This window comes from Scyliorhinus canicula, chromosome 8 (assembly GCF_902713615.1).
Source record: "Scyliorhinus canicula chromosome 8, sScyCan1.1, whole genome shotgun sequence".
NCBI classification, from domain to species: domain Eukaryota; kingdom Metazoa; phylum Chordata; class Chondrichthyes; order Carcharhiniformes; family Scyliorhinidae; genus Scyliorhinus; species Scyliorhinus canicula.
In genome coordinates, this window is record NC_052153.1 from 148,946,352 (window position 1) to 149,090,530 (window position 144,179).

At 45.8% G+C, this 144,179-nt stretch overlaps 2 protein-coding genes across 3 annotated transcripts; both read left to right on the plus strand.

The window, feature by feature from the left end:
- Positions 1 to 13,550: 13,550 nt before the first annotated feature.
- Positions 13,551 to 62,003, plus strand: marveld2b (MARVEL domain containing 2b). The gene is made up of 7 exons (XM_038805408.1): positions 13,551 to 13,743; positions 27,227 to 28,453; positions 29,977 to 30,012; positions 37,482 to 37,645; positions 51,630 to 51,801; positions 58,362 to 58,412; positions 59,516 to 62,003. Exons 2-7 carry the CDS (start codon positions 27,242 to 27,244, stop codon positions 59,630 to 59,632), a joined length of 1,752 nt encoding a protein of 583 aa, XP_038661336.1. The 5' UTR covers positions 13,551 to 13,743; positions 27,227 to 27,241; the 3' UTR covers positions 59,633 to 62,003.
- A 25,200-nt stretch (positions 62,004 to 87,203) lies between these two features.
- oclnb (occludin b) lies at positions 87,204 to 137,630 on the plus strand. 2 transcript variants are annotated; one of them, XM_038805409.1, is made up of 9 exons: positions 87,204 to 87,299; positions 87,585 to 87,717; positions 89,051 to 89,738; positions 92,102 to 92,263; positions 117,368 to 117,495; positions 127,975 to 128,187; positions 128,275 to 128,443; positions 132,184 to 132,225; positions 136,176 to 137,630. In XM_038805409.1, exons 2-9 carry the CDS (start codon positions 87,662 to 87,664, stop codon positions 136,275 to 136,277), a joined length of 1,560 nt encoding a protein of 519 aa, XP_038661337.1. In that variant the 5' UTR covers positions 87,204 to 87,299; positions 87,585 to 87,661; the 3' UTR covers positions 136,278 to 137,630. The 2 variants fall into 2 exon arrangements, with proteins under 2 accessions (XP_038661337.1, XP_038661338.1); XM_038805410.1 differs by lacking the exon at positions 87,204 to 87,299 and adding an exon at positions 87,463 to 87,482.
- Positions 137,631 to 144,179: the final 6,549 nt, after the last annotated feature.

Consider the following 144,179-nt stretch of genomic DNA (forward strand, 5'->3'; position numbering starts at 1 on the left):
TTGCACCACGTGCCGTCCTTACTTATTATTATATGACCCGTTGGGGATAATTGGAGGATTATGGAGATCTTTGGCTGGTTTTCAGGATATAAATTGAACATATTCCCGATTAATGCCAGAGGGCAGGAAAGGGAGTCAGGGGAATTACTATTCATGGTGGTGGAGATGAGATTTAGGTACCTTGGTACTCAGGTAGCGAGAAGCTGGGCCCAGCTCAATAGACTGAACTTGGCTCGATTGATGGAGGGGGTGAAGGTGGATATTTTTTTATTTTTATAAATTTAGTGTACCCAATTCATTTTTTCCAATTAAGGGGCAATTTAGCGTGGCCAATCCACCTAGCCTGCACATCTTTGGGTTGTGGGGGCGAAACCCACGCAAACACGGGGAGAATGTGCAAACTCCACACAGTGACCCAGAGCCGGTATCGAACCTGGGACCTCGTTGTGAGGCAGCAGGGCTAACCCACTGTGCCACCGTGCTGCCCTGAAGGTGGATTGTAAGAGGTGGGACACGTTGCTGCTGTGGCTGGCTGGGCGGGTGCCAATGGTGAAAATGACGGTGCTGCCTAAGTTTCTGTCTGTGATTCAGAACCTCCCTATTTTCCCTAAGTCATTTTTCAGGAAAGTCAATGGGTTGATCTCGGGGTTTGTGTAGCGAGTAGAACGGGGACGAGGGATGAGGCCCTGGCATTGCTGGATTTGATAAATTATTATTGAGTGGCAAATATTGCGACGGTGCGAAAGTGGGCTGTGGAAGAGAGGTTGGTCTGGGGCCGGGTGGAGGCAGCATTGTTTAGGGGAACGAGTTTGAAGGCTTTGTTGTTGACGCCTTTGCCGTTCTCACCGGCCAGATATTCCAGCCCCTGTGTGTTGGGATGTTGGCTGCTGCGTCCGTGGTGTTACCTCCTGCAGTGTTCAGGCAGTGCCCAGGCATCAGAGTCTGATTGGGATGCAAGGCAATGACTCCCACAATGGCTCCCACATGCTACATGGCCCGCCCACCCACGGAATCCACTTGGGTTGTGTGAAGTGCTCACTTAACCACGACTGCCAATTCCCTATTAGCAATAGCCTTCAGCCGCACAGCCAGAGGCCTCGGCAGTCGGTGGGGGTTATGGGTAGTCGGTGGGGCAGTTGGGCAGGGACAAGTGTTGCCCCCAGAATGGGTAAACACGATCCAGGGGTTGGCACGGTGGTGCCGCAAATTGCTGCCCTCCGGTTGCCCCCTTCCAGCGCTCCCCCACCCACCTATGACGGCCCACCATTGTGGAGGTTCCTCACCCCCTAGTCAAAGGTCCCCATCCCATTTAACTGGGGTGGCAAGCCCAGAACCGCTTTGTCTCTTTGCCTGGGAGCAAACATGGCTAATCTCCTCCTCGGCTCCCCACAGAAGCCCTTCTGCCAGGTTCACGTTTTTCAAAAGTAATACTAATCGGCGCCAGCGAGAGCACTTGTTGGGGAGACAGCTGAATCATGGGAGGCCTTTGGATTTGGAGTGGCTCCCGTTAATTGTATGGAAATCATAGAATTTACAGTGCAGAAGGAGGCCATTCGGCCCATCGAGTCTGCACCAGCTCTTGGAAAGAGCACCCTACCCAAGGCCACACCTCCACCCTATCCCCATAACCCAGTAAACCCACCCAACACTTTAGACACAAAGGGCAATTTAGCCAATCCACCTAACCTGCACATCTTTGGACTGTGGGAGGAATCCGGAGCACCCGGAGGAAACCCGCGCACACACGGGGAGAACGGCAGACTCCACACAGACAGTGACCCAAGCCGGGAATCGAACCTGGGAACCTGGAGCTGTGAATCAATTGTGCTAACCACTATGCTACTGTGCTGCCTTAATGGGACTTAAGTGGTGATAATTGATTTCTCGCTAAGGCGAGATCCCGATTTCGCCTAAGGGCCGTTGCATCACAAACTGTTTGGCACTTGGCACGGTTCTTGTTTTCTTAAATATAAATTTAGAATACCCAATTCATTTTTTCCAATTAAGGGGCAATTTAGCATGATCAATTCACCTACCCTCCACATCTTTGGGTTGTGGGGGCAAAACCCATGCAAACACGGGGAGAATGTGCAAACAACACATGGACAGTGACCCAGAGTCGGGATCGAACCTGGGACCTCGGCGCCGTGAGACTGCAGTGCTATCACTGCGCCAACGGTTCTCATTTTTGGCCTCTCCAGCTATTCACTGGCCTTATTTTACTTGAGCGAGAGGATAATGAGGGCGGAGAATCGCGCCCTCAGTGTCCAAGGGCGCGATTCTCCCGAGTTACGAAAAATCGGGAAGCTGGCGTCAAAAACAGGTGCGTTTGACGCCAGCCTCCGCCCCCCCGACCGGGAACCGATTCTGTGGTACCGTGGTACGGCCATGCCAAACAGTGCCATGGTTCCCCAGATCGGGACTTTACGGCCGTTTTTACGAACGGTCAGACCAGGTGTGTTTTACGTTCATAAAAACGGCCGTAAAGGCCTTGGAAATCGGCCCATCGGCCAGGGGTGAATCGCTGCTCGCCGTAAAAAAACGGCGAGCAGCGATTCGTGTCGGGGGGCGGCCGTGGGGGGGGGAGAATAGCGGGAGAGCGTCGGACCAGCGTGTCCGTAAAAATTTACGCCACCCGCTATTCTCCGATTTTTCGTAAGTCCGGAGAATTGCGCCCCAAAGATCTGAAAGAAGCATCTTATTTTGGATCAATACTTCAAATTATTTCAAAGTTAGTCATGTTGGAAGTGCAAATTACCACTTGAGGTGTTGGTTTAGTACAAGGCTAAATTGCTGGCTTTGAAAGCAGACCAAGACAGGCCAGCAACATGGTTCAATTCCCGTACCAGCCTCCCAGAACAGGTGCGGGAATGTGGTGATTAGGGGCTTTTCACAGCAACTTCATTTGAAGCCTACTTGTGACAATAAGTGATTTTCATTTCATAGTGAGGAGAGAAGAGGGTCTGATTCTTATTATCCTCCCTGTGGTTAACTCGTCTCTCAATACTCATTCGTCTGGGAATTTGGATGACGAAGTGGAGCAGTGTCAGTGACTCATTCTCCAGAAAAGCACTTATGTTTGCAGAAGAGGCAATGAGCAAACTATTACATAACTTATGTTTCCTAATTTGGAAAAAGAATCTATGTCCTACATTGTCAGTTTTATTTTTTTATTTAAAAAAAATTAGAATACCCAATTATTTTTTTCCAATTAAAGAGCAATTTAGCGTGGCCAATCCACCTTACCTGCACATCTTTGGGTTGTGAGGGTAAAACCCACGCAGACACGGGGACATTGTCAGTTTTATTTAATAAATGCTTTCCTTCACTTCTCTACACTTATTGATTAAACACATGAATGCTGCATTTTCCCTTTGTCTCAATCCCCTAAACCTGTTTAAAGGTGATACACCATCAATAATACACAACGAGTTGATAAAGTTAACTGAGGCTTTAATACACTAAACAGCAAGCCTCCAGCCTCTGGACCCGAACTAGGGCCAGAGGCGGAGACTTGCCACTTTTATACATAAGTCCCGAGGGGAGGAGCCACAGGCAGAGCCAACCTGGACAAGCCCAGGCATTTATGATACAGTACAGTCCAGACAATGCAATCACATGGTTTACCACATTCACCCCCTGTTTAATAAAAGTCCGGCGGGGTTGAAGTGGTCTTAAACGTCCAGTTTGTCGGGGGGCCTTGACCTTCCGCCATGTTTGCCTCAGTCCCGGCTGTGGTGTTGGCGCAGGCGTCAAGGCCTGCGCGTCGGGGAGTGTGTTGTCATCAGCTTCTTCACCCAGATGTTGAGTCGGCGAAGGAGGGGGTGGTGTAGGGGCGGAGGTGGTGTTATTTGTCACCAGTGGGCCTGCAGGTGTCAGTTCACGAGGGAGGTGGGCAGGGGTGGTGGAAGACGGTGTAGAGTGGGGGGTGGTGGTGATGGTCCCCGGGGAGCCTGCAGGAGCCAAATCCCGAAGGGAGACTGTGTCCTGCCGCCCGTCCTGGTGTGCCACGTACGTGTATTGAGGGTTTGCATGGAGCAGCTGGACCTTCTCGACGAGGGGGTCGGTTTTATGGCTCCTCGCATGCTGCCAGAGAAGGATGGGCCCTGGGACTGTCAGCCAGGACGGGAGTGAGACCCCTGAGGTGGAAGTCCTGGGGAAGGCAAACAGGCGCTCATGAGGGGTCACATTAGTAGCTGTACATAGGAGCGACAGATGGAGTGGAGCGCATCGAGGAGGACCTTCTGCCAGCGGGAGACTGGGAGATTCTTCGACCATAGGGCCAGAAGGACGGCCTTCCAGACCATCGCGTTCTCCCTCTCCACCTGTCTGTTTCCCCAGGGGTTGTAGCTGGTCGTTCTGCTGGAGGCGATGCCTTTGCTGAGCAGGAACTGATGCAACTCGTCACTCATAAAGGAGGAACCCCGATCGTTGTGGATATAGGCGGGGGACCTGAACAGGGTGAAAAGGCTGTGCAGGGCCTTTATGACGGTGGCAGAGGTCATGTCAGAGCAGGGGATGGCGAAGGGGAATCGTGAGTACTCATCAACGATGTTGAGGAAGTACGCGTTACGGTCAGTAGAGGGGAGGGGCCCTTTGAAGTCCATGCTGAGGCGCTCAAAGGGCGGGAGGCCATTACCAGGTGTGCTCTGTCTGGCTGATAGAAGTGCGGTTTGCACTCCGCGCAGATCTGGCAGTCACTGGTCACGGACCTGACCTCCTCGATGGAGTATGGCAGCTTGCGAACCTTGATGAAATGGAAAAAGCGGCTGACCCCCGGGTGACAGAGGTCGTTGTGGAGGGCCCGGTGTCGGTCTACTTGTGCGCTGGCACATGTACTGCGGGAGAGGGCATCTGGGGGCTCATTGAGCTTCCCAGGACGATACAAGATATCGTAATTGTAGGTGGAGAGCTTGATCCTCCACCTCAGAATCTTGTCATTCTTTTTTTATACATTTAGAGTACCCAATTATTTTTTTTCCAATTAAGGGGCAATTTAGCATGGCCAATCCACCTAACCTGCACATCTTTGGGTTGTGGGGGCGAAACTCACGCAGATACGGGGAGAATGTGCAAACTCCACACGGACAGTGACCCAGGGCCAGGATTTGAACCCGAGTCCTCAGCACTGTAGGCAACAATGCTAACCATTGTGCCACGTGTCGCCAAATCTTGTCGTTCTTAATCTTGCCCCGCTGTGCGTTATTGAACATGAAGGCAACCAACCATTGGTCAGTGAGGAGAGTGAATCGCCTGCTGGCCAGGTAATGCCTCCAGTGTCTCTCAGCTTCTACGATGGCCTGGGCCTCCTTTTCGACAGACGAGTGTTGAATTTCGAAGGAATGGAGGGTACGGGAGAAGAAAGCCATGGGTCTGCCCGCCTGGTTGAGTGTGGTGGCCAGAGCAAAGTCCGACGTATCGCTTTCCACTAGAAATGGGATGGACTCATCACGGCTTTGGCAAGTCTGCTTTAATGCGGTTGAAGGCCAGTCGGGCGTCAGCTGTCAGGGGAAAACTGGTAAATTTGATCAGTGGGCGGGCCTTGTCCACATAGTTGGGGACCCACTGCGCATAGTAGGAGAAGAACCCCAGGCATCTCTTAAGGGCCTTGGGGCAGTGGGGGAGGGGGAGTTCCAGGAGGGGGCTCATGCAGTCAGGGTCAGGCCCTAGGAGTCCGTGTTCCATGTAGGCGTGTCATGCGAAAGATGCATTTATCTCTATTATAAGTGAGGTTCAGGAGTTTCGCGGTGTGGAGGAAGCGCCGGAGGTTCTCGTCCTGGTCCTGCTGGTCACGGCCGCAGATGGTGATGTTGTCCAGGTACGGGAACTTGGCCCGCAGCCCATACTGGTCAACCATTTGGTCCATTTCCCTTTGGAAGACCGAGACCCCGTTAGTGACGCCGAAGGGAACCCTGAGGAAGTGATAGAGGCGGCCATCTGCCTCGAAGGCAGTGTATTGACGGTCCTCCGGGCGGATGGGGAGCTGGTGGTACGCAGACTTCAAGTCGACTGTAGAGAAGACTCGATACTGCGCAATCTGATTGCCCATGTCAGATATGCGGGGGAGGGGGTACGCATCCAGCTGTGTGTACTGGTTGATGGTCTGGCTGTAATCGATGACGATCCGGTACTTCTCCCCAGTCTTGACGACCACCACTTGGGCTCTCTAGGGGCTGTTACTAGCCTCAATAATCCCCTCTCGCAGGAGTCGCTGGACTTCCGACCGGATGAAGGCCCTGTCCTGGGCACTGTAGTGTCTGCTTCTGGTAGCGACGGGCTTACAGTCCAGGGTGAGGTTTGCGAAGAGGAAGGTTGGGGCGACCTTAAGGGTCACGAGGCTACAGATGGTGAGGGGGGTCAGGGGTCCGTTGAACTTCAAGGTAAGACTCTGGAGGTGGCATTGGAAGTTGAGCACCAGTAATAGGGCAGCGCAGAGGTGGGGGAGGATGTAGAGCCTAAAGTTGGTGTACTCTAAGCCTTGCACAGTGAGGGTCACGACACAGTACCCTCGGATTTCCACAGCGTGGGATCTGGAAGCCAGGAAGATTTTCTGGGTCGTGGGTAGAATGCGGAGGGAGCAGCGCCTTAGCGTATTTGGGTGTATGAAGCTGTCTGTGCTCCCGGAGTCGAAAAGGCAGGTTGTCTCGTTCCTGTTGATCTGGATGGTCATCGTGGACTTTGCAAAGTGGTGCGGCTGGGACTGGTCCAGTGTGACGGAAGCGAATGTCGGAAGACGGTTGGCGGGCCACTCGGCCGTAGCAGCGGCCAGCGTATGGTCGGGCGAGCTGGGTTCCTGGGAGACAGCGGAGGGGTCCTAAAATGGCGGCCCCCATGAGTTTCACGTGGCGGATGAGGTGCAAGATGGCGTCCAAGATGGCAGTCCCCGTGGGTCGCACGTGGCGGGCGAGGGGCAAGATGGCGTCCCCGTGGGTTGCACATGTTGGCTGAGATTAAAGATGGCGGTGCCCACAGTCGCACATGGGTGGCGCGGCAGCTGGGGGTGGCCCTGACAGGCAGCAGGCAGCGCTACTGGGCCTAGAAGATTTAGGGGGGGGCAGGCCTGGCAGGCTTTTGTGAGGTGGTCCTTCTTCCCACAGGTGTTACAAGTTGCTTTCCGTGCCGGGCAGCGTTGTCGGGGGTGATTATTCTGGCCGCAGAAGTAGTAACTCGGGCCTTCGGCATTGGTGGGCTGGTGCGCGGCTGATGGCTGCGTCCACGAGGCCCACGAGGGTGCCGCGCGGTCAGAGGTGTAGGCCCCCATGTTCTGGGAGCCCACCTCCAGTCAGTTGGAGAGCTGGGCTGTCTCTGGGAGGCCGTGTCTCCCCTTCTAATAAAAGCTGGCGGATATAGTTTGATTGCATGCCCACAACATAGGCGTCCCTGATCAGCAGCTCTGCGTGCTGGGTAGCCGATATCGTCCGGCAGTCACAGTTTCCACAGAGGATGCGCAAGGTGCATCCCCCAGGGGTGCTTCCCCAGGGCGTTGGCGTCTCGTGGCGAGGAGGTACCTAGAATACACCTGGTTGACGGATTTCACATAATGTCCTTTGAGCAGTGTTATCGTCTCCGCGTATGATGGGGCATCCCTGATGAGGTTAAAGACTCTTGGGCTCATCCATGCGTGGAGGACCTGCTTCTTCTGGAGGTCCGTGAAATCCTCGTTGAAGGGCGTGAGGTAGGCCTCGAAGCAGCTTAGCCAGTATTCAAAAGTCTCTGAAGCGTCAGCTGCTTGTGGGTCCAGTTCCAGGCGATTGGGCTTCAGTGAGGAGTTCATCTTGAGTGAGGCGTCCATCTTAGAAGTTTAGTATATTAAATTGATACACCATCAATAATACACGACAAGTTGATAAAGTTAACTGAGGCTTTAATACACTAAACAGCAAGGCTCCAGCCTCTGGCCCCTGTGTGTGTCCAGGAAAGGAATGCAAAAAGTAGGTGAAACGCTTGACTGCTTCATAAAGGATCTGAGACTAAAAATGCAGACATGTAATTTTTCGATTCTCCGAGACTCACTTTTGCGAGATCTGATAGTCTACGGAGTAAAAAGTGACAAACTGCGAGAAATATTATTGTGAGAGTCTGATTTGACTTCAGAAGGCACAATCAGAATTTGTAGAGCCAGCGAACTTGCAAGAAAACAATTTTTGTTTGTCGGAGCGAGTGGCATCAAAACTGACAACGTGGCTGACGCCATTAATGCAGTGACACACCTAAAAAAGAAATGTGCTCCAGATGGCAGCCATTTTAAGAATTATGGCAGCCATTTTATGAATGAATTTGCAAATGCCATTACGTGTAAAAGGTGTGGCAACATACATCAGATTAAAAAATTCCCTGCATATGGAAAAACCTATGCTAAGTGTCACAAGCTAAACCATTACGCGTCCCAATGTAGGGCGGGAACAAATTCACAGCAGTTTAAATAGTTTAGTACAGTAAACAAAGAAAGAGCTATACAAGAAGTAAACATTGAACAAAATATCAAACAAGTAATCAAACCTGACTCAGAAGAAAATGAATTTGACTAGGAAGATTCCTCCTTTGTTGAAATAGTGGAAATAATGTGGAGATGCCGGTGTTGAACTGGGGTGAGCACAGTAAGAAGTCTTACAATACCAGGTTAAAGTCCAACAGGTTTCTTTCAAACACGAGCTTTCGGAGCGCAGCTCCTTCCTCAGGTGAATGGAGAGATAGTGGAAAGCATAGAAAAAGAGGGTGGCATGAGGAGCAGTGGTTAGCACTGGGTCTGCGGCGCTGAGGACCCGGGTTCAAATACCAGCCCTGGGTCACTGTTCGTGTGGAGTTTGCACATTCTCCCCATGTCTGTGTGGGTTTCACCCCCACAACCCAAAGAGCTGCTAGTTAGGTGGATCGGCCATGCTAAATTACCCCTTAATTGGAAAAAAAGAAAAATAATTGGCTACTCTAAATTTATTTTAAAAAAGCATAGAAAAAGCATATCAAAAAATTACCAACTTGAAAACTTTAAGGCAAATTTCCATTGTTCGGAATACAGATGAATGGAAGATGCATTTGATGATAAATGGAACCAATACCTGAGCAAGAGCCAACCTTATCAATCAAGCAGATATAGCCAGGTTAAGGATAAAACCAGTGATTGACGAGAATGATTGTCAACTGTGAGGTTATAATGGCAACTTGAGGGCGGCACGGTGGCACAGTGGTTAGCATTGCTGCCTACGGCGCTGAGGACCCGGGTTCGAATCCCGGCCCTGGGTCACTGTCTGTGAGGAGTTTGCACATTCTCCCCGTGTCTGCGTGGGTTTCACCCCCATAACCCAAAGATGTGCAGAGTAGGTGGATTGGCCACATTAAATTGCCCCCTAATTGGAAAAAATGAATTGGATATTCTAAATTTATAAAAAAAAAAAAAAAAAATAATGGCAACTTGATAACCACAAAGGGTACTTGCTGTTTAACTGTCGAAGCTAAAGAAGAAAACATTTCAATTAAATTCGAGATTGTTGAACCAAATAGATCATCGTTACTTGGTATTCAGGCATGTGAGATTCTGCAACTCGTGAAACGTATTTACAGCTCGACATGAGTTCATCCAATTGCAATGACCAGATTGAGGCGATTATTCAGAAATATCCTCACATCTTTTGCGTTATGAGGACACTACCATTTGAATACAAAATCCACTTAAAAACAAATGCCAAGGCTGCACAGTGATGCAGTGGTTAGCACTGCTGCCTCATGACGCCGAGGTCCCAGGTTCGATCCCGGCCTCAGGTCGCTGTCCGTGTGAAGTTTGCACATTCCCCCCCGTGTTTGCACGGATTTCGCCCCCACAATTCAAGCCCTCAGGGGCTGATTTAGCTCACTCGGCTAAATCGCTGGCTTTGAAAGCAGGCCAGCAGCACGGTTCGATTCCCGTACCAGCCTCCCCGGACAGGCGCCGGAATGTGGCGACTAGGGGCTTTTCACAGTAACTTCATTGAAGCCTACTCGTGACAATAAGCGATTTTCATTTTCATTTCATTTCATTTCATTTCCACCCTATCCCCGTAACCCAATAACCCCTCCTATCCTTTTTGGTCACTAAGGGCAATTTATCATGGCCAATCAACCTAACCTGCACGTCTTTGGAAGGAAACCGGAGAACCCGGAGGAAACCCACGCAGACACAGGGAGAAAGTGCAGACTCTGCAAAGACAGTGACCCAGTGGGGAATCGAACCTGGAACCCTGGCTCTGTGAAGCCACAGTGCTAGCCATATGTGCTACCGTGCTGCCCAACTTCTGCAAGTTATGAAGCTCATTGACACATTTGGTCTCAAACTGAACAGAGCCAAATGCCAATTTGGCATCTCCAGACTAATTTTCTTAGATGACCAACGATCAGCTCAAGGAGTCCAGCCAGACAGTGAGAAGATAGCAGCCATTATGCCATGTCCAAAAGACAAGAAGGCAGTCCTAAGGATGCTAGGTGTTGTCAATTTTTTGGGAAAATTCATACCAAACTTGGCATCGTGCACCATGGCAATAAGACAGCTTATCCGAAAAAATGTCACGTTCAATTGGTCTGATGAACACAACAGAGAGTGGTCTGATCTGAAACGTGCACTCACCACAGCACCTGTTCTGCCGTTCTTTGATCCGAAAAGCAGTACGAAGATCTCGACAGATGCCAGCAAAGACGGCATAGGCGCTGTGCTGTTACAAAAGGCAAGTGAAGGGCTATGGCAAATAGTTGCATATGCCTTGAGAGCAATGACACCAACCAAGCACCACTCTGCGCAGATTGAAAAGGAATGTTTGGGTCTACTCACGGGTATGAACAAATTCCATAACTACGTGTATGGGTTACCCACATTCACAGTCGAAACTGATCATCATCTTCTCGTCTCAATTATAAAAAATAATTTAAACAACATGCGGGCGATTCCCCAAAATGGAGACTAAGTGTTCGCGCTGTCGTGAACACCATCGTGTTTCACGACAGCGCGTAACGGGTGCGGGGATGACCCATTCTGTCCCCCACAGGGGGACAGCATGGCGCTGGAGCGGTTCATGCCACTCCAGCCTCCCTTCCCGGTGCCAAATGGGCACCGCGCCAACCCACGCATGCGCAGTTGGGCCACAAAACCCGCGCATGCGCGAGGGGCTTCTTCAGCGAGCCGCCCCCTACGCAATGTGGTGTGGGGGTTCAGGGGCCAGCCATGCAACAACGTAGGCCCGGGGGGGGTGGCAGACCCCATCGGAGCCCCCCCCCCGGTGAAGGAGCGCTTTTACCCACCCCACAGGCCGCCCCCCCGACTCTATGCGCAGAGTTCCCGCTGGCAGCGACCAGGGGTGAACGGCGCCGGTGGGACTCTGCTTTTTCTGCGCGGCCACTCGGCCCATCCAGGCCGGAGAATTGACAGCCCCGCCACGTACAGCGGCACGCGACCGGCGCCGCATCAAACGCGACCGCGCAAATGGCGGCGATTCTCCGTACCAGCGTGTGGCTCGAAGAATCGCGCCCCATGTCTCCACAACTACAGAAAATCATCATAAAACTTCAAAGGTCCGATTTTGAGTTAGTCGACATGCCAGGAAAAGAGATAGTTGTAGCTGATGCACAATCACGTGCAACTGATGACGCAGGGACAACAGACATTGTAAAGATTATTGAAGCTCAAGCAATCCTCATTGAAGAGAACCTGCCTGCTTCTGATGCCAAATCGAAGAGGAAACATGTAAGAACAAAACTATCCAATGGGTGTTAAAATACATGCGGGATGTGGCCCAAAGGAACTTGTTCCAATTACCAAAACATATGAACAGAATTAAGCAGTGTCAGAAGATGAGATACCTGTCCTTTTGCAACATCTCTTCTAACTGTCCAACCCAAATATGACTTCCAGGAGAAATAACGATTTACTTGTACTTCAAATTTAGTATATGGTATTGCCTGCTCACAATGTAATCTGCTGTATGTCGGGACGGCCAAACACTGATTGGGTAGTCACTTTGCAGAAAACTTCAATCAGCTCCAAAAGCTGACCCCAAGCTTCCCATTGTCATTTTAATTACACTTCGATCCCACTCAGATATCTCTGTCCTTTGCTCACTATATTCCAATGAAATTCAATGCAAGCTCAAGGAATAGCACTTCATCTTTTCACTTATAGTCTTCTGGACTCAACATTCAGTTCAACAGGGCAGCACAGTGGCGGAGTGGGTTAGCACTGCTGCTTCATGACACCGAGGTACCAGGTTCGATCCCAGCTCTGGGTCACTATCCATGTGGAGTTTGCACATTCTCCCCGTGTTTGCATGGGTTTTGCCCCACAACCCAAAAGATGTGCAGGCTAGGTGAATTGGCCACGCTAAATTGCCCCTTAATTGGAAAGAATTTGGTATTCTAAATTTATAAACAAAAAGCATTCAGTTCAACGATTTTAGGAGGATTGAAGTTAGATCAGCCATGGGGCCGAGTGGCCTACTCCTGCTCCCAATTCGTATGTTCATACCATAACCTCTGTACCATTTTGTTTTGTGTTTCTTTGCTGATTTGTTTTCTTTTCTCTTGATTCTCTCTTACTTCCTTATTTTGCATTTCAATGGTAGCTATTCAAGATTCTGTCATTCACATTTCTAACTTTTCTCAGGTTTGATGAGGCGCCATTGCTGTTTAGAAAAATGGCAGGTGATTTCATTGAAACATACAAAATTCTTAAAGGGCTTGATGGAGTAGATGCAGGATGTTTCTCCCAGCTGGGGGACCTAGAACCATGGGATATAGAATTAGAATAAAAGATAGGCCATTTAAGACTGAGATGAGGAGGCATTTCTTCACTGAGTGAATCTTTTGAATTTTCTACCCCAGAGGGTTATGGAGGTTCAGTCATTGAATATGTTCAGGACAGAGATCAATAGATTTCTAGATACCATGGGATATTGGGATGGTACGCAAAATAGTTTTGAGGTAGTCATAGAGTCAGAGTTTTGCAGCACAGAAAGAGGTCCTTTGGTTCATTGTGTCTGTGCTGGCCATCAGACATCTGTCTATTCTAATCTTATTTTCCAGCACTTGGTCTGTAGCCCTGTATGCTATGGTATTTCAAGATCCTCAAGAACTCTTCTAAATACTTCTTAAATGTTCTGAGGGTTCAGCCATGATTCCATTGAATGGCGGAACAGGCTCAAGTGACCAAATGGCCTACTCCCACTCCTTTCCTCTGATCCCTCTCCACATCTGCCACCTCCAGAATTTTGTTTCTTCAGTTTGTACTTTTGTGTTCTGTGAAAACATCGATACAGTATTTAAGTTTGCAGGAAAGCATTCCAATTTGAGGTCTTCATCTATTTGCAGACTTAAGAAGCCAAGTCACGTAGCAGTGAGAGGACCCTGATCAATTAATTGTGCATTGTAAATTCTATGATTCAATTATGCTGAGTTTCGGCAGTCTGCAAATGCTGAGGTGAGTGGTCGCGGCTCGGCAGTGCGCAGGCTCCCAGGTGGAGGGGCTGCGGCTCGGCAGTGCGCAGGCTCCCAGGTGGCGAAGCGACCGCTCGGCAGTGCGCATGCACCCACCTGCCGGTCGCGCGGCTCGGCCATTGCGCATGCTCGCAGGTGATGGTGCCGCTGATACCTGGAGTGGTTTCGGTGTGACGTGCTCCCGGGTGTGTTGGGGAAGGTGAACGGGTCACGTGATCAGGAGTCGCCGCCATTTTTGGGGGGGTGGTGGGAGAGCCGGCGAGGCGCTAAGTTTTTCTTTTGTGGATCTGACAGGTGAGGAGCCGTAGTTTTCGTCAACGGCAAATTATGTTTGTTTCGATAAACTTGTAAGGGTGAGGGCAGTGCGTTCTTTAATTGTGACCAGGTTTGCTATAAAGAGTGCAACCTTTTGATCGTGCTTGTGGCAGAGGGGTCGCCCGCCCGCTTACCCATCCAGGTCAGGGGTGCTCCTTCTCCCTGAGAGCTGAGCCGCACCTTAATGGAGTTGAGTTTCCCAGGATGACAATAAATTAATTCAATTAGGTTGTAATTTTATTAATTAGTTTGTAACTTTAAAACTCTAATTGTAAGTTACTTGTGTCGATGATTCATGTACACTTCTCATTGGGGTCCATGTAGTAGAAATGCCAGTATTAGTTTTATTTAAACATTGCTTATCTTTTAACGTTTTGTGTTCTTGATTTTTAAATTATGTTGCAACTCATCTCATTAATTTTTAATTCTGCAAAACGAACATTGAACTACATCACTAGTTCTTTTAACTGCAATCAAAAACCGCCATAAAATGATCCATGGCAGTAACTGAAATGTAGTAAATCGATCACATTTGCTACAAGGGGTGGTTGAATAGCTTTGTCGCTCTGGCTTCTAAAGTTCCCCTTGTTTCTTTTTGAGAATTGTAGAGGTGGGAGGAAGCTCCACCAGAAAGAAAAAATATGCTCATATTGTTCTGATAAAAGCAAAATACTATGGAAGCTAGAAATCTGAAATAATAACAGAAAATGCTCAGATCAAGTGTCATTTGTGGAGTGAGTAATGACTGATGTTTAAGGTTCATAACTTTTGCCAGTTCTGACAAAAGGTTAAGTGATGTAATAGGTTTTAAGCAAATACAGAGATTGGGGAAGGGAAGAAAGAACAAAATGTAAACAAGTTCCAAGACTGCAGAGATTAAATGGCAAAAGGGATAAGGGTGTCAGGCAAAGGTGGATGGGAATGGGACAAGGTTCAGAGGAGTTGCATCTGAAAAAAATGGGAGCGAAAATTATGATCTGAGCTTGTTGAACATAATGTTGAATACAAGACATATTTGGAAGATGATGTGCTGTTCTTTGGTAGAGCATCATTGAAACAATATAGGAGATAGAGATCGAAGTGGGAATGGGATACTGGTTAATATACTCTTATTCACATGTTGCATAGTCGAACTTGAGAAGATCTTCCTGGAACTTTTGGAAAGAAATGGTAAAATAAGCAGAAAGGGTATAATTCAATGATTGCCGTTAAGTAGATTTTCTGAATATAAGTAGCATTTTTATAGTGCCAAGGTTTAAAAAAAAATTTAGAGTACCCAAATTTTTTTTCCAGTTGAGGGGCAATTTAGCGTGGCCAATTCACCTAACCTGCACATCTTTGGGTTGTGGTGAAGGAGGGTAGAACTTGATATCTTTTACATTGTTTCAATGTTAATGTGGGTAATAATTCTATGAATTTGGATGATGGTTTCCAGAAGCTGTCAAGTATAGACTTTTCAAGAGAAATTGTACTTGGGCAGAAAGGAAGGTATAATTGGAGATGTCCTGGCTACAATTGAATAGGTAAAGTGGAGCTGAGGAGAGCCCTCTTATTGAACTCGTAATAGATGTAGTACAGTGTGGTCGGCCATCTCAAGCATTGCATGATGAAAATAGGCTTGACTAACTTTATCGAATTCTTTAAAGAAGAGACCAGTACATAAGAACTAGGAGCAGGATTAAGCAATTCAGCCCCTCGAGCCTGCTCTGCCATTTAATACGATTAAGGCTGATCTAACCTCGGCCTCAACTCGACTTTCCTTTTTTTTTATAAATTCAGAATACTCAATTCATTTTTTCCAATGAAGAGATAATTTAGTGTGGCCAATCTACCTACCCTGCACATCTTTGGGGTTTGTGGGGGCGAAACCCACGCAATCAACTCCACTTTCCTGCCCGTTCTCCATAACCGTTCAACCCATTACCACAAATTTACTGAATATCCCGGCATCCACCGCAATCTGGGGTTATGACCTCCACAGATTCACGACCCTTTGAGAAAAGTAATTTCTCCTCATCTCTGTTTTAAATCTGCTATTCCTTATCTGAAAACTATGATCTCTTATTCTAGATTTCCCAATAAAAGGCAGCAACCACTCTACGTCTACTTTGTCAATATCTTTATCTTCTAATATACCTCCATTAGATTTCCCGTCATTTTTCTCAACCTGAGAGACTATCGGCCTAAACTGCTCGATCTTTCTTCATAAGACAAACCCCTTATCTCTGGAATTAATCTAATGCACTTCCTCTGAACTTCCTCCAATGCAACTACATCTCTCCTCAAGTAAGGGGCCAAATCTATACACAGTACTCCAGTGTCACCAATGGCACGTACAGTTGCAGCAACATTTCCCTATTTTTGATCTCTATTCCTTTAGCCATAAATGCCAACATTCCACTTAGAACATAGAACATTACAGCACAGAACAGGCCCTTCGGCCCTCAATGTTGTGCCGAGCCATGATCACCCTACTCAAACCCACGTATCCACCCTATACCTGTAACCCAACAACCCCTCGCCCCGCTAACCTTACTTTTATTAGGACACTACGGGCAATTTAGCATGGCCAATCCACCTAACACGCACATCTTTGGACTGTGGGAGGAAACCGGAGCACCCGGAGGAAACCCACGCACACAGGGGGAGGACGTGCAGACTCCACACTTGCCTTCCTTATTACCTGCTGTACCTGCATAATAGTTTTCTGAGATTCATGCACAGGGCACCCACCTCCCTCTGCACCGAAGCACTCTGAAGTTGTTCTCCATTTAGATAATAAGTTGCCTTTCCATTTTTCAGGCCAAAATGGATAATCCCACATTTATCCACATTAAACTCTATCTGCCAAATTTTGGACCATTCACCTACCTATCCATATCCATTTGTAAATTTCTTCATAATTGCAACTTACTATTCCACCTATTTTAGTGTCGACTGCAAATTTGTCTGTATTACATTCTATCCCTGCATCCGAGTCATTAATATAGATTGTGAAAAGTTGGGGTCTCAGGACTGAACCCTGTGACACCCTGCTAGTTACATCTTGCCAACCAGAAAAGACCCATTTATCGTGTCCCTCTGCCTTCTGTTGGTTAGCCAGGCCTCTATCCAAGCTAATAAATTGCACCAGTCCCATCTGATCTTACGCTGTGTATTAATCTTTTGTGTGGCTCCTGATGAAATAACTTCTGGAAGCCCACATATGCCGCATCTACAGGATCTCCATTATCCACTTGACTTACACATTCGACAAAGTCTAGAAAATTAGTCAAACAGAAAAACTGTAGAAAATTAGTCAAAACGATTGGTCGTTCTTAAAACCATGCTGACTCTGATAGATTGCGGCTTGACTTTCTGAATGCCGTTATTACTTCCTTTAATAATGGATTCTGACAATTTCCCAATGACAAATGTTAAACTAACTGGTCAGAGGCAGCACGGTGGTGCAGTGGTTAGCACTGCTGCCTCACGGCACCGAGGACCTGGGTTCGATCCAGGCTCCGGATCACTATCCGTGTGGAGTTTGCACATTCTCCCTGTGTCTGCATGGGTCTCACCCCCACAACCCTAAATTGCCCCTTAATTGGAAAAAAAACAACTGGGTACTCTAAATTTAAAAAAAAAACTAACTAGTCTATAGTTTCCTACTTTCTGCCTCCTTCCCTTTTTGAATATGGCCATTACATTAGCATTTTTGCAATCCACTGGAACCTTTCCTATGTTCAGAGAATTTTGGAATATTATAACCAATTGATCCACTATCTCTGCTGCCGCATCCGTTAAGATCCTAAGATGTAGGCCATCGGGCCCTAGGGACTTGTTTGCCTTCAGTCGCAATAGTTTGCTTAACACTTTTCTCCTATTGATTGTTCTGAGTTCCTCCCTTTCGATTACTCTGCATTACCTGGTGCTATTGGGATGATACTCGTGTCATCCACCATGAAAACTGAGGCAAAGTATTGATTTAAAGCCTCCACCATTTCTGTGTTTCCCACTAATAAATTCCTGGTCCCATCCTCCAAGGGATCAATATTCACTTTAGCTACTCTTTTATGTACTTCTAGAATCTTTTGCTATCCTTTTTTATATTTTGAGCTCATTTTCTTAATTTTCCTTTGCTCTTTTTCTAACTTTTTTAGCAACATTTTAATCTTTAAACGTTTCCCAATCTTCGATCCTGCCAGTGGCCATTGCAATATGTAATGCCTTAGCTTTGTCTTTATTACCTTTAACTTCCTTGCTTAGCCATGGATGATTTTTCTCCTCTTTCAATCTTTCTTCCTCTCTGGACTATATTTTAGTTGGGACGAATTGAATATCTCCTTAAACAACTGCCACTGCTCATCAACTGTCTTCCTGCCCCTGCTCATCAACTGTCTTCCTGCCCCGACCACTAGGACCAAATCTGTCACATGCCTATGTTTAACTCCAAATCCTCTTGTGTGTGTCTTCAGTTTCTTGTCTTCAAACTGAATTTAAAATTATATCCTGCTGTGATCACTCTTCCTTCGAGGATCCTTAACTATGAGGTCATGAATGAATCCTCCTTCATTACGCAGTACCAAATCCAGATAATCCAGCTACCTGGTTGGTTCCACAACAAATTGATCCAAGAAACAATCTCTCCATTCAATAAACCCTCCCGCAAGGCTCTCCTGGCCAACGTGATTAATCGAGTCTGTATGCATATTAAAATCACCCATGATTATTTCTGTATCTTTCTTACAAGCCCTCAATATTTCCTGGTTTATTCCTGGTTCCACTGCGGAACAACTGTTTGGGGACCTATAGATTACTCCCACCATGGATAGATAGCAAGTTGGCTACAAAACAGATGATAAGGTAGTTACTCTGATTGTCAAATGGTGGACATCCGGTGGCGGCCATGGAGTGAACGGTCGCACAGTTAGCAGCTCTCGCCTCTAGTGTCTTTTAACGGCTTTTAAGCTGGATTTGCACGGGAATTTCTCAACATAAATTGATAAAAGTGAGAGGAGAAGGAGGCAACCCCCCAATTTATGGAACCGCGCCCAAAAAATAGTCAAAAAAGAACAAATCAAAAGATGGATAGAAACAAAACTCAGAAAACAGCGGGTTCAGAGACAACGAGGCAAAGTTCGTCCGCTTCTGCCCAATGGACCAGATGGTTGAATACTTAGATGGGAAATTCGGCCAGCATCGCAAGGATGGTGCTGAGGACCTCATCCAGGCGGTGGCCTTGATTAAGGGGGTGGTCGACCGGGTGGAGGAGAAAGTGAAGACTCGGACAGGAGATTCAAAAGCTGCAGGAGCAGGTGACGATATGAGAGGAGGAGTCCACAGCGATGGCAATGGAAATTGGCATTCTACGGGAACGGCAGAAGTGGCTGTTGGAGAAGGTGGAAGACCTGGAGAATTGTTTTCGCAGGCAGAATATCCGGATTGTCAGTCTGCCAGAGGGAAAGGAGAGATCAGATGTCGGTGCATATGTGGGGAAGATGCTGGAGAAGCTGAAGGGGGAAGGTTCGTTCCCCAAGCCGTTGGAGGTGGACCGAACCCATAGGGCTCTTAGGCGTGAGTCCCCAAGGGTGATTGTGGTATGGCTTATAGGTTCCTGGATAAGGAACGTATTATGAAGTGGGCTAGGCAGACAAAACGGTGGACCTGGGAAGAGTCAGAGATCTGGGTGTATCAGGATTGGGGAGCAGAGCTTGCAAAGAGGAGGGCGAGTTTTAATAAGTCAAGGCGGCCCTATATGCGAAAGACATAAAATTTGGACTGCTGTGACCCGTCTCTGGGTGACCTACAAGAACCGGGAGCTATACTTTGTCTCGCCGGAAGAGTTGGAGGTCTTTATGAAAGACAAGAATGGTGGATGCATAAGGACTTTAAAACCTAAACTGTGGTGGACTGAGTTTTTTAAATAAGAAATGGGGGGGGGGGGGGGGCAGTTTTGTGTGGTTCTTTCTTTCTCTGTCTGGAAAAGTCTCAACCTTACAATTCTGTAATTTAAATTGCAACTTTCGGGAGGGGAAGGTCTTTTTCTGCTTTATTTGATTTTGATTTGGTGCCGAATTGCCGTAAAAAGGGTTTTGAGGTGCAATGTTATTTCTCTTCTGTTGGAAAAAAGATGGTTGAGTTTCTGCATGCATAATTTTTTCCTACCCCGTTTGATGTATCTTCTATTGTTTTGGTTCTGTTTGAAGGTGATGGGATAGATAAGATTCTGTTAAGGGAGGGGGTGGGCCTCTATGTCTGCCCTTGGGGGATTGTTTGTTTGCTTGCTGTGTTTGATGTCATTGTGTTGAGAACTTTATGTTCGAGGGGTGGGGGGAGGGGAGGTGGGGGGATAGCCGGCAGGTTGTAGAATGTTAGGCGCCGGGGGCGAGAGCTGCTCGGCTAGCTGGATGGCTTGTTCACAGGAGCAAAGTGGGGGAGAGCTGAGGAGAGATGGGGTGGGGGGGGGGGGGGGGGGGGACTGCTGACGAGTAAAGGACTTTCAGGGGAATGGAGATGGAGAGCAGGGGGCGGTAGCTGCCAAGGGGCGGACCAAGGGAGGTGCGGGGCGTGGGCTAACGGCTGGCCTAGGAAAGGTCATGGCTGACCGAAAGGGGGGGGGGGGGGGGATGGATGGATGGATTGAGAGCCCCTCCGACCAGACTGGTTACGTGAAATGTTCGTGGGGCTGAAATGGCTGGTCAAAAGGGCCCATGTGTTCGCACACCTGAGACTGTTAAAAGTGGATGTGGCCATGCTGCAGGATACACACTTGAAGCTGGGAGACCAATTCAGATTGAAGAAGGGATGGGTTGGACAGCTCGTTCATTCGGGACTGGGCTTTAAAACAAGGGGGGGTGGCCATCCTGATTAACAAGTGGGTGGCATTTGAGGTGGGGAGGACAGAGGCAGAACCGGGGGTAGATTTATTATGGTCAGTGGGAAGCTGGAGGGAATGGCAGTGGTGCTGGTAAATATATACGCCCCAAACTGGGATGATGTCGCATTTGTTAGGAAGGTGCTGGGAAGGATCCCTGACCTGGACTTGCACCGGCGGGTTATGGGGGGTGAGTTCAATACGGTCCTGGATCCGAGACTGGACCGGTCGAGTTCTAGGTCAGGGAAAGTATCAACAATGGCGAAGGAATTGCTGAAGCGCATGGGAGGGGTGGATCCGTGGAGATTTGGGAGGCCTTATGAGCAAGGAATATTAATTTTACTCCCATGTGCACAAGGTATAGTCCAGGATAGATTTCATTGTACTGGATAAAACACTGTTAGCGGGAGTGGAGAACACTGAGTACTCAGCAATTGTGGTGTCAGGTGCAGCGGCCACAGTGGAGATTAGATGCCGGGCTGCTAGCGGACGATAGGATCTGTAAGTGAGTGAGGGAGGCCACCCTGGGGTACATAAAAAATAATGATACGAGAGAGGCTGCAGCAGAAGTGGGTTGGGAGGCATTGAAGGCAGTTATCAGAGGGTAATTTATTTCGATTCGAGCCCATAGGGAGAAAACTGAGCGGATGGAGCTGGACAGATTGGTAGGAGAAATCTTACAGGTGGACATGAGGTATGCAGAGTCCGGTCAGAGTGTTTTAGTCTCTGCAGGGGGGCAAGACAGGGATGTCCACTTTCCCCATTACTGTTTGCCCTGGTCCTGGAGCCCTTGGCAATGGCCCTTAGATCATCAAATGCCTGGTGGGGGATAGTGAGGGGTGGGGGAGCCCCCAAAGTCGGGAGTCTGGGTCAGCGATTATATGCAGATTTTTAGGCTACAAGTTAAATATGTGAAAGAGCGAGATGTTCGTGATCCAGGCACGGGGGCAGGAAAGGAGATTGAGGGAGTTGCTGTTCAGAGTGGTTGACAGGAGTTTTAGATATCTGGCGATTCAAGTGGCTAAGAATTGGGGGCAGCTTCATAAGTTAAATCTGGGCAAAGCGGTGGGTCAAATGAAAAGGGGCTTCCGCAGACGGGACGTGCTCCCGCTGACGCTGGCGAGGAGGGTCCCGACGGCAAAGATGACAGTCCTTCCGAGACTGCTCTTTAATGTCATCCGATTTTTATCCCAAAGGCATTTTTCAGGAAAATGAACTTCGCGAAATCGGGTTTTGTGTGGGCGGATAAAACACCGTGAGTATGGAAGGCACTCCTGGAAAGGGGTCGTGGAGAGGGGGGTTTGGCCCTCCTGAGCTTTATTAACTATTATTGGGCGGCCAACATATCGATGGTCAGGAAGTGGGTAGTGGGGGAGGGGTCGGTTTGGGAGCAAGTGGAAGCGGCATCCTGTAAGGGTACGAGTTTGGAGGCCTTACTGATGGCCCCCTGCCATTTTCGCCGGTTCGGTACTCGACGAGCCCTGTGGTGGTGACAGCCGTTAGGGTGTGGGGGCAATGGAGGCAGCACATATGACTTCATAGCGTGGTCACCGATTTGTAACAATCGCCAGTTTGCCCCGGGGGGGCTGGATGGGGGCGATAGGGGATGGCGGCGGGCAGGGATTGCGAGATTTGGGGACCTATTCATTCAGGAGGGTTTCCCTAACTTGGAGGCATTAGAGGAGGAGTTGAGTTGCCGGGCGGGAATGGATTTCAGTACCTCCAGGTATGGGATTTTGTCCGGAGGCAGGTTCCTGGCTTCCCTCGCCTCCTGAGGGGGTTACAAGATAAGGTGATGTCAAAAACAGAGGTTGGAGAGGGGAGGGTCTCGGAGATATGCAAGGAGTTGATGGAGTGGGAAGGAGCCCCTATTGGGGAGGTGAAGAGGAGCTGGGTGGGGAGATAGAATTCGAGCTGTGGGAAAAGGCCTTGAAGAGAGTCAAATCATCCTCGTCGTGTGCCAGACTTGGCTTGATTCAGTCCAAGGTGGTCCACAGGGCCACATGACGGTAGCCTGGATGAGCAAGTTCTTTGAGGAGGTGGAGGACAGATGTGGGCGGTGTGGGGGTAGCCCGGCAAACCATGTACATATGTTTTGGCATGTCTGAAATTGAGGGGATTCTGGCAGGGATTTAAATAGAAATAGAACAGTACAGCACAGAACAGGCCCTTCGGCCCTCAATGTTGTGCCGAGCCATGATCACCCTACTCAAACCCACGTATCCACCCTATACCCGTAACCCAACAACCCCCCCCCCCCCCCCCCCCCCCCCCCTAAACCTTACTTTTATTAGGACACTACGGGCAATTTAGCATGGCCAATCCACCTAACCCGCACATCTTTGGACTGTGGGAGGAAACCAGAGCACCCGGAGGAAACCCACGCACACGGGGAGGACGTGCAGACGTTCCATCAGAGGTCCTGGAAGGAAGAGTAACTCTGAGTCCAGAATTGGCAATATTTGGGGTATCGGAGGATCCAGGGAGCAAGGGGGGAGGGAGGCCGATGTTCTGGCCTTCTCCTCCCTGGTGGCCTGGAGACGGAATTTTCAGAGATGGAGGGACTCGGAGCCCCCGAAGTCGGGAGTGTGGGTCAGCGATATGGCAGGGTTTCTCAGTCTGAAGAAAATTAAATTCGCTTTGAGAGGATCAATTTAAGGGTTCGCCCTGAGATGGCAGCCGTTCATAGACTATTTCAAGGAGAATTGAACGTCAGCAGTGGAGGGGGGGGGGGGGGGAGGAAAACTGGAGGCATGGCAATGTACAACGGGACAGAGAATACAGTTTACAGGTAGCTCGGGAATAGAGAAGGGGGAGTAGGGGGTGTACTGTGGGTTGTTTTTTTTTCTTTCTTTACGTGAGTTGTTTAAGAGATGTTAATGTGTTAAACTGTGAAAATTACAAATGCTTCAATAAAATATTTTCTTAAAAAAAGATTGTCAAATGGTGGACAGTGCTTTTCACAAGGATTGGAGCTGGAACAACCTTTCACCATTAACGTAAACAACTTTGATGCTGATATCAGAGCCGCATTTCAAAATTTGAGGTACTGCCAACTTGGGTTGGCAGATGGGGGGATGGTACAGTTAATACTGTGGAGGACTGCATTAGGTAGGCATTAATGAATGGGCATTAAATTGGTGAATGATCTCCAGTATAAAAGCATCAAAGGCCAAGATCTCTTTGGAAAATAAGTCTCTCAATAGGATGATAGAACACAGTGGGATTTGGGGGCATTGCTCTGAAGATCACTAGTGATGCTGACAAATAAAGTCGTTTTGAAACAAAAACATGAACTGGGATTCATTTTTCTTCTGAAAAACAGAAAAAAATATGCTAAACTTGTATAGGACCTTGGTTAGCCGCACCTTGGGAGTACTGTGGACGGTTTTGGTCTCCATATTCTTTTTTAAAAGAATAGAGGCACTGGAGAAGATGCAATAAGATTTACCAGAATGCTACCAGATAGTCTATATCTATCAGGGAAGATTGGAGGCTAAGACTGTTTTCTTCAGAAAAGAGAAGACAGAGGAGTAACCTGTGAGGTTTTCAAGATTATGAAAGAGCTTGATTTGAGGAATGAGGCTGTGGCATTGGAAGCAGTTCAGAGGATGTTCACCAGATTGATTCCGGGGATGAAGGGGTTGACGTATGAGGAGAGATTAAACAGTTTGAGCTTATACCCGCTGGTGTTTAGAAGGAGGAGAGGGAACCTGATCGAGGTACATAAAATACGAAAAGGGATTGATAAGTAAATATAGACCAAATGTTCCCCCTTGTGGGGAAAACTAGAACAAGCGGTCACAGATATAGGTCGCGAGGCGGTAGATTTAAAACTGAGATGAGGAGGCACTACTCGCAAAGGGTGGTGAATTTATGGAAGTCAATGCCCCATAGTGTGGTGGAGTCTGAGTCATTAAATGGTTTCAAGAGAGAGATTGATATATTTCTGGTTTTAAAAATAGGTTAAAGGGATATGGGAACAGGTAGGGAGGTGGATTTGAGACCTGGAAGAGATTAGCCATGATCTGATTGAATGGAGGAGCAGGTTCGAAGGGCTGAATTGCCTACTTCTGTTCCTAATTCCCAATGTTGATAAAGTAGACATGGAGTGGATATTTCCATTTGCAGCAGGACCAGTACCAGCGGTCATTAATGAAATGAAAATCGCTTATTGTCACTAGTAGGCTTCAATGAAGTTACTGTGAAAAGCCCCTAGTCGCCACATTCCCGCGCCTGTCCGGGGAAGCTGGTACGGTACATTAATAAAATAAGGAATTCAGGAGAAATTTCTTTACCCAACAAGTGGTTAGAAAGTGGAATTCACTATCAGATGGCAATACTTGAGATGAATAGTGTAGATGCATTCACTAGAAAGCTAGGTAAGCATAGGAGGAATAAAGAAATAGAAGAATATGTTGGAATTGGACAAAGATGGGGTGGGTGAGATTCATGTACACATGCATGTACACCTGTTGGGCTGAATGAGCTGTCTCTATGCTGTAAAAACTTTGTAATACTTTGTAAGATGGAAGTGGGTGCTTGTTTTTTTTTAAGACGAAGATGACCATGTTCATCATCTGGGGTATTTGGTAGGGACCTACCAGCACTCACCTACATATCAGTGATTATGTAGGTGACTGCTAAGGCTAAACTGCACCTGGAAAATTCTGCTGCAAATAGGACAGGATACCATTGATGATTGAATCTGGATGACTTGCTGGCTTGCGGTTTCCTCCCATTGCATTTTCCCTCTGCCTCTGATATGTGCATGCTATCGAAGGAGGTTGTACCAGATGAAATGGTCCCAGCTGAGCTTCTCCCAGGGCTTGAAGATATCTAAACTCTTACAGAAAGTTCCAGAGTGTCCTCGTAGTGCCTCATTTGACTACTATGAGCGCACCCTAGACCCAAGCTCTCCATAGAAGATTTGCTTTTGCAAGTGATCGTCAGACATTCTGGCTACCTGACCAGCCCAACTCGGTTGTGACTTTCAGTATGGTGTGGATGATTGGCATGCCAAGTCAGGTGGGCAGCTCAGTGTTTGGTTTTTTGTCCTGCCATTTGATGTTCAGAAGCTTCTGAAGGCAGCTCAAATGAATGGGGTACAGCTTCTTGATACATGCATGCAGAGAGCTCAGTGAGCCAGACTAGTGCTCTATAGACCTTATTTGGTAGGCAGATTAATCCTCTTTGATCCCAGACTGAAGTTCAAAGTTTACCGCAGGCTGCACTTGAAGCGTGTTGGTGCTTTTGAAAGGGAAGCATTTACAGTACCCAAGCAGAGGAAACCATTTATGTCAATATTCTGGCCTCTTCCAGTATCGTTTTCCCTCTCATGAGCAAATTTGGGGTTCCTTCAGTGCATTTCCCACTTTTCATTCTCAATAGTATGTTAAAAGTTTGTTACATAAGGTACAGATTTGTTGCATGATAGGGGCTGTTTAGCACACTGGGCTAAATCGCTGGCTTAGAAAGCAGACCAAGGCAGGCCAGCAGCACGGTTCGATTCCCGTAACAGCCTCCCCGAACAGGTGCCGGAATGTGGCGACTAGGGGCTTTTCACAGTAACTTCATTGAAGCCTACTCGTGACAATAAGCGATTTTCACATATGAAATAGAAGCAGGAATAGGCCATTCAGCCCTTTGAACGGCAGAGCAGGCCCGATGTGACCATGGCTGATCATCCAAATCAAAAGCCTGATCCCGCCTCTCTTTCCCCCCCCCAATATGCTTTGAAAAACTTCACCTCGAGTGCTAAATCTAACTCCTTCTTGAAAACATAGAATGTTTTGGCCTCAACAGCTTTAATAATAATAATCTTTATTAGTGTCATTAATACTAAAATGAAGTTACTGTGAAAATCCCCTAGTCACCACACTCCAGCGGCTGTTTGGGTACACTGAGGGAGAATTCAGAATGTCAAATTCACCTAACAAGCACGTCTTTCATGACTTGTGGGAGGAAACCGGAGCATCTGGAGGAAACCCACGCAGACACGGGGAGAACGTGCAGACTCCGGGCCGACAGTGACCCAACCCAGGAATCGAACCAGGTCTCTGACCCTGTGAAGCAACAGTGCTGATCACTGTGCTCTCTGTGGTAGCGAATTCCACAGGCTTCTCACAGGGTGAAAAAATGTCTCCTTGTCTCAGGCTTAAAAGGTTTACCCTGTATTCTTAGACAATTATCCCTTGATCTGGACCACACCCACCATCAGGAACATCCATCCTGCATCTACCCTGTCTCATCCAGTTAGAATTTTATAGGTTTCTATGGAATTCCCCCTTATTCTTCTGAACTCCAGCAGATATTATCCTAACCGACTCAATCTCTTCTCATACTTCAGTCCCATCACCCCAGTAATCAGTCTGTTTTATATGAACATCATATGGTTTTGATTTTAGTCAGTAGACTGGAAGAAATTTCGAGCTTTTCAACATTTGTTCTGTCATTAGAATGGACTCTCAGTGAATTATCAAAATCCAATTTAGACTTTAAATGTACATACTTGTGATAATTCTGATTTATCGACTAGGCATTATTAGTGCTGATACAAATTATTGGAAAATAAATTGAAATCAATTTGTTACTTTTAACTTGCAGGGAGAAATAATACCAATGTCTTCGGGAGCATCTTCAGGTCAAAGGTCAAGAGAATCTCATGACACTCGAAGGAATCGGGAAAGAGCGTACCAATATGATGAGGTCCCTCGAGAAGGCCAGGCATTCCATCCATCTCCTGAGGAGAATTTTCTCCCTTTATCAGGTTCTAAATCTCTACAAGACTGTGATTTAGCAGTAAGTGCAGACCCCCTGCCACCACCAGCTCTGCCTCTACAGCCACCTGTGGGCCCTGAATTTTATTTGGCAGAACGTGAGGACCCTGTGACTGCTCTAGAGTTGAAACCAGTTAGACGTTTCATCCCAGATTCTGTGAAGAATATATTCAAAGGTAAAACCAATGATCACCAGTTGAATATGGAGCCTTCTACCAAATACATTAGTGATGGAGTGGAGTGTTCGCCACCTGCCTCCCCTTCTCCTTCTTCTAAAGAGCAATCCAGAGTAGATGAACAGAAATCAGCTGCTAGTTCTTATAGGGATCCATATGGAGGCTCTGGAGGAAGCTACAACTCACGGAAAGAAACTGAAGCCATGCTTCCTCGAGATCCGTATGATTCATTAGATCGCCATACCCGCACAGTACAGAGCTACAGTGAGAAGGTGCAGGTGTACCACATGAAGTACTCTTACATGAAGTCATGGGCTGGCTTATTAAGAATTTTGGGTGTAGTTCAGTTACTGTCTGGAGCAGCTGTATTTGCCTGTGTCTGTGCTTACATTCATAAAGACAATGAATGGTACAATATGTTTGGTTATTCCCGTCCATATAGCCATGTTGCCAACAGTTTGCAAGGAGGATACTATTATGATGGACCAAAGACTCCTTTTGTCATTGTTGTTGCAGGCCTCGCATGGGTCGTCACCATTATTTTACTTGTACTGGGTATGTCCATGTACTATCGAACGATCTTACTTGATTCCAACTGGTGGCCATTGACTGAGTTTGCTATTAACATTGTCCTGTTTATTCTCTTCCTGGCTGCTGCTATAGTATACTTAAATGACATGAACCGTGGTGGACTTTGTTATTATCCTCTCTTCAATACTCCAATAAATTCTACATTTTGCCGTGTAGAAGGGGGTCAAATCGCTGCAGTCATCTTCCTATTTGGTACTATGTTCCTTTATCTGATCAGTTCAATTGTGTGCCTAAAACTGTGGAGGCATGAGGCAAAGAGAAAATACCAAGAATATTCAGAATATGAGGTAATAAATCTTTTGTTAAAATCTATTTTGTTCGGTCATTTCCATTCAGGAAAAAGTGATGACTGATTGATTATATGTGCTACGTAATTGTTTTGAGTGTGATATTATCATTGGATGTGCAAAAAGCAAGATTTCAAATTAGAAAAATTGTAGCATACCTTTGGTCCTTAGTTCAGTTGCCAGATTCTCAGCACCTTTTCACATTTTTATTGTTTTAACAAAATTAAAGCCATAGGTTTATGTGACATGGCCATAGAAGCAGATTCAACACTGCAAAAAGTAAGGTATAATAAAGGATCCTGGGGATGATGACACCTGAAAATACTTCACAAGTCTAATTTACAGACAATGAAAACTTGCCAGCAAATGACTAGATGGGGATATGCAGTTAGGATAAGCTGTACAATTCAGATCATGTTGGAACAAATGGAATACTGGATCAAATCCAGCATGGTACAGTATTCCTGAGGTTACCAATGTTGTTTGAGGTCCATTATTGCCAAATTACTGTGTGTGTAATAAAAATGCTCTATAGTTTTTTATGTGCCTTTTAAAATAATAATTCCAGGCCATTCTTCCACACACCAAATGGCTGGTTACAGACTAGCAAATGCCTACCCTTTCTCTCTTGAGGATGGAAAGTTGGGAACAGACTTTGAGAAGAATTATGGTGGCACAGTGGTTAGCACTGCTGACTCACTCCGCCGAGGACCCATGTTCAATCCTGGCCCCGGATCACTGTGGAGTTTGCACATTCTCCCCCGTCTGCATGGGTCTCGCCCCCACAACCCAAAGATGTGCAGGGTAGGTGGATTTGCGAAGCTAAATTGCCCCTTAATTGGAAAAAATAATGATTTGAGTACTTACATTTTTTTTAAAATGTACAATTCTTTTATTTAATTTTTATTTTTATATAAATTTAGAGAACCCAATTCATTTTTTCCAATTAAGGGCCAATTTAGTGTGACCAATCCACCTAGCCTGCACATCTTTGAGTTGTGGGGACGAAACCCAAGCAAACACAGGGAAAATGTGCAAACTCCACAAGGACAATGACCCAGAGCCGGGATCGAACCTGGGACCTTGGCGCCCTGAGGCAGCAGGGCTAACCCACTTACAATTCCTTCATAACCCCAGTGAATAAACAGGCAAGTCTGTTTATGCTCATCATTTATTTATATTGAAGTGCTGGATGAGCTGCGTGAGTTAACAATCTGAATCAACACCCCTTCAGAAAGGACAGGATTTTGTGGAGGTAATTGTGATTTTCTTACCCTCCCATTGTTGGCTCAATCAAGGACTTGCCATGTATGAAGTATTTGGCCCAAAGCTGTGTCTTACTATTCTTTAAGATATCATGAATTTGACCAGAAATAATTAATTCTGCTAATTTGACAATTCCAAAGCAATACTATATTATAGGTTGCAGCTCAGTATAACTAATATTTGAGTAATACCAATGTTTAGATTTAAAAATAAAACTGCACTTACTTTGACACTTTTCAATTGTGCATCTTTCCTAGATGAGAAGTACAGAAGCTGGCACATCAAAGGAAATGGTAGGAACTTTAGAGTCGGGGGTTTCATTATAAATTGCTTTGCCCCCAATTGATTTATTTTAGTCAGTCATACACCTGCAAGAGTAATTGCTGAGTTCCACCAGGAGAATATTTAGTGTAATCTTTCAGTTGAAACAAAGATTGCTCCGAAGATTCTTTTTTTAAAAATTATTTTTTATTCAAATTTTTGTCAAAAAACCCCACAATGTTTGCATAACCGTATGCAACAATTTAACAGAACAAAGAGAAAAGAAAGAAATAAATTAACCGTATGTGGAAAGAAAGGAACAATACAATGTAATGATTAGCTGCTGCTAACCCTAACCCTGCTGCTGCTGACCTTTACTGCTCTCCTAGAAAGTTGAGGAACGGCTGCCACCTCCGAGAGAACCCCGCCATGGACCCTCTCAAGGCAAACTTTATTTTCTCGAGACTGAGAAACCCAGCCATATCACTAACTCAGAATCGGGGTCCAGACTGAGGCTCCCTCCACCCCTCTGTGCCTTCTTCACTGACCCGAGATCTTTAATGCCGCCACCACTAGCGGAGTAGCAGGCCAGCGAGAACGGCAGAGGTGCCGTTTCAAGTGCCCCTCGGCTGGTACCTTTACATGAGGCCGCCTCTAACCGCTCCCACATCGACCCCTCCCCCAATACCCATTTCCTAATCATGGCTATGTTAGCTGCCGAATAGTAGCTGCAAATGTTTGACAGCGCCAGCCTCTTTCCCCCCCCCCCCCCCCCCCCCCCCCCGGACTGCGTTCCAGGTACATCCTCTTTACTCGCGGGGTCTTATTTGCCCATACGAATCCCAAGATGATCTTGTTCACCCACTAAAAGAAGGACTTGGGGATGAAGATGGGAAGGCTGGAAGACTAACAGAAATCTGGGAGGACCGTCATCTTAACGGTCTGCACCCTCCCCACTAGAGATAGCGGGAGCATGCCCCACCTTTTGAAGTCCCCCTCCATCTGCTCTACCAGCCGAGATTGATTAATCTTGTGGAGGACGTCCCACTTTTGAGCCACCTGTATCCCTAGGTGCCGAAAGCACTTCTCGACCAATTTTGGCGGAAGCTCTCCCAGTCCCTTTTCCTGCCCCTTAACTTGGATCACGAACATCTCGCTTTTCTTCTTGTTTAGTTTGTACCCTGAGAAATTGCCAAAGTCCCTCGGAATCTGCATGACCTCCCCCATCCCCTCTAATGGGTCCGAAATATACAGGAGCAGTTCATCCGCATAAAACGGGACCCGATGCCCCCCCCCCCCCCCGGTCGAACCAACTCCCGCCAGTTCTTTGAAGTCCGCAGCGCCATAGCCAGCAGCTCTATCGCAAGGGCGAATAATAACATGGAGAAAGGGCACCCCTGCCTTGTCCCCCGGTGGAGCCTAAAGTATTCCAAATTCACCGTGTTCGTGCACACACTTGCCACTGGGGCCTGGTAGAGTAGCTGGACCCAGCCTGTGGACCCCTCACCGAATCGGAAACCTCCTTAGCGCTTCCCATAGGTACTTCCATTCCACCCGGTCAAAGGCTTTCTCTGCGTCCATTGCCGCCACCACTTCAGCCTCCCCTCCCTCTGAGGGCATCATGGTGATGTTTAGGAGCCTCCGTATGTTGGAGTTCAATTGCCTGCCCTTGACGAAGCCTGTCTGATCCTACCTTGTTACCCCAGGGACACAGTCCTCAATCCTAGCAGCTAAGGTATTGGCCAGCAGTTTGGCGTCTACATTCAGGAGTGATATCGGTCTATAAGACCCACACTTTCTCTTGTTTGAGGAAGAGTGAAATCGAAGCCTGTGACATTGTTGGGGGGAGGGACCCTCTCTCTTTGGCCTCATTGAAGGTCCTTAGCAGGATTGGGCACAGCAGTTCCGAATGTTCATGTAGCATACTACAGGGTAGCCGTCCGGCCCCGAGGCTTTGCCCGACTGCATATCCCCGAAACTCTTTACCATCTCCTCCAGCGCTATTGGGGCCCCCAGCTCCACCAAACCCTCTTCCACCTCTCTCGCGCTCTCTCTCCTTCTCCCTCTCCCTCTCCCTCTCCCTCTCCTCCCTCTCCCTCTCCCTCTCCCTCTCCCTCTCCCTCTCCCTCTCTCTCTCTCTCTCTCTCTCTCCCTCTCCCTCTCCCTCTCCCTCTCCCTCTCCCTCTCTCCCTCCTCTCTCCTCTCTTCCCCCCCCCCCCCCCCCCCCCCCCCCCCCCCCCCCCCCCCCCCCCCCGGGGCGGGGGCTCTGACTGTGTTGCCCTCTTGATCCCGTACTTCCCCAATTTCCCTGGCCGCCTCCCTCTTGCGAAGTTGGTGCGTCAGCATTCTACTCGCTTTCTCCCCGTATTTGTAGACAGCCCCTTTGGCCTTCCTCAGCTGTGCTCAGCAGGTCAAATTCCGCCTGCAGCCTCCAGCGCTCTTTCAGTAGCCCTTTTTCGGGGGTCTCTGTGTAGCACCTGCCTACTCTGAGTATCTCCCCGACTAACCTTTCTCCCTCTGCTCTTTCTTCTCTCTATGACACCTGATAGAGATCAACTCCCCTCTGATAACTGCCTTCAGGGCCTCCCACACCGTGGACACCGCTACCTCCCCCATATTATTAGTTTCCAGGTAATTCTTGACGTTCCTCCTTATCCGCCCACAAACCTCGTCATCTGCAAGCAGCCCCACATCTAGCCTCCATAGTGGGGGCTGACCTCTCTTTTCCCCCCGCCCCCCCAAGACGCAAATCCACCAAGTGTGGAGCATGATCGGAGACTGCAATGGCCGAGTATTCTGTCCCCCTCCACCCTAGGGATCAACGCCCTGTTCATCACAAAGAAATCTATGCGGGAGTAGACTTTGTGGACATGGGAAAAGAGAACTCTTTCGCCCTCGGTCGAGCGAATCTCCACGGGTCTACACCCCCCACCAGTTCCATGAATCCCCTCAGTTCTTTAGCCGCCGCTGGTCGCTTCCCCAACCTGGGGTTTGACCGGTTGAGTACAGGGTCTATAACTGTGTTGAAGTCACCCCCCATAATTAGATTGTGTGGGTCTAAGTCTGGAATTTTACTCGGTGTGCGTCTCATAAATACCACGTCGTCCCAGTTTGGGGCGTAAACGTTCACTAGCACAACCCGGGTCCCCTGCAGTATCCCACTAACCATTATGTATCTGCCCCCCTTGTCAGCTACAATATTCCCTGCCTCAAAAGCCTCCCATTTGCTGACCAGGATTGTTACTCCTCTGGTCTTTGAATCCAGCCCCGAATGGAACACCTGGTCCACCCACCCTTTTCTTAATCTTGTTAGGTCTGCACATTTTAGGTGTGTCTCCTGTAGCATGGCTACGTCTGCCTTTAGCCCCTTTAAGTGCGAGAACACGCAAGCCCTCTTGACCGGCCCATTCAGGGCCCGCACATTCCACATGATCAGCCTGGATGGGGGGGCTGGCCCCCTCCCCTGCTGATTAGCCATCTCCCTTTTTCAGAAATTCAAAATTTCCTAAACAGTAAATGAGGAATTTAACTACATTTTCTATCTTGGAGGCATAGCTGAAATAATTACATTCATTCCTTACATAAACTATTCTCAATTTTCTTTTACTAATATTTGTTCTTAGATTTCAGGTCACTAGGTTTTATCAAGTTCTTATCTACTTACTATGTTTAATACAAAGCAAGCAAGATAATCATTTGAGTGTATTTGAACAATGTTTTTGATTGCATTCTCTAAAACTAAAGTGAGAATTTAAATGCTGTGGCTCTCCAGTTACTGAACAATAGTCCAAGGATTTTGGTGATTCGATAATGGGTTTGCACTTCCTACATTTAACATGATGAGTCTCGGGTGGCAGCAGTGCGAAGAATGATAGGTGCAACAGTGGAATAAGCACAGTCTGAAGCTAATCTAAGGGGAACCTAGAAATGAAAAGGGGAGTCCTACACATGTATTATGGGCAAGAAGAGTAATGTAACATAATTCTGTGGGCAAATTAACTGCACAATTTGGTGCCGAGTCATACAGATGAGCAAGATGTCGTTTAGTTCCTAGTCTACTTTGTTGACTGCTCTGAGATAGAGATACAATGCAATTAGCTTCAACATTCTGGAATGTGGAGGGGGGAATTCAGCTAGAGTTCCTATTCCTGGTTCTTATCCAATGACTTAAGATGAAAGGTATGCAACAGCAGCATTGATGACAGGTCAACTGTGTTATGTTTACATAGCTCATTCAAGAATAACAGGATAGAGTTGTTTTTTTTAATGGTGTAAATACAGTATAGAGAAAATGTTGACCACTGAAATGGTTGGTAACCAAAAGGCAAGGATTTTAGATAATTGACAAAAGAACCAGAGGGACCACAAGTTTTGGTTTGTGCAGAGAGGTATGATCTAGAATGCGTTGTCTCGGAGCCGGGTGAGAATGGATTCAACAGTAACTTTCAAAGGGAATTGGATAAATACTTGGCATTGAAAAGAAAATGTCGTTCTGGCCCTCGAGCATGGGAGTGGAACTAACTGGGTAGTTTTTTTCAAAAGGCAAGTACATGGCCTCTTATGCCATGTTATTCTCAGTTCATTTCTGAATTCTGAACTATCGTGTCCATATATGGAACAATCTGCCTGGACTGTATGCAGAACAATACTTTTCACTGTACCTTGGTATATGTGACAAATCTAAAAGCAAAGTTTTAGAGCAGGTGAATAAGTGGGATGTTGATTTCAAGAATTCCACGCTCGCCTCCAGAATATCTGGCCTTAATGAGTTATAGATTGACAGTCACTAGTTACTCTGTGGTACCTTGTTAAGTGGTCATTAATTATTCACATGGGAGCATAGATGAAGCATGTCAGCAAGTTGTTTTCCCCTGGAGCTGCTTCTCATCCTCATCTGGAACCCATACATGTGAGCTTCCACCAGATGTAGCCAGATAGTGAAAAAAAATGAGATGTGACTTTTTTTCTTGCTTGTTTCCTCTACTCAACCAATTATCTCACCTCTAATCCTATTAGAGGGGCTGGTTTAGCACAGGGCTAAATCGCTGGCTTTAAAAGCAGACCAAGGCAGGCCAGCAGCACGGTTCAATTCCCATACCAGCCTCTCCAAACAGGCACTGGAATGTGGCGACTTGGGGCTTTTCACAGTAACTGCATTTGAAGCCTGTTTGTGACAATAAGCGATTTTCATTTCATCCTTTGCTGGTATTTACTACCTTTCTGCTCCTATATCTTATGAACTTATAAACAAAAATCATAGAACCCAGAACCTCCCTCGCCTTTATAGCTCTGTTTATTAAACTAGCTATTAGCTCATGAGAAACTTTTTTGTGTGTTTCTTTGAAAATATTTTTTTTTAAAAATAAATTGAGTACCCAATTAATTTTTCAATTAAGGGGCAATTTAGTGTGGTCAATCTACCTACCTTGCACATCTTTGGGGGTGAAACCCACGCAAACTCTTGAGCACAATTAATTGCTTTGATAATATTGAGATCATAGACAAAGCTGCTGAAACCCAGTAATTCCCAAGGATAGCTAATTTGTAAGATGTTTATTATTGAGGTTACAGAGCAGTGGTACCCAAGAGATTGAAAATCAATTAGTGCGATGCCTGTTTTCAAAAATGGCTAACCAAGCAACTAAACATGCTAGTTTTCAACATCCAAGTAAGAATAATAGTTTCCGTTAAGGATGTGCTGCAGGGCAGCACGATGGCACAGTGGTTAGCATTGCTGCCTCATGGCGCCGAGGTCCCAGGTTCCATTCTGGTTCTGGATCTCTGTCCATGTGGAGTTTGCACATTCTCCCCATGTTTGCGTGAGTTTCGCCCCCACAACCCAAAAAAAAAGATGTGCAGTGTAGGTGGATTGGCCACGCTAAATTGCCCCTTAATTGGGTACACTAAATTTAAAAAAAAGATGAGCTGTACAACAACCTGGTAAAAATTGTTAACATGGATTTAACGAAGGAAAATTTAACCCCATCAAACCATCTTGCCTACTAGAAGCAAGATACTGAAATGCTGGAAATATGAAATAAAAACAAAAGCTGGATAAGCTCAGCAGGTCTGGCAACATCTGTGGGGAGCGAAACAGAGTTAACGTTTCAAGTCCAAATGACCCTTCTACAGAACTCTGAAGGTTATAGGATAATATTGGTAATAGGATTTTCAAATCTCAAGAGCAAGGTATGCATAAATTTGTATAATAGAAATGCATTTTTTATCGTCCTTTTATTTTTTTAGCATTTTTCAGCAGCACAAATGTCAGGACTACCTATACATTTAAGTTGTTTTGTGACTTTAGGGCAAAATTGTTCCGGACTATGTTTCCAAGGCCCTTGTCGTAGTGTTTACTATTTACATGTGAACCTAGATAGAAAATATCAGCAAGGTCCTTGATATTGTAACTTGACTAACTCCTGTTCTTGTATACTTTCCTGTCTCCGATACCACATTCCATACCTCAAATTCCCTAGATTGTAGATCATAGATGAATTATAGTGCCCTTCCTGCCGTCCTAGCTGAAATCAATTAACCTGGCAAACTAGAATTTAAATGTGAGACCTCCTGGCAGGTAGATTTTAGATCCGAACCTTGTAGCTAATCCACCAGCTGGGAAGAAAAACTTCAACTTTTGCACGCAGATTTAGTTCATGGCATACAACATCAGGCTGGTCAAAACCCTAAAGGGTAGAGATGAGATAAATGTTGAATATGTTTAACAAAACAACTCTGCAAGAGGTAATATATTACAATAGTGACTGTATTACCCCACATTACAGTGACCAAATACTTAAAAAGTATTTCATTACTTATGGATGGATTTGTTTATTGTCGGGTGTACCGAGGCACAGTGAAAAGTATTTTTCTATGTGCAGCTCAAATAGATCATTTAGTACATGAAAAGAAAATACATAATAGGGCAACACGGGGTACACAATGTAAATACAGACACCTAGGCAGCACGGTGGCGCAGTGGGTAGTACTGCTGCCTCACTGCGCCAAGGTCCTAGATTCGATCCCTGCTCTGGGTCACTGTCTGTGTGGAGTTTGCACATTCTCCCCATGTTTGCATGGGTTTCGCTCCCACACGGTAGATGGATTGGCCACGCTAAATTGCCCCTTAATTGGAAAAAATGAATTGGGTACTCTGAATTTATAAGAAAAAATAATTAAAATTACTAGACACTGGATTAATGCCGTGCAATCCCCTGAAATTCTAGACAAAGGCACGTTCTTTTGGTCTTAGATTTACGAGCAAGTAAAAATACAGCTTAGATTTCTTATCTAGAATGGACTTCCAAAAGGAACAATGGAGTTTGATTTTATCCACAGATTCAACAGTTAGCTGATCACCTGGTGGGATATTTGATGGAAAAGAAATTATAGGATGTGATATTTCCTCACCACCTAGAATAAACAGATGGATCACACTGGCCTTTTCCAGCCCCTTTATGTACCTACAAAGCATAACTCAAGCTGTTTTTTGGAATTTTAGAGTCGGTTGGGAGTTGGAGGAGATAGATCTGTGGCTGCTGATACTAACCACAAAGAAAAACGATCGAAAGAATTGCAACCAGTTGAAGCAAAGCCAACGGTATTAAGTGGATACATTCCTGCAGGGCATATTCCGAAGCCACTTGTGATGGCTGACTACATAGCGTGAGTATATGTTTTTAAGTTAAATTATCTTGTTTGAGCAAGGTTGGTAGGTGGGGCTGCCCAGTGTATGTAATAATTAAAATTGAAATAGAGGGTAGTTATTTTTACATATTTGCAAGTTTTTTGAGAGAAAAACTTTCCCCCCCTGAGAGAAGAAATTCCTCCTCATCTCTGTCTTAAATGGGCAACCCCTTTCTCTGAGATTATGCCCTCTGGTCCTAAACTCTCCCACAGAGGAAACATCCTCTCATATTTGCAAATCTGGCTCTGTCAGCATTTATTGCCTATCCCTAATTGCCTGTAAAGGTCGTGGTGAGCTACCTTCCTGAACTGCTGCAATCCATATGGTGTATAAGCACACCACTGTTTGGGAAGGATTTCAAGGAATGTTTGATCAGCATAAGAGAAGGAAGGGTGATGTTGTTCCAAGTCAGGATGGTATGTGGCTTGGAGGGGAAACTGCAGGTGGTGGGCGTCCCATGCATCTAATGCCCTTTTCTGTCTTTTTAAATTTAGAGTACCCAATGTTTTTTTTTCAATTAAGGGGCAATTTTGCATGGCCAATCCAACTTCCCTGCACATCTATGGATTGTGGGGGTGAGATCCACGCAGACACTGGGAGAATGTGCAAACTGCACATGGACCTGGGGCCAGGATCGAACCTGGGTCCTCGGCACCATGAGGCAGCAATGCTAACCAATGCACTACCGTGCTGACCTTAATTCCCTTTCTGATTAAAAATCTGTTCCTCTTAGTCTTGAATACAATTACCAACCTAGCTTCCACAGCTCTCTGTAGTAGAGAATTCCACAGTTTGAAAATGAAAATTGCTTATTGTCACAAGTAGGCTTCAAATGAAGTTACTGTGAAAAGCCCCTAGTCGCCACATTCCGGCGCCTGTTCGGGGAGGCTGGTACGGGAATTGAACCATGCTGCTGGCCTGCCTTGGTCTGCTTTAAAAGCCAGATATTTAGCCCTATGCTAAACCAACCGCTTACAGCCCCTAAATTTATAGTTCAGGTCGCTGTCCATGTGGACTTTGCACATTTCACGCCTAAAAAAACAAAGCTGTGGAGGGTAGGTGGATTGGCAACGCTAAATTGCACCTTAATTGTAAAAGAAAATAATTGGGTAGTCTAAATTTATATTTAAAAAAAAAAAAGGATTCCACAGATTCACTACCCCCTGAGAGAAGAAATTCCTCATCATCTCTGTCTTAAATGGGCAACCCCTTCCTCTGAGATTATGTCCTCTGGTCCTAAACTGTCCCACAGAGGAAATCCCCTCGGCATCTACCCTGTCAAGCCCCCTGAGAATCCAATATGTCTCATTAAGGTCGCCTCTCATTCTTCTAAACTCCAATGAGTACAGGCTTTCAACACCTCCTACTGGGAAAATGCCTCCATACTTGGGATCAACCAAATTAACCTCCTCTGGACTGCCTCCAGTGCTAGTATATATTTCCTTAGATAATCCAAAGAACATAACTTAACATTTTCCTACATTATATTCCATCTGCCATGTTTTTGCTCATTCACCTAACCTGTCTATATCACTCTGTAGACTCTTTGTCATCCTCACAACTTGCATTCTCACCTATCTTTGTGTTATCTCCACACTTGGCAATAGTGCATTCTGAGTTAAGGGTTTTTCCTCAAAACCCGCCTAAACCTCCTGCACTTTGAACTTGTGTCCCCCCACCTGTAACTGACCCAGGAACAGCTGCTTGCTATCCACCCTGTCCGTGCCCCTCTTAATTGTGTACACTTCAACTAGGTGCCGCTCAGTCTTCTCTGCTCCAATGAAAACAACCCAAGCCTATCCAACCTCTGTACATAGCTTGAATATTCCATCCCAGGCAACATACTGGTGAATCACCTCTCCACCACTCCCAGTGCAATCACATCCTTTCTATCATGTAGCGACCAGAATTGTAGACAGTACTCCAGCTGTGGCCTCACACCAAAGTTCTATTCAACTCCAAAATTACCTCCCTGCTTTTGTAATCTATGTCTTAGTTGATAACGGCAAGCGTCCCATATGCCTTTTTAAAAAAAAAAAAAAATTTAGAGTACCCAATAATTTTTTCCAATTAAGGGGCAATTTAGAGTGGCCAATCTACCTATCCTGCACATCTTTGGGTTGTGGGGGTGAAACCCACGCAGACACGGGGAGAATGTGCAAACTCCACACGGACAGTCATATGCCTTTTTCGCCAGCATATTAACCTGCCCTTCTGCCTTCAGGGACCTATGGACAAACACGCCAAGGTCACTTAGTTCCTCAGAACTTCCCAGTGTCATGCCATTCATTGGTTGGAATAATGTGACATGGAAGTATTCAAAGTGTTTCACTGCACGCTTTTCAGGGTTAAATTCCATCAGCCACTTTTCTTCCCATTTAACCATTCTGCCTATATCTTCCTGTAACCCAAGACACTCGACCTCACTGTTAACCATCTGGCCAATGTGCCATCCGGAAACTTACTGATTCTACCCCCCACATAGTCACCTTTGTAATTTAAGTAAATGACAAACAATGGGGGACCCAGCACAGATCCCTGAGGTGCGCCACTGGACATTGGGGCACTGGACATTGGCTTCCAGTCACTAAAGCAACCGTCTGTCTCCTTTAGCTAAGCCAATTTTGAATCCTCCTTATGTGTCCCATGTGCATTTGCCTTCTTTATAAGTCCACCATGTTGGACCTTGTCAAAGGCTTTGCTGGAATCCATGTAAACTACATCAGCACACTACCCTCATCTACACACCTGGTCACATGCTCAAAAAATTCAATCAAGTTTGTTGGGCATGATCTCCCTCTGAGAAAGCCATGCTTGCCTCACCAAGTGAAGATAAATACTCTCCTTCAGAATTTTCTCACAACAGTTTCCCTACGACTGACATGAGACTCACTGGTTTATAGTTCCCTGGGTCATCTCTACAACCGTTCTTAAATAATGGGATCACATTAGCTGTTCTCCAGTCCTCTGTTAGAGAGGAATTAAAAATTTGGGTCAGATCCCCATGCAATCTCCTCCTTCACTTCTCATAGCACCCTGGGAAACAATTCATCCAGTCCTGGAAATGTGTCCACTTTAAAGCTTGCCAATACCTCCAATACCTTGTCACTCCCTATGACAATTTGCTCGAGAAACTCACCATCTCTCTCCTGAGTTTTCTATCTACCTCCTCCTGGGTGAAGACAGAGATTACGTATTCGTTCAGCACTCTACCAATATCCTCTAGCTACACCCTAAGATTTCCCTGATGGTCCCCATGGGCCTCACTTTCCCTGGTTATCCTCTTCGCATTGATATATGTAGAATATCGTGGAATCTTCCCAACTTTTACCAACCATTGCTTTCTCATAACCCTCTTGCTTTCCGAATTATTTTCTTAAACTCCATCCTGCACTTTCTCTACTCTACTCATGCCTCTGTTGATTTGCTCCCCTTGTACTTGCTAAATGCTCCTCTCCTCTTCTCATCATATCCTGAATGTCTCTGGTCATTCATGGCTCTCTGGGCTTATTATTCCTTCTGGTTATCCCAGAGAAAACAGGTTAGGCCTGTACTCTCCCCATTTCCTTTTTGATCGACCCCCCGCCCCCCAGTGCTCTTCTGTAGATTTCCCCACAAGTAACTCTTTCCAGTCTACCGTGGCCAGATCCTGCCTTATTTTACTAAAATCTGCTCTCCCTCAACCCACTATCTTTTTTTGCAACTTGTCCATTTCTTTGTACAATTTTTGATGTGGTCACTGTCACCAAAATGCTCCCCCACCAATCATGTCAACCACCTGTCCAGCTTCATTCCCCAGAATTAGGTTCAGCACTGCACTGTCCCTCGTTGGACCCTCTACACATTGAGCTAAAAGTTCTGTATATATTTTTAAAACTCCACCCCATCCATGCCCTTAACACAGTGACTATCCCAATTAATGTTGGGAAAGTTTAAATTACCTAATATAACTACCCTATTTTTATTTTTACACACCTCTCCGAATTGTGTACATATTAGATCCTCAGTTTTCTGATGACTATCTGGAGGTCTATAATAAACATCCAGCAATGTGGCTGTCCCTTTATTTTTATTCCTCTTGAGCTGCCAATCGAAATGAAATGAAATGAAAATCGCTTATTGTCACAAGTAGGCTTCAAATGAAGTTACTGTGAAAAGCCCCTAGTCGCCACATTCCAGCGCCTGTTCGGGAAGGCTGGTACGGGAATTGAACCGTGCTGCTGGCCTGCCTTGGTCTGCTTTCAAAGCCAGCGATTTAGCCGTGTGCTAAACCAGCCCAAAGAGAATCCTGTCTTTCCCTCAGCCACAATCCTGTCCTTCCCTCAGCCATGTCTCTGTGATGGCTACTATATCCCAATTCCACATGTCATTCTTCACCCTTGCCTCATCCGTTTTACCTGTAGTACTCCTGGCTATAAAGTAGAGGCTATTCAGCCTTGTCTTACTCCCTTGAAACTTACCACTGCTGTATTCCCTCTGACTTGGTTGCTTTTACATCTACTGGTTCGTCTTCATCTGTCCTGCTTGTTGCCACCACAAAGAATTCTAATGGGTTTGTTCGGTATGGTTTTCCCTTCATGAAACCGTGCTGACTCTGATTATGTTAAGCGTTTCTCAATGCTCTGCTATAACATCCTTTGTAATGGACTCTAACATTTCCCAATGACAGACGTTAAGTCAACTGGCCCACAGTTGCTTTTTGTCTTAGCACAGTAGCACTGTGGCTTCACGGCGCCAGGGTCCCAGGTTCGATTTCCAACTGGGTCGCTGTCTGTGCGGAGTTTGCACGTTCTCCCTGTGTCTGCATGGTTTTTTTCCGGGTCCTCCGGTTTCCTCCCACTAGTCCCGAAAGATATGTTGATAGGTAATTTGGACATTCTGTATTCTCCCTCCGTGTACCCGTACAGGTGCCGGAATGTGGCGTTTAGAGGCTTTTCACAGTAACTTCATTGCAATGTCATCCTACTTGTGACAATAAAGATTATTATAAATTATTTTTAAAAATTTAATAAAGGTGTTACATTGGCAGTTTTCCAATCCTCTGGGACTGTCCCAAAATTTAAGGATTTTTGGATGATTGCTACCAGTGCATCCACTATCTCTGTAGCTACTTGCTTTAGTATCCTGGGTTGCAACCAATCCGGTACAGGGGACTTATCAGCCTTTAGCTCTATTAGTTTCCCTAGTACTTTTTCCCTCGTGATTGTAATTGTATTTATTATTATTATCTTCCCTCGCCCACTTCTGCCCTTGATTATTTAATATTTTTGGAATATTATTCTTGTATTATTCCAATGTGAAGACTAATGCAAAGTATTTGTTTAACTCTTCTGCTATTTCTTGGTTCCCCAATATTGTTACCCCAGTTTCATTCTCTAAGGGGCCTATGTTCACCATGGCCTCTCTTCCTCTTTATATATTTAAGGAAGGTCTTGCTGTCCATTTTTATATTACTTGCTAGTTTGCCCTCCACACTTATCTTCTCTCTCTTGATTATTATTTTTGGTTATCTTTCGTTGGTTTTTAAAACTTTCCCCAGTCATGTTTACCATTAATCTTTGCCACATTGTCTTTTTCTTTCAGTTTAATACTAGCCATCACTTCCTTGGTTAACCATGGTTGATTTATTCCCTTCCTAGAATCCTCCTTTCTCACTGGGATATATTTTCAGAAATGTCTGCGGTTGCTGATTAACCATCTTTCCTGCTAAACCCCTTCCCAGACAACTCCAGCCAACTCTGTCTTCATTCCTTTATACTTGCCCTCATTTAAGTATAGCACAATTGTTTCTGACCTAAGTTTCTAACACACAAATTGAATGCCAAATTCTACCATGTTATGGTCACTGCTTCCTAGGGGATTCTTTACTCTGTGGAGAGAAAAAAGGGAGCTAAAGTTTTGAGTCTGGATGACTCTGTCAAAGCTAGGGTAAGAGTCATCCAAACTCAAAATGTTTGCTCCCTTTTGTCTCCCCAGATGTTGTCAGGCCTGTTGAGATTGTCCAGTATTTTCTGTTTTGGTTTCAGATTCCATCATCCGCAGTAATTTGCTTTTATCTTTACTCTGTGATTGTTTACTAAACTTGCCTCGTTGCACATTACCAAATACAAAATTGCCTAGCCCCTGGTTGGATACACGTCATATTGTTCTCTGAAACTGTCCCAAATACACTCTGAATTCTTCCTCATAGCTATCTCTGCCAATTTTATTCTTCCAATCTACAAAGATTAAAGTCCCCATGATTAAAGTAGTGGTGTTTTCACATGCCTTTATTGTTTCCTGATTTATTCTCCTTTTCACAGTCTCGCTACTGTTTGAGACGTACAGACTACTCCTACTAGTGTCTTTGTATTTTACACCTTCTGATCCAAGATCATTTCTTGCCATTGTACTTATTCTATGTTCCATCTTGTACTAATAAAGCTACCCCACCACCCTTTCATTCCTGCCTCCTCTTACGGAAGTCACATACCTCTGAATGTTTACTTCCCAGTTATGATCTCCTTGTAACCAGGTCTCAGTAATGGCTGTAAGATCGCCCACATTAACGTCAATTTGTGCTGTTAATTTGTTTATTTTGTGCTGAATGTTATGCGCATTCAAGTAAAGAGGCATTCATTTTGTCGTAATAAACCATTTTTTTCTTTCTTGACCCTATTTGCTGCTTTTTTAAAATGTTTGTACACTCTGTCCCTTCCTGTCACACTCTGGTTATCTCAATCTCTCGATCCTGGCTACAGAGAACAGTGTCTATTCCCCTAACTATACTATCCCCGACTACAACTACATTTCTCTTTTCTCCCCTACTTGAATAGCTCCCTATACTACAGTGCTATGGTCAGCTCGGTGATCGTCCCGACAGTCCCTGCTCGTCCACACAGGAAGCAAGAATCTCGAATCTGTTGGACTAGGGCAGAGACTGAGACTCATTACCTACCTCTTTGATTTCTCTGCCTGCTGCACTTGTAGTCACACCCTCCCGTCCCTGACCTCTAAAGAAATTCAAGATAGTTAATCTAAGAAGTGTGACTGCCTCCTGAAACACAGCATCCAGGTAACTCTGCCCCTTATCGATGTGTCACAATGTATGAAGCTCAGACTCCAGCTCATTAACTCTGAGACAAAGTTCTCAAGCAATCAACATTTGCTACAGATGTGGTTGCTATGAACCACAATGGGGTCTGCCAGCTTCCACATGCTGCAGGTACAACATGTTGCCTGACCCTGCATCCCTATTTTATTTAGAACATAGAACATAGAACGATACAGCGCAGTACAGGCCCTTCGGCCCTCGATGTTGCACCGACATGGAAAAAATCTAAAGGCCATCTAACCTACACTATGCCCTTATCATCCATATGCTTATCCAATAAATTTTTTAATGCCCTCAATGTTGGCGTGTTCACTACTGTTGCAGGTAGGGCATTCCATGGCCTCACCACTCTTTGCGTAAAAAACCCACCTCTGACCTCTGTCCTATATCTATTACCCCTCAATTTAAGGCTATGTCCCCTCGTGCTAGCCACCTCCATCCACGGGAGAAGGCTCTCGCTGTCCACCCTATCTAACCCTCTGATCATTTTGTATGCCTCTATTAAGTCACCTCTTAACCTTCTTCTCTCTAACGAAAACAACCTCAAGTCCATCAGCCTTTCCTCATAAGATTTTCCCTCCATACCAGGCAACATCCTGGTAAATCTCCTCTGCACCCGTTCCAAAGCTTCCATGTCCTTCCTATAATGAGGCGACCAGAACTGTACGCAATACTCCAAATGCGGCCGTACTAGAGTTTTGTACAACTGCAACATGACCTCATGGCTCCGGAACTCAATCCCTCTACCAATAAAGGCCAACACACCATAGGCCTTCTTCACAACCCTATCAACCTGGGTGGCAACTTTCAGGGATCTATGTACATGGACACCGAGATCCCTCTGCTCATCCACACTACCAAGAATTTTACCATTAGCCAAATATTCCGCATTTCTGTTATTCTTTCCAAAGTGAATCACCTCACACTTCTCCACATTAAACTCCATTTGCCACCTCTCAGCCCAGCTCTGCAGCTTATCTATGTCCCTCTGTAACCTGCAACATCCTTCCGCACTGTCTACAACTCCACCGACTTTAGTGTCGTCTGCAAATTTACTCACCCATCCTTCTGCGCCCTCCTCTAGGTCATTTATAAAAATGACAAACAGCAACGGCCCCAGAACAGATCCTTGTGGTACGCCACTCGTAACTGAACTCCATTCTGAACATTTCCCATCAACTACCACTCTGTCTTCTTTCAACTAGCCAATTTCTGATCCACATCTCTAAATCACCCTCAATCCCCAGCCTCCGTATTTTCTGCAATAGCCGACTACTGATCTTTATTTTTCTCACTTTTTTTTTTTACTTAGCCTTCAATCTCAAAGCAAGTTCAAAAAGGTAGAATTGTCACCTACCAAACAGTTACCTACGATATTTCACGGGTGTGTTACTTTATGCTCTAGGACTATGCTCTCAGCTCTTGCCCCCACTGACCTGTGGTGTGGTACGGGTAACAAGCCAAAGTTCCTTCCCCCACTTCACTGAACACCCACACTCTCTCAACTCCAAAGTTCCAATCGCTGCAGCTAGCACTCTGTGCTGATTACAATTTTAGGGTTTATTTTTAAACTCAGCCTCTCCTGTTTCAGGAACCAGTTACTTCCTGCCCTATTTGACTCCAGGTAAACCCCTTGGGGGAGGTGGTGGAGTAATGGTAATGTCACGGGACTAGTAAACCAGAGACCCAGAGTAATGCTCTGGGGATCCAGGTTCAAATCCCACCACTGGAGATGGTGAAATTTGAATTCAATAAAAAAAAATCTGGAATTAAAAGTCTAATGATGACCATTGTCGATTGCTGTAAAAACACATCTGGTTCAGTAATGTCCTTTCGAGAAGGAAATCTGCCAACCTTACCTGGGCTGGTCAATGTGTGACTCCAGATCCATAGCAATGTGGTTGACTCTTAATTGGCCCCCTTAAGGGCAATTGGGGATGGGCGATAAATGCAGGCACAGCCTGCAACACTCGTGTCTCATGAATGAAGTTTAAAAACGCAAATCACTGCAGATGCTAGAATCTGAAACAAAAGCAGAAAAAGCTGGACAATCTCGGCAGGTCTGACCACGTCTGTGGCGAGAGAATAGCGCTAACATTCCAAGCTGGGATGATTCTTCATCAAAGCCCTATTTAACTCCCCTGGCTTGCCCATGAAGGGACCTTGTTTTTTACTTTCTTTTGGCCTTCATTTACCAGCAGTTTGTTAGATTTTAAGAGGGCAAAAGATTTATTCGCTTAAACTCCCACATTTAGCTCCACTCCAGAATTCCACTCTCTGCAGCTAGCACTCCGTGCATTCAGCGTCAAATACTCTCACCTGACCTCTTGAGTTCAGCTTTTTTGTCCATGTTTGGAACAAGGTAATCACATCAGGAGCTGAGTGGCCCTGTGGAATCCAAACTGAGCATCAGTAAGCAAGTTATTGCCGATAGCACTGTTGAAGTCTCCTACCATCTCTTCTCTTTGATCACAAAAGAAAGGGCGGCATAGTGGATAGTACTGCTGCCTCACTGCAGCAGGGACCCAGGTTTGATTCCGACCTTGGGTGACTGTGGAATTTGCACATTCTCCCCGTGTCTTTGTGTTTTCCCCTGGAGCTCCAGTTTCCTCCCACAACCCAAAGATGGGCAGGTAGGTGAATTGGCGATGTTAAATTGCCCTTTAATGTCCAAAAGGTTAGGTGGGGTTACAGGGATAGAGCAGGAGTGTGGGCCTAGGTAGTGTGTTTGTTCAGCAGGTCGATGTGCACTCGATGAGTTGAATGGCCTCCTTCTGCGTTGTAGGGATTCTATGAAAGCTGATGTGTCATTAATTGGCCAGGTTAGATTTAGCCTGCTTTTTGTTGACCGACGTACCTGGGCAATTTTCCACATTGCCAGGTAAATAACCAATGTTCTAACTGTACTCAAACTGCTTGGTTCGGAACAAGGCTAGTTCTGGATTACAATTCTTCAGCACTATTCCAGAATGTTGTTGGGACCCATAGCCTTTGCAGTACCCAGTGCCTTCAGCCATTTTGTGATATCACGTGGAGTGATTAAATTGGCTGAAGATTGGCATCTGTGATGCTTGGAATCTCAGGATGAGGCCAAGATGGATATTCCACTTCACTCCTGGCATGCCTTCCCCGTTCTTCATTGAAACAGGGTTGATCTTCCGACTTGCTAGCAGTGATGGAGTTAGGAATATATTAGGCCAAGAGGTTTCAGATCGTGGTTGAATACAATTCTGCTGCTGATGGTCCACGGCACCTTGTGGATGCCTAGTTTTGAGTTGCTAGCTCTGTTTAGAACCTAACCTGTTTTGCACAGTAGTGCCACACATCATGTTGAAGGGTAACCTCAATGTAAAGATGGGATTTTGTGTCTCCAAGGACTCTGGTAGTCATAGTCTGGTGGTCATTCCAATTCTGTCATGAACAGATACATTTGTGGCAGGAAGATTGGTGAGGAAGAGGTCAAGTAGGTTTTTCCATCTTGGTTTCCTCATCATTTGTTGCAGATTCAGCCTAGTAGCCATGTACTTTGGGATACGATCAGTAATGGTTATACCAAGCCACTCTTGATGATTGAGTATATTCTGTGTCCTTACTACTCTCTGTGCTTCTTCCAATTAGTGATAGGGAGCGCTGATTCATCAGCTGAGCTTGGGGGTGGAGTGATGGACTTAGTAAGTGGGAATGTGCAGGAGCAGGCGTTCTCAAACTGGTTTCTGTGAGACCAGTTAGTTTGGCCGTTGGGCCCGAGACGAGCTGGGGGCTGCTTTGTTTAGGGGGTGTGGCAGTGAGGAGCCCAAGGGGGTGAGAGTCAAAGAGTATGTGAGTGCTACTTCCATTGAATTAAATAAAATGAAGCTGAGACGTGGAAGTATTTGTTCAATGACAGAATCTTTTCATTATAATAAATGTAAGCTGGGTCCTGACGGGATCCCTGGTCATGCACTCAGCGCCTGCGTGGACCAGCCGGCAGATGTGTTCGCGGACATCTTTAACCTGTCCCTACTCCGCTCCGAGGTCCCCACCAGCTGCAAGAAGACCACCATCATACCGATGCTAAAGAACAATCAGGCAAAGTGCCTCAATGACTAGTGTCCGGGAACCCTGACTTCAGTCGTAATCATAGAATCATAGAATTTACAGTGCAGAAGGAGGCCATTCGGCCCATCGAGTCTGCACTGGTTCCTGGAAAGAGCACCCTACCCAAGGCCAACACCTCCACCCTATCCCCACAAACCAGCAACCCCACCCAATACTAAGGTCAATTTTGGACACTAAGGGCAACCTATCATGTCCAATCCACCTAACTTGCACATCTTTGGACTGTGGGAGGAAACCGGAACACCCGGAGGAAACCCACGCACACCCGGGGAGGATGTGCAGACTCCGCACAGATAGTGACCCAAGCCGGAATCGAACCGGGGACCCTGGAGCTATGAAGCAATTGTGCTATCCACAATGCTACTGTGCTGCCCTAATGAAGTGCTTCGAGTGGTTGGTCATGAAGCGCATCACCTCCATACTCCCAGAACGCCTTGATCCGCATATGACTGCAACCGGCCCACAGCAGATGCCATTTACTTGGCCCTACACTCATCCCTAGAGCATCTCGAAAACGAGGACTCCTACATCAGACTCCTATTTATTGACTACATTTCTGCCTTCAACACCATAATCCCAGCCAAGCTCATATCAAAGCTCCAAAACCTAGGACTTGGCTCCTCACTCTGCAACTGGAACCTCGACTTTCTGACCCACAGACCACAATCAGTAAAAATAAACAACAAGTCTCGCAAGGCTGCGTACTTAGCCCCTCTACTATACTCCCTGTACACACACGGCTGCGTGGCAAAATTTTGCTCCAACTCCATCGACAGGTTTACTGACGATATGACCATAGTGGGCCGGATCTCCAGTGGATAGCACTGTTGCCTCACGGCGCCGAGGTCCCAGGTTCGATCCCGGCTCTGGGTCACTGTCCATCTGGTGTTTGCACATTCTCCGCGTGTTTGCGTGGGTTTCGCCCCCACAACCCAAAGATATGGAGGGTAGGTGGATTGGCCATGATAAATTACCCCTTAATTGGAAAAAAATAATTGGATACTCTAAATTTATATTTAAAAAATAGTGGTGATTGTAGGAAATTTTCACATGTATTGTGTTATGTGTCTGTTGAAAGAGCTTGGGATAAGGTATCCAGATCATATGTCTGCTAAAGCTGTGATTAGAATCCTAGAATCCCTACAGTGCAGAAGGCAGCCATTCGGCCCATCAAATCTGCACCAACCCTTTGAAAGAACACTTCTATGCATGTCCACTCACCCATCTACTCTGCCCTATCCCCCATAACCTAATCTGCACATCCTTGGACGTTGAGGCAATTTATCATGGCAAATCCACCTAACCCGCACATCTTTGGACTGTGGGGGGGGAGAACCTGAATACCCGGAGGAAACCCACGGCGGCACTGGGAGAAATTGCAAACTCCACACAGTCATTGGAATTGAACCCGGGTACCTGGTGCGATGATGCAGCAGTGCTAACCACTGTGCCACCGTGCCACTTAAGAGGTTAATGGCTAGGCATACTGTGATGTCACTCATGGGAGGCTGGGTCTGTTTTTAGTTTCCTCAGCTCTGGTTTCTGAGGAAAGGGGATGTGTTTCTCAGACTGACTTCTGAAAACTTCTCTCATAAATCTGTAAGCCACTGCGTGTTGACTTTATTAATAAGTGGCATTTGACCTATGGTGTAAGAACTGTAACTTGAAAATCTTTTTTTTCCTTGGATATTAATGGGGTTAATAAAGTTTGTTTCAATATAAAAGACCCCTAGTTGTCACTGGGATCACTCCTGGAGTGAAGTATCCTTTCCTCACAGTTTACAAATGGAAAAATTGTTAGGGTTTTGTCCAGTTTCCTAATATAAATTGAGGTTGGTCAGGGTACTGTAACACTGATAATTTTTCAATATAATAAGGATGTTTCTCTGGCTTTCCTTCAGTACTCTTGGGAGGTCAATAGGATGCCACGGCTGGAGAAGTTTGGCAAACCGTATGCAGGAGACTTTACCCATGTTTGACCTGGTGCTACAATCTCCTATCATATATTATTGATTTTATACCTTATCATACAGTGGAGCAGGCTCAAATCAAATAACCTACACCTCCTAGTTTGTATGTACAAGACTTCACTAGTGTGAGATTAATGTTACAGTTTGTGCACCGACAGTATCATTTCAAACATGCTGGATTGGAATGTGCTCATGCCATCTGAATGTCAGGAGAATGACTAAACTCTGTCAATGGTCTGTACCAACAGTGTTCAGTTCCTATTTTTCCTCTTCAGTCCTTTTCTCTATCAAAAACATTTGGCTGTAATGGGCTAGTGGTTGGAACAAAGCAGAAGTAGACCTTGTTTTTTGTATTTGATGTGGAACTGCCATCTGTTGCTTAAATTAGAAAGGTTTGAGTGAAATTTCTGTACGTAAACAAGGGGCAACACGGTGGCGCAGTGGTTAGCACTGTGGCCTCACAGTGCCAGGAACCCGGGTCCAATTCCGGCCAAGGGTGACTTATCTGTCGTTTGCGCTTTCTCCCCGTGTCTGCATGGGTCTCATCCCCACAACCCAAAAATGATGTTCATGGTAGGTGGATTGGCCACCCTAAATTGTCCCTTAATTGGGGGGAAAAGAAAATTGGATACTCTAAATTTATTTCAGAAAGATATTCTGCTGACATTTATAATCCAGGTATGCACTTTAAGATTGACATGATTATTTCATAGGGTATGGCTTATAGGTATCAGTTTTAAAAAGATGTAGTGAGATGATGGATTTTTTAAAAAATGGTTCCTCCTTTGGGCTTTTTTATAGCAAATATCCTTCTATCCGAACCCCTGAAGAACGTGAACGTTACAAGGCTGTTTTTAATGACCAGCATGCAGAGTACAAAGAGCTTCATGCAGAAGTGCAAACTGTTCTGAAAAAATTCAGTGAAATGGATGCCATGATGAGCAGACTTCCTCAACATGCAGGAACCCAACAGGTTAGTGCATCATGTGTGATAAAATCCAGCACGGTGTCCTTGGTTAATATATTGTATTTATTTAAGCTGAAGTGCAAAAAATAAAATAAACAGCATAAAATCAAAGGTGTTTGGGAGCTTTCCAAATGCAATTGAGGGCAGCATGGTGACGCAGTGGTTAGCACTGCTGCCTAACGGCGCCGAGGTCCCAGGTTCGATCCAGGCTCTGGGTCACTGTTTGGCCGTGTTTGCGTGGGCTTTGCCCCCACAACCCAAAGATGTGCCGGGCAGGTGGATTGGCCATGCTAAATTGCTCCTTAATTGGGAAAAAAAATGAATTGGGTACTCTAAATTTAAAAAAAACAAATGCAATTTGAAAATCTGTTCCTTCTAAGGTGTAGTTGTAGCTTTACATGGTGAATTTGATTAAAATGATGACTTTCAGGAGGGCACCATTTCCAAAATTATGGCTGTTCATCAAAGACCTGGAATAGAAAGATTTTGTGCTAAGTCTGCCTTTCAGATAAGACATTAAATTATGGCCTGGTTTGCATGTTTACATGAATGTGAAAGCTTCCATGGTGTTATCAGGATGGATATGAATCCCCTGCTCAAATTATCTGCCAAATGACTGAAAATCAAACATCATTCATTGACAGTTGGAACATCCCAAGGATTTGTTAAGTACTGTATAAATAACCTTTCAAGATCAGCAAGAAGTATATTAATGTTATATTATGCAATCTAACGCTGTTATGTAATTGCACATATATCCAACAGAGGGACTATATATGTGCAGGGAATGCTGGAATAAGTTTAACTAGCTCCCGGCTGGCTATGTATAGGATCAATAATAAATAGAACAAAGGAATAGATTATATAAAATGAGATGCATAGTACTCATCTATAAAGATACTCCTAAAAACAGCTTCTTCCCTGCTTTTACCAGACTCCTAAACGGCCCTCTTATGGACTGACCTGATTAATACTGCACTCCTGTATGCTTCACCTGATGCCGGTGTTTATGTATTTATGTTATGTACCTTCTGTTGCCCTATTATATATTTTCTTTACTTTTTTCATGTACTAAATGATCTGTTTGTTCTGCTCGCAGGAAAATACTTTTCACTACCTTGGTACACGTGACAATGAACAAATCCAATCCAAGAACACACACACACGCACACACACATGTCCCAACATCGGTTCAGAAATATAAACCTTTTTTCTTGCAGATGACTTCTGTTTCATTTCTCTTTCTGGTGCTTTTAAGCAGCTGTTGATGGAAGGAGTGAGGAGAGGAGAAACTTTGCTGAGTATAAATACTTTATTTTTGTGGGGGACTTAATGGTTTGAGTTATAAGGAGAGGCTGGAGAGACTGGGACTTTTTTCCCTGGAGGGTAGAAGGCTTGGGGTGATCTTATAGAGGTCTATAAAATAATGCATGGCGTAGATAAGATAGATAGTCAACGTCTTTTCCCAAAGGTACGGCAGTCTAAAACTAGAGGGCATAGGATTAAGGTGAGGGGGAGAGATACAAAAGGGTCCAGAGGGGCAATTTATTTTTTACACAGAGGGTGGTGAGTGTCTGGAATGAGCTGCCAGAAGCAGTAGTAGAGGCGGGTACAATTTGTCTTTTAAAAAGCATTTAGACAGTTAAACGGGAAAGATGGGTGTAGAAGGATGTGGATCAAATGCGGGCAATTGGGACTAGCTTAGTGATTAAAAACTGGATGGCATGGACAAGTTGGGCCAAAGGGCCTGTTTTCATGCTGTAAACCTCTACTTTTGAACTCATGTCATCTATTTTATCAAGTTTTTATGATGCACATAATTTTTTTATTCTTGGGCAGCATTTATTGCGCATCTTTAATTGCCCTTGAGATTTGGTAATGAGCCTCAGCACGCCTTGTGTTATAGGTACACCCACAGAGCTGTTAAGGCAGGTGTTCCAGTGTCGGTGAAGGAATAATATAGTTCCAAGTCAGGACAGTGTGGCTTGGAGAGAAACTTGCAATTATCGTTCCCCTATATCAAGGTGGTAGGATGTGGCACGGTGCTGGTGCTGGCAATGTAATGTACAAAATGTATTCAAAAGTACACAGTGGTTAGCACTATTGCTTCACAGCACCAGGTCCCAGGTTCGATTCCCGGCTTGGGTCACTGTTTCTGCGGAGTCTGCCCGTGTTACGTGGGTTTCCTCCGCATGCTCCGGTTTCCTCCAAGTCCCGAAAGACATGCTTGTTAGATGATTTGGACATTCTGAATTCTCCCTCGGTGTACCCGAACAGGCGCTAGAGTATGGCGACTAGGGGCTTTTCACAGTAACTTCATTGCAGTGTTTCTTTTAATAAAGTTAGTGTACCCAATTATTTTTTTTTCAAATTAAGGGGCAATTTAGCATGGCCAGTCCACCTAACCTGCACATCTTTGGGTTGTGGGGGTGAAAGCCGCGCATACATGGGCAGAATTTGCAAACTCCACACGGACAGTGACCCAGGGCCGGGATTCGAACCCAGGTCCTCAGCACCATAGTCCCAACGCTAACCACTGCACCACATGCCCCCCTTTTCATTGTAGTGTTAATGAAATGAATGAATGAATGAATGAAAATCGCTTATTGTCACAAATGAAGTTACTGTGAAAAGCCCCTAGTCGCCACATTCCGGCACCTGTTCGGGAAGGCTGGTATGGGAATTGAACCGTGCTGCTGGCCTGCCTGGGTCTGCTTTCAAAGCCAGCGATTTAGCTGTGTGCTTAAAAAAAAGCCACATGTAAACCCACGTGTGACAATATGAGATTATTTTTTTTTAAATTTAGAGTACCCAATTATTTTTTCCAATTAAGGGGCAATTTAGAGTGGCCAATCTACCTACCCTGCACATCTTTGGTTTGTGGGGATGAAACCCACGCAGACATGGGGAGAATGTGCAAACTCCACACGGACAGTGACCCGGGGCCGGGATTCGAACCCGGGTCCTCAGCGCCGTAGGCAGCAATGCTAGCCACTATGCTGCCCCGAGATTATTATTATTATTAACTATACTGCCCCATAGGGTGGCGCAGTGGTTAGCACTGGGACTATGGTGCTGAGGACCCGGGTTGGAATCTCGGCCCTGGGTCACTGTCCCTGTGGACTTTGTACATTCTCCCTGTGTCTGCGTGGCTTTCACCCCCACACCCAAAAGCTGTGCAGGGTAGGTGGATTGGCCACACTAAATTGCCCCTTAATTGTAAAAAAAATAATTGGGTACTCTAAATTTATTTTTAAAACTATACTGCCCCATGTGGTAAGGTAGCAAATCTCCATCCCCACCCATTCCTTTATCTCTGCTGAATTGATTCCAGCCAAGGCAGTAATTTAATGTAATAATTAGCCTCCATCCATAGCTGAGGGAGGGAAAAAAATGTACCACGTTCCTATCTGGCTGCTGGAAAGTGTGCATCTGGTTGTTTAGTGAGGATAAAATTGGATTTGGCTTAATGTCAAATTCTCACTGGATAGACCAACCCATGAAAACAGTACAAGGGTCAGATTAGTACTTTCTGTTTGCGATCCAGGCAAGGGGACAGGAGAGGCGACTGGGGGAACTGCCGTTTAGAGTAGTCGGGGGAAGTTTTGGGTATCTAGGCATCCAATTGGCGCGGGAATGGGGACGGTTGCACAAACCTAATCTGGCCCGTCTGGTAGACCAAATGAAGGACGATTTTCGGAGGTGGGACGCGCTCCCGTTGTCATTAGCTGGGAGGGTCCAGACGGTGAAGATGACGGTCCTTCCGAGATTCCTGTTTGTGTTCCAGTGTCTCCCCATTTTTATTCCGCGGATCTTTTTTAAACAGGTTAACAAAGTTATCACTGGCTTTGTATGAGCGGGCAAGACCCTGCGAGTAAAAAAAAAAAGGGGGGGGGGGATGCTTGAGCGGAGCCGGGGAGAGGGCGGGCTAGAGCTGCCAAACGTCAGTAACTATTATTTGGGTGGCGAATATAGCCATGATCAGGAAGTGGGAGGGGGGGGGGGGGGGAGGGAAGGTTGGCATGGGAGCATATGGAGATGGCCTCCTGTAAGGGCACCAGTTTGGTAGCGTTGATAACTGTGCCTCTGCCGTTCCCGCCGGCGCGGTACTTCACGAAGCCCCGTGGTGGTGGCGACTGTGAGAGTCTGAGGGCAATGGAGGAAGCATGTGGGAGCGGAGGGGGCATCGGTCTGGTCTCCAATCCGCAATAACCAACGGTTTGCTCTGGGAAGGCTGGATGGAGGGTTTCGGAAGGCAGAGAGCAGGGATTGAGAGGATGGGGGATATGTTTATAGAGGGGACCTTTTCTAGCCTGAGGGAGCTGGAGGAGAAATTTGGATTGACAAGAGGAAACAAATTCAGGTTCCTGCAAGTGCGGGACTTCTTGCGTAGACTAGTCTCAACCTTCCCACTCCTACCACCAAGGGGGATTCAGGATAGGGTAGTTTCCAGAGTGTGGGTGGGAGAAGGGAAGGTCTCCGACAGCTGTAAGGAGGTTATGGGGTCAGAGGACATGCAGACTGAGGAGCTGAAGCACAAGTGGGAAGAGAAGTTAGGAGGAGAGATAGAGGATGGTCTCTGGGCGGATGCGTTGAGCAGAGTCAACGCATCCACGGCATGTGGCAGACTCCCATGACAGTGGCCTGGATGAGCAGGTATTTTGGTGTAGATGATAGGTGTGCAAAGTGTGCGGAAGGGCCAGCGAACCATGTCCACATGTTTTGGATATGCCCAAAGCTTAGGTGATTCTGGCAGGGGTTTGCAGACGTCATGCCCACGGTGTTAAAAACAAGGGTGGCACCGAGTCCGGAGGTGGCGATTTTCGGGGTGTAGGAAGATCCGGGAATCCAGGAGGAGAAAGAGGCAGACGTTCTGGCCTTTGCTTCCCTGGTAGCCCGGAGACGGATATTATTAGCTTGGAGGGAATCGAAGCCCCCCAAAATCGGAGACCTGGCTATTGGACATGGCTAGCTTTCTCTGTTTGGAGAAAATCAAGTTTGCCTTGAGAGGGTCATTGTTCGCCCGGAGGTGGCAACCGTTCGTCGACGACTTTGCAGAAAATTAATCGTCAGAAGAAGGGTGGGGGGGTTAGTTTTTAGCAGAGAGGAGGGGGTTAATAAAGGAGGGACCCGTAAGGGAGGAAGCAGGCTTTTTGTAGACTTGTGTATATTGTTTATTTTGTCGTTGTTGTAAAACCAAAAATTCCTCAATAAAATGTTTATTTTTTTAAAAAAAGATTAGTACTTTCATAGAAGGTGGGTAGGGGAAAAGGAAGCTTCCTTTGCAAATAAATGAAGGTAATATCACTTTTTTATTTTTGCACAAATCTAACAACTTATTTGATGAAAACAATTTGGAGTTACTCATTGCAGTAAACCAGCAACCCTAGAGTAGGGCATGTATGAACCTGACAGAAAAAACTGGTTCTTTAGGCCATTTATAACTTCTAAATTGTTTTTATTACACAATTGATGTCCCAACTGCAGTGTTCAGATTTTGCCTCATGAGTAAGAGTTTAAAAAAAGATTGGATTGAAACTGAAAAGTACCTTGGGGCTTAAAAGCTTTGTTAGCAAAATGTTACAAAATCTTCTGAGCAACAGTATCAAATCTGGTATTTGTCATTCCCATGTGTATCATGGATACTGCGAATGATGATTTGAAACACCAGATTAGTTACCCAGAAAAATGCCGATCTGTCGGTATGCTTTTATGGGAACAGTATTTCCTGAAGGTGTTCAGTTCTTGATTAGGTACAATTCCTCAGTTATAGAATGCTTGCAGTGCCGAGGGAGGCCATTCGGCCCATCGAGTCTGCACCAACCCCTTGAAAGATGACCTGACCAAGGCCGAATCCCTCGATCTATTCCTACAACACCACCCTATGGCCAATTTAGCATGACCAATCCACCTAACCTGCACACCTTTTGGATTGTGAGAGGAAACCGGAGCACCCGGAGGAAACCCCCGAAGACACGGGGAGAAAGTGCAATCTCCACACACATTCATCTGAGGTCAGAATCGAACCCGGGTCCCAGTGCTAACCACTATGCCACCCAAGTAGTTGCCAGCTACATCCGTATATCATGCCAAGAGACCATTCTATTCGAGCTCGATGCAGACAGTGTCAGCGAGCTATTCAACTGTAGAGATCTTTACGGCCAAAGCGTTTCCCACGCATGTTTCTTGTCATGGATTAAAGTTAATGATTGCTTGTGAGGCTCTGGGCCACCCATTGAGCATGTGCCTAGAATTGAGTTTGAAATGATCGTGGTTTATTTGGCCAGCAGCTAACCATGAAAAGAGCCTGAGAACGTTTTTTTTAAATGCTGCCTCCTACATGCCATTCTCCAACTGCAGAAGGGTACCTGTAAAGCTCTGAGTCAGGCACTGTTGGAGGTGTCAGAGCACCTTGACATGACTTGCCTTTCGCCTTCTATCCCTCTGGCAAAGATGGAGATGACCTGTAGTTCCAACAAACGGGGGCTTCACAATATGTTTAATATTCAGATGACCAGCCATCCTTTATTAAGATCTAATTATGCATTTGTGTTTTCTAAATTTAGGAGTATGACAGAATCACAAAAGTTTTCCATGAGTATCAGAAGAAAAGAAATGTAAGTACAAAATAGTAACATTTTTACAAGAAACTCCGATCTGTTGTGAAATTGATGGATTTGATTAAAAACTGATAACCTTGATGAGATGTGAATTGACAGTGGTGGATGGAAGACTTTTATTTTGTAGTTGGAATGTAGTGTCCTGGATGACTTTCCCAAAGTGATGACTTGAGAGAATCAATAAATTTATGTCTTGATTCATTATCATGCTGCCAGGCCAATGTTCGCCATCATTGATGAATTTTCAAGGGCAGTTTTTTTGGGGGGAATTCATTTTGGTTATTTTTTTGAAAATAAATTTAGAGTACCCAATTCATTTTTTCCAATTAACAGGCAATTTAGCGTGGTCAATCCACCTAGCTTGCACATTTTTGGGTTGTGGGGGCGAAACCCACGCAAAAACGGAGAGAATGTGCAAACTCCACACGGACAGTGACCCAGAACTGGGATCGAACCTGGGACCTCGGCGCCATGAGGCCGCAGTGCTAACCCACTGCGCCACCATGCTGCCCTATTTCGATTCTTTTTAAACTTTTTAGATTTTGAAGGCTTGTGCGTCTTTCATGAGCTTCCTACTCACTCAATTCAGTTAATCTGTTTTGGCAGTTGTCAAAACTTTCTCAGGAAACCATAGAGTCTTTGCTTCCTGTAAATGGAGTTCCTAGCTGGAGTAGAGGTAATTCCTTGTAAAAGATAGGTAAAACACCAACATAAGCATGGTCAATGTGGCCTCCTGGACTTTTCATGTGGTTACAATTCCAAGCTGGTGGAAACGGGGAAACTAGACTGGTAGTATAAGAGAATTTTCCTGGTAATGGTCAGAACCTAACTACAGTGCTTGTAATTGAAGAAATGTGCTCCAATGGAAAATGGGTATATGCCAAATGCAGAGCTTATGTAAAAATTGTAACCTTTCCATCTTCTCTTTTGAAATAGTCACAATTGTTGAGTGAGATTTAAGAAAACCAATAATTTAAAGTGTGCTGTCAAATAGGCTTTCCACATATGATAACTTGAGTTTTTAAATGTAGTATTTTCAAAGATTGTTAAAGCATCAGCACTGGATTATGTAATGCTTAAATATGTTTTCATTTGTGTAGGACCCCACATTCCTAGAGAAAAAAGAGCGATGTGAATATTTGAAAAACAAACTCTCTCATATCAAACAGAGAATTCAAGAATATGACAAAGTCATGAACTGGAATGATAACTTTTAAAGAACTTAAGTTTAGAAAAACCTTTACAGCAGGTTTTCTTCATGATTATTTGACACAAACATGATATATTTTGTTGTGCTTTTCTTAAATAAAAGTCCACCCTTCTGTTTGAACCTTTACTTGAGGGCAAAATAAGACTAAGTGGATAAAGGAATCAAAATACATTTAAGTCACACTGCTCCTAACTTGAAATTTGCATTAGCCTTCAAATGTATATAGAGTATGTTCTAAATGATAAATGTTTGTGTGTAACCTTTTAATATTTATAGTGGGTACTAGTTAGAATTTTTTATACAAACTATTTTACATACAGAGTAAAGTTACGAAGACTCTTCATTACTATGATATCTTCTATTCAGTATGCTTAGCCGGAATCATGTACTGAATAAATTTTGAGTGGGGTTGGTTAAGCTGAATGTATTAAATACCGCAACTTTGCAGAAGAACACTTGTAAATCTCTGTAATTGGGTGCATAAGTAATAAGTGGAAGGGTAGAAATGAGCTTCGTGCAGATCTTCATCTCTTCTCTCAAACCGTGGAACTTTCTGAAAACTTGGCATTTAAGATGCAATAAAATGTAGGGCTGGATTACCCACTCCGACTCCGAAATTGCAGCCGGCGCAAGGGTGGAGAATCTATTTTCCTGCAAGGTATTGGGACTGGCGCCAGTTCCCCGATTCTGTAGGCCCCAAAAAGCAGCGTACTCTGGGAGTACGCCGCACCACCTAGGACCTACCAGGGGCCATTGCCAGAGGCCCGCTCCACCATTCTCCGCTCCTGACCAGCCAAAGTCCCGACGGAATGGAACTAATGTGGTCCAGCCGGTCGGGATACTCGGGGCAGGCCGATCAGAGGGCAGGAAGGGCCTTGTAGGCGGCTGGGAAATGTTTGTGCAGGCTGACAGGGTCGGGCGCACAGCCGATCGGGGGGTTTATTTTTTGGGTCTAGCTCTGCAGTCCGAGTCAGCCATGGAGCACGCGCGGCTGCTGGAGGCCGCCGTGCGCATGCGTGACCTCCAACCCGGAAGTGCGAGGGCCTGTATCTGCAGCAAAAGCAGGGTCCCTGCTAGCTCCCTGCAGGGCCAGGGATTAGTAGTCCTTTCACGCCATTTTTTCTGTCGTGAAACTCCACCGTTTTGACGCCGGCATCGGGACGTAGTCCCAATAATGGATAATCCAGCCCGTAGCTTATTTTCTGAAAGAATGAACTGAAGATGCTGTGCTAAACTAATAATTGAACGCCAAACAGGTTGTAGTTAGTTTCCCTTTTAAACCTGCCTTTGTACTCTAATCTGATATTACCAACTATAAGCCTTAAATAGTCAAGCCATGGAAGTGTTGTCGAGAAGAGTCATGATTGATCCTTGGAATCAAAGAATTTCGGTTTGAGTTGAGATTAAAATATTTTAGCCTTTGAAAGAGGCCGAAAGAAATGACCCTGTGGAAATATACAGGATATTGAATGGCATGGTGAAGGCTAATCTAGACCAGGTGGGAGACTAGAAAATAGTTAATAGGATGAAACAGCTGATGGGAAAACTGAGTACGGATTTGAGGTTGGCCTTCAAGCTAAGACTTGTTAATGTCTAGAATTAATATCTTGGACTGGCGAAGCAGAAGTTATTGGACTTAATCAAGAATTAGTTAAATTACATGAAGGGATGGATGACCTCCTTCCATCCACATCTAATGTATTATTTTTTAAATTATTTCTATATTTGAAGCAATTTCCTTTTCAACTTCTCAAAGCAATTTGTCAAGCGCTTGTTTTTATACCCGAAAAACTTATTTGTGTCAGTTTTGAAACTTTGTTTAATTAATTCTCATCAACTTGAGCTCCATTGTTTGTATGTTTATATATTTTTAAGTATTGATGAAGGTTAAAGTGATTTCTGTATTTTAGTGGTACTTTATTTTATTACATGAAAACTTTTGATTTTTTTTCTATCTAGTTTGAAAAGCTAGACCTCTATTTTTCTGATGCCTTTTTAAAAATAAATTTAGAGTACCTAATTCATTTTCCAAATTAAGGGGCAATTTAGTGTGGCCAGTCCACCTACCTGGTTGGGTTGTGGGGGCGAAACCCACGCAAACACTGGGAGAATGTGCAAACTTCACACGGTCAGTGACCTAGAACCGGGATCGAACCTGGGACCTCGGCGCCGTGAGACAGCAGTGTTAACCACTGCCCCACCATGCTGCCTCTATCTGATGTCTTTTCCACAACCATTTATGCTATTATGCTATGCATGCCAAACTAACTATAGTTAAAGCGTACATTTACACTGTAAACTTAAATGTGTAGGAATTGTACAGTGACTGGAGTATTTTTTTAACTGTGCAACATTGTAAATAAATTTTATGAAAGTTTTGTTGTTAAACCTTATCATTCTCTTTTTGGTGTAGATCACCCTAATTGTTTTTGTGATAGTGTCTGCTTTGGGGTGCAAGTGAAAAATTAACTTTTGCATCAGAGCCAAGTTGAACTGATTGTGGAATATTCCTATAATTTGCTGTGCGCCACTTGACCTAGTCATTATTATCCCACCACAAGACCGCTGACTTTGACTGTGACTCCTTCCTATCATCTCTCATCAAAACGCACAGTATGTGTGACACTTATTACCAGATTGCACCTTGAACTGACTCCTTCACTTCTTTGGCGCTCACCCCTTTTCTGAGCATCTCACCTTATTCTACGCCTCTCGCTTCAAAGCCATTGTCCTCTACCGCTCACTACAGTACCATCAAAGTTTTCTCTTTTCCCTCCCCGCCTAGCTCCTTGCTAATCATAGCCTTGCCCAAACATGTACAAAAGAGCTGAATGCAAAAGGTGAGATGAGAATAACTGCCCTTGACATTTGTGCAACAATCAACAAGAGTTTTAAAAAATTTATTCATGGGATGTTGGTGTTACTGGCTAAGCCAGAATTTATTGCCCATCCCTAATTGCCCTTGAGATGGTAGTAGTGAGCTGCATTCTTGAACCACTGCAGTCTGAGGTGTGGGAAGATCCCCAGTGCTATTGCAGAGGGAGTTCCACGGTTATGACCCAGAGGCAAGTGAAGGCATGGTGATATATTTCCAAGTCAGGATGGTAAGTGCCTTGGAATCGAATTTCCAAGGGATGGCATCAAGGGACCTTAGCAAAACTGAAGTCAATAGAAATCAGGATAAAATCTAGCTTAGCGAGGTGGTTGTTGAAGGTCAGTCATCCAGCTCCAGAACATCACTGCAGGAGTTCCTCACGTTGGTGTCCTAGGCCTAACCATCTTCATCTGATTCATCAATGACCGTTCCTCCATTTTAAGTTTAGAAGTAGGAATGTTTGCTAATGATTGTACAGCGTTCATCACATTTTGCAGCAACTCAGATAGTGAAGCAGGTGCGTGCCTATAAGCAGCAATACCTGGACAATATTCAGGCCTGGGCTGATAAGTGGCTAGTAACATTCAAATGCCAGACAATGACTATCTCCAACAAGAGAGAATCTAACCAACTTTCTTTTACATTTAATGGCATGACCATTGCTGAAACCCCCACAATCAATATCCTGGGGGTTGCCATTAACCAGAAACTTAACTGGGCTAGCCATATAAATACTGTCACTACAAGAGCAGGTCAGAAGCTGGGAATTCTATGGTAAGTAATTCACCTTGTGACTCCCCAAAGCCTGTCCATCATCTACAAGGCATAAGTCAAGAGTGTGATAGAATATTCTCCCCTTGCCTGGATGAGTGCAGCTCCAACTACACTCAAGAAACCGGGTACCTGGGGTGGCACGTGGTGCAGTGGTTAGCACTGGGACTACGGCGCTGAGGACCTGGGTTTGAATCCCGTTCCTGGATCACTGTCCGTGTGGAGTTTGCACATTCTCCCCACGTCTGCATGGGTTTCACCGCCACAACCCAAAATGTGCAGGTTAGGTGGATTGGCCATGCTAAATTGCCCCTTAATTGGAAATTTAAAAAAAGCTGAACATCTTTCAGGACCAAGCAGCTGACCTGATTTGCATCCCATCCACAAACATTCACTTTCTCCACTACTAATGCGCAGTGGCAGCAATGTGTCCCAGATTCTTCGATGGCACCTTCCAAATCTGTGACCTCTACCACCTAGAAGGACAAGGGCAACAGATACATGGGAATGTCACCACCTACAACCACCTCCACCCTTCCAGCTACACACAATCCTGACTTCGAACTATATCACCATTCCTTCTCTTATTTTATAAATTTAAAGGACCCAATTCTTTTTTTCCAAGGGCCAATCTAGTGTGGTAATCCACCTACCCTCACATTCTTGAGTTGTGGGAGTGAGACCCACACAGACATGGGGAGAATGTGCAAACTCCACAAGGACAGTGACCTAGAGCCGGGATCGAAGCCAGGTCCTCTGTGCCGTGAGGAAGCAGTGCTAACCACTGAGATGCCATGCTGCCCTATCACCGTTCCTTCTCTGACTCAGTGTCAAACTCCTGAAACTCCCGTCCTAACAACATTGTGGGTTTATTAATAACATGGATTGCAGCATTTCTAGAAGGCAGCTCACCACCACCTTCTCATGGGTAAATGGGAATGGGCAATAAATGCTGGCCCAGCTAGTGACTCCCACATCCCATGAACAAATAAAATTGAATTGCTCCATTAGTGAATGCGCCCTTGGTTGTCTAGGTCCGAAGCTCTGAAATTCCCTCCCTAAACCTCTCTGCCCCACTATCTCCCATTCTTATTGTTAAGCACTCTTTAATATCCACATTTTAGCTATCTGACCTAATATATCTTTATTCGTAGAATCCTTACCATGCAGAAGGAATATATTTGGCTCATTGCGTCTACACTGACCATGTGACTCGGTGTTATTTTTTAAAAATATTGTTATAGTACTATATGTCTTAGAATAGTGGAAATACATGCATTTAATTTATGAAATACCTACATTGGTAAGTGTAAGAAAAGAAAATAATTTAATATGTAGTAACTAAAGAAAACTTTGCAAGAGGTAGTTTTTCCCAACTAGTCTGTCAGTGTTTACCTTCCAGGCACACAATTCTTCGAATCACATTTACATGCCTTGGTTTCTTCATTCTCCCTTTCCTTTATCAACCTTTTTTCACTGATGGAATTTGTGTTTCTTCTCATTGTCCTCTGATCAGTATATTTCTGGAAGAAATGTATTTTCTTATCCTTAGAGTGTGTATGTCCCAATTAAATAATTCAACATGTTTTTATGATGTAGCCTTCTAAGATGGCTACCTGCAAAGTACCATGGGAATTATGGCCAACCCAGGACTCTGACAGCTACACAGCCTATGTGTATTTAAAACACAGGCAACCAGATCTGATCGAAACCCTCGCTCATTTGCATTTTAATGGCCTATTTAGCCAGGTCAATAGAACTCCAATCAAGAAACCGGTACAGCCACAGACTGATCGGTGCCACTCCCCTTACTCAGAAAGCACAACTGCCAAGGTCAATGACCGCGAAGGACCCGCCCAGCCACCAAGGCACCCAGCCCTTTATTGGCCAAAATCGAAGACTGTGATCAGAGCCCTGTCAAACTATTGGGTCCAAGGTTAAGGACTGCCCCAAAGAGCGCAAAATCCCAGAGGGATAAAAGAGAGCACAGCCATGTGTTCTGTCTCTTTTGGATCTGGGCTGTGCCAGCCCAATTGCAGCAGGAACAGCCAGCTAAGTTCAAGACCAACGATCGCTACCTGACGGATGAGCCCAGCAGAGACAGAGCCACTTTCTTCGAACCAGCCAAGTGAAATCCAGATAAAGCCCTTATCCATTTGCACAGTGCCGGTCGCCCTGAAGTTAAGTGTAGGTTATTGTAGCTGAAAGGTGTAGTTTAACTCGTAGTAGATATTGTGTTTGCATGTTGAGATAACTCTTGTGTCTGTAAATAAACCATCTTTTGATCTAACTGCCTGGTTGTGTGATCATTTGATTGATATAAGGGAAGACTTGTGGTTCCCTGTGATAAATAGAAATACCCACAGTATTGGTGACGCTGTTGTGATCGAAACAGAGCAACAGTGAGTTCAAAAATAAAGATTACTTATTATCAGGCACTTATCCCAAAATGACACAATGTTTCATTTGCTCATCCTGCACGCACCTACACATGCACAAAGATTAAAAATAATAATAATCTTTAATTTCACAAGTAGGCTGACATTAACACTGCCAGGAAGTTACTGTGATAAGCCCCTTATTGCCACATTCTGGCGCCTGTTCAGGCACATGGAGGGAGAATTCAGAATGTCCAAATTACCTAACAGCGTGTCTTTCGGGACTTGTGGGAGGAAACCGGAGCACCCAGAGGAAACCCACACAGACGGGGAGAATGTGCAGACTCCGCACAGACATTGACCGAAGCAGGGAATGGAACCTCGGCCCTGGTGCTGTGAAGCAACAATGCTAACCACTGTGCCATTCCTGGATGAATTTGTTTCAAACACGAGCTTTCGGAGCACTGCTCCTTCCTCAGGTGAATGAGGAAGGAGGCAGGAGCAGTTCTCCGAAAGCTCGTGTTTGAAACAAACCTGTTGGACTTTAACCTGGTGTTGTAAGACTTCTTACTGTGCATCTCCACATCATGGATGAATTTAATACACTGTTGCAGTTTATAATTATCTCAGTCTCTTTCATGATAGGCCTGTAGTTTCCTAGATGAAATTGATGTATTAGTTGAAGTGAACGATTATCTGGAGGTAGTCAGGGCTCTTGTAGTCAAATTTCTAGGATGTTAATTCTCAGGTGAACTTTATCTGGAATGGATTAAGGAAGTCCTTCTCGCTGTGTTGGAATCTCCATCTTTCAAGACATTTTATGTTAATTACCTTGGTTGCTTGGTGATTTGCAGCTAACTTGATGACTTTGTGGAATTCTCTGTCTGCAAGGACCTTACTGCTGCTTTTAAAAGCGGACAACAAAATGATTCCCATATAATAATCTTTTATTGTCACAAACATGCAGTTACTGTGAAAAGCCCCTTGTCGCCACATTCCGGCACCTGTTTGGGTCAGCTGGTATGGGAATTGAACCCATGCTGCTGGCCTTGTTCTGCATTATAAACCAGCTGTCTAGCCCACTGAGCTAAACCAGTCTGTATTCAAAATATTTTTATCCAAACAAAGGTGGATGTTATGATGAGTACACATCATGTGCTGTGAGTTTAACACCTTGATAGTTTGAGACAGCCAAGGTGTTCAATTTGGCAATATCCTTTTGAACTAGATTCAGGAAAAGGCATTGATTCAACATGCGTCTGCAATGTTCCTTTTGTTCCCTCTTGAGAGTGGTTTCAATCTGCGAAAGAAGTCAGGTGACTCGGATGGCCATTGTTTGCAGCCTTTTGTGGACATTTTTAAAATATGAAAATTAGTTGGAAATTTAGAATAAACAGGACATGATGCTATCAAACTTAAATGTGGATGCTGACGTGATTTCTCAACTGTATACTGATCCTGAAAGTAAGGCTCCAACCACTCAATTCTCTGTGTAAAGCCATTTTTTCAGTCTTTTTGGTTCAAATATCTATTTAATCTTGTTTATGGCTCCCTCAGCTACTGTGAGTATGCTTGTGTCCGCCCAGTCTCAGCTTTTCATCATTTTCTTCTGTGAAGGATTCCCATTGTCAGCGCCTGGATAAAGATGAATTTTTAATATTCTGTTATCACCGTAAAGTGATTATCACATTTCACCAGCTGTACCACTTTGTTTCCAATATTGACATTAACTTTAACACAGATGGTGCAGATGCTGCTGTTTTTCTGAACTAATACTTAGTCCTCCAGTATCCTATCAATGGGTACCAACATTTATCCAGCTCTTTCTTATTCGTTCTTGGGTGCCTGCTCACATAAACTGCTCAGTAAATATATAATTGGCAGTACTACACAAATCTTTTAGGTGTCCTGGTTATCATCCATTACATTCACCCAAAGTTCTTCCCTTGTCTGTCAGTGTCCAGAACTAAACACGGTACTCTAGGTGCAGTTTTCCCCAATCTAATATAGTTTTAGTATGGCTTCATACAATCCCTACAGTGCAGAAGGGGGCAATTCTGTCCGCCGAGTCGACACTGATCCTCCGAAGGAACGCTCTCCTTAAACCCTCTCTCCTGCTCTGTTCCCATAATTTGTTGTACGTTTTACTTGAGTGTATTACGCGTTTTATTGGAGTGTATTAACACGCCTCCGTTTAAAGGCCGTGTGCTTAACACTGCTACAGCTCTGTGTATGTAATTCTGCTCGGAGTCGCCAGGTGCCGTATTTAGACACCTCACAAGTATATCAAGGTCAGGTTCAAAGTAATAAATCTGTACACCGATTAGTAAGTTCAAACGATTAATATTTATTATAACCAATATAATAAATACACATGCATACGCTAAAGACTAATACTTATTTCTACTATTAAACGACTAAATACTTATCTAAGTAGGAACCAGCAAGGTCAGGGGACAAGGCCTTTGTTCCTTTCTGGACTGCACCTTCTGTTCACTAATAGTCGGCTAGAGTATAAGCAATGCCTGGGTCACGTAGCTTGCGTCGTTTTGGCACTTACTGAACGATGGCTGATGCTCAACGGCCGGTGATGAAAGACAGGATCTGGAGGCTGGGGTCGGAGTCAGGATGCAACAGCCTAGGCCGGAGTCTGGAAGCAACAGACCGAATCATGTGCTTGACCTTCTTTTTATAGGTCCGAGAGGTCCGTGCCCTTTGGGGCGGGCTCTTTCACCTGCTAGGTATCGATTGGGTCTTCTCCCAATCGATATTTTCCAAACCCCCAATCTGAGGGTCTCTTCTCGATGGGTGGGGCGGTCTCTAGGGTTCTTTGTGATGGATACTTCTGGTGCCGTTTCGTCTGGGCGTCCACTCAAAGTATCCATTCAAACCCAAATGTTTCTATTGTGTGGGCCCAGATCTGGATCACCTCATTACTATGCAAATCGTTGTTGCCATTTACACCTTAAGCTGAGATCCTGCACCTGGCCATAAACTGGTTTTGTACGTGCAGAATGCTAATTAGCCTTCTGCAAACTGCTTGTCCTTACTAAGACTGTTTTCTCCCTGCAGCCTTAGCAGTTCTCCATTTTGGTAGCCCAGTGTCCATCTTAGGTGGCTACAAATTCCACCCAACATTTTGGACTCCAAGCGACAATTTATCATGGTCAATCCACCTAACCTGCACATCTTCGGACTGTGGGAGGGAAACCGGAGCACCTGGTGGAAACCCACACAGACACAGAGAAAATGTGAAAACTACACACTGACCCAAGGTCAGAATCAAACACAGGAGCCTGGCGCTGTGAGGCAGCAGTGCTAACCGCTTTGCCAATACTTTTTTTAAATGTTTCCAATTAAGGGACAATTTTTTATCATGGCCAATCCACCTATCCTGCACATCTTTGGATTGTGGGGGTGAGATCCATGCTGACACAGGGAGAATGAGCAAACGCCACAAAGTGACCCAGGCAGATTGAATTCGGGTCCTCGACGTAGTGGGACAGCAGTGCTAACCACTGCGCTACCATGCCTCCCCATGCCAATAACTTCTCACACAAAACTAGCCTCCAGGTGCAGCAGGTAATAAAGAAAGCAAATGGAATGTTGGCATTTATAGCTAAAGGAATAGAGTATAAAGGTAAGGAAGTGTTGTTGCAGCTATACAAGGCATTGCTGAGACCACATCTGGAGTATTGTGCACAGTTTTGATCCCCTTATTTGAGGAACGATGTAAGGGCATTAGAGACAGTTCAGAGGAGGTTCACTACATTGATTCCAGAGATGAGGAGTTTGTCGTATGAAGAGAGATTGAACAGTTTAGGCCTATACTATCGAGATTTTGGAAGAATGAGGGGAAATCAAATTGTGGTATACAAGATGAAAAAAGGTATGGATAAAGTAGACATGAAGCGGTTTCTTCCTCTTGTGGGGCATTCTAGAATGAGAGGTCACAGTCTTAGGATAAGAGGTAGCAAATTTAGGGGCAGCATGGTGATGCAGTGGTTAGCACTGCTGCCTCATGGTACCTCACCTTATATAATGGAACACTACTCTTCTCCCCTTGAATTACACATATTATCACCTTTTCTGGCAATATTCCTCCCAAACTACATAACTCCTCATCTCGTACCATCAAAGATTGACTAGCTCCCGTATCTCTAAAAATTCTGACTTCTTTACCTATTCCTCCTGGTACATATGAGTAAACTTTACCCACACAAGTAAATTCTTTGAAGAAATCTGGCATCTTCTTATCAATCACCTCTTGATCATTTCATTTTTCATTTCATTTCATCAGGCTGTACATTCTTTTGCAACTCCTTCACTTCAATTGGGCTTTCCTTTACCACTTTAACAAAACCCACTGGCTTATCCTGTTTTACCACATCAGCCTTCCCAGTGCTTTTCTTCAAGCCCCAATACTGTGACTTTACATGGCCTAGTTTATTACAGAAAAACATCTGAAATTTTTCATTTCTCTTCCACCCTACTGGATTTCTTTTTAAATCTGAGGTACACTATCTTTATTATCGCCCATCAGATCCCCTTTACCTCTACCACTTGAGTATTTCTCCTTTCCCCAGTTTCTATCCCTCACAGGCTGAAACTGATGTCGGAAACCAAACTTTGATTTATGAACTAATTATAATCATCTGCCATTTCTGCTGCTAATCTCATAGTTTTAACCCTCTGCTCTTCCACATGAGTTCTCAATACATCAGGAATAGTATTTTTAAACTCCTCCAAAAGTATAATTTCTCTGAGAGCTTCATATGTTTGGTCTATTTTCAAAGCCCTTATCCACCCATCAAAATTACTCTGTTTGAGCCTTTCAAACTTTATGTATGTTTGACCAGGTTCTTTCCTTAAATGGCTAAACCTTTGTCTAGGCTTCCGGCACTAGTTCATATGCACCTAAGATGGATTATTTTTTTACCTCTTCATATGTCCCAGATACATCCTCTGATAGTGATGCAAACAATTAACTAGCTCTACCAAACCAACTATGTTTGAATCAGTAAAACCCACATGTCCTTTGGCCATTTCATTTGTTTAGCTACCTTCTCAAATGAAATGAAAAAGGCTTCTACATCCTTCTCATCAAACCTTGGCAATGCTTGGACATATTTAAATAGATCCCCACCAAACCTTTGACTGTGACGCTCTTGCTCACTATCATCATCACTATCCTCAGACTGTGGCCAACCCAGGTGGCTACACACTTGAAAAGCAAACACTGGGGAAGGCAAAGAGATGTTCATGGGCAGTTTCGTTAGTCGCAGTGCAAAGGCGCTACCGAATGGAATGAAGGGCATCGGGGAGGACCTCCTGCCAGCGGGAGGCCGGGAGATCTCTGGACCGTAGGGCCAGCTGGACGGCCTTCCAGACCGTCCCATTCTCCCGCTCCACCTGCCTGTTTACCTGTTGAGCAGTTACTGGCGCAGCTCATCGCTCATAAATGAGGATCCCCGGTTGCTGTGGACGTAGGCGTGGAAACCAAACAGAGCAAAGATGGTGTTGAGGGCTTTGATGATGGTGCCAGACGTTATATCGGGGCATGGGATGGCGAAGGGGACTCTGGAGTATTCGCCGACCACGTTAAGAAAGTACGTGTTTTGATCGGTGGAGGGGAGGGGCCCTTTGAAATCCACAGTGAGGCATTCAAAGGGGCGGGAGGCCTTCACCAGGTGTGCTCAGTCTGGTCGGTAGAAGTGCGGTTTACACTCCGCGCAGACTTGGCAGTCTCTGGTGATAGCCCTGACTTCCTCGATGGAGTAGGGCAGATTGCGGGACTTTATGAAGTGAAAAAATGGGTGACCCCTGGGTGGCAGAAGTCGTCGTGCAGGGTCCGGAGTCGGTCAACTCGTGCGCTGGCATATGTCTCTCGGGATAGGGCATCGCGGGGCTCGTTGAGCTTACCTGGTCAATACAAAATCTCGTAATTGTAGGTGGAGAGCTCGATCCTCCACCTCAAGATCTTATCATTTTTGTTCTTGCCCCATTGTGTGTTGTTGAACATGAAGGCAACCGACCGTTGGTCAGTGAGGAGAGTGAATCTCCTGCCGGCCAGGTAATACCTCCAATGTCGCACAGCTTCTACTATGGCTTGGGCCTCCTTTTCGACAGAGGAGTACCGAATTTCGGAGACGTGGAGGGTGCGTGAAAAGAATGCCACGGACCTGCCTGCCCAGTTGAGGGTGGCGACCAGAGCGACGTATGATGCATCGCTCTCGACTTGGACGGGGAGCGTCTCGTCGACCGCGCGCATCGCGGCCTTGGCAATGTTGGTCCTGATACGGTTGACAGCCTGGTGAGCCTCGACCATCAGTGGGAAAATGGTGGAGTGAATGAGTGGGCGGGCCTTGTCCGCATAGTTAGAGACCCACTGGGCGTAGTACGAGAAGAACCCCAGGCTTCGTTCGAGGGCGTTGGGGAAGGGGGAATTCCATGAGGGGTGCATGCAATTGGGGTCGGGCCCTAGATGCCCATTTTGAACCACATAGCCGAGGATGGCTAATCGATTAGTGCTGAACACGCACTTCTCCTTGTTGTAGGTTAGGTTGAGGAGTTTGGCGGTGTGGAGGAATTTGGAAAGGTTAGCATCGTGGTCCTGCTGGTCGTGGCCACAGATGGTGATGTTGTCCAGGTACGGAAACGTGGCCCGCAGTCCGTACCGGTCAACCATTCGGTCCATCTCCGTTGGAAGACCGAGACCCCGTTGGTGATGCCGAAGGGGACCCTAAGGAAGTGGTAAAGGCGGCCGTCCGCTTCAAAAGCGGTTTACGGGCGGTCCGCCTTGTGAATGGGGAGCTGATGGTAGGTACATTTCAGGCCCACTGTCGATAAGCCCGGTACTGTACAATCTGATTGACCATATCAAATATGCAAGGGAAGGTACGCGTCGAGCTGCGTGTACTGATTGATGGTCTGACTGTAGTCGACGACCATCCTGTTCTTCTCCCCAGTTTTTACAACTACCACTTGAGCTCTCCAGGGGCTCTTGCTGGCCTCGATAATGCCTTCCCGTAGCAGTCGCTGGACCTCAGACCTGATGAATGTCCTGTCCTGGGCGCTGTGCCGTCTGCTTCTGGTGGCGACAGGTTTGCAATCCGGGGTGAGGTTTCCCAAATAGAGAAGGCGGGTCGACCTTAAGGGTCGTGAGGCCGCAGACAGTAAGGGGTGGTAGGGGTCTGCCAAATTTTAAGGTTAGACTCTGGAGGTTGCACTGGAAGTCCAGGCCGAGTAGCAAGGCAGCACAGAGATTGGGGAGGACGTAGAGCTGGAAGCCGCTGAACTCTACGCCCTGGATGGTGAGGGTGGCAGTGCAGTACCGCCGGATCGCCACAGAATGGGATCCGGAGGCCAGAGAGATTTTCTGGTTGATAGAGTGTACCGTGAGGGAGCAGCGCCTTACCGTATTGGGGTGGATGAAGCTCTCAGTGCTCCCGGAGTCCAGAAGGCAGGATGTCTCCTGCCAATCGACCTTCACTGTTGTCGACGCGGTCGCGAGGCTGTGCGGTCGGGACTGGTCGATAGTGATGGAGACGAGACGCGGCTGGTCGGTGGCAGTTGCAGGCGTTGAGCGGCCCGATGAGGTGCCCGACGAGCAGGGGTCCTGAGGTGGGGAATATGGCAGTGCCCATGGTGCACACGTGGCGCGTGGCGTTAAAGATGGCGGCGCCCACAGGCCGACGTGTTGTGAGGCGAGCAAGATGGTGACACCCACGGGCCGCACATGGTCAGAGGTGAGGAAGATGGCGGCGCCCGAGGGTCGCACGTGGGGGGTGCAGGGACAATAGCGGCGATTGAGCGGGCCTGGCACACAGCAGCGAAATGTCCTTTCTTCCCGCAGGCCTTGCAGAGCGCGTTCTGCGCCAGGCAGCGCTGCCGGGGGTGTTTTGGCTGTCCACAGAAGTAGCACTTGGGTCCCCCGGGATTGGTTGGCTGCCGCGCAGCGCAGGCCTGGGGTTGGCTGCGGGCGGCAGCTGGCGGGGTCCACGATGCCCAGGAGGGGTGGGCCGTGCGGTCGGGGGCATAGGCCTGTACATTGCGGGAGGCGACCGTGAGTGAGATCGCTAGCTTCTTGGTCGCGGCAAGGTCGAGGGTAGACCCTTCTAAGAGGTGCTGGCGGATGTAAGCTGACCCTATGCCAGTAACGAACGCGTTTCTAATTAGAAGTTCAGAATGTTCAATGGCTGAAACGGCCTGGCAATCGCAGTCCCTCGCCAGGGCACGCCAGAAATCTTCCACAGACTCACCGGGGAGTTGATGCCGCGTGAGCAGTAGGTGGCTGGAGTAGAGTTTGTTGGTCTGCTGAGCGCAGTTCTCCTTCAGTAGCGCCATGGCCTCAGCATAGGTCAGCGCGACCCGGATGAGGGGAAAGATATTGGAGCTCAGCCACGTGTAAAGGATCTGGAGCTTCTGTGCCTCTGATACTACAATACAACAGTGGTGACTACCACAGATCTCTTGAGAAACAACAGTATAATTCGCACAGAAGAAGGTCGCTGAGGAAGTACTCGGGTTAAACCATTTTGAATTGTGGGTTAAAATGTGTAGAGTGACTCTTCATTTTAAAGTGAGATTGCTGGTGTTGGTATCCGCCCTTGGACAAGAAGGCTCTTTGTTTAGTTGCCTGCCCAGAGTAGCAAAACCAGTTTGGCAACTAGTTCTATGCTTAAGGTGTAAGGACAGGAAATTTAAATTAAACCAGAAAAAGTTGGAAAAACACACCAGGCACTTCTACAACTGAAAGGATAGGTTTGTAGTTTGGATATGAGAGGACTTTTGTAGAAAGAGGACATTTTATTTAAAGTGTTAAAGAGAATAATGGAAGTAAAAGAGAATAATGGAAGTAATTGGGCAGCACAAGTGGATAGCACTGTGGCTTCACAGCACCAGGGTCCCAGGTTCGATCCCCCGCTGGGTCACTGTCTGTGTGGAGTCTGCACATTCTCCTTGTGTCTGCGTAGGTTTCCTCCGGGTGCTCTGATTTCCTACCACAGTCCAAAGACATGCAGGTTAGGTGGATTGGCCATGCTAAATTGCCCTTCGTGTCCAAAATGGATAGGAGGGGTTATTGGGCTACGGGGACAGGATGGAGGTGAGGGGTTAAGTGGGTCGGTGCAGACTCGATAGGCCGAATGGCCTCCTTCTCCACTGTATGTTCTAAGTAAGGAAATGGGAAATGAGGCTGTCGCAGGGTCGGGGGGCGGGGCGATCGGACCCCGGGGGGTGCCCCCACAGTGGCCTGGCCCACGACTGGGGCCCACCGATCGGCGGGTGGGCCTGTGCCGAGTGGTCACTCTTTTTCTTCTGCCACCGCCACGGCCTCCACCATGGCGGAGGCAGAAGAGACCCGCTCCACTGCACATGTGCCGGTGGTGACATCAGCGGCCGCTGACGCTCCGGCGCATGTGCAGACTCACGCTGACCGACGAAGGCCTTTCGGCCAGCTCCGACACCGATCGGCGTGGAGCCAAAGGCCGTTTGCGCCGGCCGGCGGAGGGGGAGCCACTCCAGCGCGGGCCTAGCCCCTAAAGGTGCAGAGAAATCCGCACCTTTGGGGAGGCCCGACGCCGGAGTGGTTGGCACCACTCTGCTTCGCCGGGACCCCCCGCCCCAATGTTTATTTTGTCGGTGAACAAGACTTAGATTTTTTTTTAAATCCACCCACCCTGCACATCTTTGCGTTGTGGGGCTGAGACCCACGCAAACACGGGGAAAATTTGCAAACTCCACATGGACGGGGATCGAGCCCGGGTTCTCGGCGCCATGAGGCAGCCGTGCTAATCACCCAGAGTGAGATAAAATTATGCAAAAACTCCATTCAAATTTTTTTTTTAATTCAGCTGCCTAATTTTATCGGGAGTGTTTGGTGACTTTTAATGGATCACAACATGCTGGAGTACAGTAATATTTTTTATAAGCTATAAAGATCAAAATTCTGTTGGGAAGACTTCAGTAATCTCAGAATTGCTATCAACTTCCCCGGGTTAGGAGCGAGCAGATTCTGTGTTTGTCCAGTAAGTGATCGTCACAACTCTGTTGATACAAACTGTCAACTGACCGTAATTATTTCAGGCAAATTGCAACCATGGTGAGATAACCCTATGATTAAGCTGCAAACACATAAACAAATGCTGGATTATAAAACAATATATATTTTACAATAAAAACAGAAAATACTGCAAATATCCATTATGCCAAGTGGTATCTATTGAGAGAGCAAGAGACCTTATATTTCAGGTCAGTGCCCTTTCATCACAAAGAGGAAATGTAACAGGTGTAACAGTTTTTCAACAAGTACAGAAGCAGATGAGAAATGTTGTTCCTCAAGCTTCTGCTGAACTTAATTGGAAGATTGCAGGAAGCCAGGAAAGAGGGGTAAAAGTGGGAATGGGGCAAATAATTGATGCGACCATCAATTCACTCGAGACATGAGTAGAAGTAAACTGTGGCTTTAATTAACTTGAAATGAAAATGAAATGAAAATCGCTTATTGTCACGAGTAGGCTTCAATGAAGTTACTGTGAAAAGCCCCTAGTCGCCACATTCCGGCGCCTGTTCGGGGAGGCTGTTACGGGAATCGAACCGTGCTGCTGGCTTGCCTTGGTCTGCTTTAAAAGCCAGCGATTTAGCCCTGTGAGCTAAACAGCCCCTTAGAACAGTGCCTGCCTGCAACTGAACCAATACTGCGAACCGCCTACAGGTCGACTGCTCTTTGTACCTCCCTTCAAAGGGAGGAGCCATGGTCGGAGCCCATACATGCCCCAACATATTCCCCTATGTTCTCCCATAGGAGAAGCCCACAAGGGCAATAGCATAGCACAGATACAAATACAAGGGCAACAGCACAGATACAAATACACTGGTGGATTATTGGTATAATACATTCACCACATTCACCTCCTGTTAAAAAAATGAAGTCCGGCGGGGGTGACGGGTTCATACGTTCTGCCGGTCCAGCGCACGGATTGTGCACTTTGATCGCCGAAGCTCTGGCGTTGTTGCTGGCCCAGGTGTTGAACCCGTCCGTGCTGGCATCGGTAGTAAGGGGCGCCGGTGCGGGTACAGACGTGGACTCCGGGAGCGTCTCTTCTGGAGCTTCATTCCTCTGGATCGGTGAAGGGGGGTTGGCGGGTGGGAGGGAGCGTGGGAGCCATATAGGGGCGGGGGCGCTGGTCATGGTAGGTTGGGCGGGATATGGTGGAGGGGCGGTGGCGGTGGTTGTGGAACCGGCTGGCGCCAGGTCCCGGAGAGAGACCGTATCCTGTCGGCCATCGGGGTGTTTGATATAAAAGCGTACTGGGGGTTGGAGTGTAGGACCTGGACCCTCTCTACCAGAGGATCGGACTTATGGCTCCTGACGTGCTTTCTGAGTAGGACTGGCCCCGGTGTCTTCAGCTAGGACGGAAGCGAGGCCCCTGAGGTGGATCTCCTAGGGAAAACAAATAGGCGGTCATGAGGGGTCTCGTTTGTGGCCGTGCAAAGTAGGGACCTAATAGAGTGGAGCGCATCGGGGAGGACCTCCTGCCAGTGAGAAACTGGGAGATTTCTGGACCGCAGGGTCAGTAGGACGATCTTCCAGGCCATCGCGTTCTCCCTCTCCACCTGCCCGTTTCACCTGGGGTTATAATTGGTACTCCTGCTCGAGGCGATGCCCTTACTGAGCAGATACTGACGCAGTTCGTCGCTCATGAATGACAAGCCCCGGTCACTGTGGACATAATTGGGGAAACTAAACAGGATGAAGACACTATGTAGGGCTTTAATGATGGTGGACGTGGTCATGTCGGGGCAAGGGATTGCAAAGAGGAAGCGGGAGAACTCATCAATAATATTGAGGAAATATGTATTGTGGTTATTGGAGGGGAGGGGCCCTTTGAAATCGATACTGAGGCTCTCAAAGGGCCGGGATGCCTTTACCAGGTGGGCCTTATCTGGTCAATAGAAGTGCGGTTTACACTCCGCACAGATCTGGCAGTCCCTGGTCATGGCTCTGACCTCCACAGTGGAGTAGGGCAGGTTGCGGGCCTTGATATAGTGGATAAGCCGGGTGACCCCAGGATGGCAGAGGTCATCGTGGATAGCCCTTTTGTGAGGGCCACGAAGAATCCAGCACGAGTTTTCAGGATACAAAGAAATAACATTTATTTACAATAACATATATATACAACAGCAGCAGCAACTTCCCTTGCTGCTCACTCCTCTCTCTCCTGGTTTCAAACTGGCCAGCTCTATTTATGCAGGGAGTCTGCTAATGATTTCTCCGCCCCCCCCCCCCTCTCATTGGGGAAGCTCATACTGCCACAGGGTTGTGGAATTGTCATTAGTCCCCAGCCAATGGTAAGCAGGCAGGTTATAACAAACCTGTAATCGGTCACCTTGTGCGCTGGCGCATGTGCCGCGGGACAGGGCATCTGGGGGCTTGTTGAACTTCCCAGGACGATATACTATATCGTAATTATAGGTGGAGAGTTCGATCCTCCACCTCAAGATCTTTTCGTTCTTGATTTTGCTGCGCTGCGTATTGTCGAACATGAAGGCTACCGGTCGTTGGTCGGTGATGAGGGTAAACCTACCAGCGAGGCAGTGCCTCCAGTGCCATACGGCTTCCACGATGGCTTGGGCCTCCTTCTCGACTGAGGAGTGCAGAATTTCGGAGGTGGTGAGGGTACGTGAAAAAAACGCTACCAGTCTGCCTGCTTGATTGAGGGTAGCGGCGAGAGCGACCTCTGGTGCATCGCTCTCCACCTGGAAGGGGACGGACACGTCCACCGCGCGCATTGTGGCTTTGGTGATGTCCACCTTGATGCAGCTGAAGGCCTGGCGGGCCTCAGTTGCCAGTGGGAAGATGGTGGCCTTGATTAGTGGGGGGGCTTTGTCCGCATAGTTGGGGACCCACTGGGTATAATATGAAAAGAACCCGAAGCACCTCTTCAGGGCCTTGGGACAGTGGGGGCGGGGAAGCTGCAGAAGGGGGCGCATATGGTCAGTTTCGGGTCCTAGAACCCTGTTTTCCACGACGTAGCCGAAGATGGCTAGTCTGGTTGTGCGGAAAATTCATTTCTCCTTGTTTTGTCTGAGGTTTAGGGTTTGGGCGGTTTGGAGAAATCTGTGGAGGTTGGCGTCATGGTCCTGCTGATCATGGCCACAGATAGTGACATTGTCCAGGTATGGAAATGTGGCCCGCAGCCTGTACTGGTCCACCATTCGGTCCACTGTTCTTTGGAACACCGAAACCCCGTTCGTGATGCCAAAGGGGACCCAGAGGAAGTGGAAAACGCGGCCGTCTGCCTCAAAAGTCATGTAGTGGCGGTCCTCCGGGCGGATTGGGAGCTGGTGGTATGCAGACTTCAGATCCACCTTGGAGAACACCCGGTAGTGTGCGATCTGGTTTACCATGTCTGCAATCCGGGGAAGGGGGTACACATCAAGTTGCGTGTACCGGTTTATGGTTTGGCTGTAATCTACTACCATCCGGTTCTTTTCCCCGGTCTTGAGGACCACCACCTGAGCTCTCCAGGGGCTATTGCTGGCCTCAATGACTCCCTCCCGCAAGAGTCGCTGGACCTCGGACCTAATAAAAGTCCTGTCCTGTATGCTATACCGCCTGCTTCTGGTAGCGACTGGTTTGCAGTCAGCGGTGAGGTTTGCGAAGAGCGGGGGAGGGTCGACTTTTAGGGTCGCGAGGCTGCATATGGTGAGTGGGGGTAGGAGCTCCCTGAACTTCAGGGTTGGGGCTCCTGAGGTTGCATTGGAAATCTAGTCCTAATAGGAGAGGAGCGCAGAGGTCTGGGAGCACATATAATTTAAAATTGGCGTACCCGGCACCCTGTATTGCTAAGGTTATAGAACATAGAACATAGAACAGTACAGTACAGAACAGGCCCTTCGGCCCTCAATGTTGTGCCGAGCCATGATCACCCTACTCAAACCCACGTATCCACCCTATACCCGTAACCCAACAACCTCCCCCTTAACCTTACTTTTATTAGGACACTACGGGCAATTTAGCATGGCCAATCCACCTAACCCGCACATCTTTGGACTGTGGGAGGAAACCGGAGCACCCGGAGGAAACCCACGCACACACGGGGAGGACGTGCAGACTCCGCACAGACAGTGACCCAGCTGGGAACCGAACCTGGGACCCTGGAGCTGTGAAGCATTTATGCTAACCACCATGCTACCGTGCTGCCCATTGCGGTATTGCACCCTTGGATTTGCAACCCAGAGGCGAGGGAGATGGTTTGGTGCACCGGGAAAATTGTGAGCGAGCAGCGTCTTACCATGTCCGGGTGAATGAAGCTCTCTGTGCTCCCGGAGTCGGAAAGGCAAGGCGTCTCATGCCCGTTTACCCGGAGGGTCATCATAGAGTTCCGGAGATGCTTGGGTCGCGACTGGTCCAGGGTGACCACGCTGACTTGTGGGTAGTCGGCATGGTCGGAGGTGCTGGGGCGGCTCCGCGATGGCTGCCCTTGTGGGTTGTAAGCGTCGAGCGGCATAGCAGATGGTGGCCAAGATGGCGGCCCCCGTTGGTCGAGCGTGGCGGGCGTGAGAAAGATGGCGTCCAAGATGGCGGCCCCATGGATCGCACGTGGCCGGCCGTGTGGGGGAGGGTGGCCAAGATGGTGGCCCCCGTGAGTCGCACGTGCTGTGAGGGCTGGAAGATGGCTGCCCCCATGGATAGCACGAGGCTGATGACGCATCTGCAGGGGGTAGAGTCGGCAGACACGCTGCCACACTGCGGGGTCTGCGGGCCTGTGAGTCTGAGGATCGGGCCTGTGAGTTAGAGTTCTTGGACCTGGCCAGGCAAACTTTGGCGAAATGTCCTTTTCTCCCGCAGCTGCTGCAGTTCGCGTTACGGGCCGGGCAGTGCTGCCAGAGGTGTTGGGACTGGCCGCAGAAATAGCAGGGTAGCCTCCCATGATGGGTGGGCGGCCGCGCGGCACAGGCCTCGGTAGTCTTTGGTCGGGGGTCCACGAGGGGGTCGCGTGGTCAGCCGGGAACTCGTTAAGGCTCTGGAACGCTACTTCCAGAGAGGAGGCTATCTTTACCTACTGATCCAGGTCCAGGGCCCCCTTTTCGAGTAGGCGCTGTCTCACATAGTTGGACCGAACTCCCGCCACGTAGACGTCTCGGACGGCGAGTTCCATATGTTGAGTGGCCGTAACGGCCTGGTAGTTGCAGCTGCGTGCAAGGACTTTTGAGGTTGCGTAGGTAGTATTCTAGCGATTCCCCGGAACGCTGGCAGTGAGTGGTGAGGATTTTTCGTGCGTAGACCTCGTTCACGGACGGTACATAGAGGCGTTCGAGCATCGCAAGGGCGTCTGCATAGGAAGAGGCTCCGTCGAGTTGAACAGAGATTCGATGGCTCACCCGTGCGTGGAGGAGGCTCAGCTTCAGTTCATCGGTGACGGAAGGCGTGAAGAAGGCTGCGAGATAGGCCTTGAAGCACCAGAGCCAGTGCGAAAAAATTTATTTCGCCTCTGCGGCCTGCGGATTGAGTTCCAGTCGGTCAGGTTTGAGGGCCGATTCCATAGTTGCGTTTAAGTTGATTAAATTGGTGCAACCATCAATTCACTCGAGACATGAGTAGAAGTAAACCGTGGCTTTAATCAATTTAGAACAGTGCCTGCCTGTGACTGAACCAATACTGAGAACCGCCTACAGGTCGACCGCTCTTTATACCTCCCTTCAAGGGGAGGAGCCATTGGCGGAGCCCAATCATGCCCCAATATATTCCCCTATGGATAATGCCATAAAATGGCCCATAGAAGAAGCCGACAAGGGCAACAGCATAGCACAGATACAAATATACAAGGGCAACAGCACAGATACAAATACACTGGTGGATTATTGGTATAATACATTCACCACAACAATCAAGTGGAAACTGAGAATCATTCTTGCAGACTGAGTAGATCTGCTCATCAAAATTATCACTCAATCTTAACTTGCTTTCCTCAATGGGTGGAGTCTGCAATATGGATAGTGAATATTATTTGAGACCAATTATCTGTAACCTGGAAAGAGTTCTTGAGGATCTGGACAGTGGGAAGGAAGAAGCTAATAGGGTAGTTGTTGTATCTCCAACACTTGCATAGGAAAATCCCATGGGAAGGAGAGTGGATGTTGGTAGTGACGGAACCCATAGATGAATATTGTGGAGGGAACATTCCCTTCAGAAAGTGGGGAGGAAGATATGCTTGGTTGGGCACAGTGCTGGAGGTGGCAAAGATGGGAAACAATCACCCATTGACTGTGGAGGCTGGCAGAGTGAATATGGGAAATCTTTGTTCTGGGAGGAAGGGGAAAGATAATAATAATCTTTATTATTGTCACAAAGGGCAGAAGTGTGGGAAATGGGATGGACATGATGACACAGTGGTTAACACTGCTGCCTCACAGTTCCAGTGTCCCGGGTTCAATTCTGCCCCCGGGTGACTGTCTGTGTGGTGTGTGTACTTTCTCCCCGTGTCTGTGTGGGTTTCCTCCAGGTGCTCCGGTTTCCTCCCACAATCCAAAGATGTGCAGGTTAAGTGGATTGGCCATGATAAATTGCCCCTTAATGTATGAAAAAGGTTAGGTGGAGCTAGTGGGTTACGGTGATAAAGTGGAGGCGTGGGGTTAGGTACTTTTCAAGGGCTTCTGCAGACTCGATGGGCCAAACCAGGGGCTAGTTTAGCTCACTGGGCTAAATCGCTGGCTTTTAAAGCAGACCAAGCAGGTCAGCAGCACGGTTCGATTCCCGTACCAGCCTCCCCGGACAGGCGCCGGAATGTGGCAACTAGGGGCTTTTCACAGTAACTTCATTGAAGCCTACTCGTGACAATAAGCGATTTTCATTTCATTTTTAAATGGCCTCCTTCTGTACTGTAAATTCCATGATTCAATGACACAGTTAAGGATGTTGTGAGCCACAGTGGAGCAGAATCTTCAGTTGAGGAAAGAAAGAAAGGTGCTGGAATATTATTACAATTTTCCAGCCGTTTCAGACACAATGGGCTCTTTCTGTGCCATAACTTTTCAATGTTCTTTTTATTTCATAGAATTTACAGTACAGAAGGAGGCAATTCAGCCCATCGAGTCTGCACCAGCTCTTGGAAAGAGCACCCCACCCAGGCCCACATCTCCACCCGATCCCCATAACCCAGTAACCACACCCAACACTAAGGGCAATTTTGGACACTAAATGCAATTTAGCATGGCCAATCCACCTAACCTGCACATCTTTGGACTGTGGGAGGAAACCGGAGCACCCGGAGGAAACCCACGCACACACGGGGAGAACATGCAGACGCCTCACAAACAGTGACCCAGCGGGGAATCGAACCTGGGACCCTGGAGCTGTGAAGCAATTGTGCTAACCACTATGCTACCGTATTGTCACGTGTGCTGAGGTACAGTGAAAAGTATTGTTCAGGCAGATCATTCCATGCATGAAAAGAAAATACATAGGGCAAACATAAAATACACAATGCAGATACAGAGACACAGGCATCGGGTGAAGCATATTTGAGTGTAGTATTACTCAGTAGAAGACATCTGATCAGTCCATATGAGGGTCGTTTAGGAGTCTGGTAACAGCAGGAAAGAAGCTGTTTTTGAATCTTTTAGTGTGTGTTCTCAGACTTTTGTATCTCCTGCCCGATGGAAGAGGTTGGAAGAGTGAGTTGGCCCAGCATTTATTGCCTGTCCCTAAGTGCCCATGACTACATTTCAGTGGATCTGGCATCTCTAGATCAAGTAAGGATGGCAGGTTTCCTTCTTTAAAGGGGATTAGTGAATGGTTTTATGGTAATTATTAGACTTTCAATTCCAAACTAAATTTTACTGAATTCAAATTTCACCATATATAGTGATGGGATTTGAACCCGGGTCCCCAGAGCATTGCCCTGAATCTTTCAATTTTTAAAAATTATTTTATCAGAGTTACAAAGCCGGAGCTCAGAGTGTGGACAAGGGCAAACCCCTAATCCAGCTCCTTGCCTGCTCCAAACAAAAATTGAATCCAAATCCTGGTCCCCACAAAAGAGACATACTAGATCCAGACCTCAAGCTCAGCTTACCAAAAGGCCGAGAAGCTATTCTGGATCTCTCAATTACTAGTCCAGTGACAATACTACCACCTCCCCTTAAAGGGTCTATGGTTCTCTTCTAGAAGGCAGGATCAATACAATAGATATGACAAAAAAAACTGACGGAATGAAATGGTGTCTTTACAGAAAGTAGAATGAGACAAAGTGGGAGAGCACAGTAGCATAGTGGTTAGCACTGTTGCTTCACAGTCCCAGGTTCGATTCCCTGCTGGATCACTGTCTGTGCGGTGTCTGCACGCTCTCCCCGTGTCTGCATGAGTTTCCTCTGGGTGCTCCAGTTTTCTCCCACAGTCCAATGAAATGCGGGTTAGGTGGATTGGTCATGATAAATTGCCCTCAGTGTCCAAAATGTTTAAGTGGGGATACGGGGATAGGGTAGAGAAGTGGGCGTGAGTAGGGTGCTCTTTGTAAGGGCCAGTGCAGACTCGATGGGCCGAATGGCCTCCTTCTGCACTGTAAATTCTAAGGCAAATGTGGAACTCAATGGACTTGGAGGAGATATTAGTTGACAGCCTGTCCCTAGAAATGGAGTTAGTGAAGTTGCAGAAAGAAAGGGAAGAGTTGGAAATGGATTAAGTGAAAATGATGGGTCTGGAGTAGAACAGGAACAAACAATGTCTCATATGCCCCATGAGGAGACAGGCGTAGCGAGGATCCACATGGAGTCCCAAAGTTCTCTTTTATATATTTTGTTCTGTATCGTCTATTCATTTAAGTGCGCTGGCACTTTAAAAGTTATTCCATGGTTGCACAGGAACAGTAACATAACACAACTTCTACTCGGCCGGCTTGGGAACTTCCAGTTGACTGTGCACCACGTTAACTGACAGCCTCAAGAGAATATTAGTAATGACACTTTTATTTGAAGGAAGTGAGTGGAGTTAAAGGAGAAGTTTTCTAAGCATAAACAAGACTAACCAAATAAAGGACCGCAGTGGTATATGGAAACTGTTTGGGCCTGTAGCCACCTGGGGTGACCACTGCTCAAACACAAAATGGAAGATTGCAAGGAATACAGGGAAAATGGACATGTTGTAAAAAGCAAGCAGCTTGCAGAGCGCTTGTATATTTGGACTGCTGCAGAAATCAGTTTTGGCTGTTGCAGAAACCAGACAGCACCATGAAAAGAAAACAGTTAACATATTAATGAGGTGATACCGGGCGATCCCCAGGCACAAAATAAACAAGTTAACACTAATCGATACATTGAATGGAAGACCAGACTTTTCGGCGCCAAAGAAGCCCAAAACAATAAGTCCCAAGAACCGCCCCAGTGATCGAACAACTGCCCTGCTATTGGGGAATTCAAATCAATCGATTGGGAACAGACCCAATCGATTACAAGAGTATAGAGGGTCCGCCCAGGTGGGCGCAAGACCCTGAGAGGAGTATAAAACAGAGACCCCGACCCCAGCTCGTTCTCTCTGCCAGCCTCTCCTCGACCAGCTCTCTGTCAGCCTCTCCTTGACCAGCTAGCCCTCCCAGCAGAATGCCATTGCAGCAGGAGAACCTTGTGCAGGAGAGATCTGAGCAGAAGCCGCCAGCAAGTAAGTCACAACGCATGCTACGGGAATAGACACTCCTGACCCCTTTAGACCATAACCACTGGAAGCCTGCGGACCCTGGACAAAGCTAGAAGACGTTGTTCCCTGATCCGGCAGTCCCCTTATCCAGATAAGTATTTGGCCTAGTAGTGGTAGGATTAGCCTAGTCTTATAGTTTATATGCATAATTAGTAGATTATTGTAACATAATAAACGTGTCTTGTTTGAACTTACTAATTGGTGTATGGTTTTATTGCTTTGAACTTGACCTTGAAACTTTGTGGTGGTATCTTAACGATACCTGACGACTCCAAAGCTAAGTAACGAAACAGAGCCAAATTGAGTGTTAAGCACTCATGCAGAACGAGCAACAGGCCTCTGTTCAAGGCAGATGCAAACTAGATGTCCATGGTGCAAAGGCAATTTTCACCATTAAGGTTTGGAAAGTGCAAATGCGCAGTGGGTTAATGCTGCTGCCCCACGGCGCCAAGGTCCCAGGTTTGATCCTGGCTCTGGGTCACTGTCTGTGTGGAGGCTAGATGCTAAATTGTCCCTCAATTGGAAAAAATGAATTGGGTACTCTAAATTTATAAAGGGAAAACAAAAAGGTTTGGAAAGTGAAAACTTTTCAAGTGGCAGAGGGAGTTATAAGCATGGCAGATATTGGTGGGAAAAGAAGAGAAAGGAAGAAATAAATCAACAGGGCAAGAGCAGGCTGAAACACTGCCTACCATGGTACTCCTCTTTATTTATCTTGGAAAGGAAAGATGGGCTGTGTGGGTTTGGGCGGGTGGCATGAGATTGGAATCAGTGAGGGTGCATGGAGGATCTCCAGAGGACATGAAGTTGGCGATGGTAAGGGAAATAATGGCTTGATGATTGATAAGAGGATTGATGGCTCATGGGGAGGTAGGCAGTGTCAGACCCATCAATGATGAGACTTTTAACAAGATTCGTTTTGACCTAATTCACTGACTTTATTCAGCCATCTTTTCCCCCTCGATGCAACCTGTGTGACCGTGTATGAAATGCAGAATGTACAATGTAGCACCTGATGTCCAAGTTGACAAAACCAATCAGTAATCATGACATGTAGACACATTGGAGGTTTTGGCCTTCCCAACATGCAGGTCAGTTCGCCAAACAACAACTCTGTCCTTTATAATACCAACTGATGGTGCAGCAGGATGGCCTAGTGGTTAGCCCTGCTGTCTACGAGGATGCAGGTTCAATCCCAACCCATGGAGTTTGAGCATTCTCCCTGTGTTTGCATGGGTTTTCACAGCCCAGGGATGTGTGGGTTAGGTGGATTGGCCATGCTGAATTGCCCCTTAATTGGAAAAAAAAAACTGGGCACTCTAAATTTTAGAAAAAAATAAATAATAATGCCGGATGATAAGTTTCTACAGATCCTGTTTATTTATCTCTAAAATAGGGAGTGCCCTGGTGACACACATTTCGGATCTTCCCAGTTTCTATTTACAGATCACTGAGGCATTACACAACAGTCTCTGTCTCGGGTTATGGAAATACCTCCCCAATACCCGGCGAGGAGCTATTCTGGAGAAACATGAAACTTTTGAAATAAATGTGATTAAAGGGATAAAATACGAGCAAAAAAAAAGGGCAAGGAGACATCAGTAAACACAAGCGAGCAGGAGTGGATGTTTTCTTCGCATGGTCTGTTGAAGGCCCCATATAAACACAAGAGGACCAACATTATAAACAACATGAGTGCGGTTTTTAAGATTATTTTGTAATTAATTAACTCGTTTTTTTGATACCTCGGTCACTGAAAGCTGCTAGTTTTTGAGCTGGTGAGGAGCTCGCTCAGGTTGCATTAAGGGTGGGGTCTGTCTGCCTGTGACTGACGTGCCTCCTTGGTATGTGCTCGTTGTTTTGCAGCTTGTCGTCAGGAGGAGGGCGGGCTCGGCCTCGGCCTCTTACTCGCAGGTCAGGCTCAACTGCAGCAGGTGTAGTTGGAGCAGCACCAGCGGTAAGTGCGGAGACGGTGCAACTTCCAGAGAATTGTAGATGTTGCAAAAAGGCTTTAATTGATTTGTTAACGCGCGAAATTAATATTTTTATTGCACATGCCGCATTTAGACGGTTTTATATCGCACTTTCTAAAAAAAGTAATTACTTGTTATCACGATGCGTTGACCGGAGTTGAAGATAGGTATTCTTTTGTGTGCCAGTGTGTGTGTGTGTGTGTGAATGGGGGGTGGGGGAGGAATTTCGATGCTTTGATTCCGATGTTGTTTGTTTGGTGTTTGTTAAGGTTTGAGCGGAAATTGAGGTTGGAGAGAAAAGAAATCCCCACACGATCACCGAGGGTTTAAATTCAGAAAGGTTAAGATGTCGGGGCGAGCGTTCGACAGCCCACCTCCTTACCACTCGGGCAGCGAGTACAAGTGAGTATTCCTCTCCCACAACTTTGGCTTCTCTTTGTTTTCTCTTCTGCTTTTAACTTCTCAATTTAATATCCGAATCGGTACACTTTTTGAGCTGGCATAATTCAGACTTTTAAATAAATGTTTCCAATTGACTACCATTTCCCTGAAGGTGTTGGGTTACTTTGATTCCACCGCACTTAACTCGATGAAATTGAACTGAATAGTGATACACGGCATGCTCAGATAGCCCCAATAACCAACAGTAATACAATAAGCTCACTAAGAGTTGTGTAGCTTGCAGTAATAACTATATGTTGGTATCCCACCTCCAAATCCGATAAACTGCTGATATTCAATTTAGAACTAAAGTTAGAATCTTGGTGCACTGGGCCATGTCTGGTCTAGTGCTCCAGTTGATAAAGATTTTAACAGACTCTATTCCTGATTGAGCTAAATGCATAGACCAGTGATAGAAACTGGAACCATACTGGTCTGAATGTTTCAGTGCTACACAATGCAGCATATGTATGTATCTACTTGGTTACCACAGGAATGGGAAGAGCCTACAAGTTTGAGTAGGCTATGTATTTTTTTTTGTCATGGATTGTCTGTGAAAGATTTTTTTAATGTGACTTTGATGTGCGCAGCAAAGTGGAAAACTTTAAATGACTCTCCCTTGCATTATTTATTTCTTTGTTAAGGAAATGTAGACTACCCAATTCTTTTTTTCCAATTAAGGGCAATGTAGCATGGCCAATTGACCACATCTTTTTTGGGTTGTGGGGGTAAGACCCACGCAGACATGGGGAGAATGTGCAAACTGCACACTGACAAAGACCTGGGGCAGGGATTGAAGCCAGGTTCTTAGGGCTGTCAGGCAGCAGTGCTGACCACTGTGCTACCCTGCTCCCATACATTTTTGTTGCATGATATTTATCACATGCTGCATTGTTAAATTTAATGGTCATCAGATGTAATCAAAACATGCTAATTGCTACTCTAGTTGTTCTGCATCAGAATAGCAGTTGTTAGGGAACATGAGTGGATTTGTACCCAGTAAATGAGGTCATATTAGGCCACATTTATTTTAAAATACACTGGCCAGTTCTGTTTTAAGTTGGTTAAAGTTTATGTTTTTCTGTTTTCAAATGTCTGAATGGTAAATTGCAGTGCAACAGTCTTGAATGTTCCACTTTGAAGTGATGAATCTGCTGATCCATTGATCTTCATTGCTGGTCCTTGGGACACTAAATTTTGTATTTTGGAAACATTTTTGGATAGAATAATACCCATTTTGTTGTGGACGTGCATAGGCTGTATTGTATTAATTCTTTTACCTCCAATATTACAGCCACGGTTCAGTCTATGCACCAAGCAAAGATATATATGATGGAGAGATGCGATCCCAACCTGCTGGTTCCTATTATCCAGATGAAACACAGTACTTCTACAAATGGTCTTCCCCTCCAGGAATTATCAAAATTTTAGCTATCCTTATCATTGTGATGAGCATCGGAATCTTTGCATGTGTGGCATCAACATTACCTTGGGACATGGACTATTATGGAGGAGGAATGGGGGTAGGGAATGGCATGGGATATGGTGGATATGGTGGATACGGGGGTGCTGGTGCAGGCTATGGTTCTGGTACAGGCTATGGATATGGTGCTGGAGTTGGAGCGTATGGATATGGAGGTGGCTACACTGATCCAAGGGCTGCCAAAGGCTTCATGATCGCACTAGCTGCTGTCAGCTTTATCGGACTTCTGATCGTCTTTATCGTACTTGTTTCTAAGGCCAGGCTTTCCAGAACAAGGAAATTTTATTTAATTCTGATGATTGTGTCTGCAGTCATTGGTTTTATAATGTTCGTGGCTACAATGGTCTATATCATGGGAGTGAATCCAACAGCACAGGCTGCAGGATCAGTGTTCTACAATCAGTTACTTACTCTCTGCAACCAGTTCTACATCCCATCGACCAGTGGCGTCTACACAAATCAATATCTCTATCACTACTGCGTCGTAGAGCCACAAGAGGCAAGTATTTTCATGTATTTCATATGCAACTAGTCAATATGCTCAATTAAACTTGTTTTATGTATTTCAACTTTGTTTCTCACTAGATATTGTCTGTGCACTCTGGTACCTTAGGGTCTAAACATATAGAAAATTCTGAGCTCAGTGAAGTAACATAGTAAGTAGGGATAGAATGCGAACATTGTGCTGTGGCGTATCTTCATTTTGAGTCGTTGAGGTAACTGGATTTTGCACTTAAACCTATTTACGTGACCTGCAGTGCCCTAAACAAGTAACAAATCTCAGCAGCAATTAGTTGTGTTGTTCCAGTAGTGTATCATTGGACTTTTGTCTGATATATAATTTCATAATTAAATGTTTTATTCACTCGACAAAAGTGCAAACATCAGATGTGGTTAACATGTGGAATAAGATAACACAAATCTTATTTTCAGATAGTTAAAACTGAGTTAGGCTGAAGACATATGAAAATTGTTGTGCATTCCTGCATTTTAGACGTACATGAATGGAAAGGATGCTGTTAGATGTATTAAGTAGTAACGGTCTTTTGAAAACAATTCAATAAGCTCTGCCTGATGTCTGAGGTGCTTTGGGCGCTCAAGCTCCTCCACATGTCAGGTGACTAACAAAATAAATGGTCTGTGGGCAATGTATGTTTTGTTAAAGGTAATCATAGCCAGGATTTCCTACATAAAATCTCCATCTCCAGACAATTATTCCCAGTCGAGTTCTTGCCAATCATTTGATAAGAATGTGAAGGCATTGGAGAGAGTGCAGAAAAGATGGATGAGAATGAATTTGAATTATTGTCACATGTACCAAGGTACTGTGAAAAGTATTGATCTACGTAATGTCTAGACAGATCGTTCCATCACATGGAAAATACATAGGAAATGCATAAATATACAATGTAAATACATAGGCACAGGCATTGGGTGAGCATACCAAGTGTAGTACTACTCGGTAGAGAAGATGATTGCAGGGATGAGGAACTTCAGTCATGAAGAAGTTGGGACTGTTTCCTTAGAGAAAAGAAGAATGAGAAGAGACTTGTTGGAGGTACATATTCAGAATCATGGCACTGGACGGAGGAGAGACCATAAGATCATAAAACATAGGAGCAGAATTAGGCCACTTGGCCCATCGAGTCTGCACCGCCATTCAATCATGGCTGATATTTTTCTCATCCCCATTCTCCTGCCTTCTCCCCATAACCGCTGATCCCCTTATTGATCAAAAACCTATCTATCTCTGTCTTAACGACAGTGATTTTGGCCTCCACAACCTTCTGCAGCAAAGAGTTCCATAGATTCGCCACTCTCTGGCTGAAGAAAGTCCTCCCTATCCCTGTCTTAAAGGATCATCCCTTTCATCTGAGATTGTGTCCCCAGGTTCTAGTTTTTCCTACAAGTGGAAACATCCTCTCCACGTCCACTCTATCCAGGCCACACAGTATCCTGTAAGTTTCAGTAAGATTCCCCCTCGTCTTTCTAAACTACAATGAGTACAGACCCAGAGTCCTCAACCGTTCCTTGTACGACGAGCTCTTCATTCCAGGTATCATTCTTGTGAACCTGCTCTGGACCCATTCCTAAGCCAGCCCCTCCTTCCTTGGATACGGGGCCCAAAACTGCTCACAATACTCCAAATGGAGTCTGGCCAGAGCCTTGTATAGCCTCAGAAGTATATCCTTGGTCTTGTATTCTAGCCCGCTTGAGGGAGAGGGAGAAACTGTTCTCGCTCGTGAAAAGATTGAGAACAAGAGAAAATGGATTCAACATAATTGGCAGACGAAGCAAAAACTAAGTGAGATAACTTTTTCATACAGCGAATGGTTAAGGTCTAGAATTCACTGGCTGAGAGTGTGGTGGAGGCAGATTCAATCAAAGCCTTCCAAAGGGAATTAGACAGTTATCTGAAAAGGAAGAATATGCAGGGTTATGAGGAGAAGTGAATTGCTCATTTGGAGAGCTAGTGGAGTCACGATCGGCCAAATGGTCTCCTTCCGCACTGTAACAATTCAGTGAACGCTGCTATATGTACAACGGATCATACAAGTGTTTTCTTATGTGTCTGCTTAGTTTATTTGGCAGTTCTGATGAGAATTCTTTCAAAATGAGTTGGTGACGTCTCAAACAATACTTGCATGCAAAATTATAAAGAATTGTTTACACTGGTAGTTAAACCATATGTCTGCAGAAACAAATTAAAATGTTAAAAGGTGAACTACTTTCTATAATATTTTCCTAAAATAACTAGGCAATTAATAGTTTTCAATTTCTCTTTATAATATTATGTTGCCAGATCAATAATATTGTCTTGATGCAGGCCTTTAACCTTTTTTTTCTGGTCTCTCTTGCTAGGCCCTTGCTATTGTGATGGGATTCCTGATTGTAATAGCTCTCGGTCTAATCATCTTCTTTGCCTTTAAAACACGAAGCAAGATCACGAGATATGGTAAAGAAAACATCCTGTGGGATAAGAGCTACATGCAGGATGAGGTGCCTCCGAATGTGGAAGACTGGGTAGGACGTTTTCTGTATTTGGCCAAACATATTCCAGATGTGAAATACTAGGAATGCGCAGCAGGCTAGCCAGCTTCTCAGGAGAGAGAAACTATGTTCATCAGAACTGATCTTGCAGTTGCCTCTGTTTCTCTGGCTCCAGAGATGCTGCCTGACCGACTATGTCCAGCGTTTCCTGTTTTTATTTTAATTTTATATGTTACAAATGAAGGTTGATGGTGGGAAGCTGTATCCTCTATTGCAGAATTCCATGTTATTTCTCTGGTGGTTCTCTAGGGGCTGGTTTAGCACAGTGGGCTAAACAGCTGCCTTGTAATGTAGAACAATGCCAGCAGCGCGGGTTCAATTCCCGTACCGGCCTTTCCGAACAGGCCCCGGAATGTGGCGGCTAGGGACTTTTCACAATAACTTAATTGAAGCTTACTTGTGACAATAAGCGATTATCATTGTTATTATTAGTGTCAATAAAAACCTTGCAAATATTTGAAGTATCAAAAGAAATAACTGGGTTTCCTGTAAAAGCTTTTGTTTTAAAGAAATTTGATTTACTATCTTATAGTGGTCATTAATCTATCCACTCCAGTCACTCATGATATAAACAGGTTAGAAAGGAATGATCTGTACAACATGGTTACAGAATTTCACAAATCCTGTATAGAGAAAACTGCATTACAATAGAAGGAAAAATGATGCCTGATTGGATTAAACTGTTCCCTTGAATAATTATATTCCACTATTCTGTTTTGGGGGACATACATACCATAATACTATGCCTACCAAATTCATGGAGAGCAAGTAATTGTCTGTTTTCTTTTCTTTAGTGCCCTAATAGCATTTTGGCCTCTTGTCATAGTTGACTGCACCACTTTTTGGAAATGCAAATGCACATAGTAGGACTTCCCAATTTGTAAGTGGTTTGCAAAAGGCCAGTGTGAACAGCAGAAGATCTCGTCCATAATCACAGCTCTGACACTCTAGTGCCTTCCCCAGAGTTTGACAGGGATACAGTGGTTGGGAGAAAAAGACCTTGTATGGGCTACAACCCATAGCATTGCTGGTCTGTTTGGACAGGCTGAGAAATTAGCCTGGTAGTAGTCCGAGCAGAAGAAAAGATCCAATCAACAGCTGCCAGTATTTATCTCGAGGATTTTCTCCCAGTGGGAGTCTTGATTCCCCCAGTGACATTGAAAACATTGCCATGTTTTTTTTTTAACCAAGATGTGCAGTGAAATTTCAGCAACAACCAAAACTGACATATCAACATGCAGTGTTTATGTATGGTACATTTCTGTAACCATAATTTAGATTTATTGTCACATGTACCAAGATACAGTGAAAAGTATTGTTCTACGAACAGTCCAGGCCGATTGCTCCATACATGAAAACATAGAACATACAATAAATACATGAGGATACATAAACATAAGAAATGGGCGATGTATACAATATTCAATCTTTGAAATATACAGACCCATGTTTTTGTAGATAAAAGGGATGATTAACAAAAAGAATGATGAAGTAAGGTATCATCAATAAGGTATTGATATCAGACATGGTGAATGATGACTAATTGTTTACAAAGAGATATTTGCAAGCTCTGTATTTTCTGTGATTGTGTCAAAAGTTTCTATGGTGGGCAGCACTGTGGCGCAGTGGTCAGCATTGCTGCCTCACGGCGCTGAGGTCCCAGGTTCGATCCTGGCTCTGGATCACTGTCCGTATGGAGTTTGCACATTCTCCCTGTGTTTGTGTGCGTTTCACCCCCACAACCCAAAGATGTGCAGGCTCGGTGGATTGGCCATGCTAAATTGCCCCTTAATTGGAAAAAATGATTTGGGTACTCTAAATTTTAAAACAAAAAGTTTCTACGGTGACCATATTGGTTCCTTAGTGGGACAGAGGATAGGCAGCCACAGCAACAAGCAAGTGCCAAGGCTTGCTTTGGTTCCGTGGCTTTGTAATAGTTGTTTCAGAAGTGGTTAGGCTTTCTAGCCCTCACTCAGGCCACCCCCTGCCATGTCCCTTCCATGCCAGCACATGCGCCTGTCACTTATCCCCTCCCTCATTTTTGCCTCGTACCAATTGGATATCTCCCATGGGAAGACCTGGACTGCGATACAGAAATGAAGAAAAATAAACTCAGGCAATCTAATACAGCTCGTACACATTTGGTCGCAGGGATTGAAAGCGCCCATTCATAAAACCCATCAAAGCTTCTCCTCAGGTGGTCATTTATAAAAACAAATAACCTCTATTGCAACTCCATAAAAGACAGCTAGAACTTTAATAGCCTCCTTAAACTGTCGATAAAACTGTGAGCTCACAAACTCCTGTCGAGATAATTATAGCTTTTGAAACTCAAGCAAGTGTTCATTTTTTTGAATTTAAAAAAAATTTAAAGTGCCCAATTCTTTTTTTTTTCCAATTAAGGGGCAATTTAGCGTAGCCAATCCACATCACCTGGTGCGGAGAGGGGCGGGGAAGGTGAAGGTACTCCTTGTGAACCTGCTCCTGGGCCAGCGAAGCACGCCATTTATAGGTCCAGGCAGCAGATACATTGTCCGGCCAGACTGTCTGTCCGGTATCCCTGGAAAGGGAGCATGTGGTGTCCACGGGCACCATTGAGGCCTTACTTGCCTCACCACAGGGGTTGAGTTGCTTTATTGACCCCTTTAACTGCACTCTATTTATGTTTTATGTTTTTAAGTTTCCATTGATCTTTATGTTCGGGCAGTGCCCGTAACAGGAGCGGCCCTTTTTTGCTTTGTCCGTCATTTTGTTTCCTGCTGTTTTGTTGGTGGACCTCAAAGAGTGACCAATCCGCTTACCCTGTACATCTTGAGGTTGTGGGGGTGAGACCACGCAGACATGAGAATGTGCAAACTCCACACGGACAGTGACCTGGAGCCAGGATCAAACCTGGCTAAGCACTGCGCCACCGTGCTGCCATTCAAACAAGTATTCATAATGACACAACAGCCCTTGGGGAAATGTCAGCAACTAACTCTACTAAAACTGCTTGATCAGATGATACCTTTTAAAAAAGAAACTCTGACAAGCTGCCCTTTTGTTTTAAAGTTTAAGAAGTAGAGAGGGGCAGCACGGTAGCTCAGTAGATAGCACTGCTACCTCGCACGCCGAGGTCCCAGGTTCGATCCTGGCTCTGGGTCACTGTCCGTGTGGAGTTTGCACATTCTCCCCATGTCCACATGGGTCTCGCCCCCCCCCCCAACAACACAAAGGTGTGCAAGGTAGGTGGCGTGGCCACGCTAAATTGCCCCTTGGAAAAAAAATAATTGGGTACTCTTAAATGTTTTTTTTTTAAAAAGGAGTAGAGGATTTTTAAAGAAAACTTCAAATCACCACAGTTGTACAGACCACATCTGCCTTCAAAAATGTTCATGTCTACTCCATCGATTTGTGATTCCCACAATTTGGATTAAGGCCCTTGCAGCAGCCAAAATGGGATTGGTTTGAAGTTGGCACCAAGTTCAAATGGGCTTCTGACTTTGGGTTTCCTGCTTTTGTAAATCATGCCCGGCTTCCTTCCCCCTGATGGCAAAAAATTATCTTCCTGCCTCTGCAATAATCTGGCCTTTAATCTCAATTGGGGAAATGACAGGAATGGAACGGTTGACCTGTATTCTCAGTTAGGGAGAAGAAAATTCAGCTGTTCTGTAAAATTATCCTTGATATCTGATGATGCCTGCTGGAAGTGTGTGAATATCCTACAAGGAAAGGCATGAGCATCTGTTAAGCCATATGTATGAAACTCCTGGGGCAGCACGGTGGCGCAGTGAGTAGCACTGCAGTCTCACGGTGCCGAGGTCCCAGGTTCGATCCTGGCCCTGGGTCACTGTCCGTGTGGAGTTTGCACATTCTTCCTGTGTTTGTGTGGGTTTTGCCCCCACAACTCAAAAAGATGTGCAAGGTAGGTGGATTGGACATGCTAAATTGCCTTAATTGGAAAATATGAATTGGGTACTAAATATTTTTTAAAAAATGTATGAAACTCCTTCATTCGATGATGGGATGTGGAAGTCACTGGCAATGCCAATATTTGTTGTCCATCTTGAATGCCCTTGAGATGGTAATGAGCCATTGCCTCAAACCACTGGAGTCCATAAGATGTAGGTCCTCAAATATGGGTGTTTTCAGAGGGAGTTCTAGAATTTTGACCCAACAGCAATGTGGAAACTGATACGGGTGATGTGTGGCTCGGAGGGGAAGTTTCAGGTGGTCCCAGGGGCCTGTGGAACAGAAAATCTTGAAAATACTTCGCAGGTCAGCCAGATGTTGTGGAAAAAGAAACCAATTTAATGTTTCCAATACGATGCGCAAGAAACAACAATTATTTGGGTGGGGAAAATGTTGAACTGCGCCCCAGTCTGGATTGTAACCAAAAGAAAAGTGTAAATAGTAGTGTATGACCAGTGGCTGCTGAACTACTTCAACTTCACACTTTGAAACCCTTCATGTTTATAAAATAAAGCGTAAAACACTCATTGTATGCATTTTTGCCAAATCTTTGGAGCTCTCGCTCAACTACGATGGGTTTAATCAAACCACGCCTATTGGAAGAAATGCAGAGAAAAGCCCCGAGAATGATCAGCGGACTGAAGCAGCTTGGCTTTGTCGTCTCTGAAAAATAACCTTTCAGATATTGTAAATGGTACAGAGAAAACACCACTTTCCTATTGAATCATGACAAGTAGGGCAAAATGAATGGAGAATGAAACTATTTAAAAGGCAACAAACTATATGGAAATTAATAACCTGGCGCATTCTGGCTAAAGTCATGGGGACAAAGCCTTGGAATCTGGAATGGTGCTCTGTAAGAGGAAAATATGCAATCTTTCTGGATAAATGAGGAAGGGACAGCAAACCTTGCAACATACGGGAAAACATTGTGAAGATGAAGACCCAATGGGAGACCAGGATTTTAGGCTGCTTTGGGTTGTCATAGACCTTTTAAATATTCCCTTTTCTGTGCAGTACGTTAGATGTGCATATATACTTGTGAAATGTGATTGTTCAGAAATTAGGGTGATGCTCTAAAACTAGGGTGATGCTCCACAGGTTAAGTCTGAGAGGGCTATAAAACTTGCTGTTCCTGGTAAAATATAAAGGCTCTTGATTTTGATTGCTGACCAGAATAGATCGGGGCTTGGCCGAGGTGGGAAGCAAATCATTTCTGCCAAAGGATCACACACATTGAGCAATATCATGCAAAAATCCTGGATTTGTTTCATGTGAATAATTAGCGTGTACGATGATGGTGTTAATTTGTATGTGTTTAGCTGATCTTGAAATGCAGACAGCTCCTGGGTGAAATTAACTTTGTGCAATGCTGTCTGAAATGGTTTCAGGTTGTTAGTTTCTGGGCGTGTCTGTGAGCTAGTTTCAGAGGATGAATTTGTAATATGATGCCAGTGCTTATTTGCATAGTTAAACCTTTATACTGAAAGGAATGAGGCTATCCAATGACTAGGAATTAAAGTTCTATAATGTAATTTCTTTAAGCAGTATATTTAAGATTTTGTAATCTTTAAAGACGTATTTCCATTTAACAGCCATTTCAAGTATTAGATGAAAGCTGCATTCCATTTGAAGAGGTTGAAGTAAACAACAATTTCTGATTTAACACCCGTCTCTACTCTGGCTTGTTCAATTAACTAGATGGTATTAAATTACATGCAGAACTGGTTCTTTTGACTATTTTACAGTCCAGAAGGGAGAGTAGTTCTTCCTTTAAAATTTACATCTAGTTTAACTAGGATTGCAAAGTTAATTTTAATAATGATTCTCTCTAACATTGTAAATACCATTGAATTTGAGTATAAGAAAGACAAGTTAGTTTAATTGACTGGAAGTTCAATGTTGAAAGCTGCTATGCTTTGAGTATAAAGTTATATCTTGAAAATCCCCAGTTGAGTTTCATCCTCCATGTCGTCTGCCACAAAAAATTCTTTTTCGTAATATTGCTTTCCCAGCTCCTGCCTCAGTCTATCTATTGTAGTAACCCCAAATCGTGCTTCTGTTAACTATAGTCTCAATTACTCGAGTGCTCTCTTAGCCAGCACCCCATTTTGCATTCTCCCCAAACCTCAGTTCAGCCAAAGCGCTACTCCACGTGGCCAAATCCCACTCACCTGCCACCATGGTGCTCACTGACCCACATTCCATTCATGCTTCAAATTTAAAATTCTCATTATTTTTATGACAATCCTTCCAAGACTTCATGTCTCCTTTTTTATAATAATCTTTATTGTCACAAGTGTTTTACATTAGCACTGCAATGATGTTACTGTGAAAATCCCCAAGTCGCCACATTCTGGCGCCTGTTCGGGTACAAAAATATCCAAATTACGTAACAAGCACGTCTTTCAGGACTTGTGGGAGGAAACCGGAGGAAACCCATGCAGACACTGGGAGACTGCGGACTCTACTCAGACAGTGACCCAAGCCGGGAATCGAACCTGTGACATGAAGCAACAGTGCTGACCACTGTGCTACCGTGCTTCAAGCTCTATGGCCATCTGACTCTGTTCCTCCAACTCTGGCTTCAGAGGCATCCTCCAGCTCTTTTGCATTCTGATATCATCTAGGTCTCAACACCTGAAATTCTTTCGTAAATCTTACCATATCTTGCACCTGTGACACCCTCCCTGAAAATTACCCCTCAACTAAACTTTTAATCATCCCTCCTCCAGATAGTCTCCTCTTTGGTTCGCTGTCAATTTTTGTTCCCACATATGCTTTTGGGTTTTTTTTGTTCTGTTTTGTGTGGCTTGCTGGTGGCATTAAATGAGTGATTTGAATTGTAAAATGAATGAGCTTTATAATTGTCATTTCCTATTTTGATCTCGATTTGACAGCAAAATGTGGTTCAGTTTTTGTGGTGGAATACAGCATTTATAATTTTTAAAATTGATTTACTTTAATATCATTATATCTTGAATAATGCCACTATTGGAACAGAATATTTTCCACTGCATGTCAGGAACTCTTGTGCCATCTATAGTTTAAGTTAAATACAGAATTACCTGCAGATGTTCCAACTCTTTGGAACATCTGTTCCTGTTCCTATCACCTCCCATGTCTGATTTTTATTTTAGCTTTTGAATGGTACTTGCAATTTAATTGCAGCTTGTGAATGCAAAGATATTAGATTGAACATGAATATAGAAACAAAAAAAGGTCACTCAACTCGAAGGCCAGGTTTCAAACAAACTGGTTGTTCATCGAACCCACGTTTCTGTTTGACAAAAAATTCATATCAGTTCCTGTTATGAGTATTGTCACAATCTAACTCCGATCATCTCTCCCAACATAGCAGGGCGTGTCCAGGGCAGCACGGTAGCATTGTGGATAGCACAATCGCTTCACAGCTCCAGGGTCCCAGGTTCGATTCCGGCTTGGGTCACTGTCTGTGCAGAGTCTGCACATTCTCCCCGTGTGTGTGGGTTTCCTCCGGGTGCTCTGGTTTCCTCCCACAGTCCAAAGATGTCCGGGTTAGGTGGATTGGCCATGATAAATTGCCCTTAGTGTCCAAAGTTGCCCTTGGTGTTGGGTGGGGTTACTGGGTTATGGGGATAGGGTGGAGATGTTGACCTTGGGTAGGATGCTCTTTCCGGGAGCCGGTGCAGACTCGATGGGCCAAATGGCCTCCTTCTGCACTGTAAATTCTATGATCTATGAACATGCCCAGTTTGAATGTTATTGTTGACCTCCTGATTCCTCAAAGCCTATTCACCATCTATAGGGCACAACTCAGGAGTTTAATGGAATACTCTCCACTTGCCTGAATGAGTGCAGCTACAGCAACATTCAAAAAAAACTCAACGCCATCCGGGACAAAGCAACCCTCTTGATTGGCACTCCTTCCACAAACATTCACTCCCTCCCCCACTGACGCATAGTAACCGCAGTGCGTACCATCTACAAGATGCACTGCAGAACCTCGCCGAACTACCTTCGACAGCACTTTCCAAACCCACGACCACTGCTATGTAGAAAGACAAGGCCAGCAGACACACCACCTTCTCTTTTTTTTTTTTTTTTTTTTTTAAATTTTTTTATTGGAATTTTTTGCAGAAAATATAACAAAAAGTATAGCAAAAAGCAGTAATATGCAACTAACAGCCCCATAACACCCACAATTCCCCCCATACCGTAACATCACATGTATCACATTCCCCCACCCCTCACACCACCTTCTCAATGGTAATTAGGGCTGGGAAATAAATGCTGACCTAGCCAACGACTCTCACATCCTGTGAAATAAATCTTTTAAATAATTCAGGTTTTTACTCATTGCATACAGAGTTTGCCCTTGTTAAAGATCCCTATGATATCCTGTGTGACTGCAGCGTAATATTCTTCCTTGTTCCACCATCGTGTTCAATGTGGTCAATCATGCCATTGTCTTGCCGGTCTCTACCCTGTGATTCACCTCCTGTTCCTGTCCTTGCATGCCTCCCCCATTAATTACTTTTCACCCCCCAAACATACACACGCTCACAGTCACTTGCCAATCTTGGGTGTAATCAAAGTTCTATTTTCTCTCCATAGGACCATGGAGTCAGTTATATAGGGTGGCATAGTGGCACAATGGTTAGCATTGCTGCACTGCCTGGGATCCGGGTTCAATTCCAGCCTTGGGTCACTGTCTGTGTGGAGTTTATACATTCTCCCTGCGTCAGCGTAGGTTTCCTCTGGGTGCTCCTTTTCCTCCCACAGTCCAAAGATGTGCAGGTTAGGTGGATTGGCCATGCTAAATTGTCCCTTCGTGTCCAAACGGTTAGGTGGGGTTACTGGGTTATGTGGATAGGGAGGAGGAGTGGGCCTAGATAGGGTGCACTTTCAGAAGGTTGGTGCAGACTGGATGGGTTGAATGGCCTCCTGTATTGTAGAATCCGAAGATATAATTCTATCTTCTGATACATCAGCTCAATCACTTCACTTCCCAGCAATCCACACATGCCTCCTCTACCAGACCCCCATCCCATGCTGTTTGTTGGCGATGAGCCGGAATTTATTCTGATTACTCATTGGTTGGAAAAAAAGATTTCATGTTGAATCTCTGTCAGAAACACAATTTTGTTAGTGACCCTCTCCCTCCCTCTGACTGCCACATGTCCTACAGCATAGGTGTTCTTGTTTGTTGCCCCCAAACTGCCTTAATCTTAAAAGCTTTTTAACCCTTTAATCCCGAAAGACGTACTTGTTGGGTGAATTGGACATTCTGAATTCTCCCTCGGTGTACCCGAACAGGCGCTGGAATGTGGTGACTAGGGGATTTTCACAGTAACTTCATTGCGGTGTTAATGAAAGCCTACTTGTGACACTAATAAAGATTATTATTATTATTATTATTATTATTAAATAGGAACGCATTTATCTTTATTTAGCTCAGGGGAATAGTATAACTGGTTAACAGAGCTCTGGCAGAGGTGTTGGTCCAGTACTAGTTAGAAATAAGATTAGAGTGAACCGTTTATCATCGAGAGTACTGACTAATTTTGAAAAAGCCCTGTTTCTTCTCTATTCTCCACTCCAATGTGAGTTGGTGCATTAAAAGCAAAGTTGGAGGGCAGCACGGTGGCACAGTGGTTAGCATTGCTGCCTACGGCGCTGGGGACCCGGGTTCGAATCCCGGCCCTGGGTCACTGTCCGTGTGGAGTTTGCACATTCTCTGCGTGGGTTTCGCCCCCACAACCCAAAGATGTACAGGTTAGGTGAATTGGCCATGCTAAATTGCCCCTTAATTGGAAAAATTAATTGGGTACTCTAAATTTAAAAATATAAATGACCAAATTCCAATGCAGGGGCGGCGCAGTGGTTAGCACAGCTGCTCCACAACAGCGAGGACCCGGGTTCAATCCTGTTTCCGGGTCACAGTCCACATTGTGTGGAGTTTGCACATTCTACCCATGTCTGTGTGAGTTTCACCCCGCAACCCAACGATGTGCAGGGTAGGTGGATTGGCCATGCTAAATTGCCCCTTATTTGGGAAAAAATTATTTGACACTCTTCCCAAAAGTTTTGTTTGGAGTTCAGAAGAATGAACAGTAATCTTATCAAAACATTCTGAGGGGACCTGACCGGTTAGATACCAAGAGAATGTTGCCACTCATGGGCAGACTAGAATTAGGGGACACACTTGAAGAATAAGAGGTCGCCCTTTTAATACTGAGATGAGGAGAATTATTTTCTGAGGGTGGTTGGTATGTTCAACTATCATCCCCAGAAAGCAATTGAGGCTGAATCATTGAACTTATTCCAGACTGTGTAGGTAGATGATTTTTTAAAATAAATTTAGTGTACCCAATTCATTTTTAATAGACAAAACAGGAAAGTGGAATTGAAACTACAACCAAATCAGCCATAATCTTATTGAATGGCGCATAAAACTAGAAGGGCCAAATGGCCTGCACCTCCTTGTGTTCCTGTGTTTTAAAACACAACCACCATTGTGTTCCAGTGAGTATCCATGGTAATGCATATACAAGACTCGCTTCTAAAATTTTCTGAACTTTTCAATTGCGACTTGATCTTGGCAATGTGAGTTATTGTTTCCTCCCAACAATGCAGGGCAGGAATTCTTTCTGATTTGAAGCCATTTTGAAATCTCTAGCCCCATTTCAATTGTGCAAACAAAGCTGAAATGGTGACCGATGGCATTTCAATCATGGAATGAAACCTAGGGAAACCGGTTTTGTAGGCTATTGCCACATCCCAATGTTTGAAAACACCACATTGAATCGCTTCTCCGCCTTTTGGCTAAGACGAGCGTGAGGTCAGGTGTAATGCCTGGATCTGGTACGTCTCTCTTGTGGGGGCCATGAATTGAAGTCAATTGAATTATTTTTTTGAGCAGGCAAGGAGCTGGATTAGGGGTTTGCCCCTGTCCACACTCTGAGCTCCCGTTTTGTAACTCTGATAAAGTAATTTTTAAAAAAGAAAGAAAGAAAACACCACCTTGAAAAGCAGTTTGTAATTGTGAGTGTCCCCACCTGTGATCTGTGTCTGTATTCATCTGTAAAGTTTCAAAGAATTTGCTTCATTCAACGCCGGAAGTATAGCGGGTGAGGCAGATAAACTTGAAGCACTTATTAGTACTTGGAATTATGATGTTGTGGCTATCACAGAAACATGGTTAAAGGAACGGCAGGATTGGCAACTGAACGTTGGAAGATAAAGATGCTTCAGGAGAGAGAGGGGGATGTAAAAGGGGTGGGGGAGTAGCATTACTGGTTAAGGAGAATATTATAGCCGTACTGCGGGAGGACACCTTGGAGGGCCCATACAATGAGGCAATCTGGATAGAGCTTAGGAACAGGAAGGGGGTAATCAGAATTTTGGGGGTTCATTACAGGCCCCCCCCCCCCCAACTGCCAGCGAAGGATAGAGGAGCAGATAGGTAGAGAGATATTGGATAGGTGCAAAAGTAACAGGGTTGTTGTGGTAGGGGATTTTAATTTCCCCCTATATTGATGGGGATGCACTGCTAGGGGTTTGGATGGGGCAGAGTTTGTAAGGTGTATCCAGGAAAGCTTCTTGATGCAATATGTAGATAGTCTGACCCGGGAAGGGGAAATACTGGATCTGGTATTGGGGAATGAGCCTGGACAGGTGGTTGAGGTTTCAGTAGGGGAACATTTTGGGAGTAGCGACCATAATTCCGTAAGTTTTAGGGTACTTTTGGACAGGGATGAGGGTAATTCTCAGGTCAAGGTGCGAAACTGGGGAAAGGCAAATTATGATAACATTAGACAGAAATTGAAGAATTTGGGATGCAGCTGTTGGAGGGTCGATCAGCATCGGACATGCGGTAGTCTTTCAAGCGACAGTTGATTAGGATTCAGAAAAATCTCGTTTCTGAGAGAACAAAGGATAAGTATGGGAAGTTTAGGGAGCCTTGGGTAATGAAGGATATTGTGAACCTCATCAAAAAGAAAAAGGAGACTTTTGTACGGTCTAGAAGGGTGGGGACAGTCAAAGCCCCTGAGGAGTAGAAAGAAAGTAGGAAGGTACTGAAGCGGGAAATTAGGAGGGGTCATGAAAAGTCCTTGGCAAGTAGGATTAAGGTGAATCCCAAAGCTTTTTATTCGTATGTAAAAAGCAAGAGGGTGACCAGGGACAGGATTGGACCACTATGGACAGTGAGGGGAATCGTGTTGAACCAGAGGAAATGGGCGAGGTACTAAATGAGTACTTTGCATCAGCGGTCACCAAAGAAAGGGACTTTGTGGAAGATGATTCTTGTGTGGACACTCCTGATCATGTTAACATCGAAAAGGAGGAGATAGTTACCTTGAATATCTTTTAAAAGACCCAATAAGTCTCCTAGGCTGGGATTTACCCCAGGATACTGATGGAAGCAAGGGAGAAAATTGCTGGGGCATTGACTTTGTATTGTGGTACCACTGTTTAAGAAAGGTAGCAGAGATACTCCAGGAAACTATAGGCCGGTGAGCCTCACGTCAGTAGTAGGTAAATTATTGAAGAGAATTCTCAAGGACAGGATTTATACCCATTTGGAAACGAATGGACTCATAAGCGATAGATAGCATGGTTTTGTGAAGGGGAGGCCATGCCTCACTAACTTGATTAAGTTTTTTGAGGAGGTAACACAGATGACTGATGAGGGGAGGGCGGTGGATGTTGTTTACATGGACTTCAGTAAAGCCTTTGACAAGGTGCCTCATAGCAATTTGGTACAAAAGGTGAAGTCACACGGGATCAGAGGTGAGGTGGTAAGATGGATACAGAACTGGCTTGGTCACAGAAGGCAAAGGGTAGCAGTAGAAGGATGATTTTCTGAAGCGAAGGTTGTGACAAGTGGTGTTCCACATTGATCTGTGCTTGGACCTCTGTTGTTTGTAGTGTACGTAAATAATTTGGAGGAAAATGCAGCCGGTCTGATTAGTAAGTTCGCAGGTGACACCAAGGTTGGTGGAGTGGCAGGTAGTGTTGAGGATCGTCAGAGGATACAGCAGGATATAGATAGGTTGGAGACTTGGGAAGAGAAATGGCAAATGGAGTTTATTCCGGACAGATGTGAGGTAATGCATTTTGGTAGATCTAACATATAGAGGGGAAATATACCATAAATGGCAAAACTCTTGGGAATATAGAAAGTCAGAGAGATCTGGGCGTGCATGTCCATAAGACCATAAGACATAGGAGCGGAAGTAAGGCCATTCGGCCCATCGAGTCCACTCCACCATTCAATCATGGTTGATTTCAACTCCATTTACCCGCTCTCTCCCCATAGCCCTTAATTCCTCGAGAAATCAAGAATTTATCAATTTCTGTCTTAAAGACACTCAATGTCCCGGCCTCCACCGCCCTCTGTGGCAATGAATTCCACAGACCTACCACTCTCTGGCTGAAGAAATTTCTCCTCATCTCTGTTCTAAAGTGACTCCCTTTTATTCTAAGGCTGTGCCCCCGCGTCCTAGTCTCCCCTGCTAATGGAAACAACTTCCCTACGTCCATCCTATCCAAGCCATTCATTATCTTGTAAGTTTCTATTAGATCTCCCCTCAACCTCCTAAACTCCAATGAATATAATCCCACGATCCTCAGACGTTCATCGTATGTTAGGCCTACCATTCCTGGGATCATCCGTGTGAATCTCCGCTGGACCCGCTCCAGTGCCAGTATGTCCTTCCTGAGGTGTGGGGCCCAAAATTGCTCACAGTATTCTAAATGGGGCCTAACTAGTGCTTTATAAAGCCTCAGAAGTACATCCCTGCTTTTATATTCCAAGCCTCTTGAGATAAATGACAACATTACATTTGCTTTCTTAATTACGGACTCAACCTGCAAGTTTACCTTTAGAGAATCCTGGACTAGGACTCCCAAGTCCCTTTGCACTTTAGCATTATGAATTTTGTCACCGTTTAGAAAATAGTCCATGCCTCTATTCTTTTTTCCAAAGTGCAAGACCTCGCACTTGCCCACGTTGAATTTCATCAGCCACTTCTTGGACCATTCTCCTAAACTGTCTAAATCTTTCTGCAGCCTCCCCACCTCCTCAATACTACCTGCCCCTCCACCTATCTTTGTATCATCGGCAAACTTGGCCAGAATGCCCCCAGTCCCGTCATCTATATCGTTAATATATAAAGAGAACAGCTGTGGCCCCAACACTGAACCCTGCGGGCACCACTTGTCACCGGTTGCCATTCCGAAAAAGAACCTTTTATCCCAACTCTCTGCCTTCTGTCTGACAGCCAATCGTCAATCCATGTTAGTACCTTGCCTCGAATACCATGGGCCCTTATTTTACTCAGCAGTCTCCCGTGAGGCACCTTGTCAAAGGCCTTTTGGAAGTCAAGATAGATAACATCCATTGGCTCTCCTTGGTCTAACCTATTTGTTATCTCTTCAAAGAACTCAGGCACGACCTCCCCTTACTAAATCCATGCTGACTTGTCCTAATCCGACTCTGCACTTCCAAGAATTTAGAAATCTCATCCTTAACGATGGATTCTAGAAGTTTGCCAACAACCGAGGTTAGGCTAATTGGCCTATAATTTTCCATCTTTTTTCTTGTTCCCTTCTTGAACAGGGGGGTTACAACAGCAATTTTCCAATCCTCTGGGACTTTCCCTGATTCCAGTGACTTTTGAAAGATCATAACTAACGCCTCCGCTATTTCTTCAGCTATCTCCTTTAGAACTCTAGGATGTAGCCCATCTGGGCCCGGAGATTTATCAATTTTCAGACCTTTTAGTTTCTCTAGCACCTTCTCCTTTGTGATGGCAACCATATTCAACTCTGCCCCCTGACTTTCCTGAATTGTTGGGATATTACTCATGTCTTCTACTGTGAAGACTGACGCAAAGTACTTATTAAGTTCCTCAGCTATTTCCTTGTCTCCCATCACTAGATTACCAGCGTCATTTTGGAGCGGCCCAATGTCTACTTTTGCCTCCCGTTTGTTTTTAATGTATTTAAAGAAACTTTTACTATAATTCCTAATGTTACTGGCTAGCCTACCTTCATATTTGATCCTCTCCTTCCTTATTTCTCTCTTTGTTATCCTCTGTTTGTTTTTGTAGCCTTCCCAATCTTCTGACTTCCCACTACTCTTTGCCACATTATAGGCTCTCTCTTTTGCCTTGATGCATTCCCTGACTTCCTTTGTCAGCCATGGCTGCCTAATCCTCCCTCTGATAACCTTTCTTTTCTTTGGGATGAACCTCTGCACTGTGTCCTCAATTACTCCCAGAAACTCCTGCCATTGCTGTTCTACTGTCTTTCCCACTAGGCTCTGCTTCCAGTCGATTTTCGTCAGTTCCTCCCTCATGCGCCTGTAATTACCTTTATTTAACTGTAAAACCTTTACATCTGATTCTACCTTCCTTCTTTCAAATTGCAGACTGAATTCTACCATATTATGATCACTGCTTCCTAAGTGTTCCCTTACTTTAAGATCTTTTATCAATTCTGGCTCATTACATAACACTAAGTCCAGAATAGCCTGTTCCCTCGTGGGCTCCATCACAAGCTGTTCCAAAAAGCCATCCTGTAAACATTCAATGAATTCCCTTTCTTTGGGTCCACTGGCAACATTATTTACCCAGTCCACCTGCATATTGAAGTCCCCCATGATCACTGTGACCTTGCCTTTCTGACATGCCCTTTCTATTTCGTGGTGCATTTTGTGCCCCTGGTCCTGACCACTGTCAGGAGGCCTGTACATAACTCCCATTATGGTTTTTTTGCCTTTGTGGTTCCTCAACTCTACCCACACAGACTCCACATCGTCTGACCCTGTCGTTTAGTGCTATTGATTTAATTTCATTTCTAATTAACAAGGCAACCCCGCCCCCTCTACCCACCTCTCTGTCTTTTCGATAGGTTGTAAATCCCTGGATGTTTAACTGCCAGTCCTGAACCCCCTGCAACCATGTCTCTGTGATGCCTACCACATCATACCTGCCAGTCACAATCTGGGCCACAAGCTCATCTACCTTGTTCCGTACACTGCGGGCATTTAAATATAGCACCTTTAATTCCCTATTGACTGTCCCTTTTTGTTTTCTTAGTGTGGTGGACCTTGGTTTACTGAGCCTTTCCATACACTGTGTCATATTTTGTGAGATGGGGACTATCGTAACCTCTCCTGAGCTCTGTCTTTTCGTGATTTTTTGTAATCCTAAGCAGCTACGCTTCCCACTGATTCCTTCACCTCTTGGTTCCCTGACTTTCCCTTCCCCCCCCAATTTTTGAAGATGGCAACACAAGTGGACAAGGTAGTCCAGAAAGCATACGCAATGCTGGCCTTCATTGGACGGGGCATCGAGTATAAAAACTGGCAAGTCATGCTACAGTTGTGGAGAACCTTGGTACGGCCGTACTTGGAATATTGCGCAGAATTCTGGTCGCCACACTACCAGAAGGATGTGGAGGCTTTGGAGAGGGTGCAGAGGAGGTTTACCAGGATGTTGCCTGGTCTGGAGGGTGTAAGCTATGTGGAGAGGCTGAATAGACTCGGGCTGTTTTCAGTAGAAAGACGGAGGTTGAGGGGTGACCTGATAGAGGTCTACAAGATTGAGGGGCATGGATAGAATGGATGGACAGGTACTCTTTCCCAGGGTGGAGGGATCAGTCTCCAGGGGCATTGGTTTAAGATTGGTGGGGCAATATTTAGAGGAGATGTGCGAGGCAGGTTTTTTACGCAGAGGGTGGTGAGTGCCTGGAACGAGTTGCCAGAGGAGGCTGTGGAAGCAGATACATTAACGGAGTTCAAAAGGCATTTTGACAAACACCAGGATAGGATGAGTATTGGAAGATACGGCACAAGGAAGTGCTGAGGGTTTTGACAAAGGTTGGTGTCATGACCGGGACAGGGTTGGAGGGCCGAAGGGCCTGTTCCTGTGCTGTTTGTCCTTTGTTCTTTTATCACTCCATTGTGTTTGCAAGAAGGCGGCGCAGTGGCTAGCACTGGGTTTGATCCCGGCCCCAGGTCACTGCCCATGTGGAGTTTATATATTCTCCCCGTGTCTGTGTGGGTCTCACCCCCACAATCCAAAAAGATGTGCAGGGTAGTTGGATTAATCAGGCTAAATTGCACCTAATTGGGAAAAGAATAATTGGGTATTCTTTTTTTTTTTTAAATACATTTTTAAAATTGTATTTGCAAGGAACTGGGAGGCTACTCTGGGTTCATACTTCATACTTGAGTAAAAACAAATCTTCCCAGCAAAATGCCCAATGGCTTGCGGTGTGCTCCTCAATTACGCTGTTTTGAAGGGGGCGGAGCGTCTGAAAACAGGCCCTGCTCCCCGATTGAAAAAAGGGATTCTCCGCCCGATTGCTGATAACAAAATCGCCGTCGGGGAATGGAGAATCCCACCCCACAGGTCAGCCTGATAAAAAGGGTACATTTTTTTCTTGGGACAATGGGATAATGCAGCCATTGACAATCCAGTGATAGAAGAAGTTAATCAATGGAATGGCCTGCTAAACATAAGGCATTATTTCAGTTTTCCAGCATTTGTAGAATTTTGCTTTTATTGAATAGAAGACAGTTGGATTGGATGATATCTCAATAAGGCAATGGAAAGCCATGAACAGAAGAGCCTGAGAGGCCCATACAAAGAAAAAGGCAAGAAAATATAAATATACATTTTCAACTTGTAGTACAGGTTTACCAGTCAGGCAAGAAAAAAGACCTGTAATTGGTAATAAGAATATGCTACAGATTACTAAATCACATGGGGATAATGGATGTGTTTCATATTTTGTTTGTGTACTATTCTGTGTGCACTTAAGGAAAAAAAATACATAGAATCTTAATTATGGATGAATCTTTAGACAGGAAAGGATTTAAAAACCACAAAGCTACCCTTTTTAGCCGGAGGAATTAAAATGGATTTGACTTTTGTTTAGAACCCTGTTGGCGTCAAATGCAAGGGTATCTCAAAACCCACAAGGGTAACTTTGAACACCTGTTCTTAGTGGTGTATATTTTTAATTTGGTATACTGTGAGAAAAGATGTGCAAAGAAGGGAGGAACAGTCCAGTCATTTTGTGATCAGTTAATAAATCTGATATTTATTATATTTATTAACTTAAAAGAAAAACAGACAACAAGGACTATAATGCTTAACTACAATGATGGCTATACACATGCTGTATTACATGAAGTTGCCCCTTTGTCCCAACTATCTATGTTTCCCAATAACTTTAAAAAAAAATTTAGTGTACCCAATTCATTTTTCCAATTAAGGGGCAATTTAACGTGGCCAATCCACCTAGCCTGTACATCTTTGGACTGTGGGGGCGTAACCCACGCAGACACGGGGAGAATGTGCAAACTCCACACGGACTGTGACCCAGAGCCGGGATCGAACCTGTGACCTCGGCACCGTGAGGGTGTGGTTGTGATGGTGGCTGCCTCTAGTGTGACGCTTTCTGCAGTTATTCTGCTAAATCATTCTTTCCCTTTGGTGTTTCCACCATGTGGAAGTGTACCCCATTATCTCTCCCTCGCTCTCTCTCTCTTTCTTCCCCATCCCCCAGTCACATAGGCCCCTTCAGTTAGTTGCACTTATCTTTTATTTTATCACCATTTCATTTTTTAATGCTGATTCTTAACACACTTTCATTGTGCACCCCTCCCCTCAGATTATATTGGTGTGGCAATAGCAGGATTTGTACCTGTAGCTCTCATACTGAAATACTAATCTCTGACGTGTTGCTTTGGAAAAACAGCTTGGTGTCACCTAATCACTAGTTCTCAGTTACCGTACAATGCGGCCAAATATCCAGCACATAGGCCATTCAGCTCAAATGGTCTGTGGCGATGTTGATGCTCCACGCAACCTGCCTTCCATCACACTTCATCTCATCGCTGTCAACGTATCCTTCTTTTCATTTCTTGGTCATGTACTTGCCCGGCTCCCCCTTTAAATATGCATTTATACTGCATGACTCAATTGCTCCCTGCAGTAGTGAGTTCTACATTCCAACCGCTTTCTCTCTAGCTGAAGAAATGTATCCTGGATTTATTCGTAACTGTGAAGTAGAGAGTAGTTTTCGCAAGTTCTCCCCAAAAATCAAACCCATCCTCCATGTTTAGGGGCAGCAGGGTAGCATGGTGGTTAGCATAAATGCTTCACAGCTCCAGGGTCCCAGGTTCGATTCCCGGCTGGGTCACTGTCTGTGTGGAGTCTGCACGTCCTCCCCCTGTGTGCGTGGGTTTCCTCCGGGTGCTCCGGTTTCCTCCCACAGTCCAAAGATGTGCGGGTTAGGTGGATTGGCCATGCTAAATTGCCCGTAGTCTCCTAATAAAAGTAAGGTTAAGGGGAGGTTGTTGGGTTACGGGTATAGGGTGGATACGTGGGTTTGAGTAGGGTGATCATGGCTCGGCACAACATTGAGGGCCGAAGGGCCTGTTCTGTGCTGTACTGTTCTATGTTCTATGTTTGAGGCTAGCAAGAAGAAAAATCACCCAGCATTCTTGTTCCTAATTTAAGTCCAGTGATTCAAACTAACGAGTGCACATGATTTGTCATTGATGTCCTCACGGACAACTAGCCATTGGAAATAGAGATGAGTTTGGAAATTCATCAACTTTTGTAAAATTTCTAATGTACATTATATAAGATACCATGACGCACTTTTTTTCCCAATTAGGGTAATTTAGTGTGGCCAATCTATTTGGCCTGCAAACCTTTGGGTTGTGGGGTGAGACCCATGCAGACATGGTGAGAATGTGCAAACTCCACACAGACAGTGACCAGGGCTGGGATCGAACACCGGTCCTCGGTGCCAGGAGGCAGCAGCACTGCGTCACTGTGTTGCCTTCCCATGATACATTTAGGGTGCAGCACTGTTTGGTGTACAAAGCAGTCATGTTTCTGATACAGGGGGTGCAATTCTCCAAGCTCCCCGCCGGGCCGGAGAATCGCTGTAACCGCGGCCCGATGGCGTGCGCGATTCTCCAAGGTGCAGAGAATCGGTGCCATTTCCACCGGCGCGCTTGGCGCGGCGTTGGTCGTGGGCTCCGATAGGGTCTGGCCCGTGATCCCCGGGTCTACTTTGTTGGACGGCCGGCCCCTGAACCTCCACGCCATGTTGCGTCGGGACCGGTGCGCTGAAGAAGTCCCCCGTGCATGCATGGGTTGGCGTGGCCCAATTGCACATGCGTGGGTTGGCGCAGCGCCCATTTGGCACCAGGAAGGGAGGCTGGAGCGGCATGAACTGCTCCAGCGGCGTAATTGGTAGCCCCCGCGCCCGTTTCGTGCCGTCGTGAAACGCAACTGCGTTCACGATAGCGCAAACACTTGGTATCCATTTCGGAGAATCGCGCCCCTGGCCTCTGCAAAAGGAGGCAGTGAAAAGGCATTAATGGTTGGGTTGGCCCCTTGCTTCTCGCCACATTCCGGCACCTGTTCGGGTACACGGAGGGAGAAATCAGAATGTCCAATTCACCAACAGCACATCCTTCAGGTGCTCCAGTTTTATCCCACCGTCCAAAAACGTGCAGGTTAGGTAGATTGGCCATGCTAAATTGCCCTTGGTGTCCAAAAAGGTTAGGAGGGATTATTGGGTTACGGGGATAGGTTGGAAGTGAGGGCTTAAGTGGGTCAGGGCAGACCCGATGGGCCGAATGGCCTCCTGCACTGTATGTTCTATGTTAGGTGGTTTGGCCATGCTAAATTACCCTTTTAAGGTGGGGTTGCTGGAATAAGCCTGGGGATTGGGCCTAGGTAGGGTGGTCTTGCGAAGGGTCGGTGGCGTAGACATTAAAAGGGTTTTAGAACCAAGGCTGAAGACCAGGAGAATGGGCCTAGGCACCAAAATCTGCGTATTGTTAGGCTACCAGAGGGCATCAAAGGCATGAATACCACAGAATTTGTGGCGAAGATACTTGGGAAAATTGGTGGGGGGGGGTCTTTGCCCCTCCGAGGTGGACCGGGCCCATCGGTCACTCCGACAGAAACCAAAATCTGGCAATCCACCACGGCCAGTCAAAGTTTGCCTTCATAGACTTCTCGATAAAGAGCGGACCTTGAAATGGGCAAGGGCCATGAGGAAAAGTTATTGGGAAGGGCACCGTATTCAAATTTATCGGGACATTGGGGCAGAACTGGCAAAGCGATGAACTGGGTTCAACAAGGCCAAGGAGGTGCTTTACAAAAAAAGAGGTGCGATTCGGAACGGTATACCCAGCTTGACTGTGGGTCATGTTTAAAAACAAAGACCATTACTTTAATACGCCGGAGTAGGCGAATTACTTTGTGAGGAGGAGCGGACTAGGAAAGATTTGGTTGTGGCTATGGGATGTTTTTTTGGAGTTTTTCAAATTTTGCATGTTCATGTATATAGTTCCTGTCACTGTTAGCGTTTTAACTATTTGGGTTCTGTGTTCTTCGCGCACATGATGGTATGGAGTAGTTTGGTTAATTAGGGGCGTGGACTACTTTATTTATTTTATTTATTTATTGTCTTGTCTAATGTGTACTTTTGGTTTGGATGAGGGATTGGTATAGGTGGGAGTCTGGCTTTTTCTGATTGGGATTTCCCTTTGTTTTTTACTCTTTCGGACTTGCTGGATGGGTTTGCCTGGCTAGTGGTTTCGCTAGTTAACGGAAGCAAAGTGGGGTGGGAGCTGTGGCTAGATGCTTGGGGTGGGAGTGGTTTCTGCTTTGTTTGTTCGGTGAGGGTTGGGTTATTTGTGTTGAGAGGGGGAGGGAATGTGTACCTATTTTAGCTGGGGCGGTTGGTTAGCAGATGTTTGGAAAGGTGAGGGGATGGGTATTGGGTGGATAATCGGGGGGTGGGTAGATAAAATGCTGACAACGAGTATCTTTATATATGAGCCGACGTAGGGGTGGAGGTGGTGTCCATCTTGGATGCACCTGGATTCTAGGTACGTTGGGGGCCTAACTGGAGGTCATCGGAGGGGATATGGCTGACTCTACTAGAGGGAAGGTCTGGAGGGCCCCCCACCCACTAGGTTAATGATGTGGAATGTTCGGGGATTTAATGGTCTGGCTAAAAGATCTTTGGTGTTTACTTATTTGAGAACTTTGAACGCAGAGGTAGTCTTCTTGCAGGAGACACATTTGTGGATTAGGGTTCAGACGAGACTGAGGAAGACTGAGTGGGTGGAGCAGGTGTTCCACTTGAATTGTGATTCCAGGTCGAGAGGAGTTATAATCTTGAGCAATAAGAGGATGGCATTTATGGCGAGTAGAATTTTGAAAGACCCTGTTTGGGGGGGGGGGGAAGAGATATGTTATGGTGAGTGGAGTGCTGGCGGGTGCACCAGTGGTATTGGTGAACATTTATGCACCAAATTGGGACAACACAGATTTTATCAAAATGATGTTGACAGCCATCCCTGATCTGCACTACACCAGTTGATTATGGGGAGAGATTTCAGGTGTGTATGACACCTGAGAATGGACCGGTCAAGTACCAGGTCTCTGGTTACTTCTGGGATGGGAAGGGAGTTGACTGTGTTCATGGAACAGATTGGGGGGGTTCATGGCGATTTAGTCACCCAAGGGAGAGGGAGTATTCCTACTTTTCTCTGGTGCGCCTGGCCTACTCCAGAATAGGAGGAAGACGTTACTCCCGAGGGTGGTGGGAGCTGAGTACTCGGCGATTGTAATATTGGACCATGCTCCACACTTTGTGGACATGCGATTAGAGATAGGCCGAGCCAGTGCCCACCAAGGAGGTTGGACACATCACTCCTGGCAGATAAGGGATTTTGTGAAAGGGTGGCCTCTGCCATGGGGAAATTACGTGGATTCCAACCAGAATGGGGAAGTATCGCCTTCCACATTCTGGGAAGCTTTGAAGGTGGTGATCAATGAAGAAATTATATCATACAGGGCCCACAAGGTTAAGGCTGGCAGGGCTGAAAGGCAGAAGGTGGTAGACTTCTGGTTGGTAGTTGGAGGTTGATGGGCTGTACTCCGTGGCCCCTACAGCAGAGTTGTTGGGAGAGAGAAAGAAGGTACAAATGATGTTTGATCTGGAATTGACAGGGAATGCTGTGAGCCAGCTTCGCTGTTTGCGAGGTATGTTTTATGAGTACGGGGATAATGTCGGTCGATTATTGGCTCACCACACCAGAAATTGCTCAGGTTAAAGATGAGGGAGACGAGTTGGTTACTGCCCTGGATAAGATTAATGGGGCTTTTGAGGTTTTTTATCAAGGACTATAAAAATCTGTACCACTAGAGGATGGCTCTGAAATGGAGTGATTTCTGGGCAGATTGGACTTCCCAGTGGTAGAAAGTATGAAGAGGGCTAGGCTGGAGGCACCGTTGGCACAGAGGAAGTTATGGACCTTACTGCTTCCATGCAATCGGGGAAAGCACGGGGGCCGGATGGTTTTCCGGACGAATTTTACAAACTGTTTGCAGCCTTGTTAGCACTGAACTTACTAGGAATGTTCAACAACTCTTTACTGAGAGGGGTGCTGTCTGCCACACTGACGCAGGCCTCGATTTCTCTAATCCCGAAAAAGGACAAAGATCTCCTTGAGTGTGGGTCTTATCGGCCTATTTCACTATTGAATACTGATGTGAAAATATCAGCTAAGGTTCTGGCAAAACGTTTGGAGAGGTGCCTACCAGAAGTGATTTCGGAGGACCAGACAGGATTTGTCAGGGGCCGACAGTTGTCATCCAGCATCAGGAGGCTTTTGAATGTGGTCATGTTGCCCTCTGTGGAGCAGGTGCCGGAGATAATCATCTCCATGTATGTGGAGAAGGGCTTTGACCGTGTTGAGTGGAGCTACCTCTTTGAGGTCTTAGAGTAATTTGAATTTGGTCCTACTTTTATTTCCTGGGTGAAATTGGTATATAATGCCCCCAAGGCTAGTGCCTGCAGCAGTGCTGTGAGCTTAGGATATTTCCGATACACTGGGGCATGAGACCGGGATGCCTGCTGTCTCCACTATTGTTCGCGCCAGCGATTGAACCATTGGTTATTGCGTTTAGATCATCAGGGGAATGGAAAAGTATTGGGGGTGGGGGTGAGAAACATGATGTGTCCATTTATGCGGATGATTTGTTGTACATTTCTGATCCTCTCAGAATGTCATTCATCACTTTAAGGACCTGTTTGTGGCCAGCAGTTTATGGGATGGGGTGGGGGAGAGAGGGGGGTGATAGTGGGGCTGAGGGAGGGGATAGGGGATTTAGGTGTTGCTGTTACTTTGTTAAAATAAAAATGACAAACTGTTTGTATGATATAGTTAAGCACTGGGCAGCACGGTGGCGCAGTGGGTTAGCCCTGCTGCCTCATGGCACCGAGGTCCCAGGTTCGATCCCAGCTCTGGGTGGAGTGTGGAGTTTGCACATTCTCCCCATGTTTGCATGGGTTCCGCCCCCACAACCCAAAGATGTGCAGGTTAGGTGGATTGGCAACGCTAAATTGCCCCTTAATTGGAAAAAATGAATTGGGTACTCTAAATTTGTTTTTAAATGATATAGTTAACCCTTTGTATATAAGAATTTGCTAATGTTTGGAATAAAATATATTTTTTGTAAACTTTATTCATGAGTGGTATTTGAAATATGTTTATTTGTTTCATTGGAATATAATTAGGTTTAGGAAGTAAGTTAATGTTTTCTCTTTTACTTAAGATCTGTGAGGGTAGGCTAAATTGCATTAATTGGATAAAAGGAATTGGGTACTCTAAATTTATTTATTTTTAAACAAAAAAATACTTACTGTGAACTATAAAGCTATTTCTTTGTTTCTAATGTGGTTAGTTCGGTGTTTAATGGTGTTTAAATTAAAGTTTGTTTTAACGTAAAAGATTGCTATGGGTCAGTGATGTCTGCTTATGGTGCAGTAACATTTAAAATTAATTTAAATTAATACATTTAAATTTATGCTGTGTTAGAATATTGATGACTGTGAACAATCTTCATTCTGCTCACTTTCCCAATCTACTGGAGGCTCTTGGAGGACTGTTTATCCAGCAACACTCTAGTAGAGATTGAATCCATCAAAAATATGTTGCCAAAATGACTTGCTTTTGCTAATATTTATTGAATCATTATTACCTTTTTAAAAAAAAAAAAAAAAAATTCTTGTCCTTTCAAGGTGAATAATGTGTCTGGCGTTCCTGAGGAACTGGTAGGAGATGGATATTCATACAAACCTAATGGTTCCCTGTATGAACCAGACTACGAGCACCACAGAACACAGCCCAATGGTGTCCAACCAACTCAGTAAGTACAGGTTGTTCTGACTTCTTGATTAGTGTTATTTCTTAGTGTCTGAAGTTTCAACCCACTTTTTTGTTTCCTGATTTGTTTGTAATTTTAAATGCTCACTAATATAGACAAGATGATCTCATCTACTTGTGCTCTCTTGAGACCTAATGTTACTAAATTATATATAGCCTGGCAATACATCTATAAATGGTTCTTTGGAGTTGTGTAAAAACAATCACTCTATTCATTTTCTCTTTCATCACCTTCTCAATGTGACTTGTATCGATGTGCAGTTATACTCATGGCGTGCTGAAAGCCTGATAATGTGTATTATTTCCCATTGTGAGGGCAGTTCAGGAGTGTGATACAATGCAATCATCTTTGGCATCAATCTCCACCGATCCCAAATATAATGTTGCGCTGTCAGGGGGAGGGGCTTTAAAATACCTCTGCAGGGGAGTGAGAACCAAGAGGAAATAGTAGAGAAGAATACCAGGATGTACAAAATACTGGGAGGGACAGGAAGTACTAGTGTAGAGAATGGTAAGTCAATATGTGAAGTCAGAATAAGGTACAAAGTAATTATGTCTAAATCAGGGCTACTGTGCATGTTTGTGAATGCATAAAATACAGTAAATAAGATTAGGGAGTTAAAGGGCGGCATGGTGGCACAATGGTTTGTGCTGCTGCCTCACGGCGCTGAGGACCCGGGTTCGATCCCGGTCCGCGTCACTGTCCGTGTGGGGTTTGCACATTCCCTCCATGCCTGCGTGGGCCTCACCTCCACAGCACAAAGATGTGCCGGGTAGGTGGATCGGCCACAATAAATTGCCCGTTTAATTGGGGGGGGGGAAGATTTGGGTACTCTAAATTTACATTTAAAAAAAGATTGAGGAGTTACAGGCACAGATTGCGTTGTGGAAATATTTGTGGCGATAACTGAGATCAGGCTGAAGGAATGGAAAGACTTGTGTTAAATATTCCTGGCTACAAGGTTTTCAGAAAAGATAGGAAAAGAAGGAGAGAGAGGGGTGACATTATTGGTTAAGGAAAAGGAAAGAGAGTCATGGCGTTATTGGAAAAGGAGAGGGAGGATGGTGTTTTTGATTAAGGGAAGCATTGTAATGCAGCATGGTGGTGCAGTGGTTGGCACTGCTGTCTCACAGTGCCGAGGACCCAGGTTCGATCCCATACCCGGGTCACTGTCCATCTGGAGTTTGCACATTTTCCCCATGGCTGCGTGAGTCTCATCCCCACAATCCAAAAATGTGCAGCGTACTTGTATTGGTCATGTCAAATTGTCCCTTAATTGGAAATTTAAAAAAACTTAGCTATAAATTTAAAAAAGGGAAGCATTGGTGCAAGAGGATGTCTGAGGGTTTTAAGGACAGAATCAGTTTGGCTGGAGCTAAGGAACACAAATGGTGCAATTGCATTACTTGGTGTAGTCTACATACCACCAACTAGTGAGACGGATGTGGAAGAACAAATCTGCAGGGAAATTGGAGGGATGCAAACATGTATATAGAGTAGTTAGAATGGGGGACTTTACCCAAACATAGACTGGGACTGTGTGAAGGGCGGAGAGGGACAAAAGCTCCTAGATAGTGGTCACGAAATCTTTCTATAGCTGTACTTGTCCAGTCCAACAGAAACTATGCACTGTTGGGTCTGGTTCTTGAAAATGAGGTGGGCCAAGTAGATTCACCTGAGAGTGGGGGAACATTTAGGAGACTGTGATCATTGTATCATAAGGTTTAGGACAGTGTTCTTCAAACCTTTTTTCCAGGGACCCATTTTTATACAACCGGCTAATCTTCTGGACCCAACCTGGCCGACCTTCGCGACTCACGCCGGCTGACCTGTGTGACCCACCATTTTCTCTTACTTTGTTTGCTGCTGACAAAAATGGAGGAAATGATTTTGGGTCCCTTTGGCCCTCGTACACGCTCCTCCAGTGGAACCTGTTGGATGAAGGTGAAGCCTTCCAGTGTCGGAAAGTATGGAGTCTCCAACTGTCCAAAGTTCTGCATTTTTTTTCCGGTAAAATTTTATCAAATAAACTCCCCCCGAACTTGTAAAAAAATGAATAAAACCGCCCCAAACTTGTAAAACAAAAATCTGTGACCATTTTTTAAAAAAAAACTGCGCATGCGTGCTCAACCATTGGCACGCATGTGCATAGTTTTGTGCATGCGCAGTGCGGCCGCATTTTTAAAAACATGTTCACGGCCATTTTGAAGGCCGCTTGCAGTTGGCGTTTTTAACAGCTGGCTGCTGTGGCTGTTGGGAGAAGATTTGCGCGATCGGGAGCGCCGTGACGGACGCCTCCGCGATTCTCCCAACACCCGCCCGCGACCCACCCACGGGTCGCGTCCCTGAGTTTGACAATGCTTGGTTTTGGATGACGATAGAAAAGGATGAAGGTCAATCCAAAGTAAATATAATCAACTGGGGGAGAGCCAGCTTCAATGGGGCAAGAACAAAGCTGGGCCAGTTGGACTGCAATGAAAGGTTGGCAGGAAAAAAGGTAACTGAACAATAGGCTGCATTCAAAGCAGAAATAGTCTGGCCACAGTATATTCCCTCAAAAGGGACCTTCAAAGCAAACCAATCCAGAGCTCCCTGGATGAAAAATGTAAGCCTACTTGTCGCAATAAAGATTAATTTCTATCTCCTTTTTAAAATAAAGTAAAATAAGGAAGAAGGCTTAAGACTCATGTCAATTAGACAATACCATGAGAACCCAGAGAAATGCAGAAGATTCAAACGGGAGATGAGAAAGCATATTAGAGAAGCAAAAAGGGATTATGAGAAAAGACTGGCAGCCAACATAAAGGGAAATCCCAAAATCTTCTATCGGCATATAAATGATAAAAAGGTGGTAAGAGGAGGGTTATGGCTGATTAGGGACGCAAAAGGGAATTTGCACATGGAGGCTGGGGGCATGGCTGAGCAATAAATGAATACTTTGAATCCATCTTTACCAAGGAGGTAAATGCTGCCCTGGACATGGTGAGGAAACTCTACGCCTAGAAGCGTTCAAAATTGAGAAGGAGGAACTGTTTAAACTTAAAATTGACAAGGCACCGGGACTAGATGAAATGCATCCATGGATATTGATGGAAGTGAAATGGAAATCGCACTGGGGCAGGCCATACCCGTCTTCACTAGACTCGAGAGGTGCTAGAGGACTGGAGAATTGCAAAAAAGGTGGTTTTTTTAAAAAAAGGTTGTACGGATAGCCCTAGCAATTACAGGCCAGTCATTTTAACGTCTGTAGTTGGCAAGCTTCTAGATAGAATTAATAAGTCACATGGAAAAATGTAGGTTGATTAGGAAGAACCAGTGTGGGTTTTGAAAGGGGAAATTATGTTTAACTAACATGCTGGGAGTTTTTAAGGCGGTAACAAAGGGTCATGAGAGTAATAGAGATAGAGAAATACAGCACAGAACAGGCCCTTCGGCCCACGATGTTGCGCCGAACTTTTGTCCTAGGTTAATCATAGAATTTTGGACAATTTGTCATGGCCAATCCACCCAACCTGCACATCTTTGGACCGTGGGAGGAAACCAGAGTACCCGGAGGAAACCCACGCAGTCACGGGGAGGATGTGCAGACTCCACACAGACAGTGACCCAAGTCGAAATCGAACTTGGGACCCTGGAGCTGTGAAGCAATTGTGCTATCCACAATGCTACCGTGCTGCCCTTAAGAAGTTAACCTACACTCCCTTATTCTACCCTAATCCAAGTACCTATCCAATAGCCGTTTGAAGGTCCATAAATTTTCCGACTCAACTACTACCACAGGCAGTGCATTCCATGCCCCCACTACTCTCTGGGTAAAGAACCTACCTCTGACATCCCCTCTATATCTTCCACCATTTATCTTAAATTTATGTCCCCTTGTAATGGTGTGTTCCACCCGGGGAAAAAGTCTCTGACTATCTACTCTATCTATTCCCCTGATCATCTTATAAACCTCTATCAAGTCGCCCCTCATCCTTCTCCGTTCCAATGAGAAAAGGCCCAGCACCTTCAATCTTTCCTCGTATGACCTACTCTCCATTCCAGGCAACATCCTGGTAAATCTCCTCTGCACCTTTTCCAAAGCTTCCACATCCTTCCTAAAATGAGGTGACCAGAACTGCACACAGTACTCCAAATGTGGCCTGACCAAGGTTTTGTACAGCTGCATCATCACCTCACGGCTCTTAAATTCAATCCCTCTGCTAATGAACGCTAGCACACCATAGGCCTTCTTCACAGCTCTATCCACTTGAGTGGCAACTTTCAAAGAACAATGAACATAGACCCCAAGATCTCTCTGCTCCTCCACATTGCCAAGAACCCTACCATTAACCCTGTATTCCGCATTCAGATTTGTCCTTCCAAAATGGACAACCTCACACTTGTCAGGGTTAAACTCCATCTGCCACTTCTCAGCCCAGCTCTGCATTCTATCTATGTCTCTTTGAAGCCGACAACAGCCCTCCTCACTATCCACAACTCCACCAATCTTCGTATCATCTGCAAATTTACTGACCCACCCTTCAACTCCCTCATCCAAGTCGTTAATGAAAATCACAAACAGCAGAGGACCCAGAACTGATCCCTGCGGTACGCCACTGATAACTGGGCTCCAGGCTGAATATTTGCCATCCACCACAACTCTCTGTCTTCTATCGGTTAGCCAGTTTGTTATCCAACTGGCCAAATTTCCCACTATCCCATGCCTCCTTACTTTCTGCATAAGCCTACCATGGGGAACCTTATCAAATGCCTTACTAAAATCCATGTACACTACATCCACTGCTTTACCTTCATCCACATGCTTGGTCACCTCCTCAAATAATTCAATAAGACTTGTAAGGCAAGACCTACCCCTCACAAATCCGTGCTGACTATCCCTAATCAAGCAATGCCTTTCCAGATGCTCAGAAATCCTATCCCTCAGTACCCTTTCCATTACTTTGCCTACCACCGAAGTAAGACTAACTGGCCTGTAATTCCCAGGGTTATCCCTATTCCCTTTTTTGAACAGGGGCACGACATTCGCCACTCTCCAATCCTCTGGTACCACCCCTGTTGACAGCGAGGACGAAAAGATCATTGCCAACGGCTCTGCAATTTCATTTCTTGCTTCCCATAGAATCCTTGGATATATCCCGTCAGGCCCGGGGGACTTGTCTATCCTCAAGTTTTTCAAAACGCGCAACACATCTTCCTTCCTGACAAGTATCTCCTCAAGCTTATCAGTCTGCTTCACGCTGTCCTCTCCAACAATATGGCCCCTCTCATTTGTAAATACTGAAGAAAAATACTTGTTCAAGACCTCTCCTATCTCTTCAGACTCAATACACAATCTCCCGCTACTGTCCTTAATCGGACCTACTCTCACTCTAGTCATTCTCATATTTCTCACGTATGTGTAAAAGGCCTTGGGGTTTTCCTTGATCCTACCCGCCAAAGATTTTTCATGCCCTCTCTTAGCTCTCCTAATCCCTTTCTTCAGTTCCCTCCTGGCTATCTTGTATCCCTCCAGCGCCCTGTCTGAACCTTGTTTCTTCAGCCTTACATAAGTCTCCTTCTTCCTCTTAACAAGACATTCAACCTCTCTTGTCAACCATGGTTCCCTCACTCGACCATCTCTTCCCTGCCTGACAGGGACATACATATCAAAGACACGCAGTACCTGATCCTTGAACAAGTTCCACATTTCACTTGTGTCCTTCCCTGACAGCCTATGTTCCCAACTTCTGCACTTCAATTCTTGTCTTACAGCATTGTATTTACCCTTCCCCCAATTATAAACCTTGCCCTGTTGCTCGCACCTATCCCTCTCCATTACTAAAGTGAAAGTCACAGAATTGTGGTCACTACCTCCAAAATGCTCCCCCACTAACAAATCTATCACCTGCCCTGGTTCATTACCAAGTACTAAATCCAATATGGCCTCCCCTCTGGTCGGACAATCTACATACTGTGTTAGAAAAGCTTCCTGGACACACTGCACAAACACTACCCCATCCAAACTATTTGATCTAAAGAGTTTCCACTCAATGTTTGGGAAGTTGAAGTCGCCCATGACTACTACCCTGTGACTTCTGCACCTTTCCAGAATCTGTTTCCCAATCTGTTCCTCCACATCTCTGCTGCTATTGGGGGGCCTATAGAACGCTCCCAACAAGGTGACTGCTCCTTTCCTATTTCTAACTTCAACCCATATTACCTCAGTAGGCAGATCCCCCTCGAACTGCCTTTCTGCAGCTGTTATACTATCTCTAATTAACAATGCCACCCCCCCCCCCCCCCCCACCTCTTTTACCATCCTCCCTAATCTTGTTGAAACATCTATAACCAGGGACCTCCAACAACCATTTCTGCCCCTCTTCTATCCAAGTTTCCGTGATGGCCACCACATCGTAGTCCCAAGTACCGATCCATGCATTAAGTTCACCCACCTTATTCCTGATGCTTCTTGCATTAAAGTATACACACTTCAACCCATCTCCTTGCCTGCAAGTACTCTCCTTTGTCATTGTTACCTTCCCCACTGCATCACTACGTGCTTTGGCGTCCTGACTATCGTCTACCTTAGTTGCTGGACTACAGATCCGGTTCCCATTCCCCTGCCAAATTAGTTTAAACCCTCCCGAAGAGTACTAGAAAACCTCCCCCCCAGGATATTGGTGCCCCTCTGGTTCAGATGCAACCCGTCCTGCTTGTACAGGTCCCACCTTCCCCAGAATGCCCTCCAATTATCCAAATACCTGAAGCCCTCCCTCCTACACCATTCCTGCAGCCACGTGTTCAACTGCACTCTCTCCCTATTCCTAGCCTCGCTATCACGTGGCACCGGCAACAAACCAGAGATGACAACTCTGTCTGTCCTGGCCCTTAACTTCCAGCCTAACTCCCTAAACTTGTTTATTACCTCCACACCCTTTTTCCTACCTACATCGTTGGTACCAATGTGCACCACGACTTCTGGCTGCTCACCCTCCCCCTTCAGGATCCTGAAGACACGATCAGAGACATCCCTGGCCCTGGCACCCGGGAGGCAACATACCTTTCGGGAGTCTCGCTCGCGACCACAGAATCTCCTATCTATTCCCCTAACCATTGAATCTCCTATTACTATTGCTTTTCTATGCTCCCCCCTTCCCTTCTGAGCCCCAGAGCCAGACTCAGTGCCAGAGACCTGGCCGCTGGGGCCTTCCCCCGGTAGGTCATCCCCCCCCAACAGCATCCAAAACGGTATACTTGTTTTGAAGGGGAATGGCCACGAGGGATCCCTGCACTGTCTGCCTGTTAGTTTTCTTTCCCCTGACTGTAACCCAGCTACTCTTGTCCAGTACCTTTGGTGTGGCTACCTCCCTGTAACTCTTCTCTATGACCCCCTCTGCCTCCCGGATGATCCGAAGTTCATCCAGCTCCAGCTCCAGTACCTTAACACGGTCTCTGAGGAGCTGGAGTTGGGTGCACTTCCCGCAGGTATAGTCAGCGGGGACACCAGTGGTATCCCTCACCACCCACATCCTACAGGAGGAGCATGCAACTGCCCTAGCCTCCATCCCCTCTTACTTTACAGAATTAGCTGCCCTGTGGACCAACTGGACCTCCGCCCTCCGACTCTGCTCCCAGTCAGCTGTACTCTAAACTCCTGGTTCCCTTCACGCTCTTTGATAAATATAGGAAATTAAATGAAAGGAGTACCTTACTCCCTCCTCACCTAACTCCCTCAGTCACCAAACTCTCACTGTAGCACTCAAATGCCACAAGCTCAGCACTCCCTCAGTCACCAAACTCTCACTGTAGCACTCAAATGCCACAAGCTCAGCACTCCCTCAGTCACCAAACTCTCACTGTAGCACTCAAATGCCACAAGCTCAGCACTCAGTGCAAACAAAGTCTGCACTGTATCTAGCCCCTATTTATACTGTGACTCTAGCTTCTAAAAACTGGCCTAATGCAATTAACTAATTAACAAGCTCCAGCTGCAAGTAAGTCCAAGTAGAACCTTGTTTAAAGCTGATTCAAAATTCACCTTCTTATAGACCAAACAGCAACTTTTAAGTTAATTAACTAAATAAAAGAAATACTAGACTTTAAATAACCCTTATACTCCCTCAGTCACCAAACTCTCACTGTAGCACTCAAATGCCACAAGCTCAGCACTCAGTGCAAACAAAGTCTGCACTGTATCTAGCCCCTATTTATACTGTGACTCTAGCTTCTAAAAACTGGCCTAATGCAATTAACTAATTAACAAGCTCCAGCTGCAAGTAAGTCCAAGTAGAACCTTGTTTAAAGCTGATTCAAAATTCACCTTCTTATAGACCAAACAGCAACTTTTAAGTTAATTAACTAAATAAAAGAAATACTAGACTTTAAATAACCCTTATACTCCCTCAGTCACCAAACTCTCACTGTAGCACTCAAATGCCACAAGCTCAGCACTCAGTGCAAACCTTTTGATGTGGTGCGCATGGACTTCCAGTAGGATTCGATGCAGTGCCACATAAGACTTGTGAGAAAAATTCTAGCTCCGAGTAAAAGGGACAGTCGCAATGTGGATACAAAATTTTTTTTTTTTTTTTTTTAAATAAATTTAGATTAGCCAATTATTTTTTCCAATTAAGGGGCAATTTAGCGTGGCCAATCCACCTACTCTGCACATTTTTGGGTTGTGGGGGCGAAACCCACGCAGACACGGGGAGAACGTGCAAACTCCACACGGACAGTGACCCTGAGCCGGGATCGAACCTGGGACCTCAGCGCCGTGAGGCGGTTGTGCTAACCACTAGGCCACCGTGCTGCCCTATGTGGATACAAAATTGACTGAATATTAAAGCAGAGAGTAATGGCTCATGGATATTTTTGGGCAGGATGAAAGGTTGTAGCGGTGGTATTAGGACCTCTGCTTTTCCTGATATATATTAATGACCTAGATCTTGGTGTGCAGGAAACAACTTTTGCAGATGACACAAAGTATTGTATTGGAAGTATTGTAAACTGAGACGAAAGTTGAAGACTTCAAAAGGACATTGACAAATTGGTGGAGGGGGCAGATAGGTGGCGGATGAAATTCAATATGGAGAAGTGTGAGATGATGCATTTTGGTGGGAAGAACATGGAGGGACAATATATAAAGAAGAGGTATAATTCTTAAAGACGTGCAGGAGTTAAGGGACTTGGGTGTATATTTGTATAGATCATTATTACTATTAAGCTATTTTGCTGCTGGGGAAAACTGGATTTAAAACAGTCGTGCCTGAAGGTGGTGGGAGCTGTTAATATAGCATACAGTATCCTGGGCTTTATTAATAGGGGCATAGAATACAAGAGCAAGGAGGTGATGCTGAGCTTATACAAGACACTAGTTATCCTTCGGCTGGAATACTGTGTACAGTTCTGAGTGCCACACTATAGGAAGGATGTGAACACATTAGAGAGAGTGCGGAAGATGTTTACAAAAATGGTTCCAAGGATGAGAAACTTCAGTTATGTGGATATATTGGAATGGTTCAGACTGTTCTCCTTGGAGAGAAGAAAGTTTTAAAAAAAATAAAAAAATTTAGAGCACCCAATGCATTTTTAGGGCAATTTAGCATGGCCAATCCACCTAGCCTGCACATCTTTGGGTTGTGGGGGCAAAACCCACGCAAACATGGAGAGAATGTGCAAACTCCACATGGACAGTGGCCCAGAGCCGGGATCAAACCTGGGACCGCGGTGCCGTGTGGAAGCAGTGCTAACCACTGTGCTGCTCCGGAGAGAAGAAAGTTTTTTTTGTTTTTTTTAAATTTAGATTACCCAATTATTTTTTCCAATTAAGGGGCAATTTTGCATCGCCAATCCACCTACTCTGCACATTTTTGGGTTGTGGGGGCGAAACCCACGCAGACACGGGGAGAATGTGCAAACTCCACACGGACAGTGACCCAGAGCCGGGATCGAACCTGGGACCTCAGCGCCGTGAGGCGGTTGTGCTAACCACTAGGCCACCGTGCTGCCCTGGGAGAGAAGAAAGTTAAGAGGAGATTTGATAGAGATGTTCCAAATCATGAGGTGATCTGGACAGAGTAGCTGGGGAGAAACTGATCCTGCTCGTAAAAAGGATCAAGATTGAGTGGGCACAGATTTTTAAATGATTTGCAAAAGAAGCAAATGTGATGTGAGAAGAAACTCGAGTGGTTCAGGTCTGGAATGCACTGTTTGGAAGTGCATTGGAGGCAGGTTTAATGGAGGTATTCAAGAGGGCAAGAGAAGGAAATGTGCAGGGGTATGAGGGAAAAAGCAGGGGAATGGCACTAAGTTCATGATGCTTGTTTGGAGAAACTGCAGATATGTGCCAAAGGACCTCTTTCAGTGACAATGATTCTGTTATAAGAACATGTTAAAAGTGCTGCAAACTAATCTGTTAAAGGGTGAATACATTGGCTGATCTAAAGTTTCATTTTTTCTCTTAAACCTTGTGTGTTGCAGTGTTCCTGAAGTTTCACTTCCACTGATGAATGAGCAGCCAGCTCCAAATCCGTCTATCAGAGAGTCTGATGAAAGCAAACCATCTTCACACAGGAAGCCCAATCGGAAGAGAAGGCCGGGTAGACCAAAAAGACCAGAGACCGAGGACTATGAAACCGATTATACAACTGGTGCAGAATCCTGCGATGAACTGGATGAAGAAGATTTTGAAAGGTACTGAGAAACCTGCTCTTGAGGTCATTATGAAAGAATATAACGCCCCCTTTCTGTGAAATAATAATAATTGAACTTAATTTGCAGCCAATACCCACCAATCACCTCAGACCAACAGAGACTAGATTACAAGAAGGAGTTTGACAATGATCATCAGCAATACAAGTATCTGCAGGCTGAACTGGATGATATCAACAAACAGTTTTCCCAGCTGAACAAGCAGATTGATGAGACTGACGATGATGAGCAGTACCAGGTACGTCATGAATCTGATGCAGCATTGGGGGGGGGGAATCAGAGGTTGATACATATGAGCAATTCTCTTTTGTTCAAAAAAAATATAGTGTGGTACTGCTGATTTGAAATAAATAAATAAATGTGGCCGTGTCCTCTGATAAAGAGACTAGCATGCAGTCTGTTCATGGTCCAGTATTAATGGACTTCTTGAGCTGGTCAGAAGGCTGTGATAAATCCTGTTGTCACCTTGTGTCTCATTTTGGTTTTTGAAAAACATTTTATTGAAGGAATTTTAAAATATACACATAACTAAGAAACACATGGGGCCTCGTTAAGGGGCGGCATCTATCTGCCAACGTAAGGAAGTTACTGAATGTTATAATGATGGAGGGACAAAGTGTGGAGGTGGTGGTTGCCATTGTTGTGGCGAAGGCCTTTGATCGGGTGGAGTGGGACTATTTGTGGTTGGTGCTTGGGCAGTTTGGGTTTGAGCAGGGGTTTGTGGACTGGGTCTGGTTACTATACCAGGCACTGGTAGCGAGTGTGCGGACAAACCAGGTGAGCTCGGAATATTTTTTGCATCGGAATATTTATCACAGCCTTCTGACCAGTTCAAGAAGTCCATTAATACTTGACCATGAACAGATTGCATGCTAGTCCCTTCATCAGAGGACACAGCCACATTTATTTATTTATTTCAAATATTTTGTGTTGCACCGGGGACAAGCTCTTTGCTCTCCCCATTGCTCTTTGCCTTGGCAATAGAATCACTGGCAATGGCACTGAGTGTCAAGCAGGAATGGGGGGGGGGGGGGGGGAGCAAAAGGTACAGCTGTATGCAGGGAGGGGGGGCAGGGTTGGCGGATGACTTGCTGCTGTATATATTGGGCCCGTTGGAAGGTGTTGGGGAGAATTGAGTATTTTGGTGGAGTTCGGCCGGTTCTCTGGGTATAAATTGAATATGGGGAAGAGCGAGGTTTTTCCGATCCAAGCGAGAGGGCAGAAGAGGCTGGAGGAGTTGCGGTTTAGGGTAGTGGGGGGCAGCCTTTGGTACTTTGGCATTCAGGTGGCGCGGAGTGGGAACTGTTGCATAAACTGAATTTGGCTCAGCTGGTGGAACAGATGAGGAATTTTAGAAGGTGGGATGTGCTCCCGCCGTCATTGGCGAGACGGGTGCAATCGATGAAAATGACGATTCGCCTGAGGTTCTTGTTTGTATTCCAAAACCTCCCGATTTTTATTGCTACGGCTTTCTTTAGGAGTGTGAATGCACTGATCTCTGTTTGTTTGGGCCGATAAAGCCCCGCGGTGATGCTGGAAGCGGGGTCGGTGGGGGAGGGGGGGGGTTAGCGCTCCCGAACCTCATGAATTATTACTGGGCGGCGAACATAGCGATGGTTAGGAAGTGGGTAGTGGAGGTGGGGTCGGTGTGGGAACAGATGAAGGAGATGAAGGCAGCCTCTTGTAAGGATACGGGTTGGGAGCATTGTTGACTATCTTCTGCCGTTCTCACCGGCCAAGTACTCCACTAGCCTGCTGGTGGTGGCGGCCCTTATGGTGTGAGGACAGTGGCGGTAGCACCTGGGGCTGGAGGGGGGCCTCGGTTTGGCACCGATGTGGAAATCACCAATTTGTTCTGGGAGGGGGCGGGGGCTCTGCTGCGTGGGGAGTTTGGGGGGTGGCATCAGGCGGGGCTTGAACGGTTTGGGGATCTGTTCATTGACGGCGACTTTCCGGACTTGGAGGAGCTCGACGGGGAATTTGAGCTGCCCTGTGAGAATGGGTTCTGGTATTTGCAGGTGAGGGACTGTGTTCAGAGGCAGGTGCAGTCCTTTTCTCACCTGCCGCCCCAGGGGCTGCAGGACCAGGTGGTGTCAAGAATATGAGGATAAGTTCTTCATCAGACACATGGAACAGCCATTGGGACCAAATTCGCACCTCAATGTGCCAACATCTTAATGCACAAGTTTGAACAAGACCTCCTCACCGCACAGGACCTTCAACCGATTACAAGGAATTTGACAATGATCATCAGCAATACAAGTATCTGCAGGCTGAACTGGATGATATCAACACACCGTTTTCCCAGCTGAACAAGCAGATTGATTAGACTGACGATGATGAGCAGTACCAGGTCTGTCATGAATCTGTGATGCATATGAGCAATTCTCTTTTGTTCAAATAAAATCTAGTGTGGTACTGCTGATTTGAAATAAATAAATAAATGTGGACCCACAGCGATGAATCACTGAAACGATTCCATGATGACATCAATAAGTTCCATCCCACAATCAGACTCACCATGGACTACTCTCCAAAGTCAGTTGCGTTCTTGGACACACTCATCCCCATCAAGGACGGTCACCTCAGCACTTTGCTTTACTGCAAGCCCACGGATAACCTCACTATGCTCCACTTCTCCAGCTTCCACCCAAAACACATTAAAGAAGCCATCCCCTATGGACTAGCCCTCTATACACAGGATGGGCTGAGACGAGGAGGATCGTAACAAGACATCTACAGATGCTGAAAGATGCCCTCGTACGAATGGGATATGGCGCTGGACTCATCGATCGACAGTTCCAACGCACCACAGCAAAAAATCGCACCGACCTCCTCCAAAGACAAACACGGGACACAACCAACAGAGTACCCTTTGCCGTCCAGTACTTTTCCGGAGCGGAGAAACTACGACATCATCTTCGCAGCCTTCAACACGTCAGCGATGAAGATGAACATCTTTCAAAGGTCATTCCCACACCCCCACTACTTGCCTTCAAACAACTGCGTAACCTTGAACAAACCATTGTTTGCAGCAAACTACCTAGCCTTCAGAACAGCGATCACGACACCACACAACCCTGCCATAGCAATCTCTACAAGACGTGCCAGATCATCGACATGGGTACCACCATTACACGTGAGAACACCACCCACCAGGTACATACGCGGTACATACTCGTGCGACTCGGCCAACATTATCTACCTCATACGCGGCAGGAAAGGATGTCCCAAAGTGTGGTACATTTGGAGAGACCATGCAGACGCTGCGGCAACGGATGAACGGACATCGTGCGACAATCGCCAGGCAGGAATGGTCCCTTTCAGTCGGGGAACACTTCTTCAGTCAACGACATTCCGCCTCTGATCTTCGGGTAAGCGTTCTCCAAGGCGGTCTTCAAGACGTGCGACAACGCAGAATCGCTGAGCAGACACTTATAGCCAAGTTCCGCACACAGGAGTACAAGACCTTGGATTCGTGTCGCATTACATTCACCCCCCCACCATCTGGCCTGGGCTTGCAAAATCCTACCAACTGTGCTGGTCTGAGACAATTCACACCTCTTTTTAACCTGGGATTACCCCTCTGGATCTGTAAAGACTTAATTGCCTGCAAATGCTCTCATTCAAAGTATCAGATTGCATCTTTGACTTTGTCTATATCTATGTTTCTGGAACCTAAGGCTTTCTTTTCATTTTCTTCATTCACATACTCTTCATTTACCTGAGGAAGGAGCAGTGCTCCAAAAGCTAGTGATTTGAAACAAAACTGTTGGACTTTAACCTGGTGTTGTAAGATTTCTTACTGTGCTCACATTTGTCAACATTGTATTCCATCTCAGACCCTAGCCCATTCACTTAAACTATCCAGCACTTTGTGAATCTAGTATTCAGTCATCCAAGGAAGAACTTCAAAATGTTCATGAAATCAGAAAAATATTACTTCATGCTTAATGTTTGTTTTCTACCTGTCTTCAGGCTGTTGCTGCTGAATATAATAGAATAAAAGAAGTGAAGAATGTGAGTAATCTTCAGTTTAATTCTACTAATAGTTTGATAACTTGAACTTCAATCATATTGTGAATCTAGCTTAAAAAAATACAACTAGTCACTAAGTGAATCTTTGGAAGCTTACCCTTCCTTGCCGTCCAACTTCGTAGGTGAGTTATAGAACAGTACAGGCCCTTCAGCCCACAATGTTGTACTGACCATTTATCCTAATCTAAGATCAACCTAACCTACAGCCCTTCAATTTATTGCTGTCCATGTGCCTGTCCAAGAGTCGCTGAAATGTCCCTAATGACTCTGACTCCAGCACCTCCACTGGCAGTGCATTCCACGCACCCACCACTCTCTATGTAAAGAACCTACCTCTGACATCTCCCCTATACCTTCCTCCAATCACCTTAAAATTATGTCCCCCTCGTGACAGCCATTTCCGCCCTGGGGAAAGGTCTCTGGTTATCAGGCCCAGGGGGCTTATCTATCCTGATGCTTTTCAAAATTTCCAGCACATCCTCCTTCTTAATATCAACCTGTTTGAGCCCATTAACCTGGTTCACGCTGTTCGCAAGGTCCCTCTCTCTAGTAAATTCTGAAGCAAAATATTCATTTAGGGTCTCCCCTAACTTCTCAGACTCTAGGCACAAGTTCCCTCCACTGTCCCTGATCGGCCCTACTCTCACTCTTATCATCCTCTTATTTCTTGTGTAGAACGCCTTGGTGTTTTCCATGCCCCCTTCCAGCTGTTCTAGCTCTCCAGAGTCCACTTTTGAGTTCCTTCCTGGCTACCTTGTAACCATCTAGAGCCGTGCCAGATCCTTGCTTCCTCAACCTTGCATAAGCTTGCTTCCTTCCTCTTGACTAGAAGCTCCACTTCTTCTCCTGTCATCCAAGCCTCCTTCACCGTACCATTCCTCGTCTCAATGGGACAAAACAATCCAGCACTCGCAGCAAGTGCTCCTTAAACAATCCCCACATTGCTGTTGTGTGTTTCCCTGAGAACATGTTTCCAATTTATGCTCCTCAGCTCCTGTCTAATAGCAGTATAATTTCCCCACCCCCAATTAAATACCTTCCCATACTGTCTGTTCCTATCCCTATCCATGACTATGGTAAAGATCAAGAAGTTGTGGTCATTGTCACCGAAATGCTCCCATCGAGACATCTGACACCTGGCCTGGTTTGTTGCCGAGCACCAAATCCAATATGGCCTCCTCCCTCGTCGGCCTACCAACATAATGTCAGGAATCCTTCCTTGACACACCTGACAAAATCTGCTTCATCCAAACCATTTGCACTAAGGAGGTTCCAGTCAATAATAGGGAACTTGAAGTCACCCATGATAACATCTCTGTTACTTCTGCACCTTTCCAAGATCTGCCGTCCAATCTGTTTCTCCATATCGCTGCTGCTTTTGGGGGGTCTATAGAAAACTCCCAATAAAGTGACTGCTCCTTTCTTGTTTCTGACTTCCACCCATACTGACTCAGTAGACAAACCCTCCTCGACTACTTCCTTTTCTGCAGCTGTGATGCACTCTCTAATTAACAGTGCCACTCCTCCTCCTCCTTTTACCTCCCTCCCTATTACTCTTAAAACATCTTAACCCCGGAACATCTAACAACCATTCCTGCCCCAGTGAAATTCTTGTCTCCATATTGGCCACAACATTGTAGTTCCAAGTACTGATCCATGCTTTAAGTTCATCTCCCTTATTCCTGGCACTCCTTGCATTGAAACAGACATACTTTAACCCATTCCACTGAGTGCAACTTTGCCCTATCAACTGTCTATCCTTCCTCACAGACTTTCTGCATACTATTTCTGCCTGTCGAACAGCTAGCCTATCCTCTGATCCATAACTCTGGTTCCCATCCTTCTTTCAAAAATAATTTTTAAAATACCTGCGGCAAGAAAATTTCAAGTTGGTCAGCTGGACCTTTATGAATCCTTTCACTACCTCGGAATAATTCTCTCAGCTTTTCTTTTATTCTGTTTGCCAACTCTTACTTAGCTTGTTGGCCAAATAAAACTGTTTCAAGGTTAAATGCAGTGAAGAAAGGGGGGCATGGTGGTGCAGTGGTTAGCACTGCTGCCTCACAGTGCTGAAGACCCGTGTTTGATCCTGGCGCCGGGTCACTGTCCATGTGGAGTTTGCACGTTCTCCCCGTGCCTGCGTGGGTCTCACCCCCACAACCCAAAAAACGATGTGCTGGGTAGGTGAATTGGCTGCTAAATTGACCCTTAAAAAAAGAATTGGGTACTCTAAATTTAGAAAAAAATTGGAAAAGCAGTGAAGATATTGCCCAATGCGTAAAAGGCTGATTGATGTAAAAGGTAGGCAGACTATGGAGCTGCTATTTGTATGTGTGCCTCTCCCACTGTTATATGTTTTCTTGCAGCTGAATTTAGCAGATCAACTTGGGTAAAACCACATCCATTGGCCGCCAGCTAAAGTTTATGTCCCTTTACTTTAGAGCTTCCAAAAGCATCATTCTTGTCACTGTTATTTTCATATTGGATTGGAGAAATAAACAGATCAAACATTGGCTAAGCTTCAAGAAAACACAGTAACATTTCTAATAGAGATAGATATTGAGGATTATATTCTGGTACCCCAGTCTTCAGTCACCCCATTCACTTCAGTATTATATGATGATCCCTGTGAATGCTCTCGTTTCTTGACATAAAAATGTCCTAATTTTAATAAGTTCCCTATTTTCTTTGCCAGTCAGCAAGTTGTACACCTAGCATAGGATATGTATATGCATGTATGGGATGTGGGTGTCGCTGGCTTGGTTAGAATTTATTGCCTAACCCTAATTGCCCTTGATAAAGTGGTGGTTAGCTGTCTTGAACTGCTGCAGTCTATGCTATCACATTCTGACACGTCTCCCTCCAACAAAATTCCTTGACCAAAAGCCATTCTCTTTTTGGCAGATTAGTGGTGGAATGGGAAGTTTAGTATTCGCAGATTCAGAGAGAAATGGAGCTGAATTCCTAAGGTCTTTTTCTGGAGATCTCTGCAACCAATGAGGCGATCACATAGTGTGAGCCAAATCTGTGCTTGGCAGTTTTCTTTCTTTTTATTTATTCATGGGACATGGGTGTCGTAGGCTCTGCCAGCATTTATTGCCCATTCCTAATTGCCTTTGAGGCAGTTAAGAGTAAACCCCAGCGCTGTGGGTCTGGAGTCACATGTAGACCAGGTCGGGTAAGGACGGCAGATTTCCTTCCCTAAAGGACATTAGTGGCACAGTTGGATTTTAACGACAATTGACAATGGTTTCATGGTCATCTTTAGACTTTTAATTCCAGATTTTCATTTAATTCAAATTTCACCATCTGCAGTGGTGGGATTTGAACCTGGGTCTCCAGAGCACTACTCTGGGTCTCTGATTTACTAGTTCAGTGACCAATGCCACTATGCCACCCCCTATCCCCGAGGGCAACATGGTGGTGCAGTGGTTAGCATTGCTGCCTCACACTACCGAGGACCCAGGTTCAATCCCGTCCCCAGGTCACCGTCCATGTGGAGTTTGCACACACTCCTTGTGTCTGCGTGGGTCTCATTCCCACAAACCCAAAGATGTGCAGGTTAGGTGGATTGGCCACGCTAAATTGCCCCTTAATTGGGGGAGGGGGGTGGAAATCTATGCTAGGCAGTTTTCTAATCCCTGTTTCACAAAGCCTTCAAGCGTCCATTTCACTTTCCCAATTTGTTATTTAGTTATCTCACAATCATGGAGTCAGAGTTTTACAGCACAGAACGAGGCCCTTCAACTCATCGTATCTGTGCCGGAGATTAAGCATCTATCTATTCTAATCCTATTTTCCAGCACTTGGGCCCTGGTAACTTTTGACTGGTCTCCGGGATCTTTTCTTATTGGCATGTTTGGTAAATATTGGTCTTCAGTTAATATTGTATTACATTAGCCAGACATTCAATTTTCCTTTTTTTCATTCAGTCTGCAGATTATCGGGAGAAGAAGAAACTTTGCAAGCAACTTAAGGTGAAATTGTCTCACATCAAGCAAATGGTCAGCAACTATGACAGCCAGAGACCCTGAAAGCCAAGTTCTGCAGCTACCGTCATAGTTTTGACAGAATATTAAAGCTGAGCATTCACCACTCTGCAGGGTGGCTGTTTATTGTATCGCATGAAATGTAATACCAGGAGATTTTAAGGGCCAAAAACAAAATGTAATTGCATGGGTTCAAATGTTTTCCTAGTATCCTGGCAAGTTTTAAACATTTTTCTCTCTTACTGAGGCATACTTTGAGCATTCTTTCAACAGTTAAAACTTGATAAACTTTTGCTAAAATTTGAATTGTGTTTGATAGAGGACATTTTCAATGTGCTTTGTAAATAGGGACAAAAGATCTACTTTTGCGCAGGGAATTTGAAATGCTTATTGATACTTCGTTTTAGTAAGGCTCTGTACATCAGCTCAAATAGAACAGGTTTTGTATAGATATATATACATTTTGTTACATACAATGATTATTTCTCATTGAGAGAGGGCGGCACAGTGGAACAGTGGTTCGATACCGGCCCTGGGTCACTATTCGTGTGGCGTTTGCACATTCTCCCCGTGTCTGCGTGGGTCTCAGACCCGCAACCCAAAAGGTTGCAGGGGAGATGGATTTGGAAAAAATTGGGGGAAAAATAATTGGATGCTCAAAATTTATTTTTTTAAAGTCTCATTGAGAGATTTATCTAAATCATTAGGACTGATTCTCTGTACAATTGTGATGTTATTTAGTCACAGATAGCGTTAACATTGCATTCTGCAAATATTGAAATTGGAAGAAATTACTGCACCATAAACTGTTACCAATAATGCACGTATAATGTTACCAATAATGCATCTATTCAGACAACAGTCGGTTGATACAAGTCAATTAAAGTTGAATCTTAGTTATGGTTACATATAGAAGTTCAAAATTATGTAGATGTTCAGATATGTAAAAATGCTTTAACTATGTTTCAATGCTTGACAACTAATCAGGGATTTTTTGGCAATATAATTGGAAAGCGGGTACCAATTTTATCAGCTCAAGTAATTCTACTTTGGAAAATAGTCTACTATTATAAACATACCCAGGGAAAATAACTGAAAGCATTTTTATATAAAATACAGCTGAAATTTGGATGCAAATTATTTTTGTTATTGTTGGATAAATTCAATGTTTTGTTTCTATAATAAATTCATAACTTTTAATGTTCTCGTTACACTGAATTTTTCTGTATTTTCAAATGTCTTAAGTGAAATGTCTGAATGCTGCCTGCTCTGTTTGCATATACCAGTATGAAGTTTTTAATTAATATTTTTTTAACTATTGCTAAAACATGGCAATTTGCATTTTTTTGTTTAATCTTCTGTAGCCATTAAATAAATATTCCAATATTTGATCGCTAACCCGCAGTCAGTGTTCCTCAACTTTCATATTAATACAATTACTTAATGAAATATCATTATTGCACAGCAGCTTGCATTTGTTGAGTACCTTTAATTTGATATCCAGATTACTTTGTAGAATGCCAAGTGGTGGAGGAGTTACAAGAAGAGAATGACTAAGCATGGGGAGAAATAATCATTTTAAGGAGGCATTTAAGGCAACAACAAAACAAAAGTTTTGGGGAAAGAATTAGAGTAAAGATGACAGTCACAAGACCAAAGCATCTACAACAAGAGGTTTCTACGGTGCAGGAATTTGTAAACATGGTGGTGTGTGTGCGCGTGCATTAGATTCCAATCAGGCCTTCATGAGCACCCCATTCGTGGGGTGCAAATCAGTTTCCATCAGTGGGTTTCCCGATCTGCTGTGATGGACATCAGTGGAAGATCCTGTGGAGAAACTTGTCGGTGTGAAACTGATTTTTGGATTCCTGCCATTTAACCCACCAGCGGTCATGGGAGAATTCTGCCCATCGTTACCAAGCAATTGAAAGATCAATCAAACCTAGTTCAGGGGCAGCACGGTGGCCTAGTGGTTAGCACAACCGCCTCACGGCGCTGAGGTCCCAGGTTCGATCCCGGCTCTGGGTCACTGTCGGTGTGGAGTTTGCACATTCTCCCCGTGTCTGCGTGGGTTTCGTCCCCACAACCCAAAAATGTGCAGAGTAGGTGGATTGGCTACGCTAAATTGCCCCTTAATTGGAAAAAATAATTGGGTAATTAAATTTATTTAAAAAAAAATCAAACCTAGTTCAGATGTGGTCTGGGATAGAACTGTGACCATTGACTCGGACTTGATTGTAATAGAAGTCTAAGGTGTTGAGCGGCACGGTAGCACAGTGGTTAGCACTGCTTTGCAGCACCAGGAATCCGGGTTCAATTCCTGACTTGGGACACTGTGCAGAGTCTGCACGCTCTCCATGTGTCTGCATGGGTTTCCTCTGGATGCTCCATTTTTCTCCCACAGTCCAACGATAGGTAGTTAGGTGAATTGGACATTCACCTGTAGCCATTAAATAAATATTCCAATATTTATTGTTAATGTAAGCCTACTTGGGACACTAATAAAGATTATTATTATTACTTGGCTATCCCTTAACAACATAAATACATTTTAAGGTGTCTAGTGTTTGATTTGTGGGACTTGTGTAATTCCTCAGACACTGAATAATGTCAAGGTTCAGCGATTAGGGAGTCCCAAGTGATACCACGATGGTTCAATTAGTTATAAATAGAATGGTGTAAATAGAATAATCTTTTGCTTCCCGATCACATTCCGTGTGGTTGGGTACCTTGGACCACCAGTTATTTAATTTGGCTGCTTTGCAGGATATGCTGACTTTGGGGCAGAGGGTTATTCTGAACTGGTTCTTGGTCACCCTCATATGAGGTGCAAATAACAGCTTAAAAGTACAAATTCATAGGATCCTAGAATAGTTATAGCACAGAAGGCAGCCATTTAGCCCATTGTGTCCAGTTGGGTTTCTGCAAGAGCAACTTGGCTCGTCAACTCCCTGCTCCTTCCCGGTCACCCTGCAGTTTCTTTTCTTGTCAAGTGTTTATCCAATTCCCTTCAAAAGGCAATGTTTGATCGAATCTGCCTCCACCACACACCCCAGCAATGCATTCCAAATTCTAACCACTTGCTTTATAAAAAAGTTTTTCCTCATATTGCCTATGCCATTCACTTTAAATTGGGCCTTAAAACTAATGGGAACAGTTTCTGTGTTTAGAACCCACATGACTTTGAAGGCCTCCCCTTCGCTATGAAGAAGCTGAGGTTTTCATAGAATCTCTACAGTGCAGATGTCTGTACTGACCCTCTGAAAGAATGTCCTACATAGGCCTATAACCCCACATAACTTGGACAATTGGTCATGCTAATCCACCTAACCTGCACATTTTTGGACCGTGGAAGGAAACCCATGCAGACACTGGAAGAACATGCTAACTCCACACTGACAGTGTTGGAATCGAACCAGGTCCCAGCAGTTAACTGCTTCTCAATGAGTACGTATTGCTGTGGCAACATGCATGCTTGTAGTCTAGAGATATGGATAGTGATGGTTGAGGTTCCAATTTCTTTCCATCTCATGGCTGACCAGGAATCTTCCCTGCTTTTACTCCTTGCCATTGGTGTATGTTGGAAGGATTTACAAATTGATACTTAACCTGTTTGACCACATTATGAATGCACCTTCCAGGCAGCATGGCGGTGCAGTGGTTAGCTCTGCTGCCTCATGGCGCTGAGGTCCCAGGTTCGATCCCGGCTCTCGGTCACCACCCATGTGGAGTTTGCACGTTCTTCTGGTGTTTGCGTGGATTTCGCTCCACAACCCAAAGATGTGCAGGGTAGGTGGATTGGCCATGCTAAATTGCCGCTTAATTGTAAAAAAATTAATTGGGTACTCTAAAAAAAATTTTTTTTTAAATGAATGCTTGGAATGTAACTTTTGAACATGGAACACCTGACTCACAGGTAGGAACGCTACCCACTGGCTTCCGGTTGCGGCTATGCGGAGCTAAGCCGCACGTTCGGCAACTCCTGCCAGGAACAGACATTTGGCCTCTTTTTAGGGCCCCCAGCAGTACTTGATCGACGGTTCCTGACATGGGATGGTGTCAGCAGCAGATCCCCAGTGTTCTATGGTCTGGACCAGGAGTGGGGCCAGCAGAACAGTGGTGGCAGTGCCTAGGAAAAAGCGGGGGAAGAAAAACAAGATGGCAGCCGGTGGAGGCCTCAAAGAATGGAGGCAGTGGGCACAGGAGCAGCAGGAGACTCTCCAGCGCTGTTTTCGGGAGCTAAAAGTGGAGCTGCTAGACTCACTGAAGGCTACAACGGACAAGCTGATGGCGACGCAGACAGCCCAGGGGGTGGAGATCCGGGAGCTCCGACAACAAGCCTCCGAAAGAGAGGATGAGGCCGCGGCCCTCGTGGTAAAGGTGGAGATGCACAAGGCGCTCCATAAGAAGTGGCAGAAGCGGTTCGAGGAGATGGAGAACCGGTTGAGGCGGAAAAAGTTGCGGATCCTGGGCCTCACGGAGGAGCTGGAGGGATCCGACCTGGGGGCCTAAGTGGTCGTCTTGTTGAACTCGCTGATGGGAGGTGGGTCCTTCCAGGGGCCCCTGGAGCGGGAGGGGGCCCACAGAATACTGGCCATGAGGCCCAGGCGGAATGAGCTGCCACGGGCGGTGCTGGTGCGGTTCCACCAGTTCGTTGACCGAGAGTGCGTGCTTAGGTGGGCCAAGAAGGAGCGGAGTAGCAAGTGGGAGAACATGGTAGTGCGGATCTACCAGGACTGGGGTGCGGAGGTGGCTAAGCGGAGGGCCGGGTACAAGCAGACGAAGGCGGTGCTCCACAGAAAGAGTGTGAAGTTTGGCATGTTACAGCCGGCGCGTCTGTGGGTCACCTACAAGGACCGGCACTTTTACTGAGTTCCCAGAGGAGGCGTGGGCCTTTGTGCAGGCTGAGAAGTTGGACTATTACTGAGGGTCGGGAATTTGTAAATAACTTAACTTTTGGTGTGGGGGTTCTCTGTTTTATGCTGTTTTACGCTGGTTGTGTGTTGGTTCTAGGGCGGGTGGGGCGTGTCTTTTTGCGTGGGCTCGGTGAATGGGCTCGAGTTGGGGGTAGACTTGCAGTGTGGGGAGCTGGTGGTGGGGGCCGACAAAGGGGAGCTACCCTAGAGGAGGCGGGGTCAGGCAGGGGGAAAGCACGGGCTTTTCTTTTGTTTCCCGTGCTGAGGGTGGATGGGGGCGGGGTCGGAGCTGGCAAGCGCAGGCTTTTTTCCCACGCGAGAGCGGGAGGGGGAGGAGGAGGTGTGGTGAGATAACCACTGTAGTTATGCGTACTGGCAGTAGGGGGATGTATGCCTGTACGTGTAATACAGGTTCCTCCGGTAAGCCCCTGCCGGCTAGCTCCGCCCACAGGGAGCTTGTGTATAAATATGCATGTGAGCCACTCAGACCTTTAGTGTACAGTTGCAGATGGAGGGACAGCATCGTACAACAATAAAGCCTCCATTGTACCAGTCTCTCGGCTTTGAGTATAATTGTTAGCGCTACAGGAGGGTCTGCTGATGGGTCTGGGGGAGGAGTAGTAGCCCCATGTTGGATGGGGTTGGAGGTGTGGCGGGAGTCGCCGGGGTCAGCAGAAGTTAGCTGATTCACGGGAGTGCTATGGAGGGAGTAACGCAGCTGGGAGGGGTCCTAGCCTGGGGTGGGTGGGGGGTGTGTGTACTGGGTTGCAGCTGAAATGGCCAGGAAGGAGCTGTAGTATGCAGGGGGGGGGGGGGGGGGGGGGGGGGGGTGTACTGGGTTGCAGCTGAAATGGCCAGGAAGGAGCTGTAGTATGCAGGGAGGGGCCGGGGGGGGGGGGTGTACTGGGTTACAGCTGAAATGGCCAGGAAGGAGCTGTAGCATGCAGGGGGGGGGGGGCCGGGGTGGGGGTTTGCCGCCGTGGGGAACGGGCCGAGCGGGGAGCGCTGGCCTGGGGCGGGCAGGGGATGGTTTATGGCTAGTCGGCAGGGGAGGGGGGCAGGGAGCCCTCTGATCCGGCTGATAACTTGGAATGTGAGGGGGCTGAATGGGCCGATCAAACGGGCCCAGGTGTTTACGCACCTGAAGGGGCTGAAGGCGGACGTGGCTATGCTCCAGGAGACGCACCTGAAGGTGGCGGACCAGGTTAGACTGAGGAAGGGATGGGTAGGCCAAGTGTTTCATTCAGGGCTGGATGCAAAAAATCGGGGGGGGGGGGGGGGGGGGGGGGGGTGGCGATCCTGGTGGGAAAAAGGGTGTCGTTTGAGGCGTCAAAGGTGGTGGCTGACAGTGACGGGAGGTATGTGATGGTGAGCGGCAAGTTGCAGGGGGAGCAGGTGGTGCTGGTGAATGTCTATGCCCCGAACTGGGAAGATGTGGGTTTTATGCAGCGCATGTTGGGCTTGATATTGGGGGGTGGGGGGGGGGGGGGACTTTAATACAGTGCTGGATCCCCCATTGGATCGATCCATGTCCAGGACGGGCAGGAGGCCCGTGGCGGCTAAGGTGTTGAGGGGGTTTATGGACCAGATGGGAGGGGTGGATCCTTGGAGGTTCGCGAGGCCGAGGGCCAGGGAGTATTCATTTTTCTCCCACGTGCAGAAAGCCTTTTCCCGGATCGATTTTTTTGCTCTGAGCAGGGGGCTGATTTTGAGGGCGGAGGATGCCGAGTATTCGGCCATAGTCATTTCAGATCATGCCCCGCACTGGGTGGACCTTGAGCTGGGGGAGGAGAGGGACCAGCGTCCGCTCTGGCGCCTGGAGGTGGGACTGCTGGCGGATGAGAAGGTGGGCGGGCGGGTTCGGGGGTGTATCAAGAGGTACTTAGAGGTCAATGATAATGGAGAGGTCCGAGTGGGGACGGTTTGGGAGGCATTGAAGGCGGTGATTAGAGGGGAGTTGATTTCCATCCGAGCCCATAGGGAGAGCAAAGAGAGAGGGAGAGGTTGGTGGGGGAGATGGTGAGGGTGGACAGGAGATAGGCGGAGGCTCCGGAGGAGGGATTGCTGGGGGAGCGGCGTAATCTTCAGGCCAAGTTCGACTTACTGACCACCAGAAAGGCGGAAGCTCAGTGGAGGAAGGCACAGGGAGTGGTGTACGAATATGGGGAGAAGGCGAGTAGGATGCTGGCGCATCAGCTCCGTAAGCCGGACGCGGCCAGGGAGATTGGTGGAGTGAAGGTTAGGGGAGGAAATGTGGTGCGAAGGGGGATGGACATTAATGGGGTCTTCAGGGACTTTTATGGGGAATTGTACCGGTCTATGTCACGGGCGCTGATTTCCTTGATCCTTAAACGGGACAAGGACCCCCTGCAGTGTGGATCATATAGGCCGATTTCGCTGTTAAATGTGGATACCAAGCTGTTGGAGAAGATAGGGGCAGCACGGTAGCATGGTGGTTAGCATAAATGCTTCACAGCTCCAGGGTCCCAGGTTCGATTCCCCGGCTGGGGTACTGTCTGTGCAGAGTCTGCACGTCCTCCCCATGTGTGCGTGGGTTTCCTCTGGGTGCTCCGGTTTCCTCCCACAGTCCAAAGATGTGCGGGTTAGGTGGATTGGCCATGCTAAATTGCCCGTAGTGTCCTAAAAAGTAAGGTTGAGGGGGGGTTGTTGGGTTATGGGTATAGGGTGGATACGTGGGTTTGAGTAGGGTGATCATTGCTCGGCACAACATCGAGGGCCGAAGGGCCTGTTCTGTGCTGTACTGTTCTATTCTATTCTATCTTGGCCACTATCTATCTATCAAGGATAGAGGACTGTGTGCCGGGGGTCATTCATGAGGACCAGACCGGGTTTGTGAAGAGAAGGCAGCTGAACACCAATATACGTAGGCTTCTGAATGTTATAATGATGCCGGCGGTAGAAGGGGAGGCGGAGATAGTGGTAGCATTAGACGCGGATAAGGCCTTTGATAGGGTTGAGTGGGGGTACTTGTGGGAGGTGCTGGAAAGGTTTGGGTTCAGGGAGGGGTTTG

Excerpts from the sequence above, each read along its gene's own strand:
- marveld2b (XM_038805408.1), top strand. The coding sequence starts at position 27,242 with ATGTCTTCGGGAGCATCTTCAGGTCAAAGGTCAAGAGAATCTCATGAC. Across the intron at positions 30,013-37,481 it reads CTGGCACATCAAAGGAAATG|AGTCGGTTGGGAGTTGGAGG; the intron begins GTAGGAACTTTA and ends TTGGAATTTTAG. Across the intron at positions 51,802-58,361 it reads AACATGCAGGAACCCAACAG|GAGTATGACAGAATCACAAA; the intron begins GTTAGTGCATCA and ends TTCTAAATTTAG.
- oclnb (XM_038805409.1), top strand. The coding sequence starts at position 87,662 with ATGTCGGGGCGAGCGTTCGACAGCCCACCTCCTTACCACTCGGGCAGC. Across the intron at positions 128,188-128,274 it reads GATGAAGAAGATTTTGAAAG|CCAATACCCACCAATCACCT; the intron begins GTACTGAGAAAC and ends CTTAATTTGCAG. Across the intron at positions 132,226-136,175 it reads GAATAAAAGAAGTGAAGAAT|TCTGCAGATTATCGGGAGAA; the intron begins GTGAGTAATCTT and ends TTTTTCATTCAG.